Source organism: Molothrus aeneus, chromosome 1 (genome assembly GCF_037042795.1).
Source record: "Molothrus aeneus isolate 106 chromosome 1, BPBGC_Maene_1.0, whole genome shotgun sequence".
Classification (NCBI taxonomy): Eukaryota; Metazoa; Chordata; class Aves; order Passeriformes; family Icteridae; genus Molothrus; species Molothrus aeneus.
In genome coordinates, this window is record NC_089646.1 from 30,295,513 (window position 1) to 30,439,691 (window position 144,179).

The 144,179-nt window shown below is 37.5% G+C and overlaps 1 protein-coding gene across 2 annotated transcripts; it reads right to left on the reverse strand.

The window, feature by feature from the left end:
- Positions 1–51,098: 51,098 nt before the first annotated feature.
- SNX13 (sorting nexin 13) lies at positions 51,099–116,500 on the reverse strand. Of its 2 annotated transcripts, none has more exons than XM_066554127.1 (26): positions 116,375–116,500; positions 95,582–95,694; positions 90,929–91,031; positions 85,874–85,963; positions 85,341–85,462; positions 82,875–82,996; positions 82,628–82,729; positions 81,880–81,968; positions 81,344–81,427; positions 78,827–78,965; positions 78,291–78,379; positions 77,546–77,645; positions 75,843–76,036; positions 74,718–74,822; positions 73,171–73,303; positions 72,432–72,469; positions 68,109–68,178; positions 65,382–65,554; positions 62,846–62,953; positions 62,006–62,116; positions 60,541–60,702; positions 59,264–59,335; positions 58,244–58,389; positions 56,413–56,481; positions 55,151–55,263; positions 51,099–54,669 (listed from the first exon to the last, which is right to left on the reverse strand). In XM_066554127.1, exons 1-26 carry the CDS (start codon positions 116,384–116,386, stop codon positions 54,422–54,424), a joined length of 2,907 nt encoding a protein of 968 aa, XP_066410224.1. In that variant the 5' UTR covers positions 116,387–116,500; the 3' UTR covers positions 51,099–54,421. The 2 variants fall into 2 exon arrangements, with proteins under 2 accessions (XP_066410224.1, XP_066410215.1); XM_066554118.1 differs by having other exon boundaries at positions 65,382–65,521; positions 116,375–116,479.
- Positions 116,501–144,179: the final 27,679 nt, after the last annotated feature.

Consider the following 144,179-nt stretch of genomic DNA (forward strand, 5'->3'; position numbering starts at 1 on the left):
TCATAAGATTCACATACCTGGTTTTTGAGTGGCAGTGATTATTTTAATAGGTGGAATGTCCCTGCTTTCTTGATCTTTCACATAGTCAGTGCTAATGTTAACAAGAGTTATTTTGGTGCTAAGAATATTATATATTTTGGTGCTAAGTTATTTTGGTGCTAAGAATGTTAAGTGTTGTTTTATACTATCTTTGAATAGCAGCTGTCAGGTTTTTCAGTTTCAAAGGAAGAAGATTGTTTATTTGAAAAAAAAGGAAAAAAAAAAGACATCATAATACCTTCTGGGCGCCCATACCAAACCTCTTGCATGGAAAATATAGAACTATTTTCTTTATTAAAGGTTTAACTAAAAACAGACTTTGGCAACTAATCTTCTAAACATCTAAACTTCATCAATTACTTTCCTCTGCTGTTAGAGCAAAAATATGCCATTCTTTGGAGAGCAATATTCAGGATGTGAAATATGTATGCATACATTTTTGTATATATGCATGCTCTGGCAAAGATTTTAATAGAAAAATGTCACCACAGCTCAAGCTCAATAAAGAACTGAGCAGTCCAGTCTATAGGTTTTATGTTTTAGCCTTTAGGGGTGGGATTCTGACCCCTTTATTCAAGCTAATAATCAGAATTTTCAGTGAGGTTTATTCAGTAATGGTGAAAGCTGCAGCAGCCAACAGAGGCCTGTGAGGCAAAACAACATGGAAAATGGGCAGCTATCATGGTTTTTTACCGTTGTAACTTTTCTGTGTTATAACTGCAGGTAGAAAACACAGTCAACCTCATTTTACATTAATATTTAAGCATCATAAAAAGTGCTACACCTGAGGATTATTTCCAAACTCTTCTCCATTTCATAGCACAGGCAGGCGTTAGCTCATACACAGCTACATGCCTGTGTGCAAAGATTCACAGCACAGACTCAAAGGATCCTCCTGCAAATCTCCTTCTATCTGGAACACCTGTATTATTTCTTTTTCAGATTTCAGTTCAGTCAAATCAAAGAGAAATTACTTAAGGAGCAAAGAGCCTTACTGACACTTCTGGCAGATTAGAGAACAGCACCTTAACCTCAGATTTCACAAACAGCATAAAGATTCTTGATTCAGGCAGCTGCCTGTCTTGCTGAACTTCAGAGACTACATTCTCCTCTACCTATTCTCAAGCCCTTTAAAAATTAAATTCAGAAAGTGTGCCTGTCACAGTTTTGGCTCTGCACTGTAAGGCTGAGTGCTACCATCTTGTCTTGGTTGCTTCAAATCAAAAAATTCCCAGAATAAATCTCAAAACCTGACGGCAAGTACAATTTAAAAACAAAATATATAAAAGTAATGATATAAAGGGAAATGAAGTATGTTTTCCTGTGCTTTACGGTAACATTCCATCAGTAAATTTTTTAATGTTTTTCTATGCTTAAGGATGGCAGGAACTTCTGAAAAATATATTATTTGTAATCTTAATAATTCATAACTATAATAACAAAATATTACAAATGAAGATTAGAAATGACAATTTTATGTCAAATAAGAGAAGGATAATTCCTAGGATGTATATGCATTTGAGGACAACTGTAGTAACTGGCATGTCTGCATTAGCTCTAGAGATGCCCTACTTGCCACAGAAAACACACATTAAAGAATTGATGAAGAACCTGTTCAATATTACAATATTAAGATAAAGTAAACCAGTGACTCTGCATTGCTTCTGGACAGGCACTGTCTTTCCATAGCATAATTCTACAGAAAAACATTTTTGTCATCTGACAAACCACCTCAATGGGACATGGGAGAGCACAGCTACCGTGCTCTGACACACGCAAGATAAATTCCCTGGTTTGGGATCTGGCCAACAGCACCATAAACTCTTGTCCTGAGACTTTGGTAATTAGATTATCCAATGTGATTTTTATTGTATATTTAGTTGAAGCACAGACTATGAGTTATCTTGGGGAGATTTTTTGCTCTGGGAATGGCTGTGGGAAAAATCTTTTCTTTTCTAGTGCTTTTGGTTTCTTGCTGAATTTACTGGGAACAGCAGAGGTTTAGAAACAGTGAAAACAAGCCTCTGTTATTTATTCCACTTAAGGTGTTGCAACTCTGAATCTTGTTGTCAAAGCGCATTAATTCAAATTAACATAAAAAATTGTATGTTTTGTGGTTTGGCTCAAAAGAGCCTTAAAGCCTATTTTGCCTATGGATTTCTCAGATACTATTCCAGTTTGCTTTCTGCTAACTAGTCTATGAATAGAACAAGAATGAGGATTGTTTGACAATTAGCAGAAGAATATAATACAGAGCACTAAAAATGCTCACATCCTCTCTCACCTCCATTAAGGGTTTCTTCTTTGTTTTTTTCCTCACTCAAGAAAGAAATACTCTGGAGCCAGCACCCACAGCCTGCCCGTAAATGTAGTTGCTGCTTCTTTTAGGACAGAGAACACAAAGACTTTTACCCAGATATAAGCATAAATCTCAGTAGAACACATTTCTTCCAGCTCACTGTGCCACAAGGCTGGTTTTTGAATTTCATTTGTTTCTTTGAAATCATCTGAGCAGGGAATGGATTTGGGCATAGCTGTGCCCTCTGATGTATCCCATTTTTTTAGAGCTCTGAAGGTTTCCTCGCAGAGTGTGAGAACCAAGCACAGCCCTCTTCTGTTCATTTCAGATGATGCTATTTCTTTTAAAGATGCTACTAACATCTTGTCCATCTATTATTTTTCCTAAAGAAAAAGGTGCAAGGCATGAAATTATTTGAATTTTGATGCCCACACCTATTATACAGTGCTGCTGCCATCTCCAATGGAAGTGCAGGTGTTTTAACCACTCTGTTCTACAAAAGACAGGCAGCTCTGCTTTAATGTAAAGATACAGGAATTCAAAGGCATGGCTGTAATAAAGAAATAATGCCATACAGTCAAATCAAACCAATACAGTTAAACAATAGGTACCATGGAGCATTTTCATCTTCTGGAAATTCACTTGAAAGTTCCTCTGAAAACTAAAACATCTCATGATATGGGAACTAATGGAACAGAATAAATGAGACTTGGAGAGATGCACAGACCCTTGAACAAGCAGGGTAAAATCCATAATTAGGCACCCAGCAAGGCAGGTGATATGTCATAATGTCCTTCTTTAATAAACAGCAAAAGAAAAAGATGCAGCACATTACTAAGGACAGTCCTGCTGTGTTGCCTGTCTGGGGAAGTGGAGATGTACAGTGTTAAAAGATCCACTTAACTATTAACACAGCTTCTTAACACAAGATATTATCCTTACACAGTGATGTCCAAAAACAAAGATGAAGTAAACATTTGTTCAGACACTCAGATGATCTATATACTTGATAAGGAACACAGATCTTCTATCCTTCACATAAATAAATAAATAAATAAATTAATTAATTAATTAATTAATTAATTAATTAATAAGGATTACAGTACACCACATAAAATTCCGTCAAAATTTTAAATATTTTATCCAAAAATATTTCAAAACGGGTGGTGTCGCATCTAAAAATACAAAACACATGGGATTTTATTTCAATGAGACATAGAAACATTGTTAAAGGAATTAAAATTAAATGTAGAAAATAATTTTGGAATCTGGTTCAGTTAGAAAAACATCAAAGAGCTTATTACTGTATCTTGAGTTAAGTAAGCATGTTGTCACTCTAACAGACTGGTTTTAATTTGTTCAAACCACTCTGTTGGGATGATTTATATCCCAATATTTCTGGCAAACACATTTAGGAGAGTTAATTATCTTTTCTGAAAGGCACAAAAGGTTTTCGTTGACTCAACTGTGGTGCAGAATATCAACACATAAATTCAATAACTTTGAACAGGCTGTTAAAATTCAGTATTCTAATTAAGAAACTCCAATTCAAATAAAACCATACCACTTTCAGTTTAAAAAAGGCTTTCTAATTTTCTTTTTTTATGCTCTTCTTAGTTCTGGGGACAATTTGTTGGATGAAATTTATGGGGTGAAATGAGGGCTCCAGTGACCTCAAAGGAACTCGGCAGTAGTTCACTATCCCTTCAGCCACACCAGAACAGCACTTTACAGGAAGGGGGATTTTGATTTGGGTTTTTCTGGGGGTTGCTTGTTTTGTTTTGCTCATGTCAGTAACTCAGCTCACTGAGTAGCCCCATATTCTGCTATTCTTGTGCAATGGGGATGAGGTTTCTCAACAGCTTAAACCAACTTTGCCACCAACACCCCTGTCTTTCCCTTGCCATCTCCACCCCTCCGCTGCTGGCACTGGCAGTTCCCAGTGGCTCAGAGCTGGATCAAAGGACTTCACAGAGAGCTACCAGAAATTTCTGTAGGCTGGCACTCTGCTGCCAGGGGCAGTACAAGAGAGGAGGGGAGAGACACAGAGCAAAGTGTGAAGATGGGACCATGATTGTGCTGACTCAGCTTTGTTTAATTTGTCACAGAAATGTGACCTGAGGGTACGGTAAACACCAGGAAGGAGATAAAAAGCACCAGGGCAGAAGGAGTGACTGGAAACTTCTAAAACCAACCTTTCCAGCAATGCCAATGTCTTGAGTAATTTCAGCCAGAGGGCTGAGGTTGACATAGATGGATCCTGTGCTCACAGCATGTCCTGGCACAGCTGGCCCCACTTCAGTCCCTGTGCTGCTGACTACTGTAGGGGAGGGAGGGGTGGGGAGCAGAGAATCAGCAGATTTAATATAGCTAGGAGGCTGTTCCCTGAAGGAAATATGTACATGCCATATTCAGACAGTTTTTAAATTCTTACCCTCTTTCAAGTAAAATAGTTATTAAATACACTGCCTGTTGATGTTTGTCTTTTTGCTCTTCCAGTCTTTGCATCTTCGGTGTTATAAATGATCAAATTGTGAGCCAAACTTAGAAGAAAATTTAGCAAAGGTTGACTGATTTGTCTGCGAGACCGAAGTTCGGTTGTCGAAACCACCACAGCCAAAGAGTTCAGCATCGAGCCCGGGATCGGCGCTGGGTGAACACAGATCTGACCTCTGAATGTCAGACTCTCCCCCAGTTCACGCATGCTGCCTCACGCAGTGAGTTTTTATACAGTTTATTCTGCCCGAGGCAGAGACGACAGAATGTTCTTTGTGTCTCTTCACATGCATAACCGTGGCTTCACATGTGCAGAGGTGAACAAAGACTCAGTCCAGGTGTCCTGATGTTGTCAGTCGACTCCGGGAAAGTCAGCATTCACATGTATCAGGGTGGCCGCTGGTTATCTTGGTAGATGTAATCGTCAAGACAATAATCGCTGTTAGGTGGGTCTGACAACCTGGGGAAGCCAGCGATTATTGGCCTGGAAACTTCTATTCTTATGTTAAAACCACAATGTTTATCTCAACGAGCGTGCGGGAACTAGATGTGTATGAATAAGACACTGCTCTCGGCCAGGATGGTCAAAAAACATCGTTTGGATTTTCCAATATTTTATACATGAATAGCATGAATTATCTCTACCATACACTACATTCAGTATTAGCAAGCATGAAGAGCCAATAAGTTTTAACAAGTATTACAGCTAATTCTAATGTTTGGATTCTTTCTTTGGGTGATTTCTCACAGGGATCATTTTTGTGTTTTTTGTGAGCAGAACTGCAGATCAGAGTGAATACTTGTAACCCACATTTCCTAGTAAAGTGAATTCATGTTGAAGGAGAGAAAACACAATCAGGTCTGCAAGGATAATGTCATGTCTGGTCAGTGGAGGAAGCCCATGTACTCCCCTTAAGCTCATAGCCCCATTAGAAGAGATGCACAATGAGGTTTCTAAATTTTTGTTAAGCACAACATGTAAAAACAGAGATTGCCCCATACACTGAATTTATGCCTTAAAGGGACAGTCGATTTTATAAATTATCAAATCGTGAGCCAAAATTATCAAAAATTTAGCAAAGATTTATTAATTTGTCTGTGAGACCGAAGTTCCATCTCTGAAACCACCACAGCCAAAGATACAGTGTTGAGCCCAAGGTCGACAGCGGGTGAACCTGGATCTGACCTCCAGAGTGTCAGAGTCTCCCCCTCGGATCACCAATGCTGCCTCTTGCAGCGAGGTTTTATACAGTTTATTTTGTCTGAGGCAAAGATGACCAAATTTCCTTTGTATCTCTTCACATCCATCGCTGTTTCTTTCCGTGTGCAGATCTGGACAAAAGCTGGGTCCAGGTGTGTAGTCAGTGACAATCGGCTCCGGGAAGCCATGTATTTGGATGTATCAGGGTGGTGCCCACCCACAGACTATCTTGACAGATGCAATCAGCAAGGCAATAATCATTTTTGGGTGGCCCCAACAACTCTTGGGAAAACAATGATCATCGCCCATGATCATTCTATTCTTACGCTAAGGTGTCGATCGTTGTCTTAACTTGTGTCCCAGAACTAGTTGAATCTAAATAGACAGCTGCTCCCGGCCGGGGTGGTCAAAAGACATGTTTTGGACTTCACGATATTTTATACCATACATTAATAGCATGAATTATCCCTACCATATATTACAGTGGTTTGAGCTTTTTAGGATTGGAAGGGATTCTCAGAAATTTTCTAGCCATCTCATCAGGGAGAAAATCAGCAGCATCACTGAGAGGTTCAACTGTATTCCATATAAATTAAAAGCATAGGGAAGAGAAAGAAAAAAAATATGGCACTTATAAGTTGTTTGTTTTGGCAAGCACTGTTCTATGCAATTCCATAGAAACTGCCAGAGAGTTTATAGAAGGTTCAACATTTTTATTTCAATCTTTTTGGCCCGTTTCAGAGGACAGTGACCTGTGGGAAACATTATGCATGCTTACTCAGAAAAATATCTGAAATACCACTGTAGACTCCAGCTGTTCAAATGAGAAGGAAGAATGATTTAACTGCTGGCCATGACCAAACTTGGATGACAATAGTTAATGTGGGATTCCCATCTCAGTAGACATTTACTTCAGCATCTGCGACATTCAACAATAGAAGGAAACAGTGGGAACCAACAGCAGGATTTCCTTTGAAAATTCACTTTTATTCCTTCTTCCCTTAAATCCCTTTATTCTAGCCTAGTAAAAATTGTATACATAGTAGGAGCTGGAGGGAATGCAAGGTCAGGCCTGCAAACACTTCAATCCATCAGCGGAGAGGTGTGGCAGCTGGTCAGTCTGCTGCCTGGCAGGAAGGAAACTGCAGCCTTCACTTTGAGTCATGAGAAGCAGCCAAGGAGGGAAGCATCCATGCTCAAATCGTGGATGTGCCTGGGTCAGGGTCTGGAGGAAAGTTGTACACAGAAAACTGTCAAGCAAAGCTGCTCTGTCATCAGTTTACAGCAAATGGCAGTGTATATCTATGTTCACAACAAGAAACTGAGATCTGTCTGTGTCTGCCTTGGCAGGTGATGGATTGTAATAGGAGCAGACCATTAGAGAGACAAAGCTGTTCCTGAAGAGCCAGCTTCTTCACCTAGTAAAGAGAATTTTACAGCAGGTTATTTCCAGTCTGGCCAAATTGGCCAGAAGGGGTGTAGGCACAGCAGGAGCCAGCTGGATCTCTTCTCATTGAAAGCTCTCCAGTTTGGTAAACAGTGTAATGTTGTCTTGGAGTGGACACACTGCAGAATGTGGGCATAACAGGGGACTTGTTTCAGAAGCAGCCTTACAGCAGCTGGTTTTCCTCTGCTTCAATAGTGAATGAGTTGTGAGATCAACATCCTGATAGCAGAAAGGAGATGGACTGGAATTACCAGCAGTGATCCTTGGAAGGACAGGTCCTATCACTCCCCCTGCGGTCACATCAGAGGGATGACTTCTGATCAGGAGCTTGGAGATCACAGCAGATCCACTGCTGAGAATATTTAGGCAGCTATAGCATAACACAAGCTCTCCATTACAACAAAAACCACCTGTGTGAGAGGGTATATAGTTTAACCACATGATAAATCTCCCTTGAAAGTCTCTCCTATCCATCACCTTTACAAGCTTTTTGAAGTTTCTTAAGAACGAAAGCTAAAAAAATGTTAGCCACACAAGAATATCATGTTTAGAGCTGGTGAGCTCTCTTTCTGTTCCTTTTCTTTTTCAGATCTTTTCATGGCACTGTGTAGCAGCACAAGCACAATGAACAACTTTTGGTGGCACAAGGTAGTTGAGGGATACTGAATCGGCTGTTGGTTGGCTGCCTGGCTTCCTCTGGGTTAGCAGCAGGCTCCCTAGGAAATGCTTTGAGTAACTCAGAAAGACCACTCTGAAGAAAAGTATGGTGTGCAGTAGTGTCTTCTAACCCCTGTTACACAGTAATAAGCACAAACCTTTGGAAACGTATGTGATTTATCTTCAGAAGTTACAGGAGAAGCAGTGCTTTTTGGAAGAAACATGGACAAACATGGGCTCTCATATTGGGCCCGTTCTGCTGACACATGCCATATATGAAACAAAAAGGAAGAGAGGCTGATCTCATTACACTCTGAGTACTTGACTCGGAGTGAGTTTTGACTATTTTTATCTATATTGAGTTTTGACTATTTGTGTCTAATTTAACTCTTTGTATCAGAGTACACTCTGGGTATTTGTACATGCTGAACAAAACATAGTCAAAGACAGAACAGTTACAAAACCCAGTGGTAGTGTTCTTTCTTGTATACATACAGGCACTAGAAATCAAAAATTATGGCTGAAACTCCAGCATCAACTCATACTCAAAGACTTCTGTGAAAACAGGGATCTTTATATATTTAGGAATATGTGGACCCAGTTAATGATAAGAAATCCATCTAAACCTGCTTTTCCCTATTGACCAAACTCTTACAGTTGCATGTGTTTTTAATTTAATTTTTGAGTGATTTTTCTCAGATTATCACTGACTAACACTGGGGATTTGCAACTGTTATAAGTTCTTCAATGAATGCATGAAAATACAGATTTAATTCTTCATACATTACACACTGGGGGTAAAAAAATAGAGAAAGAAAAATCTGAGGATCAACTGAATTAATATGAATTTGTATGAAACCACATTGATTTTATCAGAGCTAAGATTATCCACTGGTCTAACAGCAGAGCAGGGAATGAGACCAGGTCTTTCTTTTAGTATTTTCTTTCTATCTTGTCATGCCAATATCTTGCTATTTGACTCTGTTGCTACTGTCTAATGTGGTTTAACTAACATGAGATTCATTATCATAAAATTAATAGTTTTAAGAGATTTAAAAATGTTTTTATTTATTATTACTCTAACTATTAATTTAACAAAATATCCATTTTGCATTGTCTATGAAATTGTATCATGGTTCCCTGGCCCTTGGCAAAACTTGAATGACCATTCTTAATTTTAAACAAGAAATCTTTCTCTGTAATGTCACAGCGCTTGCTTTTGATCATTTCTACAAATGACGACTTTTGAAAATTTTCAAAGTAGGATTTGAAAAACAAAAGGATTTTGAGAAACAAAAACCAGTGAACTTTTGGTTTCAATATCTACTAAAAGACATGTCCTAATGTCTTATCAACTTCAATCTTTAGAACAGAACATGATGTTCATGGGTTGAGAGGAAAAGCACAGGGAAACAGCACACAGGCTGAAACAGGGGCGTGAGCACTGAGCACACACTTCACTGCTAAGTCATCATCTGCATTCTAAATTTGAGTAAAGAAAACTATTTTCTTCTATCAATGATCAAAGCTTCCATTAAAACTGGGTGGCTTATGTAGGACTGGATGAAATCACAATTTGTAGCCTCAAAGGAAGCTTCCAAAGGCGTGCGTGTGTGCGCACATTCACACCTATCAGCACCTGCCAAAACACTTCCAGCTTGCTGATCCCAGAGTGTATCTGAGGCTATCTCAAATCTGATATGATTGTACTGAAATTGGACACTTCATAAAAGGGCTTAGAATGAGCAAATGGAAACATGTGGCCTTACTCTCCTCTCACACTCATATCAAGGCAAATTAAGGCTAACACTGGATTAGTTTTTTTGACAAGCTGCGGAAGCTGAATGAAAGCTTCTGGGAAACCCAAGGCTTTTGCAAATTTGTGTTTAGCCTGACCAAACATTTCTAATAGAAAAGGTTTTTTTTGGCATTTTGATGAGAAATTATTTTCATTTTGAAGATAATTTTTTTAACATAAAGTGTTAAATTAATCAAAAATAAACTTAAAATTTATGGATTATTTCTTTGTACTTTTTGCAAATAGGAAAATCTTACATGAAGTTGTCACTTCCCATTCCTGTGGTGAAAAGAAGGCAAACGGTTTCATATAGTGCACAAGTGAATTCAACATGTGACTGCAAAAAGTAATAAGGCATTCTCCTTCCATGGATCAATTTTGCTCAAACACTAAAATCAATTAAAATTTTCAGACTGCTTCATTACAGATGAATAATGGGATCTAGAAAAATTGATCAATTCCTTAAATACTCCTCTCATTTAAACAAAGGAAATTTCAAGGAACTTTACAGAAAATTTATACTCCTGAGTCTTGATTAAAGACAAGAGATCCCACTTCCAGTGAGTACTCTTTTCACTGCTTGGAAAAAAGTAGCAATGTAAGGTGTACTCAGTTCACTCCAATTTATCTTCACTTTAATTTTCCATGTCCCTCCTGAAAAGGTTCTAAAGAATCTTAAAATAAACTGTAAATCTAAATTATACTGACCTAAAACTTCTTTCAATATTGTGGTAATGATAGTTTTGTAGCAGATAGAGTTCAGAACACTCAGCCAGACTCTATTGACTCCAGCTTTGACACCACCTAGTGATTCACATCTGGCCAAAGGGGAGTTAAAATGGCAATCCTTGAGCTAACTCCTTGTGATTTGGAATGACAGTGCCTCTTCTCTACTCAAGAACAGAAGCAGATGTCTCTACTGAAAACTGTTGGCGATCAGGGCAGGTTTTGTGATGAGTTCCTCTCCTCAACTACCTTACTACTGCAAACTCAGGTTTTATTCAATGTTGACAGCTTCCAGAACTTTTCAGTCTAAGCCTAATTTGAATTGCTAACAAAATTAAACTGCTGGCTATTTAGTTTTTTCTAGCCAAGAATTTTAAAAACTTCACAAGACATGCATACATTTATGCCCTGTTTGCCCTGTGTGATCTTCAACACTATTATGAATATTTATCAGTATCACTTGACAGTCTAGACTGCATGATGTGGCCAGAGACCCGATCTAGTCTCCTCAACAGTCAAGAGAAATCTTCCCACTCTTTGAAGGTTTACTTCTTGATTTCTTTTTTTCTTGTAAAGTATTTGGAACTTTATTTTCTGTTCTTAGTCTTCATTGAAAGACAGAATTTTAAAGGTTAAATACCCCCTTGAACTATAACATGGACTGCTGTCTGGGATGTTTTGAAAACTGCTAAAATAACTCCTTCATTTTCTTAATTATATATCAATCTATATATCTAGGTGTTGCAGGGCAAGGGTTAAAAACAGAAGATTTGGGAAGAGAGTGATCTTCTTTCAAGATGACCTTGCAGCTGGGGGACACTAAGAATATCCAGTGTGGAAAATTTTGTGTATTGTGCTTGCTTTGGGTTGTTTTCTGTCTGTCTTGAGAGGTGGAGTTTTTGTAGAGGCTTACAGAAAGCTGTCAAAGACTTGGGGCACTCTTCATAGGCAGGCTTGGAATAGAGATGAGGAGCTGGGGGTTATGGAAAGCACACAGAGAGCACAGCACTGTGAAGTACTGCACGTGCCCCAGGCCCTTGGGAATGCTGAGGGTGGGAATGTTCTCCCAGCTTTTTGCCCCTGCTAACACAGACTGAGCATAGCAGTGCGTGTATTTCCTCTTGTTTTTGGAGCCCTCCAGCCAGCAGGGTGATGGAATAAATCTACTCTGCGTTTCAGCCATGGGTCGTGGTGGCCTTGGTTACTTGCATCCATCAAAGTGCAGACGAGGTTAGACTGATAAGTGATTATCCAGATTAGACAAGTACATGCCTAGGACAGAGGGAGGGAGAGGGTAAAATTACCAGTCTAGATGGATATAGTGTACTATATTTTTTGATAACTGTTTATTTGGGGCACAAAGAAACCACTTCAAAACCCTCTCTGTTTTTTATGGGAAAATTGAAGAATGCACACAGCTTCAAGATGCTACTTGACTCTTATGAGGCAAAACACCTTTTGAGTGTTGTTGTCACATAGATAAGGTGCTGGGGAAAAGCAGGAGTGAAGTCATGAGGATGAGTTATGGAGTGCCAACCCTCATAGGGAGAGAAAGGATATTGCCAGGCCACCACCATGAACAAGTTCTCAGACCTTTCCTGCATGCTGTGAAGGGCTAAGGCATTGTGTTGGGGCTGCAGTGCATTTCCTTCCCAAACCTGAGGCAGGAAATGGGAGTGCAAGGAAACAAAAGAAGAAAGAAAAGTCCAGAGACAGTTCCATTATAACCACATGTGACACTGCAAAATACTTCCTCTCTTCTATAAGGAAAAAAAAAAATTAAACTGATCTATGAACCTGGAAAAGAAATGGTCTTCAGTCCTCCTCTTACACTTCTTGTGTTCAAATTTTGTCACATGACTGGCATTACTTATTCTTTCCTTTCCTGCCCAGCAAAATGCTTAAAGTGCCTGACTTTTCAACCAGGAAAAAGACACAGAGAGACCCCTAAGTTACCAGAAAACCCTCCTGATTATCCCCCTCTCAGTTTAAAGGGGATTGAATTATATTTTTTTGCTTAAAAATATAATCCTTTTTTTTTTAATTGCTTTTCTTTTCTTCCTTTTCCCTGAGCAAAGTATTACTGTTCACTTTTTCCTGGAAAGATATCCACTCTAGTCTAGCAATTGAAAATTAATAGTCACTGTTATTGCTAAATCAAAAGCACTGGAGGAATGCTTGCTCTCCAAGCCTTCATTGACTCCAGGAGACTTTGTACTGAAACCTCTAGGGGAAACATAATATGAGACTAAACAGGTTTTCCAGTAATCGTATTTATTCATTCTTCCTAATGCAATAAAATACACCCAAAGTTACTCCATGTTAACCAAGAACATTTTTATACTTCCAAATATATTTTGCACTGTTAAATGCAAAGATAAATAGCTTGAGGATACAGTTTAATAGTTCCTCTCAGTATTAATCATCAAAACACACACACACAAAAAATATTATTCATACTTCCACTGAAATAGTTAAATGCTGAAATTTTAAAAAGATCTTTCTGTAACAGGATTGGGAATATTACCTCTGGGCTAATGTGCACAGTAAAGGAAATTAAAAGAGGCTGCAAAGCAAAAGTAAAAGTAGAGCTGGCCCTTACTGAAGTCAGTGACAAAATTCCTTTAAACTGCAGTAAGACAAGAACAAGCCCCAGCAGACTGGAGTGACTACAAAGCCAAGGAAGATTTTAAAACGTGAGTAATAATAAGAAGGAACAGTACAACAATTATTAATACTAAGAAATTAGGAATCATGCCTTTTAATATTTAAAACAGCTCTCCAAATACACATTTTAATTCATCTTTAGGATTAGTACAATGTTATCAATAAAAAAAAGAAAGGATCTATCGTCTTAGTCTAATTGGGTTGGTTTTCCCTTCACAGTATACATGCAGTGTAAATACATTGATATTTCTGTATATCTTTACCATGTGTGCCTGCAGAGAGTCAAGGACCATAGTTACATGGGCAGGAAACAGAAAATGTTCCATTTTCCAAGCTTATCCTTGCCTTCAAATCATTACAATGCCAGATTTTATCAGGAACGCTGCTTTAAAAAAATTAAAGAGAATTTCAGTTCCAGATGGAGACTAACAGTGATGTTACAAAGATAATATAAGAAACAGAAAGTGGAAACAGATGTGTCATTTTTAAGGAGATGGATTCCATTAGCGTAAAACTCTCCAAATGTTCTGTGAGTTGTGACATCTGCAGCAGTATTTTCAAACCTGGGTAATTCTCTCCCCTTCCCACTATGGGTTTCCTGGCTTGGATGGTCTTTTCTTTCTTTGTAGCTTCATAGATGGTAAGGGACCATCTAGCCTGACCCTCTCACAGGCAGCAGGACTTCCCACAATTAAGTCCTAAAAAAAAAAGTTGCCTTGAATAGCAGCAGTAGACAAACTATGACAATACTTGCTGGCTATACTAATGATTTTTTGTAGATGGAAAAGCAGAAACCAAATGTATCAGGAGAGCCATCCTCTAATACTGATCACAGGATTGTCACCTCTTGCCCTCAGTTATTATCTCCTCTGTTGCATTGCTACAATGTTTCATACTTTGATGAATAACATTCCCATACAAAAATAAATTATTCTCTTTCTTTCTGCATTGATACATCATAGGACAGGAACCACCTGCCCTCTGACAGTTGCTAGAAATGGTTAAAATGTGAGCTATCACAATGAGGTTTTAGTCTATGTTATATTACCAATTGCCCCTTTCATGTCTTAACCAGAATTCCAAATGAAAAACACTTCACTGCAACTGTCTTTAACAACCAAACATTTCAATTTATTCAAATTTGCTGCAAATTTGCTGCAAACCTCTGTCAATAGATGGTGACACTAGGACTTTCCTTTCATTTTTTGTGTAGAAGTTCTGCAGCAGCTTCCCACAAATCCTCCACCTACTGCAGTCACTGTCTTGTTCCTTTAAAACATTTTACAGTACAGTATTAATTTTCCCAGCTCTAGATTAGAATAAATGTTTACAGGGAGGCTTATCACACTAATTAAGTTTAAAAAAATCTTACTTGAATGGTATGTGTTTGATATCATTAAATATTGGATGACATGATTACTTGCAGAGCAGTTCTGCCTCACTGGGTTATTATAGACAATAATAGCATTTTCTTTTAGCAATGGAACAATATAATTGCAACTTTTCTTAACATATTTTAAAACTTCTCTCTTACACTCTACATGTTCTGTGTCTGTGGGGCTTTTTTTTACTTAACAACTGTTGAAAAATTCCCACCTTCTTTAAGGTCCCATTCCAGCCCAAACCATTCTATGATTCTGTAATTCTGACTTGTACCACTATCAAATTTGCCTTTCTTCCATTTTTGTATAAATTTTCATTCTTCCTGGGTTTATTATGTTTGTTTGTTTCATATCTGTTTCCACTTTCCCTTTGAGCCATGGTTTCGCTTTGTTTTGCTTTGTTTTGTTTTGTTTGGGTGGTATTATTTTTTTTAAACCAATATGGCCTTCTTCTCATTTGTGGTTTTTGAAGCGTTTGGTAAAATATTCCTAAGCAGCTCCCAATTATAATTCACATTTTTCTGTTTAAAAGCTTTTTCCCCAAAGATTTAGCTCCTAATTGTTTTCAGCTTTATGAAACTGCTCTTTCAAAGCAGTAAGAGAGGGGGAATGTGAAGTTGTTTTTGACATTTTTTGCTTGTTTGAACACTCTTTTGCTTTGATATGCCTAATATATTTTTGCTAAAGATGTATGGCTAAGCATTAACAATGGCATTAACACTGAGTTTGAAATTCCCTTTTACCTAACAAGGTAGGTTCAGTAGAGGGCTCAGCATTCCAGAAACATTTTCTGATCCAAGAAACAGGTAGAAAGAAATTCCTATAACTTTTTAAATGTTTATAATAGCTATTTAAAGAACCAATTGTCATGGTCTGTTCTGTTACTTCGTGCTGCAATATTCTTAGAAAAGCAAAGTTAAAAGCAGGGTTTGATTCATCATTTGGTACCAGGTAAATAGAAAATTATTCTTCCTGCAAGACTGGTCAGATCTCAAGAGACACACTCACTACTGCACTTCAGATTTTCACCATTCCTCTTAAATGTTCCTCAAGTGTCTTGACTTTTGCTATATGCTTGGTGAGGAGCGATACAGGCTTTCCAGTAGAAAAACCAATAGAGGACAGGGGAATGGGGTTTCAGAGAGAAACCATACATCAGTTTCTATATTAAAAAGCAATGAACTTTATATATTTGATAAAAAAATACAACTAAAGTTTGAGTTTTTGAATGCACTAAGAACTGGACTACATCTATGAGCAGGTGAATAATTGCACTGTCATCCCTTTAAGTTAGCAGATGCTTCATTTGCTCAGAAGAATTACAACTGGGTGACAGTTTTTTTAGAACCCATCCAATCCAAAATTTTTTAATTAATTCAGAAGTGACATGGACAAAAATGAGAAACAGTGACAGAGAATAACATCTTTCTTTATACTTGTATTCAAAGTTTAATATATTTAAAACTGATCTTCATTGCTGACCCACTGAAATAATCATCGAAGTTTTTCTGCAGTGTTACAAAATTCAGTTATTGTTTAATGATTCAGAGCAGAATTTAGATCATTTTTTCCCATGAGCTCCTTAACTAAATAATCACTATTCTCTTCTTAACAGGATTAAAAGATATGTAGTAACTCATATGAATTACAAGAGCATTAGTGGCAGTAGTCATTTGAAGAGATCCAGTGTGGAATAAGCAGAAGTAATTTGGATGCCAAGATCAATTTCCTTATTACTTTAAGAGAGCTTATGCTTCCAAAACTAATGAATTGAAAGTCAGTCAAGATCACACGGCAAAATCTTTTTAAAAATTTAGTTGGAAGGGATTAGGGGTGGTCAATTACAAGAGAAGCAAAGACAAGTAGTCTTCAGGTTTAGTGATACATCAAAACTGTTTCCAGAGAACTTTTAGGTATGTGGTTTGAATTGTCCCTTTGGCATGATCAGTTCCATCTGTCAGTGCTGACTTTTCTGGGTCTGGTCAGTAAGGAAGATCCAGAGGGTACCTGGGCAGTTGGGACAGGGAGGGTTTTATTTACAGTGTAAACATGGAGACATTTATTCTTGAGTGGCAATAGACATTGTCACATCAACCACAGTGCTGAATGTTCCCAGTTGAGAACTATTTCAAGAATAAGAGCAGACTTTGGTCAGCCAGCTCTATTTGTGTACCAGAAGAAAGGACCAGATTTTTTCAAAGCAGTCAGTCTTTGCTTCACTTACTATGTCCACAAAGTGAATTATTTAAGCAGGAAATCAGAGAAGTTTGATAACTGATTTGAATAAAATGGAACAGAATTATTAGAAATAAAAGTACTGTTTTGGCTTAAAGAAAAAAAACTTTTCAAAGAAGGTGTCATAGATTGACAGAAAATTTTGATTTGGAGAGTACACCCCCCAAAGTGTCTCTAATAAGAGTCTTTGAAACAAAACCTATATTTTAAAATGATTAAGACTTTCTCTGAATAGTCAAAAATAATATGAAAAAATGTTTAGAGCTGTAGGGACTTTAGTTCCATTTATTAAGGAGTTTTAAGTCAACATAATCTAGTTCCTGAACAGGTTATAGACTGGGTTTGAGGGTACCCTCAAACTCCTGTTGCTTTTCCTCACTTCATATTAAAACTCAGGACAATAATTGGAAATAATCACAGGTTTGAAATTTGCTTTCCAATGTCCCAAGGCAATAGATCAAATTTTGAGGCTAGAAAGTAATTTTTTCTGTGCTCCAAAAAATATTCTGGTAACTTGCATAAAGCAAAACCCCACTGATAAAATGGGTCTGACTTTGTCAAGATACTTAGACAAGATCACTAGAGCACTCTTTTACGTCTACAGTGCTGTTAAAAACTTTTTGAGTTGAAATCTAAATCTTCCACTTTCTGAAAAAGCACTCTGCCTATTATTCAAAAGACTGCTCAACACACACACAATGCGTTAAGATGAATCCTTTATGATCACTATGTATTAGGAGCCCCAGAAATCACACAACTAGAAACAAAACTTTCTGAGAACTAAGGCAAGAGGAAGTCTAATTTCTTGACCCCAAACCTCATTAAGCAGAAGGCAGGCTACTGACAGGCATTTACTCAAACCAGATGAGCTTCTGGTGCACACTCCAGTCACCAGCTGAAGAGACTGAGATTGTCTTTCTCCAGTCCTTTCGGGGAGCTGTTGCATCAGGTATGCTCTCGAGAGCTGCATCATATTTCTAGTTCTCCATCTTCTACATATGCACCAAAATTGCAGCTTTCCTTCTACTGCAAATCTCGCTCACCATGTACTTATTTACAGCTTTGGAATTATCAAAGCAAATCACCAATCTCTGCATGCACAGATGTGTTTAGAAAGGCCCAGTAAAACCATTCAATACCCTCCCAGGTTTCTGCTGGATTTCCATGCCCCAGGTGTCCACTGGAGTTCCACCTTATGCTGAGTCTCCCCACAACTGAGGACAAGTGCAATGTTTGGGGGTCTTCTCTGACACTCACATTATTCACACCAACTCAGCAACTCTTTTTTACACTGTCCATTTCCATTCCATAGGTATTACTGTCTGGTGAATTTCCTTCCTTCCTTAGCAGCTGCATGATAGATGGAGGTGTCTATATAGCTGAGTTCTATAAGGAACTCAGTTTTTCAAAACAGAGGAGTAAAGTTATGATCTTAAACATAGATTTGAGGTTCTAGTCACTTCCTCCATATAAAGAAGCAGAAGCATGGACAAGCTGAGAGGAGAGGGAAGGGGATGTAGACTTCCAATAATGGAGAGATACAAAGAGCTAGAGAAAAAAACATATACATACATATAGATATACATAAGCAAATAAAAATGGAAACCACTATGAAGACAAAAGAAACTGCAATAGAGGGAGGATTCTAAGAAATGTTGGTGGAAAAGAGAAAAAAAAAGCAACAAAGTAATAAAAAATCCCTTCAATCAACTATATTTTTATCAGCCAGGCTGAAATTAAATGTGAAAAAACCCAACATTTTCAATTAAAAATTATGTTTAGAAAATGCTTTTATTGGGAAAAAATCACATAATAAACCTTTATTTTTGTTGCTTTTAAAAAGAAATAAGTGTTTCTTTTCCTTCTACCTTTATCAATGGGTATTACAGTATATCTGTTGACACAGAAAAAAATTTCTTAGCTCCACTGAAGTGAACAGAAAAACCTGTATATGACAATTTAAGTACAGAAATTGGTATCCATGCTTTTACAAAAGATACAAGCAGAACATTTCCAACCTGATCAGGCCACTAAACTTGAGAAGTTATAACCAAAAGGGAAAAAATATGACTGATTGAAAGAGTTTAATTAGGATATCCTGCTGGATTGTGTCAGCTTTCCTTCTATTCAGAATTTAATCTGGTGTAAATCTGAAGCTGACATGGGTAGGGTAATAATGATTAGGGGGAAATATAAAGCAAAAGCCCTACTCACTTAATTCTACTTTATGCATTGTTATGTCATTCAGCTGGCTCTCAAGCTGGGGAGAGGGAGAGATTTAAGAGAAGTAGCAACTCATCTCAATGCCAGCAGTTTTCCAGAAGAAAGAGGAAAATGCATTTCTTTACAAAAAGACTCAGCTGCTTCAACGTGGCAGAATATGTCTGCAAGAAAAAAACATCTATGGTGATTATAGTTAGGAGACTGAAGTTTTGCAGTTGAAAAAGGCTCTCTTCTAAATGGATAAGACATATAGGAGATCTCTTTCCTCAGCTGGTAATGGGCACAGACAGCGGTGCAGCATCACAGCTGCCCCTCTCCCCATGCCAGTGACAGCACTGATGCTGCTGATGAAAATGAGATTTCCCTGGGTGCACACAGTGTCCGAAAACCAAATAGGAAGCGACAGTGTCAATGAGTTTTTTTATTAATCATAGGAATGCTGAGGAGATTGTCAGGGAAATGAGGGTTATGAGGAGACAGACTGCACTGAAAACTGAAGGTGATGTCTTGAAATTTTAGAGTGAAAGGCAAAACTTCTCCTGGCATCTACAGGGCCAGCAGCTCATCCTCTGCATGTAAAACAGTGAATGCAAAACTTACTAAAGGGAATAAATAATTTGCACCTCAAAAAGAATTCTGTTAGGGAATCACTCCCCCTGATAAACATCCCAGGGGGATGATTTAAAAGCAAATCTTTACATTGCCTACAAATGGTGTTGTAAATTAAGCTTAAAATGACCACGAGAAAAAAACTTCTAAAATTATTGTATGCTTGATATAGCAGCATGTTAAGTTGTGACAAGATTCACAATACTTCTTCCAAGGCTGAAAAACTTTGAATAAACTTCAGAGCACAGCAGAGGTATGTCAGTTCTGGTATGTCAAGGGAGTTACTGTGAAAACCTCTGTACAACCCAGGCACCAATATGGTCTTCCTAAGATCCAATACAATTGAATAATGTAATTGTAGCCAGCCTTGGTCATAATACATGTATTAATCAACTTATTTTACCTAGAAACAGGAGAAATATTACTAATGAAATGAAACATTAGAAACACCAATAACCCAGAAGAGAATTCGCCTGGATGAGAAGCTTACATCCTGCTTTCCAAAAGCTAAAATCTACCCCAGCTCCTATTCTCTCTGCTCATTTTCCTCTACTGAAAAGTGACAGTGATTGATATCTTCTCCCACCCTAAGTATGCTGTGGTTATTTCTCCTTATGGTTGGAATTAAGCTAACAGCCCAGCTCAAACACTCACCCATTTAGATGAAGTATTTATTAGCCACGAATCCTTCTGTTCTTACACCACCTCAAAGTTCTTGTGTACGTCACTGAGGAACACAAAGGGAAGGATTCTGGCATTCAGCACCAAACCCTCTAACAAGGCGAGCAGGCATGGAATGGCTCCCAAAGCCCAGATGTTTAAACCATATGAAGCTGCAGAAGAAAATAAAGAGCAGCTGAATTACAAAGGAGGGGAGGATACAATGTTTGTGTATGGTTAAACTACTGTAAACTTTGAAATCTGTATTATGGAATCCATTAGGAAACCCATAACTTTGATTTAGGAGTAATAGTCGTAAGATTCTTACTTTGCCATTATTTATGGTATAATGAGAAGATACGTTACTGGAATCCCACAAACTAAATAGATGGATTTCATTAAAACTGTCCTGATGAAGAGCAAAATCAGAGGAAAAAGGAAATAACAACTTTTATTTGATGCCAATTTATTTTCATAGGCTGCTTTGCACAGCAGAAACCTAGAAAGATAAAAAGACAGGGAAAACTTTTCCCTCTCTTCCATAACAGAGAGGAACTTTTTAATGGTATTTGAAGGGCGGAAATGACCTACTTCCAGTTGCTTCTATATTAAGAATCTGGCTACGTATCCAAGAGTTGCCTGAAGAATCAAAGCAGTGTACAAATTCAAATCAGGATTTATTTGTCAACACATTGGTTAAATAGAAAATTTGTTGCTAAAAATGTGCTGTAAAAATGAATGCTTGAAAGTCTGCCCCAGTGGGGTCCTTCAGGGACATAACTCCAATATTTGCCTTGCCTCATCCCCCACTTTCTCCTGCTCTCCCCTCCTCTCTCTACTCTGATGACTGTCCTGGGGAAGCAGAAATCACAGGAACATCATGAGCTTTATGCCCATCTTTCAGGTCAGCTTTTTACTCCAAAGGACCTACAAAATAAGTCTGCACAAAGTGCAACCAGGATTGTTGTGGTATCCATTGGGGGTTTTTGGCAGGGGTCCCTGTCCCACTCAGTGAAGCCCCAGGAGTTCACCAATCCCCCCTGCCTCAAAACTGTTAACTGTTCCTGCTACAGGGTTTTTTCACAAGACAGATCTCCTCCAGGAAAACTGCCAAGACCAGAACAAAATTGCTGTCCTGTCTCATGGATTCCATTTTGAATAAGCAACCCATGAAGGAGACTGGCAGAAGCCTGGAGGGCTCATATCTGTGCTTGTAAACCAGCACAGCACCAATATCTGTGCAGGGTGTGCATGGAAAGGCTGCTCTCCTCTTCTTCCTTCCCAAGAGCAATCCAGAAAGGTTTATGTTTGGGACAGTGTGAAACAGATGATAGGTCACAGAGCATCACATCTGGGGCTGCACCCACCCCTTGCCAGGAGGAAGAGGAATGAATGATCCAGCATTTGCATGTTATTATCTCATGAGGAAACAGGAAGGACACAGGCAACTCCAGAACTGTTACCTTTAGTCTTGAGTTATAATTATGGACATCATATAATCTATAGTTAATTTTACAGTAATCAAGGGGTGCTGTCCACAAAATCTATTTATTTGTCTACTTTACAGCTCGAATGGCCACTATCCTCCAACTAGTCTGTGCTGCCACTTTCCCACACCCTGGGTTGTGTTTCTGGAATGCTATATTTGGCCCCCCAGGCAAGCCAGCGCTCTTTGCATTTCAGCCCACACTCACCACCTCCCAAGGCCAAGGACTAGAGCTGGGTGCAGCATTCTAGGTGAGTGCTCAGCCAGCCTCAGGTCAGAGGTGCTAAAGCTCCTCCAGCTTCACTGGAAACTCTTCCCCTTGATTCTACACCTTGATTATAGATATATAGATTCCAGTGTGACTTGAGCCTTCTTCTCCTCTCTTCACTTGTGGCCTACAGACAAACTTTTGGTTTGTTCTTCCTAAGTCTGAGCCTTTGCATTCCATTTTAATATGTTTATCACCTTCAGATGGCTGGAGACCTCGTGCTCATTTACTCTTGTAGTGCTACCCTCCACTTCTTCTACCCACAACAGCATCCTTTTCAAATCTGTATGGGCCCCCAGTGTGTTGTGCTGACCCCCCAAGATCAGTGGAAGCTGAAACCAGCAGGCAAACCACATCTCACTGAATACCTGGAAAAATAGATATTTTTGTTTCCAGCTTTTCTTTATGAAGTTATACCCACTGGTGTGCACATGTGCTTCTCAGATGTACCCCTGTGCGCACACACATAATATGAACATTAAAAAAGCAGGCTTTAAAACTGCTCAGTCATTTTGGTAGTTTTGCACTCTCAGCTATTGAACTAATGGCCTGAGCAGCTGAATTTTGTTTGGGATGACATAAGAGACAGGTTGTAAATTCAAACTATGGAAACTTTGACACTCCCAATTCCTGTTCTTATTCTAATGTTCCAAACTATTCTTGTTGATTTATTAGGAGTTAAATAATAATCATTGCAAGAAAATTAGAGCCATTAAGTACTTCTCACTCATTTAATTTTAAATATACAGACTTTTGACAATCACTGCCTTACAGTGACACCTTCTGGAAAATCTAGGACGAGGGACGAGAGGGAAAGCTGCTCCATAAGGAGAGAGTGTGTAGGGGACAGATGAGAATCAATGCAGATCAGCTTTGGAGCACTTATTCCTGGCAGACTTTGGATGTTCAAATACACGTATACTGCTGTTAGAGAGACCCTACAGTTCAGCTCTCTCTAAGAAAACAAATCTATTGCTGTGTCATTAATCTGGTCATGTTTGTTTTCTTCCGTAAAATGGTGTTAAAGTGTAAGGTAGCCATAGTATCATTCTTCGTAGCATCTCACAGAGATGAAAAAAAATAAAAGTAGAAGTAGCTACTTTTTCTGGACTAAAATTTATTCGGTTTGAAATACTGTCTAATATTTCTATATGCTAAGAGAGACATTTGTGTTAATACCAAGTCTTTAAGGGACAACAATAGCTGCAGTATACAGGTTCAGCTGATTAGGCAACTTGCTTGATCAGGCAAGCAAAGCAGGGAAAAAACCCCTCAAAATTCATTAGAGAAGACTAGCAGAAGATGTGAAAACACAGTTTCCACTTCTAGAGAGCAATTCAGCAGCTTACAACTCCTGTCATGGCAGAGCTTCCAGTTTCTGGGAAGCTCCCTCACTGTTTAACACACAAAGGAGTTACACTGGCATCAGCAGTAGTTTCTGAGACCACTCTCAATACACTGTCAAAAGAGTGGCTCTGTTGTGTCTCACCAGACTTAGAGAAAAGGAAGGCTTTGATGCTGGCTGCCATTTAAGCAAATGAAAGTTTTACAAGGAAGATCTGGGATCTGGGGATGGCCACATTTACTTCATTAGCAGAATTACATTGATGAACAGCTTGTGCAAGAATGGTGTAGGAGTATAGACAGTTTATTATAAAAAGCTGAAATCTAACTGAAAACAGAGCTGTTAGGCCCCCACAAAAAGTATGGCTTGGTTATCTTCCAAATTTGCAACTACTGACATCACAAGGACCAACTCCAAAATGTCTCAACATCCTTACTCACGTTGTCACTGATGACCCTTGTGCCATGAGTCTCCATCCATTTGTATAACAGTGCTCACTGTAAATTTCCATCTCATTAGTTATATATGCAAGCATGAAATCAGCACAGCCATGATGATTTAAACCGGATGAGGGTTGACCTTTAGTTTGGACAGAGGACCATGTGGGAGAGGAAATTGTATTACATGGGAAAGAGTCATTACAATTACCAAAATAATTCAGGTGAGCTCAGCTGTCCTCACAGGAGACTGACCCTTGTGCTCAAAGCCACCAGGGCTGGCTGGCACTGGCTCAGCCCAGAGCAAAGCACACCTGGGTGCTGCAGTTGCCAAGCTCTCCTCCCCGAGGGATGGAGCAGGCTGATGGTGTGGTGGGACCTGCCACCCAGCAGACAGGCTGTACCTGAGGCACCTGACAGGGGGACATCCCACATTTCCCACCTCCAAAGCAGCTCAGCCTGCACAATTCATCTGTCTGATCCCAACCCAGCACATGGCCAAAACCTGCATTCAGTCTCAAGAAACTGAAAATTTTCCCATTGCTGCTAGCAAGAGAGGACTTCAGGAGTCGGAAGACTTTACAAGAGAGACTTTTCCAATGTAGATTAGCCCAATTTTTCATTTATTTCCAAAGATTTATGTTATCCTTTGTGTACTGGTAGTTTCTTTATTTGATTACATCAGAAAGGGCAGTTAATGATTCCATTCCCAAATAAAAATATTGTATTTAACATCACAAAAAGGGGACTTTGCTATGGAGACCCTGTTTCCAAAGGAGAAAAATCCACCGAGCAATAAAAAAAGTTGTCATATATTCAGGACTGATCAATCCAAACATATTTGGTTTAAAACCCATGAAGTTTACAAATTTGTGACTACCAAGCCCTAGAATTTATTTAGTTAAATCCTCCAGCTTTACCCAGGTGAGGTCTTTAGGTAGACAAACCTGCAGCAGCTGGGGTTTAGAAAATACCATGTATAGTAGGATTTTCAATAAAGCAAAGAATGAGTCAACCTCAGTTGTATTTCTGTGTAAATCTAATCTCTTTTTGTCTATCTTGTTATTCTGAAGGCTGTGCCCTTTTGTAGCAACCCACTACAAAGAAGGCCAGAAAGTGGTGCACAATAGGTGTAATATGGAGAGGTGGAAGGAAACAAAACCTGGAACTCATGAGAGCAGAAAGGGAAAGAAGGAGTAGCTGCAGGGATGATCTATGCCCGGTGAAGAGATTTCACCACAGTAGCATAATTTAAAGGGGCTTAGTGCTGGAATGCAAACTGGTGGCTCTTAACATTTGATTTCTTTTTTTAAAAAAGGGGAGTCAAATTTGTCACAATAAGCTCAGAACAGCTTACAATACCTGCCCCCAATGAGGCTCTAGAAACACCACTGCAATAGAAACATGAGAAGCTGGAAGAAGAAAAGGCTTTTGCAAGGAACAGCTTAAGACACTGTCAATGAGGTCTATTTCCTCAAGATATGCTGAATTATAAAGAAAAAATATTACAAGGCATACATGTATTTTTCATTGATAACTATGACAGTCACATAGCTATAACAAGAAGTTTATTTCAACATGGATGCAAACCACTGGTCTTGAAATTTCAATCATGAAATGAGGGAGAGAAAAAGAGAGGGAGACTGAGACACAGAAAGAGAGAGCCTGTGTTTTTACAAAAGGACACAATATGCTGCCAGGTAACAGGACAGGGAACCTTCTGTACTGTCAATGTAGCTACTATAAACTGCCCCTGAGAAAATATTTAAATGTAAGTTTCTTTTAAATTCAAGAAAAAGCCTCCAAAAAGAGCACTTTTACTTTAATAGTAATCCATGTTAATTTACTGCAACAATACCCAGAAGTCAGTTTGCCAGTTGACGTTTTGCTTTTACTATAAATCTTGAAATGGAAACTGTGGCCTTGATGAAAACTGTAAAATTCCAGTAAATGGGATTAGTCATCCTTTTGTGTGCCCCAGTTCCACATATCAAATAACAAGCAGTGACACCCTTAGCTAGCAAGTGGAAGTAAATATACTTCAAAAAGGGGAAAAAAAGCCGCAGAGAGGATGAGTAACAGTTGACATTTTCATGTACGGAATTTCTGTAGATGTCTCTCTCCCAGAGGAGAAATCTCTTCCAAAATATTTAGTTCATTGTGGTATTTCTCTTTGATAGAGTACTATGAAATCCAGAGCGTTGAAATCCTTAATGAAAACATTTTAATATTTAACTCTTTGCAACCTGGGATAATTTAAGGCTTTTCAAATCAAGATTAGTATAACAAGTGGCAAAGACGAATCGGTTTCAATCTTTGAGATTCCTGCAGATTGTGGAAAACTTCACTGCCTGATCTCTCTCCATCCAATGCTGTGAGCCTTTAATTCCACCTTCAAAAGAAGAATTCCATTGAAGAAATAACTACTCCATTGAGCAAGCAGATATTAGTGTATTAATATCTGTAAACAGATATTACTAATCACTTTGGTTTTGATGGACTATGGTTAATATTTCCCTCCCAGAGCTCGCTGTCCTCAGCAGAAACCTCATATATTCACTTTCTGCTGCTCTTGGTTACACAGTGTGTTTTGTCAAAGCATGATGCGTGCTGCTTCTTGCACAAGTAAGGAAACCTCATTGGAAAAGTTGCATTTATTAAGTTTCTGGGTTAATTAACTGTTGCTATTGAGTAAAGCACCTGATTGTTATAAGAATTTAACATACTGAATGGATCTTAAACAGATTCCCAGTCCAAACATGCTGTCAAGCACATAGTATAATAGGTATAATTCTTTTGATCCATGGTCAAATTACAGGACAATAAAAATCCATTAAAAAATTTAGTTACAAATTTCAGTAATTGACAAAAAATGAGAACAACCAAAGTAAACCCAAATTCTTGCACGTGCTTAATGCTTTTGTAATTCTAACTTACTGTCATGGATCAGAAATAAAAGTCCTTACATAATGCCTCACCAGCAGTGGCTAAAACCTCACAATTCCAGGAAGCTCTGCAGCATTGGAAACACCCTAAGTTATTTCTCTCCATCTTGCAAGAAAGCCATGTTCCACAGTAATCCCAGCCTTCAGCCTAATAAAGAAGGTCCTTTCTCCAGAAACTCAGCCCTGGATGTCTTCCCTTGTCAGCGTTAGTATGAAAGTCAGAGTGGCAGAGCTCCAACATCCAGGATATCCATGGCCCATTTCTAAATGGACAGGTGAAGGTCAGAGAGTGGAATCTCTTCCGCAATGGCACGATATCACAACAAAGGGCCACATCCCATCTTGCCACCCTTGCCAGCTGGCCTGTCAGTGGTGTACAGGTAAAGAAAGGACTGAAGTCATCAAAAAACCCACCTGCTTGACTTCTCTTGGACACCTGCAGGTTTACACCTCAAAATGCTTTGTTTTAAATAATAGTCCCCAAAAGGAAAGGATCTTTTGTTTATTGCTGTTATAAACGTTAGTTGTGCCACATTCCTATTAGAAAGAATAGAAATTTACCTTGCCTTTTGAGAAGGGGATAATCCATACTGCGCAACTGGGCAATTCTTTGCACATTGCATACAACATTTTGTGGAGTTCAGTTTGGGATCTATGGTATTTCAGTGATTAGTTTTCATAAGTTAATGTCTTACCTTTGATAGCAGCTTTTTACTAAAGTTGAATGAAGACAAATATAGCACCTTTCACTACATTCACTGGCAGGCCATGGCAAGCAATGCCTGTAGATAGATGAAAGGACAGCTGACACAGGCTGGCCAAGGTAGTTTATATAACAGTGGGAAAGGCTGTGCTCTCCAGGCTCACAGTAATTACAGCAGTTAGAGCACAGGGAGCACACATATGCTGCACAAAGCCCAGCAAACCCAAGTGGGGCTGCAGGCAGAGCTGGCCTTGATGCCAGCAGAAAATCACAAGCGCCATCAAAATTCTCCTTTTAAGCTACAGCTGGCTGCCAACTGTTTAGCAGCTGCAGAGGAAAGGAGGAGAAACAGAGAAATTTTACAATTTAACAGCATATAGCTTTGGTACAAATAGTTTCAATGAGAAATAGAAGAAAAAAGCAAACACATTCTCCCCCTTGCCCCCACCATTTTAAAAGAAAGTAAGAGAACTGCAGAGAAATGACAGGGAATTTACATGGCCATTTACAGACACCAAATTTCTGTACCAGCTGAAAGGCCAATGATAACAGAACAGAACAGATTATACCCTTAGCTAGATAGGAGAAAGGCTGGAGTTTAATTGCTCTACAAATATCTAAAGGAGACGCTTCTAAGTCTACAAAATACAGATTCACAAAATGCAGAAATTTTGACATTTAAAGAAAACTAAGGAAGATGAAGAGATGACTCAAGACACCTGAATCAGCGCATGATTACCATGGGAGACACAAGACACACCAGTGCACTGCTCTAGGCTCATAACATCTGCTGATGAGAAGATGCATCACCCACTAAGCTAAAAAAAGATGCACAAAGGAAGAGTGGGTCCTGGGAAAGAATTTCCAGTAAAGCCACCCCTGCATGAATAGCACAGACCACATAGTCAAACACAACAGACCCACCACAGAATAAAAATTAATGTCAGAGCTACATATTTCCCCAGGCTGCCTGTTAAAGAGGACCAGTAGGAGACCCCAGGGAGAAAATTCATAGAAAACCAATATAGGAGACCAAAAGGAGACTACAGAGGAGAAAACTTGGAGTAACGTGTTGCTGGTTTTCCAAACATATTGATATGGGAGATTTAAACTCATATGCTAATTATTTTCTCATTAGAAGAGTGCTGTTGCACTATTTGCAGACTAAGTTACTACTCAGCATGGCCATTTTGTCCCCAGTCTGTCCCTTAGTAGGGACATGTTGATACACACTCCCTCGTATGGAACATATTAGACATTAAATATAAAAGCTGTTTTTGTTTTTATATAACTTCACACACAGAGAAAATAATATCCCACAGACTATATATTAATCATGTTTACTGATCTCTGCAGAGTATTAGTACACTTTGAAGTCAGCCTGTTGTGCCAAACCTCTGTCAGCTGAAGCCATAAATTTTCTGCTTTACTCCTTGTGTAACTTTTCCTTTCTCTCCCCACCCCAGCCCTCAATGAGGCAAGGTTAGTTTTGAGCTAGATGCATTTCTATGTTAGGCTGCCAAATCATGTGAGGTGTGTGAATGGATGACTTCAATGGGAAGGTACGTGTTCAAGTACCCAAGTCATCTTTTCCACCCCGTAAACTTCTCAAACAGTCATGCTTTTTGAATTGTTCTGCAACAGAATGAAAGCTTTCCAAAAGCACAACTCTGCCCATCAGCACATTGTTAGTTAGCCATGTTTCAAGCCTAAGACTGCAAGTTACCTTTATTATAAATAAAGCATCTGAGATATGGTTTCCCCCATATTGTGAACCACAGCAGTAACACATCTTTAACTGAATAGGTATTTTGCATCAGAATACAAAAACATGTTCCAGTTTGGAAAAAAAAAACCAAACCAACAACAACAACAAAACCAGCTGCTAAAACAAAGTGAAAAGATGTGCTGATAAAACTAAGCATAAAGTTATGCAGAGTTTTCTGCCCTAAGACACAAGGCTAAGGGCAGGGGAAAAGGAGTTATCTTCCATCCACCAGCTAGTGCAGGCATGCACAGTCATGCATCCACAAGATAATGGTATCAGCCAGTGGCTGATGTTCCCAGCATCTCTCTGCAAATCCTGGTCCAGTAGGAATAGCTCTTGAGAGCCTCTCAGCAAGAGTCACTGAGAATTACTATGTAGTGCAAGTGTGTATATCAAGGCACTTACTGGATGCCAAAGCAGAAGCATTGCTTGATAAGAGCAGCTCAGGAAAATCAGTGTAATCTTTACATGCTTCCACCATTAGCACCAGCTTCAGCAAGGCAAACAAATGCAGTACTACAAAAATAATAATTCTGTTCCTTCGCTAAGAATAAAAACACAGAGTGCATATAAACAAGAAAGACATACAGAAGTCTTGGTTCTAGTTGGCATGCAAGTCAAAGTTAAGGAAGCAAGACTAATGTTCCCTGGAGTCCCATCAGCAGTGGTGACTGTTTGTGGCTATGCATAGTTAATATCTGTATCCATCTGCATTGCATTTGAAAGTCTAGGCTTCTGATTTTGACCCTCTGAGAGTCTGAAGCAAGCTGCCTACAGTAGCCTGAAACCAGTGGTGAATATACATAACCTTCAGTATATTTTTCATAGTAAAAATTATTTTAGTCCCTAGTTGCCATTTGACTACAGTTGTTAAGGACTAAAGAGAGCTATCTCAGCTGGCAAGGACAAAAATTAAATGGCCTTGAGATCTTATTGAGAGTCTCTTTCCTTTTCTTCCAAAAAGACAGCCCTTACACAGCTAACCAAACAGAAGTTGACAAAGTATACAGAAAGCTGAGGTGCCTCTGAAACTACTGCTAGCACCAAAAGTAGCAAAACTAGTAAAATACAGCAGAGCACCTCAAACATATTAATTTACTTCATTTAGTAATTGATTGATGTAGTCATTTTGGTGTGAAGTGGACTTATTTCAGGGCCAATTTTAAAAGCCAAGCTGGTGCTCTGGTGAGTGAACCTGTTCCTCCAGGATGGACGCAGAGCAGCAAGCAGGAAAAGAAAAAAGTGCCACCACTTTGGGTGGGGGAATCATGAAGGAACTTGTACTTGCTGAGTGAAATCTCTATGCAGCCATGATGAGAAGCTGCTCAAACACCACTTTTCTTGATGGTTGACAGGGTAGGAATGGGAGCATGCAAGAGGTGTTTAGGAACAGGGATATAACACAAGATTCTCTCCCCAGCACGGGGAAATCGTCATTAATTCAACAACACCTGGAAAACCATTGGTGTGACTCATCAATGGACAAGCAAATGTCCTTTTTCTGCCTTTGTAGCCAAACAAACACCGTCTCACTGAGAGTCTGAGCTGTGTGATCCCACACCAAGGCCTGTGCTGGCTCTCAGTAAGAACAGGCTTGGAAGGTGTCTATCTCCATCCCATTGGAGCTGCCCATTCCATGCTGTGTGTATAAACATTGAGTACCAGAACCTTTCCCAGCCTGAGATCGTCACCATTTTCTACTTTGCTTTTTTCAGGAATTGTCTAGGGACTAGAATCTCAGATTTCAGCAAAGCATTGCTAATATATTAAAGAAAAATATTACATTCATTTTGAAACTCTCAAAAAAAAAAACTTAAGAGCTTGAACCCACTGTCTTCCTATTACACCCTAAAAATACACAGGCTGAAGAAGAAAGATTACATGATGATCAGTATCACCAAATATATTAGTAGGTGAGGCTAGTCAGTGTTACATGATTATGCCATGAAATATTCTGATGTTAAAACAAATGCACATTATTCACAAGGGAGTTATTAAAGAAACAACAAGCCTCTAAATTCCCACTTTTTAGTTTTATATCTGAAATTTAACCTCATAGGAGTTTGATTCAGTGCATTAAATAGAATGGCTTCCTTGAAAGAAAAGTACCTGCCAGCACACTCAATGCATCCCTATTCATAGCGTGCCCAGAGTGCACACACTCTTTTCACCACAGTATGGATAAAGATAAAAGATCAGAGGTGCTTTTGAATGTTTTAGAATTTGTTTCTACTCTGAAAGAGTTAGTTACCAGGGCTGTGATACAATTCTGAGGCAGTTTTCTGACAAAGCTGAAATGGCCACTCTCCAGGGCTGGGAAAGGATGTTACTGCAAGGGTTCCATTAGTCACCAAAGCATTTTTCTCTTAAATGTGCCAGTTTTTGACCTTGGAGGTCAGCAAAAGACTGTGCATCTGTTGTTGGTTGGTTTTCCTGAAGACTCATATCTAAGAGCTCGGGCTGATGTTTCCCTAATTGCATTTCCTTTCTACAACAATTTGCCATGGCCCCATTCAAAAAGGGGTTCATCCACCTTGGAAGTGCATTTTGAGGCACCTGAGGACAGGGTCTCCTCCATCATTTCCAAGCAGAGCAATCACAAACCTTTACATCCTTGTAAAATAAACCAAAGCGTTCTATTCCGAGCAGGGGAGAGGGAAAAACCAAAAATAATATACAACTAAATCAGAGCTATCCCACAACAGTGAGATACAAGGAAGCCACAAGGGAGCTTTTATTTGCAATCAGCTACAGGCAGGGAGCTCCTAGTATATGGACAACAGTATGAGGGAAATGATAGCAAATGTTACTAAAATAAACAAAAAATGCAAGAATTAAATACAGACTTTTTTTTTCCCAAATAATTCAAACAAGTGGATGAAAACTACAAAAAAGAATTTCTTCTTTAAGAATCTCTCTTCTTGCAAAAGACAAATAGCTCAAAGTAGGAAGCAAACACTGTGACACATCAAGATTATTGATGGTAAATGTTCTTGTTTCCAGTAAGAATTTAGTGTGTTTCAGATGGCTTAAATGGAATTAAAAAATTACAGAAAATACTTCTGCCAAATACAAAGAGGCCATCTTTTTTCTTGCTTTTCTTTCCCTGTTACTTGAATTGCTTCCTTTTTTCTTTACATATTTTGAAGCAAACGCCTTTTAAAACTTGTTTGTATTCACCCAAGTAGTGATATACAAGAAAGGCAAAACACGAAGTATCCTAAGTATCCTTCCTATATGTCTTCTCTGTGTGGAAGACCAAATATTTACAGCACATATCTCAGTAAAAATTTCGACAAAGTAGAAAGCAATCACCATAGGATTGACAGGCATGAAAATATGGATTAATATTGCAAACCAAAATCTAACATCTGAGAGTTCCCCCTTCAAATAAAAATCCAAAGAAACAACCAAATCTGCAGCACAAAAAACAAATAAACAAGCAACCTAAAAACAAACCCTCCCGATTAATTAAAGAGAAAAATAGTTCATCTGCTCTTGATTTCCTGATGTCATATCCTTAAATTCCAGTGAAAATGTCACATAGGAACAATATTAAATGCTCAGGCTACGCCTGTGATCAGGATTGAGCATAAAACAAGTTTACACAGACACAGCATGGGAAAACTTTTAAGAGGCCACAAAAAAAAACAAAAAACCAAACCTTGCCCAGGCTTTCTGGGAAATCACATATCTGGGAAAAGTCCATTACATTATATGTATCACCCAGTGGCAACACTTTATCAAGTAGACAAGCCTTTTCACAAGGATAAATACAACGTGTATTTAATGTCCAAACATTTCAAACTTGAAATCCGATGAAAGTGTATTTACTCTCAAAGCTACTCTTTCAAGCTTCATGACGTATTTGTGAAAAATAAATTCATTTAGTAGAGGGTTGTATAAGGTGGCTAATTCTTCCCTATTCACTAGGTGGCACTATGAGTCCACCAGTGAATATAAAGCTCATCAGTATTTTCTACTACAGTTGTTGCAAATGTCTGTCTGAAAAAGCAATATTTTCCTTTTTAAGCCTTCTTTAAGAGTTCTTCTGGGGTTTAACTTGACATGCTTTGTCCTGTTAAGCAGGAAATAAATTTTTCCATAAGATATTAAGGCCAAAAAATGCACCATGTAAATCACTTTATATTTATATTGCTCTGAATGGTGCTCAAACTTCATAAACTGAAAGATCCAGCATGGGGGAAGGAAGAAATAAAAAATTTATGCCTTAAGCTTGACATTTCTAAATGTTTAGCTAGAGAATTTAAGCTGCAATAAATGTAATAATAGATGGTACTTATTTCGTTTGCATTTATTTGCTTACTGATTACTAAAACTTAAACTAATAATCCATGTAGTAGGTTTGCTGATTTTTATTGAGGAAAAAAAGGTGAAAATTATGGGAATTGAAGTTAGAGCCTGACTTTTCTTAACCTGAAGGGCTAATAACTTGGGACACAACATCCAGTGCTTTCCAGTGAAGGTGACACACTTTCAGGGAGGGTGGATGTGCCAGCCCAGGGGTTTGTCACAAAAGCCTTGGACTCAGGACTGATGGTACAGGAAAACACACTGAAACCTGCTCTGGTCTCCAACACTGGTTTGGCCAGCAGGCCAATGATTCACTAGGCTGGTTAACAAGGGAAAGGTGGAAAGAAAAGCCAATTTTGTTTCAACAGCAAAGGAAAGCAGCAGGCTCTGCTGTTTGCCTGTGCTGTTTCTCCAGCACTCTTGCTGGGTTACTTTTCCTGAATACCTCACCCAGCCTGTCTGTCCATGGGCTGTGGATGCAGTGAGTACAGCCAGGAGCTGGCATGGTCTGTATCCAGCACCAGGCCTTGGGGAGGAAAAGCAAAGTAAAGCCAAGATAAGGAGCAGCTGTGGCAGTGCTCTGTCAAAGTGAAGACCCAATGGTTGCCCATGGAAGGCCAGAGCCCACTCCCCTTGGGCTCTTCTCCCTGATGTAAAGGTCATGTCATCATCAACAACACTTTCAAGTGATCTGTGATCTAGCTACAGAACAGAGCTAATGGCAGAGGTGGATGTGAGACATGAAAAGGAGGGGCCAGGATGCCAGGGCAGGTCTGGCAGGTACCCAGGACACAGGGCAGAGGTGCACAGCCTCTTGCAAGGCCACAGTTCCTATCTCACTTGTGTGCCACAGAAAAGAAAGGCCCATTCACCTGTGTGTCCCAGCCTTCCCACAGGACAAATTCCAGCCTTGCTTAGAGGGTAAATCATACACTGGGTTTCCAAGTGACCAAGAGCCCTTTAGAACTGTGTTTTCAAATACACTTACCAGTTTGACTACTTCTGAAAATCTGGATCTCAGATGATGAAATAAGGGATGGGGCAAATCTGACTCTTAGAAGGTGTCAGAATCATAAATAGGAAAAAAGAAAATCCCTCCCTCCTAAATCAACCCTCCTGTACTGAACATATCTTCAATGTTTCCAAGCAGGATATTTTTTAAAAATCTCATATATTACCATTCACAGGAACGTGTCCTTATGAGTAATTCCTGGGGTCCTTTAAAAGTATTTATTTGAATGTTTTTCTTCTTCCAGTTTGCCACTTGCTCACATATCAAAAGTTCAGAAAAAGGCACAGAGCACCACTGTGCTCCCAAGCAGCTCCCTGAATAGTCCCTTGGCAGCTGTAACTCAGCAGGAAAGCTTAGGGGCTTGGATGTGTTAATTAGCTGGCAGCTCTCCTCAAATTTTCAGCAGCAATGCTTAGTGCTGTAGCTCTGTCTCCAGGCATACACTTTCATTTTGCTGTTTCACCAAGCAAACCCTGAAAAAGGAAGAACAAGTGCTGAATTTAACAGGAGTTAATGCATTACTTTGCAAGTGCTTCATGGCTGAGAGTCTAAAGTCTTCCTCCCAGCAGTGTGACTGAGACAGCTGCAAATCTCCAAGTAATGACCTCTGCTAAGTGAGCCAGTCAGTTCAGTCCAGCTCCCAGCAGATAAATGACACCATATATCTCCCTTCAGCTATTTACCCAGGCTTGGGAAGGAAGCAGGGCATGTGAGCCCTGTCCTGCTGTAGCTGCACACAACCAGCTGTGAGGTGAACCCTGCAACTGAGACCTTGCAGCCGCTCTGGGACTGGATGTTCCTGCCACACAAACCACCCAGGAGCATTAGCAGCCTCCAACACCCAGTTTAAACACATTTTAGAGTATTATGCTCAGTTCCTCAACACCAAGAGCTCTTTCAGATAGCACATTACCTGGCACCTCACACATTGCAGGAGGATATTTCAGCTTCCAGAAAAAAGGGCTGGACAAAACCAGATTCACCTCTGAGCACTGGAAGGGCCCAGTTTTCAAAAGCTAGGGAATTCTTTTCTTCTCTATTTCAGCAATAAGCAATAAAAAGTAATTAGCACCCTCAGTATTATTTCAACATCCATTTTCTGGACCCCATTTAACAAAAAGCACACTAAAAAAAGTTTTTCTCATGGATAAGTTTTCTTCTGCAGCTTTTACTTATGGCCAGGGAGCAATGTAAGATAATTTCAGTAGGCTGTAGGGAGTAGAGATGAGCTCAGTTAACCTGAAAAGAGGTATTGTAATCTACAGCCATATATCAAATTAAATACATGAGGTTAAAATAGAGCATAATATATCTAACACATTTAGAGGGTGGTTAAGGTAAATGGAGTTTACCTAGTTTTGTTTGGATGATAAAGCATTTAACCACTGCTCATACACTTGGGATAAGTGGATTTATCCTTAGTTTGGATGTATGTCTATACAACTTCCATACAGTCTTCCTTCACAGTTGAGAAAAGGTCAAGGAAATAACTTCAGCCTTCATAAATAATTTTAAATTATGGTGTTCTAGCAAATGTGCCATTTCAGATGCCATTTGTGTGGCAGAAAACAGCTGACAGTAAGTGTGGCCTGTTGAGAGGACAGGGCAAGACAAGTTATATTTTAATGAAAATGGTGCAAAGAACCAAGAGTGTTGCTTGTCTCTGTTATTATTGTCCAGAGGGAGACCTCAGTGACAGGGAGAACCAGTAGCCAAGAGCCAGCACACACAACACTGGGCAGCTGGGGAGAGGACTGGCCACTGCCATCCCTGCACAGGGTAAAGGCAAAGGCACCTCCAGGAGAAGAGACCCAAGCAGGGCTCTCCACCCACAGTGGTCCCAGCCAGAGAGTCCTGAAAAAACACTCCCTTTGAAATCCTTAGGGATAGAGTTTGTTTATAAAATATTGTGTCTTAAGGTCTATAGCTTCTGCTTCTTTAGACTGACTTATGCCAACAGTTAAATATATGTCTTTAAAAATAGTATGTGCAGCAGGAATGTAAATGTAAGATTGCTTGTTCCGCTAGAAAAATACCAGATCAGTGAAGTGATTCAGTTTTGATATTGCAGCTCCTACTTGTTGAGGAAGTCACTCTTGGTTTGGAGCTCAATAGGCCTGCAAATGTTTATCCATACCATTGTACATTCAATATGGAGATATTTAACAGTGATTAAAACGATATTTGTTAGACTCATTTCCAGACATCAAACTGGGGAATTAGTACAAAATTCTGAAAACAAAGTGCTACTTTGGTAAACATCTACATTGCCCATCACTGTTTTTTCCACAAGATAATTTAAAGAGGTCTAGTATTTAAATATTTGCCTTGTCTTGTCACCCCAGGAATGTCTCAGGCACTACAATTATTTTTTCCATTTTTAATGCAGAAAAGACAGCTCTAACTGGTTGGATTTCCCACAGCTATAATTACCTAATATCTCTAAACTTTTCATTATGTATGCCCCCCTGGATTCTGGGCCTTAAAAGGGGCCACAGCTGACTAAAGGCAATAAACATGACTGTGGTGGTTTCCCTGTGTGACACCCTCTCCCAGGGATCCTGACTCATCACAGTCCTTCACCAGGCATGCAGTTAGCTAGCCAGAAAAGCAGACATTAATATTGAAGCATAAAATCTGTTTAAATTTGTTGCAATCCATCCAGTTCAGCTCAGTTTCCAACCAGGAGGTGGCAATCTTGTTTCATACTTGTGATATTTTCAGCCAGACTCCAGCATCAGGACTTGGACCTGTGTGTGCCTGCAGAATAAATAATGAAAACCAACTCAGTTTAAATTGGCAACTACATCTTATTATAGGCACAACATCAAAAGAGAAAAGAAACTCCTCATCTCTAGAAATAAAGATATATTAAAGTTGAGCATTACAACTGGAAATAACAATTTTTAAAAGTGGTTTTTGGTGGGTAGAATCACTTTGCAACAGGTCTTATTTTTAATTTCATTTAGGGTGGAGAAACTGATCATGGGCTTATTTCAGAGGCAGAACTTTTAAAGTGGAAGTAAGTTCAATGGAAAGCTCTTTCTTTACAAGAGATGGGATTTGCCTTCCTCACAAAATGACAACAGAGGACCTTGGCATTGGAAGGATGCCACACACTTTGCTTCCTGGAAGAACCTGGAGTAAAAAAAAAAAATTAATAGGTGTCTGAACACATAAAACCAATATTTGAATAGATACTCAATTAAATACTCAAAAATTAGATACTAAAAAAAATTGGATGCTCAAAAAAAAAAAAAAAAAAAGGCAAACATACACTATAAAGTAATTCAGCCCTGGTCTGCAGAAAAGATTAAGACAATTTCTTATAAATAAAGATGAAGGAGCTACAGGGCCTGATCCCACCCACCAACACCTTGCCCAGTGAAGGACATGGAAGATTTACCACAACAAACTGTGAGGAGGAAACACAAGTCTGGGATGATTTTTCACTCCCCGAGCTCCAGTCTTCTGCCATAGCATTTCTGGTATTTTGGGAAAGTTTGGCCTTTCTGCCTTTTCAGGGTCCTGGGTGTAGACAGAGACACACCCAGAGACAGAGGTGAATCACAGAGGACAGTTTTACTGGGAACTTCCACAGGCATCACAGCTGGGCTTCTGCTCTCCAGAGGGATTACTCTAACACAGGCAACATGACATAACTTGATTTGTTCACCCCAGAAATGTTTCAAGAAGTTCTGTGTTTGGAGAAAAGAACTTCGTCTTGCACGCTGTGTCTTACACAGCCTCTACAGAAGTCTACCATTAGTAAAGAACCGTTTCATTTCAGATGTTGCAGATTCCAAACATCCAACACTAAGGGAAGAGCTTGTTCACAGAGAGCACCAGGAGCTGAGGCTTCTCAGTAGTGTCCCATGACATACTCAGCATCAGGATCCCCATCACTGCCACGTCAGGAGTTTGGTGCACCAATGCATGGCTGCACCTCCCAGACCAGCACCTGAAATGGGCTCCTTTCTCTGGGACTCAGCTGTGCCTTGCAGCAGATGCTTTTTCATCATCATGTACATTTTGTCAAATAACCATCCTGATAACTCTCAGCACTCCTATATTAAAGGAAATAAGAGCACACAAGAGTGGAATTAAAGAATTTCTGGTTCTGTGAAACACCATCCATTCAAGCCATGCTGTGGCTGCTGAGGCCCAGGGCTCCTCATCCCTGGCTCCCATAGTTCATGGATTTTTGGGTTTGTGCCTGTTACAGCATCAATCCCCTCTGTCCTCTGCAAGAGGCTGCTGTTCTGGGCACCAGCACAGCGCTGTAAAGGACAGAAAGCAAGAATTAGGTCAATAAATTATATGTTTCAAAGCACAACAATCATTATGTTCTGCACAGGCGTTTGCAGTTCATTTAATGAAATGAGAGTAAAGGCCCCAAGACCAGAGGGTGTGGAAACCTTCAATTCACAGATGTACACTAGCTGCATACCAATGCAACATCAGACCAAAATAAATCACTAAGATAAGAGAAGATTCCTCCTGGAGACTGAAAAATACTGGAACATCTGGAAAGAAAAAAAAATTAGTTGAATATGTGTTTTGGATGCTCTGTAGGAAAAATATCTGCAAGAGAGTGTCTTGTCTTTAAACAGTGAACACTGAGACCCAGGATGTTTCCTGGGGATTAATGACTACCTAAGAGAGTTAATGACCCAGAGAAAAGCTGAGGGTCATTAAACCCAGCCAGTCATCAGGTCATTGGGAAATTCTCTCTGCTCAGGTTTGTTATGGCTGCTGACAGCGCCCCTCCTTCTTGGTAAATATAAGAAAAGAAAAAAGCAGCCTCATACTTCTTTCTGCATTGCCAGAAAGCCCTGTAGCCATCCCTCTGTGAGGGGAAATGTTGGGAGGACACCACCACTGTGCTAAACCTTGCAAAAAACCCAATATAATTTCTCCCCTTGAATTTAGATAATATTGTTATATTTCAGTGTGCTTAGATTAGGCATAGTTGCACATGAAAAATCTAGGTCACCTTTTAATAAATGTTTGATATCCCTCAGTTTGAGTATTACTTAAGAATTCTTTTACATAAAATATTAACTTTTTAAACAAATGCAGTTACAGTTATTAATTGCACTTTTAGGTCAATAGATTTCTGTTTACAGGCACCCAAATATTACCAGTTATTAAACCCTGATTTGCCTGTGAATATTGGGAGAAACATACTGCTCTGAACATTTCATTTGTCTGAGAGCTTGTCAGTGGCAAGGGAAGTACAAGACAGGCAACAGCTATAGTCATAGATTTCCTGCCTTAGTTACACACCATGATGCTGGCACAGGAGTCAGCAGCCAAAAGCAAAGTCACAATCACCCTGGAAAAGATGTTCTTTCAGGGAAACCTGCATCTGTGTTCATGTCAGGCTGGTCAGCCATAACAACCAGAGACAGGAAAGTTTCCTTCAATGAGTAAATTTGGTAGTGAAGCATGTTTACAAAAATGCATGTTTACAAACCCAATCAGAAAGAGGCAGGGGGGTACAATTAACAAAGGTAGCTTGAACAAACAGCAGCTCTCAGTTATCAGATACTGCCATCAAAAGACCTTAAAAACCAATTTTAATTCTTAGCCATGCAAAAGGATCCAGGTGAACACAGATGGCTGAATCAGTGAAATTTTGCAGGGCTGGAGTCCTTCAGGCAGAGACCAATGAGGGAGTGCCCAAGCCATGTCCTTCCAGCAGCAGAGGTTTCAGACAGATTTAGCAGAGAATCATGGAATCATTCAGATAGAAAAAGATCTTTAACATCACAGAGTTCAACCATTAACCAAGTTCACCACTAAACCATGTCCCTAAGTGCCACATCTACACTTTCTTTAAATACCCACAGGAATAGCAGCTCCACCACGTCCCTGGGCAGCCTGTGTCAGTGCTTGACAACATGCTTGGATAATACATTTTTCCTAATATCCATCTGAACCTCCTCTAGTGCAACTTGAGGTAATTTCCTCTTGTCCTGTCACTTGAAACAAAAGACTGGCCCTCATCTCACTCAACCTCCTTTCAGGCATTTGTCAAGAGCCATAAGGTCTCTCTCCCCTGCGCCTCCTTTTCTCCAGGGTAAGCAATCCCAGCTCCCTCCTCATAAGACTTGTGCTGCAGACCCTTCCCCAGCTCTGTAGCTCTCATTCTCAAAAGAATGCCACACAGGAACAGGTTTACTGCCTTCATCCCCCACTAGGCTGGGCTGGGAGTGGAGTTCTATGTGAGCAATTTAAGAGACACAGGATGAGAGTTGTTCAGGTCTGACAGAAAAGTCATATAGACACTACAGTATCCATATAACAGGGACCTTCTAAAACAGGCAATTATTTTAAAAGTCTAATTTCATCAATTTGAGTTAATTATTCAGAGCTGATAAAATAATTCTCTCTATTTTCTTCTGTTGAGAGTCTTGCTGCACTTTCAACCAGGAAACCTTCTCTTGACTGAACATGTGGCTCCTCTCAAGAGAAGCCTCTTCCTCCTTGCAGGAAAAGGATGCACCTCTTCTTACAGATTTTGTTTGGATGTTGCTCCTCATCACTTTTCAAGATGTGCTGGGCCTGAAATACTCAGAATAGCAACTTTTACTGCAGGAAAAGTGGAATACTTGTTTTTAAGTGGTCCTACTTTAAAGCCAAGTGCCTTAGTCTTTGTTTTATTGTTAGGGAATTTCTCTGCACTTAGAAAAAATAAAAGTTTACCAGAACCCAGAAGGATATTAGGAAGCTCAATCCAGCCTGTTCCCACAAGGCATAATTAGGCAAATAAAATTTCCCAGTGTTTATTTCTCTTCCAAGCTTCACTTTTTCCCTATCTCAGTGTGACAGTTTCAGGCAGCGGTAATCCTTTCTTAGAGAGAATGGAAGAGAAATTCAGCAGCCTCTACAGATCAACCTGAAAATGCTCAAGTTTAACCTGACATTTCTGCCATCAGCAATAGGCACACAAGTAAAATTGGTTGCCATATCAGCCCTATGATACTTTCTTGAAAGGGCAGGGTTCAATGAAAGTGTTAAAATAAAGATGGAAAAATGAGGAAAGAAAGAGGGAAGACTGCCAGCAAGTCAGAAATCTCTTCCAACATTTTATAAAAACCTTCTATTTTCTGAATTTAGCTGGAAATCTGTGAAAATCAGGTATTGCCATGTGACATTTTGGACTCAAAGTAGTGGCAATCAGCACAAAATATAAGTAAATATAGGCAAAAAAAGGGAGAGCCTAATAATTTTATTATGGCAAACCTGCAGACTGGGAGAGATGAAAAATAAATATGGAAATTCAAAACAGAGAAACTTCCAATTTCTGTGGCAAGATTTTTGCTGAATATCAGGCACAACAAGGAGAGTAAACATCAGAAAAATCAAGAAAAATTAATCTCTATCACTCAGTGGATGTGTCTATCTCATGCATTGCACCAGGGTGATTGGGAAGGTGACCCAGGTCTCCTACCAGTTGCCGAAGCAGCCACACTGGACTTGGGCACCAGACTCTTCACATATGCTCAAAGTAATTTGCTGTACACAGGAAGCAGGTCTATGAGAACTATCGAGTAGTACAGCTGGGACAGTTTCTTGGGAGAAAAAAAAAGGACTATTGCAAATCAAAATGAGCATGTAGAGGTTTTTAAAAATATCATTTGCCAAAAACTGCCAATGTGTACTATTCTGACTTGGTTATGGGATCTCTCTGCAGCTTAATTTTTCCTGTTGCTGCTCCTACACGTTCTGGGGGACTAAAAGATCATGTACTCTGAAAACAGCTACAGCAGGAAAAGCAGAAAATTATAATAGCTCCTGTTAAAAATACAGTCTTTGTGGCAGTCCTCTGGAGAGGTAAGATTGCCCTTGTCAAGGCTGGGGGACAAAGCAAGCTGCAATAACCTATATGATGATAGCCTCAACATATGTTAAGTTTCAAACTTCAAGCAGTCACCAGCTGTGACAAGAGTGACTTTTCCAAAAATTCCTCTTTAGTCATCATGTGCAAGCAGCGACTTACTAAAAATCAAAACCTGTAGACTGAAAGATTGTTTCTTCTCAAATATCCATCCCATGTCCATGAAATACATGCAGAATGGGGGTATCATTTCAATAGATGTCAGGTCCTTTGCCCACCAGGAGCTTTTACACAAAGCCAAGAAAATGATAGAGAAGGGCAAGAGAGAATGACCTGCTGAAATGAAATTCAATATTGGGTCATCCTTAATACAAACATTGCAATTATTTGGGGTTAGGGAAAATTAAAAAGACTTTCTAGAACCTCATTAAACAGCCTCTGTGAGCTGGAAGGGCTGACAGCCACTCCCACTGAGGTCTTTGCCCTTTCCACCTCTAAGACCATGTGTCTGATGCCTGCCCTGCCAATACCACCTGTAACCACAGCCTGTGCTGACCAAAACTGCATCTAAATAAAAGGTTTTCCAAATTTTTTTTCCATCCAAATCCACCAACCCCCCCCAAAAAAAGATCAACAACAGACAAACTAAACAAACAAACAAAAACTGTCAACAAAAAACCCTTCATACAGCTCTTCTGTTTAGAACCCATTTTCAGAAATAAATTTTCAATCTGACTACTTATTCAAAGACAACTGCTAACATATTCACTCTGGACCAACTTATGCAGAGGAAAAGAAGCAGTATCATTTAATATAAGGACCATACAACTTTACAGGACTTTCCCAAATTAAAATGGGAGAAATTGCTAACAGTAGTCAGAGAAATTGTGATAATGATTTTTGCAAAAAAAATTAGCTTATCAGGATGGAAGTATCCTTAGCTAGCAGATTTCAGTGGTAGTCAGAGCTAGTACCATCTGTACAACAAATTAACAGCCTATTTAATAACATGCACTACAACATACACAAAAATTTTTAGAAATTCAGAGAGTTGACAGAAGATAAGAAACATTTGCACAGGGAAAACAGGGCTGGGCAATTTCCTTCTCTCTTGACCTGGAATGCCAAGATCTACACAAAGAGAAGCTCTGGAGATAACTCTGGCTTCTGTATCTTACAAATTCATCATCTCTCTGTCTGTCTGTTAATTTTTCCAGACAGTCATACATCTTATTTTTGAAGATAGCTGTTCTGGAGAGGAAGGATTAAGCTATCATAGCCTGAGGTCCAAGAAATTAAATTTGCTACTTCTCTGAATGTCACTCTGGGACTGCCTTAAACTTTTCTGGGGCTTGGGGGTGGGATGTTGGATTTCTCCAGCCCTGCTGTTTTTCATGTTCTTTCACACGGGAGAGAAGGAGAATGCAGCCCTTACACGTGACACACTCAGAGTACAACTGCCAGGCAGCCTACCCTTCTGCAAATGCCATTAGGAACCTTCCTCTTCAAAAAAACAAACTTAAATCAACATTAGCACCATAATTATTGCAAAGCTGATGAATGGGCCACTCTGTTACCTAAAGTCCATTTTAATCCCAAAACAACATAGTTAGGATGGGAAAGACTTTTTAAAGGTATTTGAAATATGCATATTCCATTTCAGGTCCAGGGAATCAGGTTTCCAGCCTGTAAGTGAGATAAGGCAGCAAGAGAGCACCCAGGTCTGCGGGACTTGGGTGATTTGCTCAGCTCAGTCCTCAGGCTAAGCAAAGCCCCCGATAACACCAGCTGGAACGTGTGCCCTGCAGCCCTGGACAGCTGGAAGGAGAAAAGGCTAGTCACAAATTAAATTAAGAGGTGTAATATGGTGTGAGAAGAAAAACAAATTGAGATTGTGAAAACAGGTGCCAACTGACATTTACTCAATACTCAGTCACACTTTCCTTTCTCTCTCTGTGATTAGCAGCTAAGCTGAATTAGGATACATTTCATGCTTCTGTGACCTTCTAGAACCCCCTTACAGAAAAAGAAAAACACCTGTAGCAAGAAAGTTTTTTTTATCTAGAGGGTAAAAGTGCCAACTACTGTGAAGCTGGGTGTATAGTGGTGTAACCAGTTAAATTCTATTTTTTAATAAAAGAGCTATAAAAACAGGGCTTTAAAAGTAGTGATGCCTTTAGTTTTAGCTTTCATATTTTCCAGATTCTGTACTGCATTAGTACATAACTCTGAACTTCATATAAAGTGTTAGCAAGTTGTCCTCACAGTTTAGTTAGACAAATCCTTTTCCAGCCTGAGAACCAAGGACACTGTTGCAGCTTTGGGCCCAAAAAGTGTGAACAACAGTGAATTGAGGAGAGCAATCTGGGAGGATGGGACTTCACAACCTGAAGCTGTAATTGGACAATCAACCCCAGTATGTAAATGGACCAAAACTTATAAAAATAGGAAAAATCATAACCTTGCACTGCCCAAGGTGTATCCTTTGAAGGCCTTTTTAATAAGTAACTACTTTATTTCTTTAACACTGTCTAGACTCTGTTCTAGGAATGATGGCTCTCAAGGCATCAGAAGCACCAGGCTGGAAAAGTCATGGATTTATTTTTCTGCATCATTCAAGGCTATTCTACTAGTTATCATTCAGAGAATAAGCTGAAATTCATGAGCACCACCCTGAAGCTCCTGGGAAGGACTAAAATGAAAAGCAATGGACCCAGTTGTTCCCTGAAGAGCCCCACGTTCTTTCTGTGCCCCATAATTTTGTATAGGCTCAATCTGGGGCTCCATGAAAGAAAGGCTTTACCTGTGAGGGTGCAGGATATCACCCCAATGCCACTATACCTGAATGACATTCCTCTGGTCACACCACATTTTGGGGTGCAAAACTCTTCTTCCACTGCCCGGGTAGTCTCTCCTTTTCAGACATGGAGGACATTTTCCCATGGGCTCAGTGCTGACCCTGGCCCACTCTCAGCTGGGGGACTCTCCAGATGTTCCTCAAGGCTTCTGCTCAGCGCAGGCTCCGCACAACATCTTCCTCAACTCAAAGCTTCTTTCCTAGGAAGGAAACTAGGGCAGATTTTCATCTAATCGACCTGCAAACACATCTCTTGATGACTCAGATGCTAAGGAGATCCCTTATTTTGGCTGGGTAAGGTTAAACAGAAGATATGCTATATCCAACTGCTAAATCCAGGACAACCTCCTTGTACACCCACAGCCCATATAATTTCAGAAAAGCCTCTTCTGACACAAAAGGATTGGCAGGACTGTGGGAACAGAGAACTTCAGAAGTGCAGATTTCAAAGCAGACCTTTCCCTCTTCCCAAAAGCACCAGAATTATCCGAACAAAAGCCTTCAGTGGAGCTTACCTCTGTCTGTGTGAGGCTGTGCCCCTCTTGCATCACACCTGGCTGCAGCAAATATTCAGCCCTATCCTGTGGGGCTCAGAAACACAAACTCCTGTGCTCCTCAAACCAAAGTTCAAAGCATGATTGCACTCACAAACAATCCTAAATGTGCTACAATGCATAAAGACCAAGTGCTTTGGAAGAAAATACTTCAAATGACACCTTCCACTAATTTTTAAGATTACAGACTTTTGTGCAATAACATGAAGTTTTGGGACTCTATCAAGGAGAGCAGCATTGAATTAACATTCTTTTCTAAAACCCTCCACAGCTGAACAGATGATGGCAAGCGTGTACCATAAGAACACTTTATGAAAATGTCAGGGGTCTTGGAAATAGTTGACATTCTCTGGCCTTCAGTTTCATGATCTTTATCATAGTAAAATGTTTTTGCTTACTCCTTGCACACCTGCTGTGTGTCAGTTTTCCCCCAGTGGAGCTCCCTTACTGCATGCACTGATCATACTGACATACATAACCATTTTCTTTATACCAAGAAGATCTCAGGCACTATTGGACCATCACACACTGATAAAAACAGAAATAAAACTCTTTGTGAAGAAAGAGGAATGTAGACCAGGAACATGGCTCATGGTTAGAATAAATGAGAACAGAGGCCTGGAACTAGCTGCCGTGAAGTTTGGATGAAAATTCATAAATATTTCTGAAGTATTTATTTTCATCTCATACAACCAATTATTCTCATGAAATGTCAGCAGCAAATCAGGCCAGGAGACAAGCTTCTTGAATTTTAAAGCCATAAAGCATAACCAAAACACTGCAGGGAGTGGGAAGGGTGGACAAGAGGAAGGGGTATAGAGCCAAGAACTTCAGTGCCTGACCTCTTTTTAACCTCTACAGTTCAAGAGAGTTTCAGCTCCTCTACTCCACTTCTTCTTAACTGAGCTCAGTAACTTTGCTGCCTGCCCACAAGTACCTTGTCACATGCATCATTCAACTCTGCATATGCACTATGTAATCTCCTTCAAAATACATCTGCTTTTAGAAACATACTATCCTGTGCTTGTACTTTACAACAAAACAGCTTGAGGAACAGCAACAACAACAAAAATGGTGATTTTTGACTACAGAGTTGAAAAAGAGCAAATTTTAAAAAGTGTTCTAGCAGGTTTAATTGTATTTGGAAATATTTTACAATTTTTGTGAGTTTACATTTGTTTAACATAAACCAGTCTTTCAAACTTATTCTACACTGAGTAAACATTTGTTGATGTTAAACCTATTGAGCACAAACAATACTAGAATTGTCTGGTTTACTTCAAACATAATTAAATTAAAAAATCAAGAGTAGAATATTTTTAACTTGATGTGTTAGGGTAACACACTCTGGAAGTATGGAAAATCTCAGGTAATTATCCTTGCACAATTATTTATTAGGACTTGTAAATTGAAATTACCTAAAAGATGCAGCAGGCTGTTAAGAATGGAATTTAGCTTACATGTGGAATTGTTAACAGGAGAGAGAAGATTCATTTAAATGAAATTATTCCAGGCCCATAAAAAATAGGCACAGAAACAGAAGTCCTAACTGTGCTTTCTCTTATTTAATGTAGAGGAATGGCCACCATGTAGAAGGCAAAACCATTGGTCAAAACATTGCTCATACAGCAATTAATGAATCATACAAAAAAAAAGGCATGAAGATTGGCATATTTTATATTTGAATTTAAAAAAACATCATTTTTCATTTCCTCATATTTGATTTTAAAACCGCACAGTTCCCCCAAAATGGTCAGGAGGGTGGTCCTTAGTCCTACACTTTGCAACACAAAATATACAATTATGTATATATATATAACCTAATGTTAGACTATATAACCTATATATAACCTACATGTTAGACTTCCTAGATTTAGGTTTCCTTGTAAGAAAGAACATAGGATTCGTTGATTGATAAAAAATATTCAGAAGTAACAAACATTATCTCTGGCAATTCCTAGTGGTGACACTTAGTCTTTTTTGTCTTTTAACAAAAGAGAATTTTCTAGCTGAGAAAATTTAACTAATTTTGATGTGATCTACCAAAGCAGTTTGCAAAGACCAGGCAGTTTATTTGGAGAGTGTTTCCCTTCATCTGTGATAAAACCTACAAGCAGCTAATGGGAAAGAAAACAAGTATTGCATGCGTACTAGCATTTTTCTGATGTGAAATGCTCAATACAAAATGTGTAAGTCTCAGAAGCACAAATGCACACAATATTAGAGATGCATAAAAAACCAATTATGCTGTAAACTTCAATCAATTTCTGTCTAATTTGTATTAACAGTGTAAAAGCTTAAAGTATTGGAATGAGATGTCAATAGAGGTTTTATTTAAGTTTTCAAAATAAATCTGAAGTTGAGAGATATTTCTGATCTACCAATCTTTCTTCTGCAGTGGTTTCTTTTCAGATTATCCAATTCTCTCTCAGGTTAATTAACTGAGAATATTGTACTGTTGCTAAATGAGTACAAAATATTGCTGTTGCTAAATGAGTACAAAATTTTACTGTTTGTTTTCTAGGAAATGGATTAGTAGACACACTATGAGAGCCACATCTCTCTCAGTTAGGTAAGTGATCACTTGACGTGGCATTGAATAAATAATCAGTAAAAAAGTTTCCAGTTAAAATAATTTTAAGTTATTATTCTTAATTAATTGCAATTTTTAATTAATTGCAATTATCATTTTAAATTTATTTAATTCTTATTACTGCTTCTTATGGATTCTTTTCAGCTGTAGTCCACAATACTAGGAGAAAAGTATTATGACTGTCAAGCCAAGAGTCCACCTACACAAAGTGTCCTCTATCCAGTATTAGTACACTCCTTAGGCTCAGGATGACACACCCTCTAGAGACCACAATATTCTTGGCAACAGCAATACCACTGACAGAAAGTAAAAAAGGATGGATTTTATAGCAAGTAGAACAGCACAAATGTTTCTGTGTGGAATCACTCAGTATCACTCAGGTGCTTCAGTGAGTTCTTTCAGTGCTGATAGCCCCATGTGCTGGTTCTACAGAACTCCAGTCAGTTCTACAGATTTCTACAGGCTGCACTTCCCTCATGAGCAGAACAGTGAGGCTTCAACCCATTCAGAGGCACTTACCTCACCACTAGCCTCAGCAACACTTAGAACCCACATGCAACAAGAAGAAAACCAAAATACTTTTCCTTGACATCCACAGGAGCACCATGAGTCCATGTTTTCTTTACATGGCACAGTACAAAGTCAGCAAAACTGGTGAATTTCCAAATGCATGACATCCCAGTTTCATTTTGCACTGATACAAGACAGAAGAACATTTCATGGAGGTCCTATCCCTTTCCCCCCCCCCCCAGATACCTGTGTTTTTACATTAGACATAAGCAGGTCTTGTTTGTTTGCAGAAATGATGTTTGGGATTAATGGGAAGCCAGTGTTTTAAATCAACATAGATAACATAAAACTGAGTAAGATGTGAAGCCAATTTTTTAAACAGACTATAAGGGAATGCTTTGTATGAAGTTCTTGACAACAAAAACCATCGCCTTTGATAATCAAATTCCAACTTCACTGTCACACTGAAAAGATAACAAACCTGTAGGGGAGATGACATCTGCAAAGTTTTGTATTTACCCTAATACAGGCTGGATATTTTAAGAAAAAGAACAGAAAAAGTGAAAGTTCTGGCTATTCTGTGCAGGGCATTACCAGGTAGCTTGCCGAACCATAGTCCACATGCTCCAAATGAAGAAGAATGTTCCCAATTCAAATAATTTTTACAATCTTTTACCTAAAACTCCCAAAAGTTGGTAACAGAAAAATTTCATCATTATCTCTCAATTTAATTCAGAAATAACATGTTTTCAGAGCTCAAGCTGAGAAAATTTCAGCACAAAAACCTCTAAAGAATACTTTGGACTTGTGTTTAAAAGTGTTATGGTTAGAAACAAAAATACAGTTTTTGAAATCTACATTCTTTGTTTCCATTTAAGATGTCTTGATTGCCAAAAAATTCAACATAATCTTGTTCTTTAATTAAACCCAACCTCAGAATTAATTTGCAGACTAGTCCAATTCTAACGTGCCAAATGAGAATTCCAGTTAGCCCTTGCTGAACCAGGTATCAAATTCTTTAACTGACCCATGCAGATTATCCCAAGCCCAACATGCTGTACTAATTCAGAGACATGGCAAATATCTCAAATAACTGGGAAACAGTTATTTGAGACATCTGAATACAAAAGTAGTCAAACATATTTTGGGGAGGGACACACATATAGTGGTGTACATGTTCCAAGTGTTTACTAAAGCTTAGTTTCTTTTGAAATACATAACAAAAGTGGACTAATTGTTTTCATGACATAATTTCCCTTCTTCCAAGGAAGAATTCCAAATTATGGAATTTGTAGTCATGTTAAGGAAAATTGATGTCGACTACTGAACCCCAAAAAAACTTTAGCAATCACACTGCATCAGACATTAAAACCAAAAATTAAATAATCTGATAGACTGAAGATTTAAATAAACCACAGATACATATAAGCCTCAGTTAGCAAAGGGCAAATAATTTTAAGATGTTTTTTAAAAATAAGCTTATTATGGAGTGTATTTTTGCCATGAAATTACCCTAGGATAACAGGTTCAACAAATAAGAACTTTCAATCAGCTAGTAAGATTCCTGATATGTGCCTATATCCTGCAGCAAAAGTGGTAAACACTTCACTCAAGGGTCAATGAACTAACATCTCTCTAGCTCAGGACATCTTTTTGATGAATGTGAAGCAGCTGGAATAAACAGATCAAGGGTAACAATTGTGATCCCATGGTAGGTCCAGCTGCTGCAAAAACAAACCCAGGGGGAAAGAGCCTAAGATTTAAAAAACCTGCAATATAAGCCCCTCTTACATCATACAATGCCATTGTTGTTGCTTCTTTTTAGAACACAGGACTCTCTGCAAACACTGGTCAAAAATGAATGTAGAGATTATTTTGTTAGAAGCAAACCCAGTTTATAAAACATTTTAAAAAATTCAAAGAATGGTTGTTTTATTTAAACAGTAATAGTTTTATCTTTAGTGACCTTTCGTACCTGCTATGAGAAAGTTATTTGAAAAATAAATGGAGACTCATACTAATCCTGTTAATACTTTATTAGTGTAATTTTTTAGCTTTCTATTGGACAGAACATAAATGCAAACTCCAAAAAAAATTCAGAGTCCTCTGCCATTCAGTAGAAGTGACCATGGCAGTCCATTTCATGTTCATTCTTTGTTACAGAAACAAGAGGAGGGGGAGGGGAGGGGAAAAGCATCAATAGAACAATTAGGCACACAGCTGACACTTACTGTACAATGATATGCACAAGTAATTTATAACAGCTCTATGAGTTCATGAGATGTGTTCTTCAGATTCTTCCCTTGTAATACATGAGCTTTGCTCAGGAGAGCAAGGATCATTGAGAACAAAGGAATTAACAAAGGAGTAACAAGTAAGACTTTTAAAACAAGTCCTTAAATAAACTAAAGTAACAACAGAATGCAGAATTGTTCACCTGAGAAGACATTTTTAACCTAGACTTCAGAACATTAAAAATTCATTTATTTTACAGCTATTCAAATACACATGCATTAAATGAAAATATTGCACAAAATTAAAATTTAGATTGTGGAATTTATATAGTTTCATTTTGGTACACATTCTGGTAGCACTTAAAATTAACTGTTTAGTTCTAGCAAACACCAGCAGCACAAGCTTGAGGATGAACCAAATGAAAAATTCAATTGCTTATTTTCTCTTAAAAATAATTAAGGCTAAAACAAGTGCATTTGTTGATAGTGGCACTATTTTCAGCGGCCAGTCACAGCACCTAAAGGCCAGAAGATACACCCAGACACTTAAGTGCTGTATATTAACATTCAGTTTTGGAGACTTCCTAGGATAATAGGCTGCATGGGTTCACAGCGTGGGTACTTCAAATTGTCGACAGGAAAACCTTTTAAAGAAAGATACATACAAACTTGCTTTAATAAAAAGTGCTCATTTCTGATGGTTCTTGCCAGCCAACAGGCACCACTGAATTAGGAAGCCACATTCTGTAATTAAATACAGAAGACAAAACTTCAATACATATATACGTATGCACACATGCCTATACAAATGTGTGTATAGGTATATGTAATAAATTCATTAAGTAAAACGACTAATAAGTATGGTGTATTATGTTTAGTTCACATTCCTAGAGATATTATTTTATTTTTGTACAGAGATGTACCAGAGAACTAAATAATAAAAAAAAACTGCCAAATTTGTATATTATCACTATCCTGATGAAATTTTTCATGGTACCTACAGATAGATAAAAGGTTCCACAGATTTGACAAAACAGTATTTGAACTTCCCACTTTCATACTGCTTAACAAATTCAGTGACTTAAAAGACAGAAATTGGATTTGGTAGGATTAATGAGATATTCACTGTATCACCAAGAACAACTGCTGAATGATCTTTCATCAGTCAGATATCAGTTATGCATGAGCACCCTGACAGAGGAAGATACAGGCATGTAAACAATAGGAGCTGGCTATGTTGATTACTTCACACAGAACTCAAGAATTTTGTTAAATTTAAAAGCATTTAACCATCACACTTCCACAGAACCTGCAGAGAGGAAGGGAGAGGGGTTCTTCTATATTTACCAAGTTGTCTTCCTAGGGATTACAAAAGAAAGGGATTTAATTTACAGCATTTAGTTCTGCAATAAAGAAAAAAACAAGTGCACTTGAGCCCATGCATACTGTATGAGAATGTTAACAGTACAATATGATCATCATTAAGTAGTATGATAAAAGGCTACATATCATTAATAGAGTCCATGAGAAAAATTATCTATATAGAAGTGTCAGTCAATTTAACGAGGTCCTTTGAGAGCCTTCTATCTTGTCTCAGAATGCTTTCATCAAAGGTCTATGTTTCTCTCTTGCATAAAAGGACCATTTGCTCCCATTAAGACACAAATTACAGCAAGGATCCTTGGGATCCTTGATCCATAACTGTATTTTACCCTGTGTTTAGTGTTCAGAAAAAAAAGGGACTCTAAAAGATTACCTTCTATTCACTCAAGATAGTGCTCAAACAGTCAGGGACTATGAAAAAGAAAACACAAACTGAGATATGCTGTGGCCAAACAGGATTATTCAAATGTTACTGTATTTTTAATCGGACAGAACTTCTTCCATGAAACTAAACAGATGGATGTGGGGCCTTGATGTCAAATTTTTATTAAAATTTTACATTATGCAAAAAATAAAAAAATTATTTAAAAAAATATTGTAGTTTTATTTCCTTTTTATTTTCATATATACACTGAGATGCATTCAGAGATTTCCAAGTGTTTGCATATGACTAATGAAATCTTTTACCTGTGAGGAACCAAGTAATTCTAACATTTTTCCATATGAGGCTTACACACTAAAAGGTAAGGAATCTTTCAATTAAGTAGGACATAGTTCTTTCACATCCCAAAAATACTCCAGATTTTAGTGGGGAGTTTTGTGTAAACTGTGTCTTAGTGCAACTTCCTCATCTTCTAACACAGTATCTATCCTCTTCGAAACATGTACTCCTTTCCTTCTACAACTACCAACTTGACTTATGTTCCAATAGACCAATTGAACATAAATATGATGCTCCTTCTCCACTGAAGTTACATGCAAAATGTATGCCAGGTGCTGTAAGAGCAGCATATGGCCTTTAAACGCTACAGAATAATGAGAATAAAGGGTTTGTTTCTACTGCACCTCTGCTTTTACTAAAACTCCCATTAGATATAAGGTTAGTTTAATTTTCAAAATATGAAAGGTGATGCAAATGTGGCATAAAAGCCACCTTACCTCCATTTTTATCCAATAAATGTACTTTTATGATGGGGCTATAGCTATTCTCCCTGCTCCTACCAACCTGTTATTCCACAGACTGCTTTCCTGGTTAATTCAGCCTTTACAGGAATGTTAAGATAGCCCTAGAGAGCCTCAACACTTGTAACGCCGAACAATTCCACCTGACTCTCACACATTGCACTATCTCCCAGTGCCAAAACACCCTTTTCTTCAGTTGTATCACCATAGTTGTGCTTTACTTGAACAGTCTGGCACTTTGCATTGCTGGCAAAACATTGACTCAGGAACGGAAGGGATCAGCATTCTGATATACTGGGCCAGTTTTCTTCCCAATGTTGCATGAAGACGCACCAAATCATTTAAGACACACAAACCATTCTGGTTGTGGTTGAACTACAAGTGAAGATGAGAAGATCCACAGGTCTTACAGATGCATTAATAATCTAATATGTGACACTAGAAGACTGGTGCAGAAATGACGGCATGTGAGTTTGAAGCCCCAGAGAATCTGCCCAAGTACTTAATCCTGGACAAACAAACACCAGCTTAATGGATTTGAAGTGTCACCTTTTCTGTAAGGAAGGCGCTTGAGTAGAGTGTAGTCTCTGCTTATATCTCTGCATTTGCTTTGACCTTGAATGCAGTTTGTGGAACAGCTCAGGGAACTTATTTTGTGGAAATAAGGTTTCTAGGAATCTCTCCAGAAACACATACACCATTCTCTTATTCAGCTGACTATGCTGGAACATTTCGAAGACCCGAAGAATGCCCTTCCGTGTAGTCTCAGCACCTATGATGTGCTTCAGTTCATCTACAAAAACAGAAGCCACACAAAAGTTTAAGCTAAATTTTGCTTCCATGTTAACAACAAACTTAATCTGAATATTAAGTCTTTCAAACTATGCAGCCTGAAATTTGAGGTAGCAGTGTCTCTACACAACATGACTAAATGAAAAGTTCTCTTACAGAAGAGAGCATTTCTGAAAATGACTTGACTCTTACCCTATACATGTGGAACCATGTTTACAAGAAATCCTACTGGTTTGGAATATACCCATTTCAGGCAAAACTTAATCCTCTAGAAACTTAATACTGGGATGGCTCTAAGAGAATTACTGACAGTACACATGAAAATGTCCAATGCTTTAATAATTAGAAATTTTTTTATTTAAATTCAGTTCATATATCAAGGTTTCTTTATAGTACTTAACACAATCAACAAGAATACCAACATTAATTTCAGTTACAATATATCGTATGGATTATTAGGCTTTAATCCCAGACTCACTTACCTGGCATTACCTCCAGCAATTTGGTTTTCCCTGCCACTCTTGTTCTCATTCTAATAGCTTTGTCCCTTCGTGGAACACTTTCTGCTAAAATACCATTGGGCCAAAAAGCGTCTCTGCAATAAAAGCAAATCTGTCAAAATACATTAACATTTTATCAAGTGAAAAGCTCTTTTAAATCTCTCAAGGCTATCTCATAAAATAAATATAAGAAAGTAATGTGCATAACCTAACACACACTTCAAATATCAGAAGAGAAAAAGAAAATGAAGAATGATGAAGACGATCAAGAAATCAAAAGCAAGTAGTACAATATACTCAACCTATCAGGAGCTACCATATACTTTTTTAGTTTAGGGATAAGAAGAAATGACATTTTAATAAAACAATGCAAATCAAAGCCATTCAAAAACCACAGAGTTCTTACATAAAATAGACCTAAGCCTTGCTTTTACCAGGCTTTATTGCTACTGAGACTCCAGGTCTATTAATTGCTTCATCAAAATTTTGACACCAGCAGTTAGCTTTTCAACAAGCTAAAGCTGAGAAGAAATAGTTTCAGTGTAGTAAAAAGTCCAATGCAAAAGACATGCCTCTGATAAGTTATTCTGCCTCAGTGAAAGACATTTTCTTTTCTGAATAAAAAGTATGCATTACAGTTTAATCAAAGAATAACAGTACACTTGTAAAGTATGACCCTTTGGAGAATACGTTACCCAACTTTCACTTTCATCCCAACACAAAAAAAACCCCAAACTAAATGGAAAGAAAAAAAGTGTGTAACACTTCCTCAACACCAATTTAGAAGCCATTAAAACTTTTAGGAAATTGATAGTTTCAAATTCAGACTTCAGTTCCATTGTATCTATCCAAAGTGAAACATTATCTCGGAGCCAAGACTCTTAGCAATAATTGTTTGCCTTTAAAAGCAAGGCATGAACATGCCTTCATCAAGGCAAACAAGACATTACATCACTAGAGTGATAAATTATGACATTTCTAAGTATACTTGTACCCTAGCTCCTCTAGACTGGTTGACAAATAAGTTTTTAAGGTAAATGAGAAAACTTAAAAATAGTTTTAAGAAATGTCTTTTCCATGTGACAACTGCTTTCTCTCACTTAACATGTGTAAAAAGCAGTGTATGATCCAACTGCATTCTGGAGAATAATAATTTCCTCATGTAAGAGGAGAAGGAAGACATATAGATATTAGACATCAATTGGTGAGTGCTTTGTATTTAACATCTGTGATAAAAGACATACCTGAAGCGTTTCACTGCATCTGCTACTTGCTCGGGAGATGTCATCCAATCAACGTGATCAACTATTTTTCTAAAACCAAAGCAACAAGTCTCTTGTTTAATTTTTAAAGCAGACAACATATAAGTGAAGCATTTTAATGAGCATTCTAGGGAAAACAAAGTATAACTTTAACCTTCTCCAACTCTGTAAGTAGGTTCTATAATACTGCACAATAGGAAGGCAAACACTGATTCTCAAGATAGAAATCTAAGCTCACTGATCACTCCTTAGAGCTAAAACTTTTTTCTTTTTGGGTAAATGTACAATAATGAAGTTGGCTGCAACGCTTCTGTTGCATCTCCCATCAGCATTAGATAACTGATTTGCTTGTAGAGCACTCCACGTTCTTCATGGGGTACTCTCAGGTTCTGCTTCTGTAAGCAAAGGACCTACTCAGAATCTCAAAATACTTGCTGCGATGTGTACAGTTACTTCACAAGCCTTAACAGGAAATACAGACTGATAATTCATCAGGCCTTCATTCACCAACCCATACACACAGCTCTATATCCAAATCTAGGATGCTTACAGAAATGATACATGCATCTGTGTATCACCACAATCCCATGACTGTCTCCCTAACCACAACTTGAATTTAGTTTTCTAAGAAACAGAAAAAGATTTTTCTGCAGAATGCTATTAAATCCCAAGAACTTGCCAGGACAAGGTATGACTGCTGACCAAAGGAAGCCATGAGTATCTGAAATGGCTCTAAATGCAGAAGCAAACTAGTACTACACTACAGCCATCTCTGCAATAAGGAAGCAGCAGCCTGTGCAGAAACTGTTGCTTATACTACAATCTGGAAACAGCAAAAAGCATTCAGAGTTATTCAACAGGGCAGCATGTTCTTGGAAGTACAGTTCTCAAGACAGTTTTCAACTGGCCATAAGGAATTACTTGAGAAAAACCCTGTGCTATTTTACCACATAGTTACCTCATTACTGCTACACAAGTCTGTATGTTTAACAGTGATGATGAAAACATCACAAATATAATTGTAAAGGGTAAAAAGAAATGACACAGTGAGGAATGTCCTGAAAAAAAGGAATAGGAAGCTATTTCTCACCATCTAGAAATTTTTGATTCACGGTACTAAATCGAAAGTAACAATGCAGTTCTACACCTGTATCTAGAATTTGTTGCTGTTTATATTTGCTCACATTTCAGAAACAAATTATTAGAAGGCAAGCCTGGAAACTGTATATTTCTCAGCTGAGGGCAAGAAATATTACTTGATTAGCACCATTAACTGTCTTTGCATTTGCATGAATAAGTGTACACGTGAAGTAAAAAGAACATGGAGTGGCCAAAACAGACCCCATAGGAGTCCTTTTTCTTTCCCACTTCCATCTTTTAAGTGTGAGAGCAAAAACTTTACACAGCAACTCAGTATAGTTCACATAATTTGAAAACGCCACTGCATCATTTGTGGCATGAAAGAGATGTAAGCAGAAATAATGCAGAAAGTAATAAATAATATTAATTTAAAAAGGTTTAGTGGTAGAACAGGACAAAAAGCAAAAGTTACATTCACAAAAACATGAACTCTTACATGTGAAATCTCTTTTTTAAGTTCTCTGGCCTGTAAGAGTTACTGGAATTTTTCTTTCAATAATGTTTTATGTTTATCTCCATTTTATACCATGTTTGCTCTCAGTTTATTGATTTTTTTCCAAGGAGGAATGCATGCAGATTTAAAGCACAATAATTTAGTATTACCAAGAAGGATGTATAGACAGATACTACACAGTCTCACACATATGATTGATCTATATAAGAAAAGCAGTACCTATTAATTGTGTCACCATATGTTGCTCTAATAAGTTGCTGAAGCAGATTTTTTATATTTCTTCTTAACCACTGATTTCTCTCTTTTAAATCAAAGACTTCATCCATAAGCAGGAGCATTACTCTCAGCGGAATATTGTCATCCACCTGATCACCAAGTAAAAGAATAAACAGTAAACTTTTATTTCAGGTCAAGAAAGCTACAGTTTTAGAAGCTACTTTAGCTGTCAAACACTTCAGTATAAGCACAACAATGACAAACACTTTACTTTGTATTTTACTGTAATATGAAATCTTCCCTACATCTCCTATAACATCATTAGTTGCAAAGGACTGAAAATTGCATAAAAACCAGATACACTGAATTTTTAAAATATGACAAGAAGCAGCTTTTTCAAAAGTCAACAGTTATTAGAGAAATTGAATAAAATTAATACATGTATGTCCTAAAGAGAGACCTCATCCCTGATCTCTTCCTGGTTGCTGTGCTTCTAGCTACCTAACACAAAAAGGCAGAAAATCTCAGGAAGGAGATTTTCTTGGGCACCATTCTCTTATGGATGCTAAAAACAGTGACATTTCACTGCAATGAACTGCTTTTTATTTAGACTTCATTGTAACCTGCATGACTATCCTGTGCTTTTATGCTTGAAGATGAAGAAAAGGATCATAATTTTACTTTTTTATTATATTATGTTACACAGATTGGCCTACAAAAACATGTTGGAGGGAGAAGAGAAAAACATCAGAAAAAATGAAACCCCCCAGTCATAAAACAGAGAAACAGTAGCACATGCATTCTTCACAGTTATTCCAATGTTGTGTAAACCATTACAGTGCTAGCAAAAATGTTAATTTTAAAAGGAAGCATGCAAATATCTTTTTTAAAAAAGCTTAGAACTATTTTGAAGTGCCTGGTATAGTGTCAGAAAAGAACAGAAGTGTAACTCAATGCAGAATAAGTAATTAATTTGTTTGGTTTTAGAGGTGTCAACTTTGAAAGGACAAACATCAGACTCACGTTGTCATCAATTGGTGCTGCAACACGGCAATGGTCAGGATCTGAATAGGTTTTCTGCATCAGAGGTGGCACCTACAATAAAAAAGGCTATGTTAATGATAGAAAAAATACTTTTGAGTATGAACAAATCAGAAAAAAATTCATAAGTAGTCTGGTTATGAAAATATAAAACAACAAGATTTGGTCAAAGTAACTGCAAACTAATATATACACAGCTGTGGATAAATACACAGCAGCTCTTTCACCTTCCAAAACCAAAAATCAGGTTTGTATACTTTTCCATATAGCTACCAAATTATCAATATCTTTAAGACATTCACATCTAATTTGTCAAGTGCCTAGTGCTTCAAGTGAAAAATACTTGAAAACTCTTATAAGAGACTGATATTTCTTTTGATATTTCTCCCTGATCTTAACTCCTGCCTAGTCACAGGCTTCCCAGGGAGTACAGCTGCAGCTCTATTGCTAGTCACACACCAGGGAAGTTACTAGCAATGATCAAGTCCAGAGACAGTCATTTTGCCCTGCAAGTAATTAAGAAACCTCACATATCTCCCCAGGCCCCAATTTATTATTCCCTTTCATGATTTAAGGATTAATTCACCCATCCCAGTTGCTGTTCTACATCTGCCATATATAGCACAAAATGGAACAACCCCTGACCACAGACCTTATAGCTACACACAGAAAGGGGAAGCCCAGAGAAACAAAGGGAAGATGAACATGTTCTGAATGTTAACTATTTTTATAGGACTTCCAAATTGCATATCATGCTACCATTCCTTACCTCTAAAGTATTATATTTTATGAATGTAAGAGATGAGGGAAGATGGCAGTAAAGACAGAAAAAAAATTAATTTAAACCAGAATTCAGCAAGGAATAAGCAGAAAAGAGGTTATCTCTTTATTCTAAGTTTCAAAATATATGAGTTTTTTCCCCTAACAAAAACAACAGATGCAGGAAATTAGCAGATTGAGAACAGTTAGTTAAAAAATAAGCCATGAATCTCATGTTCTTCTCAAGTTACTTCACTGAACTAAGTGGAGAACTGTAACAGTCTGTAGATGCCATCTTAAAACATGTTACTTAATTGCAAAGACCTCCATTTTTGCAGTAAAATCACTGCTGAACCTTATTAAAAAGTGCAGATACAAAACAGATGATCTTCTGTTTAATGACTTGACTATATGGCTTCTATATAACATTCGTTTCAGCAAGCCAATAGTTGCTCTTCTGTTCATTTACTAGCATGTATTAACCACCAGTATTTTCTTACCTTGAAAAATGATTGCTTTATGTCTTGTCCCAGTCTCTCTGACATTTTACCCATGTTGTCTGACATTTTAGTCATTCCCTCTGCCAGGCTGTCAGGGATAGACTTGACTGCATTTGATACGTTTCTCATAGAGTTACGCAGTGGATTTACAAACGTGTCCATCTGAAGGGGAAGATGTTTAACCAGAATTGTATAATCTATGAGGACACCAGCATATTAATAAACTATGAGAAACATGGCACAGAGAGCAATAACATAATAGTTGTTCTTACAACTCAAATTACTTAACTTCACTTATTCAGAATGCAGAATACAGCTCTAATTTTACTTCCATTTATATTTCTCATTTGTTAGAGCCCTACTGCAGCTATTTACATCTTTCAACAGATGTTTTCCTGAGCCATTTTCATTTCCCATCCCTTGGCTTTTCTTAGCTTAAATTTAGTTTCTTTTTTTTCTCCATTCAATACCATTTCTCCCTTCCAACCATTCTACTTCCAGATGTTTCAATTCTGCTTTCAACTCTTCATCTTTGCAACATACCTCTTCTAAACAGCACTGCAGTAGTATGTATCATGGCAAGTATAAGTAAAAACATAAAGTAGATTCACAGAAACTGTTACAATTTTTCTTTTGGTATAGACTCTGAATTCAGTCCAAACAGAAGCACAAATACCAGAGTGATGCCCTTTAAAAAGTTATGCATATAAAGAATCTTGTAAGCTGGAAAACAGATCGTAGTCATTATAGAAACCTTGATAAATATTTAACTATTTCACTGTTAATTATTTAAGCAATATAGGCTGGACAGTAACTTGAGGTGACAATAGGGTTGCAGATGCTTTTTATATCTAAATTGCTAAAACTTTAGAAATGGCTACATTTGCAAAGCAGATGCTCACACAAACTGATCAACTGAACAAAGAACCACTTGTCTGAAGAAAGTTCTGGTGGCTTAACAAAAAGGATGTAGAGCCCAGAGCTCTGAATTTGACCAATGACTCTGGATGGTTACACCTAAATACATAACAGGTGCTCTTGAAGGGAAATGCAGATTGTGTTTTGGGCTGAAGAGTGGAAAGCATGGTTATAGCAGCAAATACAGAGTAAAGAACTGAAAAAAGAAATCAGAAGGAATAAGACCTTAAAAAAAAATCACAGATGTTTGACAGAAAGCAACTTGCAACAAACACACTTTTAGACTAGTAGAGAAGTCTCAGTGCAATTTACTGTGTCCAGCTTCAAAAGTTAATTTTCTTGTCATACAAACAGATTTACCTATTAAAAAATGGTAATTTTTTGGTTCTGTATGTCCTCAGATACTTTGCCGCTGAAAGTTTTAAAGCAAGAATCATTTGCAAGATTTTCAAAGTGCTGTATAGCTCTTTCATATCAGTTCTGTTTAATGCAATCATTGCATGAATGAATGCTCTAAAGTTCCCTTGACCGTACAAAACATTCTTACCTTCCGTGCAAAATCTCCCTTCCCTTTGCTGTAGGCTTTATTCTCTAGGAAGTCATACACATAATGGGCTAAAGCTGGAGAAGCTTTCATCATTTCAGGATTTAACAAGAGCTGAGTAAAATAATTTTTAAAAATTATTTTAATACATAATTAACAAAACACAATCAAAGACATCACATGTAGCAATGTATTTTTTCATTCCTAAATTTTATTCCAACATTACACTAGTCTCAAGATAGAAACAATGGGCTTCTTAGTAATTATCATAATTTTAACCACTATGGTAATTATAGCATCTCACTGAAAAATATACACCTTTATCATCAAACAGTGATTTCACAGTGTTTTGTTCATCTTCATGATTTACTGTTAACATGTTCATTGACTTGGTACATAAATTTTAGGGCTAAATGACCATAAAGTCCCTATGAAGGAAGACAACTGAATTCTTTTGTTTGGGCTGATACAGGCCTTATCTGAACAGAGGAAGTGTGTGATTTGCTACACTGCTGGAGTGGGTGCCATAGAAATCCTTACACAGCAGCACAAGAGAAAGTCACCACAAACATGTCAGCAGGAGAAGGTCAATGGCATAAAACTCAAAACCAACATACCTAGAACCTCATCAGCTCAGAAAAGCTGTGACAGAACTGGCTGAGAATATACCAAAACATCAAAGAAAATGCAAACTTATGAGACAGTATCAAGTTCTTACGGTATATTATTTAGTTTTGCATACCAACTACAACACAATTTTTTTTTACAAAAGAAAAAACCACAAGCCACCTCTGAAAAATAATTCCAAGCACAGAGCTAAAAAAAACCTGAATAACAGCTTACCTGCAAATAAGCATTTAAATCTTTTTTCCTCTTTTCCAAAAACTCTCTGTCCATATTGTTAAATGTTTTTTTGCCAGGAAGTTTTAGTATATTTGCAAGGTTTTCAAACTAGAAAAAAAGAGAAGAGGTTTTTTTCTGTTTTTAAGAGTTTCAAGTCTTCATAAGGACATTCTATTCACCTATTCTTATATATTATCTAACACCTGACAAAAAAATTCTGCATCATGCCTGGAACTGAGAATTGTTGGAGAAGCCAAAGAGAGAGGTATGCTGTCAATAAAAAATGCATGAAAATTCCCAGGAGACTATCAAGAGTAAAATTTAATTTCTTGTGAAACTCTCTTTTGAAGTACACTTTTGAAATACAAACCAATAGAGCGTGCAAAAGTCTTAGGCTCAAAATTTATCATTATTATTATTTGGAATCAAGTTGCTACAATTATAAGACTACATAATGAGTAAAGATTTTCAAGAAAACTTGTAAATCTTTCTAAAATCTCTTTCCTTTCCTATCCTGATCAAGCCTAGCAAAGAAATAATTAAGCTTTTCTCCCTGGAGACATGGCAGCACCCAGTTTACACACAGGTTATCACAACCTGCTCTATATGTCATGATCTGTGCCTTTTCTCCAGGTAATGACAGTGATTGGCACTGTACATGGTTGACATGCATCCTGATCTAGTTTTGCAGGAAGAATGGCAGTTCGAGGGAAGGAGAAGGGAAAGAAGAGGCCCTAACAGTTAATAAGGCTGAATATATTTGGTAAAATGCACAAAAAATTAAAAAATGATAACAATAAAGTTTGAAGAATCAGGACTATCCCCATACAGAATAAAGACTTCCTGTAAATAATATCCATAAGGTGGTAAAGAGAGAAACATACAGTATTCTAGGCTTTAAGAAACAATCTGGAAACAGGTTGCATCCTTTTCCTCTTTAGAAAACACCACAACATTACAGATACAAGATATGGATTCCATTCAGTCCTTGCAAGATCTCTTCTTGCATCATTAAACTTTGGACGGCCACAAAGCTCATATAAAATTTATAGTCTGCAGGAAGCACCAAAGAATAGCACTTTACAACTTTAGAAATCCCATTCCTTTGCAAGTAGGTCATATGGGAAAATAACTGAACAGAAGATGGTCTAGTTTTCATTTCATTTAGATCTAACCAGAAGCAATATAAGCAACTAACAGCCTCTATTTTAAACATAGGTATCAACTTCAAATGGCATTTATTATATGACTCACTAAAGGAACTGGTGTGAATCTATTGAGTGCTCTAAGGAAAAGCCCTTAGATACTTTGAACTGCTAACTTCAATTCCATTATAGATCAACTATCTATTTTTTTCTGAAAAACAGTCCCTGACCTTCTTAGTAATTTTAAAACAATGATTCTAACTTTTACCCTTAACATGTCAATAAAAATATCTTAGACAAGCACGCAAGACAGTAAGAATGGCTATTTTCTTGTCAAGACTAAGCAAAACTGTTGGGAACATCTGAGATGCCACAGTGAATCACAGAAATCTGTTTACTTTTTGCAATCTTAGTGCTCTTGGTTAACATTTCTAGTAAATTCAATCAGACTTAGCAACCAGAAATATTGAGCTTTAATATTTTGAACATCTTTGCTTCTGCTATTTATTTCTACTCATTTAAAATTATGTTAGTTTTAAATGATTGTCCCATACCAGCAGAATGTTAATTCACTCTAAGATCCAGGATTCTTCAAAACACTGAATTAATTTAAGAAAATAAATTTGAAGGAGTACAAAAATCATGATTTCAAACTTATTGACAGCACATTAAGACTATCAGAAATTCAAAGGAAAGTCAGACTTCATTTATAATTAATCCAAGTATTCAACATGTTTGTTTTTTTAGTAAAGCCTTTTCAATTTTTATTACTGCTGTAACTTTAAAATGCTAACTTACCTGCACAAAATTTGGTCTCTATGACTCTCAATTAATAACAGAGTAAAGGGATATAAACTGACACTTCTGACTAGTTCAAAGGTTATGCAGTCAAATCTGACTTCTTCAAAGGCTTGGTTTTAAAAGCACTTCAGCCTCCTTTTAAAAGCACCGTGTTTTCATCCTTTTTTCATGTCAGTAGGTTCTACTTTGTACCAGCTGGTGAATTACAACTCTCTATTTCTTCCTTCTTTCATTTTAGGAGGGTTAAGAGTCTGAGAATACAAGTACAGCAGTAAAAGGCAGATGGCTAGTAGTATAGTGAAGTGCTACCAGCTCTCCCTTTTGTGACCCCACCAATTCTTAACATTCACCTAAAACCTAAATATCTATTTCCCAACCTCAGCTTTTATTTCTTAATGTCTGACAAATACAACTAACTCTCTTGGAGACCAACAGCACTTCCGTACAAAGATTTAAAGTAAAACTAATCTCTATGAGAAGAGCGGGGAGACTTTCTAAGTTCCATTTAGTTTTCAAAGAGAAATCATATAGTCATCAATTACTAAACTACAGAGAAGTGCACCTGTAAAGGTTTTCATGAGATGGGTTACCTGCTCAGTGATCCTCATGTGGAAGTCATGGAAGTCGCTGTAGCGCCGGTATGTCTTCCACATCTCCTCACTGTTTGCATTTCGCCGGTGGACGGTGATGGCGTACAGGGCGTACGTCTTGCCGTGGTCATTACACACTCCTGCCACAGCATATGGGTCAGAGTCAGCATAGACTAGCAGTTTTAAAAACAAAAATAAAAAGGGAACAAACAGAAAGAAGGAAGACGAAAGGACACAAATGTGAAGTGAAAAAATGTCTGGAATGACAGACTTAAAAGACAAAAATGGACATGCAAGCAGAAGACTAAACTATCCCTTTAACTTAAACATTCTACAGTACCCTCCAAAACTTACTATGTAAACTTAAATAGAGATTAAGCAGCTTTAAAACTAGACAGGTTTCAATGACATGCAAAACATAAAAAGAAAAATTTTCAACTTTCAAATAGTTAATAGAACTTTAAAAAAAGATATTTTAACCCAAAGAACTCAAGATGAGAGTGAAAGACAAGTGTGAAACCAGAAGAAATTCCAGTCTGCAAAGTAGTCTAATCAGATTGCAAGAGTCTGCCCACCAGAAAAGCTTATAAATACAAGACAGTGATTGCAAGCTGCAAGCATTCAGTTTTGTTATTGGCACAAGTAGTTTGTTATTAACTCTAGGATAAAAAAACACTCCCCATGCTATTTTAGTCAACTATATATACAGATGTGTGTATGTATATATGTAATGCATTCTCTGTGTGCACACACACATTCTATGGAAAAGTCAATTCATAAATAAAAAGAACACATATAGCTATCTGAAATAGAAGCAAACATCTTTTTGATCTCTGTTAAATATTTAAGTCTTCCAGGACATTCCTCCCTCACAGAATTTTTCCCAGTACAATTTGTTTCAAAACCTTCCATTTTATTTAGAGAATAACCTAGAACTACTATTATTTACACTGCATACCATTTAAATTGGCAACATGTAGTATTTCCATTTATTGAGCCAATATCCAGTATGTACAGTTTTCCAGTGACTAGATGAAAATATTTTTAATCAAGGTCTCTGAATTTTTCTATGCACCCACACTGCATAAAATACAATCCTCCCGAGAAACCATCAATTCCATCCTCTACAGGTACTTCCAGTCTTGACTTCTCTGAAGTATAATGCTTTTGTCTAAACACTCAGGGAGCACCTGTAGGACAGTGGAAGCTGCTGCCAATGCAAGAATTACACACTAGAAAGGTGAAGAGTGGGCACAGAGCATCTTGTCTTCGCCATCCAATCTCTAAAAGAAGAATTTTGAGTGCTGAATCCCTAGGGGAATGAGCAGCAGTCAGGATGGTGCCAAAAGACTGCCCAGAGAGCAGAGCCAGGAACCCCCAGCACCACAGGATGCTGCCCAAGCCCTGTCCTCTACATGCACATTGACCACTTGGCCCTGCAGCCACCAGACCACATCCCAGGGGCACTGCCAAGTGGCATCTTCAGAACCACTTCAGGCAGAAAAATAAAGAAGTTGTCCTACTTCCCTTTATGTCATAGCCACTTAATTAGTATTTATTTTGCAACCCAAGACAGTGTGAATCTTGGAACACACAGAGATAATCCTGTCTACATATTACCCTCACACACAGGCAAAGACAGTAACTGGGTGAGGAAAAGGACCTGCTCACAGATTCAGGCAGTTTAATACCATCTTGCAATACAAACCTGTACAGATCTCCTGCTACAGCTGGAGCATTACATATTCAAAGTCAAACATATTCAGACTGGTAGTTATCAATACATGCTGTCCTCAAGATTATAAATGTTACAATTTATGTGGTTCTAAGTTTACCTTTTTTCCTTAGGTTAGAATGATGAAACTTCTAAATTTAATTCAGAAAAAAGTACCACATGCCATTTTAATTAAAAAGCAGAATTTGGTTCTTAACTTTCAACTCATTTTCCCCTTTCCCTGAGGACTGACTACCATGACACTTGGATTGCACACTGCCCTCACACCGAGTTGGAATAGGTTTAATTAAAAAGTAAAGGAGCTGAATGCTTGCTGACAGCATGTGTCCACTACATAAATGCATAGATTTAAGAGCATATTGTACAGTAAAATCTACCCAAAAAGTATCTGAAGATCACTTCACAATTTAATTGCCCAATGTAATCTCATTTAATTAGAGTACATGCAAATAATAGATGAGATTTTTTTATTTACTCTCATGTAATAAAGAAAAATAATTTCTTTCTAGGCAAAGTTTTTTAAAAGATAACCAAAAATGCCGCCACGATAACAACAGAAGTTGCTTCTTTAAACTAAGCTAAGTCAGTAAGGAAGCACAAAGAATAAGGGAAAAATATTATACTAAGAGAATGAAACAGTCAAGAATTATGATTCTGTGACTAGAAAGAGAGATGTCTTTCAGAATTTATTTAAATAATTGCTAAATAAATCCTACTCAATAGTAAGTTTAATGAATGATTCTCCAGAGATAAAAGTAGTAATACAATATAAAAATTAAATCACTTTTTAAGTACAGATATATAGTCTGTGACCTACAGAACAAATACTGGAAAGATTTCCAAAAAAGACTTAATGGAAAATATGAATTCAAATGTTTTATGAGGCCAAAAAAAAAAAGACATAATCAGGATTTCAAGGGCCTGTAATATTACAAAACTCAAAATAAATGGTGGCAAAAAAAGTTAGCACACATCCTTACAGATTCACTTACCAGTATCTGAGATGTATGCATGGAGCTGAACGGTCTCATCAGTGGGGACATTTGAAAGGTCATCTAAGGACTGCAGGGTGGGGAGATAATGTAGGAGGAAAAAATATGAAAAAAAGAATAAGATCAGAAATACATCGTGTTTAATTCTCAAACTTTCAGTTCACTATACTAAAAGCTTAGTGCACTGTAACAACGCAGGTGTTTGTACTACTTGGTTACCAAAGCCATTCTTTTGCACAGTACAGAGCATTTCCCCCTCATTTTCACACAGTTTTGTGACCATTCATATTTGATCAACCATATTTGCCACTTTTGTTTGATATCTCAGTCCTAATGGAAGTACAACTAAAAATGGTCTTTTACTGAGCATTGGGAAGAAAACCAAAACAAAACCATAAAATCTCCCAAACAACTGGGGAGATACACATGTTGTGTAACAGCTCTTCTGGCTTTTACCTTCATAACATTCTGCTTTCTTTCAATATCTTTATGCCCTACACAAATGTTACACAGCAGTAGAAACTGAAAGTTTTTCTGCTTTATGTGAAAAAAACCCCAAAACAGCCAACATTCCTCTCAGGAATATTTTCTGTTGTAAAAAATGACCAGGTACATCCTCAGCTGGTTAATGCTCTGTCTCCATATTTAATAATTACTGGGATCAAAAGAAGCCTAATGGTTTTTTTAGAGAAGCTTTGTTTTTAGTTACAATTAATACATCTGATTACTAAGATTTAACATAATAAAGTTCTTCAAAACTATTGAAAGAATTGCTTATGCAACTGACAGAAATCGAGGATGGGCCACTATGCATCCTAATCTTAAATTACCAGATTAAAAAAAAAAAGAGTTGGAGCTACCTAAGTAGAATTCACAGACACTTGGATCCCAGTTACCTTATGTCTTTTACCTCTTAATTTTAAAATTCTCCAAAGAAACATATTCAGAATGAATATAGCTATTTGCTATCTTTTATAATTTAACCAAGCCAGTTTAATAGTGACTTACTATGAAAAGTTACCTACAATAGGACATACTGGTTAGCAGTGCCATACCCATATCAAACTAAAACCTCTACCTACATCAATTCAGTTTCTAAATCTCTGTTTCCTTAAACATAAAACAATATACAAGATTACAACCAAAAGACAGGCTGGACTTATACATCAATTATTTAAAGACTCTGCTCTTGCCCCTTCTTCATCTGAACCTTTATCAACTCCACAACATTCCAACATAATACTCCACTCTTTCATCCTCTAGTTCTCTTCAAGGAATGGCTCTTGTCTGCCTCAATCACCTCAATCAGTCTCTGCCTGAATATCTGCTACTGAAGGTAACATTTCTGTTATAAAATCCAGATTCCGAATAAAAGGCAGCTTAAAAGGGCTGAATAACATGTGTTGCAGAAGAGAGTCTCCGGAACAATATGCTTGTAGACTTGTAGTACCAAGGTCCCAGACTGAGAAAAGGTAGAAGAAAGAAAACCCTTCTGGGGAAATCTGTTTTGCCACAACATGCTATAGTGCTAGAAGTTTATGTCTGTTGAACGGTAGAACAGATGAATTTATGCAAAAATATTTTGACAGCAGACATCAACTTTACCTCAAGAATCTATAAGTTACTGGATGCTGGAGAGTTATTCTGGTTAAGTATCACCATAAGTGGGCTGTTCCTTTAATCTTTATGCTTGCTTTCAGTCATTGTTGGACACAACAATGTGACTTATTCCATTCTTGAGCAAGTCCCTTGGACAGCCATGACCCTGTCAGGTGTGCTGCTCTATACTGCAGTGTTCAATTTAGGAGCAGAGTATCCCCTGAGACTGGCTAACAGAAGACATTTGTGAAAGGTTGGATAAAGTGCTTGATATTCTGAAAGCTCTAGGATTTGATTATCAATAAGATGGAAGTGATGTGATGTTATAAGAGGAGACAAATAACTATCAGCTGCTTGAATATTTTGTTTGGTACAAAATACTGGCATTAAGGTACTGTTATATTTTTAAAGGCATAATTATTTCTTGTTTTCCCTGCTTCCCTTCACTGTCACTCAAGTTCAGATTTCTTTGTGATTACTGAGTGGGGTTCAAGCTGACATATGCTAATGACTGCCAAAAGTTCAACCTAGCCAGTTCTGCTGCCCTTCAAGGTCTTGGAACACCTGTGTAAATCCTTCTATTTACTCAATACAAAACTCCCATTAGGGATCCTTCAGAGGAAATCTGCAAGAGTCTATAAATATTTACAATAATTTTATACTCCCAAAATGTGACCCACTGATTTAATATAGTAGATTAATGTATCAAATCAAAAGGCAGCAATTAAGATATTTTTGTAAAACAACTTTTCTTCAAAACAGTTTTGAGCCTCTCTTCCAAATTCTTCCAGTGAAAGTTTGAATTGCAGACAATTTATTTTATAACAGAAACTTTAGGAAACACTCAACTACTGTGGCAAGGCACTGTACAGCAACTATTAATACAAGTAAATTAAAAGGTTGAAACCTGAACAGATAACACAACAGACAGACATTTAATATGAGCTAATATCTCTACTATTAGATATATCCACAGGAACACAAGTTAATTAAAAACCTAAAAATATCACAATCAAATCTTATTTAATACATTGTCATTAGCTGCAAGTACAGAAATTCCCTGACCTTAGAAGTAACCTTTCCAAGGTCTATTTTTCTTATGTAACAGACTAACACAAGGGAGCTAAACTATGTGTACAGAAATTTACTCTTGACATGGAATTCAGCCAGCAAAAACTAATCTACCAGTATTCAAACACCTGTAAAAGCACTGAACACCCTGAAAAATATGGATTACAGAAAAGCAAAAGTAGTTCTGCATAAAGAGAAATTTACTTACGTATTTATCCTAGAATGTTCCTAACTCTTTATAATAAATGTAGTATTCTATAAATACTCTTGTCACAACAAAAACAAAAATCAAGTCTTTGAAGAGTCCCATGCAAATACCGATTTGCACTGCAATAGTGCTTGGTAAAGACTTTAGGACTTTCTAACTTAGCTTAGAAAGTCACTTGAAATGAAGCAGCAGATAACCAATAGCCAGATAAGCCACCACAATGACAAATCCTCATCCATAAAACATAACTCTGGTAAGTCACAACATTATTAGAAAGAGTACTTAAAAGACATTTGAAACATCTTTTAAAGAAATCAGTCAGTTAAAAGGCTCTTGTGAAAAAATATGACTAAATTAAGTTTTTCTTCTGCATCTACCAGGAGTTTGCATAAATTGTATCAGCTAAACACCTCCCCTTTCCTTTACATTTCAAAATGCCAAAACCAGGAAAATAACAGGAAAGAAAATCCCAATTTAAATTAAAGAAAACATCCAAAACCTACAAAAACCCAAACCCCACAAACAACAAATCCCCACACTGAAACACATTGACCTTAATGGTACAGGTATTCCTTTAGAAAACACTCATTCCTTTTTATGCAAGCATGACCTTAGCAATGCAATGGAGCTGCTAAGGAGCTGCAGCACCTTCCAAGAACAAACTAGAAGGGCTCAGGCATCACATAATCCAGGAAACTGCATGCAGACTGTAAATCTCTACGTAAACTTTCATGAAACTAAAAGGTTTGGAAAAATACTCTCACGTGCCCAACTGAATCTTGTGTACCTTGTGGATCAGCTGCACACAGTCTGCAGAAACATACCAAACTTCTTATGATTTCTCCTTTTTAAATAAACGTATTTGCATTTTTGGTTTAGGTACGCCCATTTAACAAAGAAAAGGTTTTGACAAACTGACACAGGTCAAGAATTACTTAAAAAAATAAAATTGAACTTGAAATTGGACAGATAAAAAAAACAAAGACTCATGGTTGAAATAAATTCCAGATACTTTAATGTTTCCAAATCAAGTCCTAATGAAAAAAATAATCAACCAACAAAAATATAATTAAATGCCTCATTTTACAGTCTATTTGAATTTAATCCTTTGAGATTTCTGTTTCAAAGGATTTGTTTTCACCTATTATTACGTAACTCCAAGTTTATACCTATTTAAGAACAGCAAATAGGGGTAAGAAATTATGCTTTGCATAAATTTACTGTTCTGTGAGAAACAATGCAAAATATCATTAAACATGGGAAAATACAAAAAGGAGAAATTTTATCTTACAGAGTAATTAATAACTTGCGTGTTTCAATTTGATTCAAAAACTTTTTTAGAAATTCAACTGCAGTGAAGTGAAACCTGTAATGTACATTGTTAAACTATTTTATCACACTTTCTCTACTATTGAGGACAAAAAAAAAAAAATACAAGCACTTACCAGATTTATGCTGCTAGTAGGAGACCCATTAAAAGATTCTGGGAGCAATGAGGAAAATGAAAGGAAAAACCAGGTTAGAAGATTTTCCCCCATTGTAGGGCCACACATAAATAAAAATGCGCCCACAAAACATTATGGAAAATGAAAGAGAACTGTGGCACTGGGCAAAATGCTGCATGCAACATGCAAGCGTTTCAAATTTCCAGCAAGGACACTTAAAGAAACATAAGGTTATAAAGATTCTACATAAATACTTCAACATTTTTTAAAATTTATATCCCCACATATCTCCTTTGTTAAGGAGCTAGTTAAACAGTGAAAACAATTTCCACTGGATTTGTACTTCAGTTAACAAGAACAATGATTTTATTTGCTTTAAAAAGCCACATTTCCTACGTACTTTCAATTTCTGTTTCCAGAGAGAAGTATAGTTATGTATTAAAAGAACCCAATACATTGAAGAATTTTAAATATTTTCATGAAAAAAGTAGAATGGAAGAACTGCATATTTTTTAAGTGACAAACTAGTTACCAAGACCTGACAAGTATTTATGTAAGATTAATAAACTTACTGCAGTGAAATCCCTATGTGACTTTACACACAAAATCACAAGGAGGAAATGAGACACCACAGAAGTATTTAATTTCCTAAAAACAGTGTGGATAATTGTTTTATTTTCATTTTAAAACAGAGAAAAGAATGGTCCCAGGAAATACCCCTTAGAGATACAGAGCTCACCTCCTTCACCATCATCTGATCCTCTGAAACTGGGATCCTTCAGCATGTCCAGCTCAGCTAACATACGCACATACAACACGTTCTGCTTGAACGAAGGGTAGAACCTCTCATCTCGCAGCATCAACTCATACACCTTATTGAAACAAAAAATGTAAACTTCAGAAATACTTACCGCATTTTGTAATTAATCAGACTAGTTTTCATAAATTCTACTTGAACAAGAAATACCTGTGCATACGTGTCTCTGACTTACTCTTAATGGAAAGATTATCAGAAAATAACTAACTAATCAGACATGTACATCTAGGAAGGGAAGTGGCACAATAGCTGTAAATGCTTCTGTCCTCTGCTCTGAACCCTTCCAATTGCAGTATAAACCTATTTGGTCTTTATCCATTTTATAAAAGGTTATCTCAGTCCCTCCTGGTGGATAAACTATAAATGTAGACCTGCAAACACTTAGGGCAAGAGGTGAGAAGAGGGACAGAAGGGGAGGGAAGACACCATATGTGTCTATTCTGAAAATTTCTAGTTTAGCCAATACAATATAGCCATACCTCAAAAAGATTTAACCACACCACCTTAAACAATTTACCTTCACAGCATATACACAAGTACCTATACAGAGCAGGAATTAATTCATAATGTTTGGCTACTCATATGAACTCTAGAATATTTTCATTTTTTTTTCCATGGACCACTGTTCAAATACTATCATCTAGTAAGAATAGAAAAAAACCCAATCCATCCAGGTTTTAGGAAGTTCAATTCTTTTGTAACAGATGGGAAATTTATGCTCTTCAAGAGAATTCACCAGCAAGGCTCAGATTTCACAAGGTGCTTTGATTAGTCTTAAATGGGAGTCCCACATACAATAGCATGATTCTAAATTCAACAGCTCATATCACTAATTTATAGCATGAATGACAACATTGAAGTAAGGATCTAAAATAAAAACATTTCAGACTGGGTATATAAGTTAATGCCAGAATATTAATCATTCACTTTTCCTTTTTTAACACATATATTAGACTTGAATGATAAAGCCTACATATGTAGGTAGTAAATACACTGGGGTTTTTTTTCAGTACTTGCTACTTCTGAGTGCTTCACTGGGCAAGTTCGCAGAAACAGATGAGTCGAACTAATTTCTGGGAACAGCTATAGGATTCAAGATGGGACCATTACATTCATCTTTAAAAAAGTAAAACTGAACAAAAAATGTATGTCTTAGTCTAGTCATGACATTTTTCTTAAATTGGTGCATTAACACAAATAAAATTGTGAAAATTCTAAACTGTGTTTGATACTCAGATTCACACAGGAAGGACACCTACTCCTTCTGTCTACTGCTTTGGAAACCATGGGCTGACGAATAGAAAAGTAAAAGTTGATAATTTTTAAAGAGTGTGATTTTCATAGAACAGAAAAATGGTTACACAGCTTTTAGAGTTTAGATATTTGATTTCTTTTCAAGCATCTATAGTTATGTTTTATACTCTATAGCATTAAGAGTTCTTATGAAATAAAGGACGAATAGAGTATACCTTTCTCTGAATGTCATCAAAGATTTCGGGTGTTGGATCCTCATGGTTCAGTGTTTCTGCAAGTTTTGCTACTAAGTTGTCATCAATATTAACTCTTGGAGATGCCTGTCATAGAGATCTAAATCAACTTTTGCAGCATAAAAATAAGAAAGTTCTACTTTATCAAATAAAATCCAATACAATGCTGCAACTCTCTAAGTAAACTAAATTTCTTTTTCACAAGTATCTCTGTAACTGTCTAGAACATATGACAGGAGTCAGATCCCATCCACCCCCAAAATTAAGTTCTGAGTTTGTATTAAAACCTGGAAGTTTCACTATTAAACACTAGGAATTGCCTCCAAAACAATTTATACATACATTTTGAAGCAGTACCTAATCAGATTTACTCAGAGTTTTATTCATGAAAAAGATTAAGATTCACAAATCAAGAACAAGCCAATAAAAAAGTAATAGGATGAAGTTCTGAAACATCTGAGGAAAGGCTAACAGTTCGTCAACTGCCCATTTCTGAGTGAGAGGTGATTTTTATGCACACACAAATTCAGAACAAAGGAGCTTTGCCAATACAAGCTGATGAGCAGTTTCTTCCACAGAGGAATCCTTACTGCCTATTGAAATATACCCAATGGTGATATTTGAGCAATTTACACAGACAATTGTAGAGAGGCAAAGGAAGCTATTTCATTTGATAACCCAATTTAATCCAAGTTTGGACAAATACACAGTTCCATTTTTTAAATAACACTTCTTAAGGGGGCAGGCAAGGGTGGAGCGCAGAATAAAAGGAAGGAAAAGGACAGCATATGCAGAGAGACTTTTTTTATTCTGTCTTTACATTGTCTCCAGTTTGTGTACGCTAGAAAGCCAACTTCTGAAGAGCACAGTGCATCTGACAAGGGAGTCATTGGCAATATGAGCCTTTATAAATGAAGAGGAACACAAAAGAGGAAGACTTCCTTACTGCTTGACATGAGAGAGAGAAAATACACACACAATAGCCTAAATGTCAATATGTAAGCAACTTGTACTACATAACAACCGTTTTATATTAACTTAGCCATAACTATATCAAAAAGTATCAGGACAAAGAATAAACAAACTGCAGAATGAAGTTATTCCTACCTTTTCTGATAAATATTGCTCATAAACTCCAAATGCAGCTGCTCTTAATAGACCCTTGGTCTGATTAGTCTGATGTTTTCCATCTTTCTGCCGACTTTGAAGTACCTCCAGTTGTTGCTGTGCTGTAACCCTGTATCCTTCCACTGTCATCCAGAAAAACAGATGTGCTTGGCCACCAGTTTGCTGCATGTAATCTACAGAAAACAGACACCACATGACCTTAGTTACTGTTGTGCATCTTAGAATAGGAATTGTCTATGATGTTGACTCCATATGGAATACCAGGATCTAGTTACATATCTGGAATACTTGCCATATAGAGTCAATTAAAAAATAGATATGTATATTGGTGAAAAGTATGTCTATATATGTATACATATTTACATATTGGTGACAATCAGTAAAGAAAAACCTGAGAGCAACGTCTAGGAACTAAGCACTGAATCCTCAAATGCGCATGTAAAAAGTGAATCCGCTTTTAACCATGTGAATATAAGGTTTGTACAGCATGATACAAGTGGAGACAAAGTTCAAACTGAATTTCTAAAAAACAGGTTCATAGAATCAGGGGATCATTTATATTGGAAAAGATGTTCAAGAGTGCCAATCTAATACTTTCAAGTCCATCACTAAACCACATTCCTAAGCCCCACATCTACATGTCTTTGAAACACCTCCAGGGATGGTGACTCAGCCACTTTCCTGGGCAGTCTGTCAAGCCAATGCTTCATCCTTTTGGTGAAGAACTATTTCCTAACAGCCAATCTAAACCTCACGTGGCACATCTTGAGGCAATTTCCTCTCACCCTGCTGCTAGCTGCCTAGGAGAAGAGAGCAGCCCTCTCCTCACTACAGCCTCCTTTCAGGCAGTTGTAGGGAGTGATAAGGTCCTCCCTGAGTGTCCTTTTCTCTAACCTAAGAAATCCCAGTTTCCTGGGACACCCCACACAAGCCTTATGCTCCCAACCCTTCCCTAGCTTCATTGCCCTTCTCTGGACATGCTCCAGCACCTTAATGTCTTTCTTGTAGTGAAGGTCAGGATCTGAGGTGTGACCTCACCAGTGCTGAGTACAGGGGAGCAATCACCACCCTAATCCTGCTGGCCACACCATTGCTGATCCAAACAAGGATACCATTGGCCTTCTTGGTCACCTGGACTCACTCCTGGTTCATGTTCAGCTGCTGTCAACCAGCACCCCCAGGTGCTTTTCTGCCAGGCAGTTTTCCAGCCACTCTGCTCCCAGCCTGCAGCACTGCCTGGGGTTGACACAAGTGCAGGACTTGGCATTTGGCTTTATTCAATCTCATACAAATGATCTCGGACCATAAATTCAGCCTTCTTCCCACTAGAGAGCCTTCCTGCCCTCCAGCAGATGAACACTCCTGCCCAACTTAAGTGTCATCTGCAAACTGACTGAGGGTGCTCATTTTATGCCCAAGATTATCACATCCCCCTGTCTGCAAACAACAGGTTCAGACAGGTACCTTTGCAGATTGGCTGCCTCACCAACTCTGTCAGGAAGTACCTTCCATGCACTCCAGGAACTTCCGGAACTGTTTCCATCTACTGCATTAAAAGGATTATAACCACCAACAAAACTGATGGATATTCTTAGCACTGACATTTAGCAATTCCAAGTAGACAGTCCTGTGAGCTAGCATATTCTTTATAAATAAAACACATCAGATAAATTAACACTTACCCATAAAAAACTGTAGTGCAACATTGTCTACCAGAATATGGTCCAGAGGGACTGTGCAAAGTTTTCCAAAGTTTGCTGCCAGTTTCACAGTATCTATTTCCTGTAAGACACAGTTCAGTGTGTTCATAGGCTTTTTTTTAACTAACTTTTAAAACTTCTACTTACTACAAAGCATATATGTTAAAAAAATTATATGCAATAAAGTAGCAGCTCAATGATTTGCTATTTTCATGACCACTAGTAAATGAAGGTCTAGATTAGAAGGTCATGTTTTCTTAATTATTTGCTTTCAAAATAGCTGCAGCTGTTCTGCTACATGGTAAGCTGGATTTTAATACTGCTGTTCATGTAATACTCTACAGGTCAAATTAACCCCAAATACCTCATCAGCAGTGACAGTAGCAGAAAATTAATTAACAAGAATTAATGTCAGCATTTGATGGGCTGCAGGTCACCACAACTTAAATTCATCTCTGTCACATTTTCTTCTACTTATATGACACTTCTTGCTATTACAGCAATACTTTCAGGTCCAGCTATAGAATGCTTAATTATTTTAATTGTCAATACATGCAGAATATAACATTATCTTGGAACCACATCCAAATTAAGAGAGTCAAGAAACTAAGTAAAGTCAAACATACCACTCCTATCAACCCTTAATTATAAAACAAGCAAAACTACCAACTCGTCAGTCATTTGCAACCTCGCTCTTTTGAAACTAAAAAAAATTTAAAACACTTACTTTTCCTGACTGCAACCTCTGAATTCTTGAATCACATACTTTAATAACATATAATAAACTGTTTATCTGATTTTTTATGGTGTTGATATCTGCAAGCAAAAACAAAGACAATTAAGCAATGCAGATGACTAAATAAAGTCTAGGGTTTTTTTTTCAGTTTAAATACCTTGCTAATGAAAATTAACAAGAAGAAATATCTTTCTTTTCCCTTTTTCAGATTAATGGTTAACTGACTATCATTAATACCTTAAATATTACTGAAATCCAGAACCACCAGTCAGGCAGTTTTGATTTAACAGAAATACACTTAGCTAATCAAATTCTCTGTACTTACAAAAAGGAATCAAACACACACCAACCAACAAAACAATTATGAAAATGAAAACACAAGTTTTATCACTTTTTATGCAATTTTTTAAAAATAAAATACTTTGTACTATGTTGCATCAGAGCTTTTATTTTTAATTGTTGCAATATTCTACAGAGATGATGCTTCTAAGTGTCCTTCATATTTTGCAAAACAATGCAGCACTAACCATCTCCTGCTGTATCTAGAGATCGGAGATATTGCAATTCTTCACTTGCTTTATCTTTCACAGCTTCCAACTCGCCTATATTATCACTTAATTTAATAATATTCATAAAGGCCTCATAGTTACAGTTGGAATCACGAATCTGAAACACAAAGTTTTACAGTGTAAGTAATGCAAAACAGCTATAAGTACCAGACATGAATCTTCTTTAAGTGAATTAGTTTGATACAGCACTGCCAAGTGGCATTTTGATAGTTCTTTGACACATCTAAATTTTCCTTTTGGTACTGAAATTTTACATGGACTAGAACAGAAAAAGCATGCATAGTCAAAAATTATTTCACACCATCACTTTCTGTTTTCAAGAAGTACAACGCAGACACATGGAAAGTCCATCAACCTCCTTAATGAAGATCTCCAAAATCCAATCCACCATGTTTTGCTATTATCTCCTTAGGTAAATAGGCAGAAAATGGTGAGACCACTGAAAGGGTTCATCTTTACCAAGATCCCTGGCAAGTACACATGCCCCCAGAGTAATGGCTTCTTAAGATACAGAACTACAAAAATAATTAAAACATTCTACCATGTAACCATAACCTACTGAGGGAAAAACAAATCTACATGACTCCTCTCTGGAACCCTAATTCAGATACCCTGGCAAATACTGTTAAGCTATTTAAATACATACAATTTTACCATTAGCATAGAATGAACCTGTATTGGCATAGAATGAACCTGCTCTAGGGACTCAAAGGAATTTGTGCAAGTGAAAGAAGCCTGCTGTGGTGCCAAGATCACTGGAAACTGTGCTGTGAATGCAGCATGAAGATCAGGGAAAGGTTGGCTGCTTTACAACACGTGCACACAGGTGCTGAGGGAAAAGACAGCGTTAGAACTCAATCATCTGAAGCTAAAAAAGTCACTTCACCCACATCTCTTATAAATGCTCACTTTGATATGGAAATGTAATACTTGGTCTGTACTGAAGAAGTGCATTGACATGAGCTGCACGAAGCAGAAAGAATGAAGACTGGATACCATTGATCAAAGTTAATGGGAAAATCTCCCTAAAAATCTGCTTTTAAAAGTAATAGTACAAGCAGTGCTTGAACTTAAAACATTTTGTAAATTTGTGAATTTCACAGTGAAGAGAGAAGTTTGAATTAACTTCTGATTTTGTATTGAATCTTTGTATTTTATTGCAACAGAATTAGTATTGGACTGTAGTACGCCTGGAATTAAACTTCTCTTTTCCAGAAACTGATCTTTGCATTCAAGTGTGACTTTATGTCAAAGGTTCCAAAAGGAGCCAGGATTTATTTCAGTCATCTCTACTTCTGACCTTAATTTCTGCAACAATCTCCATTTCATATGACTTGTATAAAACTTTTTCCTTATCTTTTGCCCAGCACATTTGCTTCTTCATCTCAGAAAGCAATTTTGAAAATTAGTTATTTGGGATATCGCTATCATAACAGCAAGCTTTATAAAAAGCTCAGAATCCTATCTCTGGACGCAGCCGGGGGCAGTGTTCAGTAAATAAAGAATGAGGCCAAGTTACAAATAAAGAACACACGTAGGAGGAAAGGGGAATAGAAAATTGAAAATTCTGGTCCAGATGAGCACTATTTTTTCTTACTAAAGCTAGGTTCCTGTAGAATGTGTGCAAATTTTTACATGAAATGAAGGAGGCTGGAGTGAAGGAAACACTGTACATATACCCTTGAAGCCATTCCATAATTCCATACATAAGAAGAACTTTGAAATGCAAGGGTGTTTTCACAGAATTTGAATGTACACTATAAGACTAAAATATATGAATAAAAAGAGAGAACTTGGAGGAAAAAAATTAAACTTGATTCATGAACTATACAGGATAATAATGTATAAGAGTAAGTTTTAACTTGATTTGCAAAGAATCAAGATTGTTAATTAAAGCACAAATATTCTATTTATGTTAGCTTTACTATATAATACTACTTTAAAAGGTTTGGGGGCTTTTCTTGCAGGTACATTAGAGAATTATCAAAGTTTAGAAATTGTTTCTGCCCATTCCATTGAATTATTTAGGGTTAACACAAACAGTCCTAGAATAACTGCCCTGAAATTCCTTAGCAGAAAATAAATGTTTCTTAGTTTTCATTCTTGAGGCCTCTTAAGCTTGAAAGGCCAAACTGCAAACACAGTCAGGGGAAAACACCTCCACAGGTACTGCCATGCTTCCCAAACAGCCAAGCAGAACAGTCAGAGGATTGAACTTTACATTTTGTGATACATTAGTCCTCAGTCAGGGAACTTCTGCTGAACAATCAAAATGAAGAGTGCAGATATATAGACTCCATGTGTATGTATGTATAAAATTAAATATAGCAGCCCTAAGTTCATTATCTCAGCCAATATATCAATTGGTAACGTTTATACCAGACACCTATCCATCGTGATTATAGGGAATACAAGTAAAGCTTTATATGAAAGTGTTCTGGAAATACAAATTATTTAAAACATTTCATATCTTACCATCCATATGACATACTGATTAATATAATCAGGATCACTGAGCTGGTTTATTAACGGAAGAAGAATTCCTCGGGAGAGGATTTCCTAAAAAACAAAGGATTTTTATATCATCATTTTATATATTTATTCATAAAGCTAGTATAACTGCAACAATTTAAACATCACTGTGTAGAGCTTAAAACACAAAAGTGTAATTACAGAAAACATTTAAGAGGCACTACCATATTTTCCTCCAATTAACACTACAAATATAATTTGCAACTGCAAGAAATTACAAGAAAAGCCTCCTCAAGAAAAAACAACCTCAAAATAAACAACATCCACTTTCTCATACTTTTGTAATGATGGAGCTAATATAACCTTCAAAAACATCTCAGACAAACTGTTCTCTGCTATTAAATACTTATCAAGACTCTACTGCTTTTAAATACCCTCATATTAAATTAGTTCAATTTTAGAAAATAAGACCAGCAGTTGAAAAAATTTTTATGACATTAAACCAAAGAATTGGAATCGCTTTTAGAGTCTGTACTTACCCTGACAAAGTATCGCATGATCTTGTTCTGGAAGTCTCCAGGAGGTAGCAATATATACAGTAAAACCTCACACAGATCCCTTAGGAATCCTAGAGAACAAAAACAAAAACCCCTCAGCACAATTTTACATTATGGTACTTCACATCTTACCTGATATCACCAAATGCCATAGATAAATCCTTAATTCTGAGTTCAAACATACAATCATGTATCTCTTACATTCCAAGTATTACAGTAACACCTTTGAGATGGAATATAAGCATCACTAATGAAAAAGACCTACCTCAAACCCAAGACAACAAAAGCCACATTGCAAGATTAAAAAGAACCCCAACAACCTAACTCAAATGAATTTTCCTTACTTAACATATTCCATTTTTTTCCTCTCCAACACTTTCCCTAAAAATATAGCGCTTTTTGCAGGAAGACTACAAAATAGTGATAAGGAAGGCACATCTACGAAAAAGCAGTAAGAATCTGCAAAACCATCCCCTCCCTCCCAGGAAAAAATATTTTTATCTTAAAATTTTTCCAATGAAAGGAGGAAGACTTACATAGGTACATGCTTCATTTTAGTTATCACATTAATATGTACAAATCAGAGGAAATATACATGTATGGTAGATTGCCACACTTTGAAAGTCATATGCTAAGATTTTAATGCATTTCATATTGTGAACACAAATGTTAGTATTTTAATTTAGTTTCCCATACTAAAAGATTTACTCAGAAGATAATATTGAGAGACCTTCTTCATCTTTGGGAGAAGTGCAGACTAGATCACGACAGACTTCTTTTTCCATTTCAACTTCAACCTCAAAGAATGTATCTACAAGTTCCTCAGCTTGATCTATGCAAAAGAAAATTTAAAAAGCATGTTTTTGTCAAGACTAGAAACTTGAGAGAGAACTTGAATTATAAAATAAGCAAACGATATTTCACACACATAAGATACCAGCCTACTTAGACTCAAATAAAAAAATACTTCAGATTACCTTTCATCTGACTGCCTTTCTCGGCTATCCTTTGCTGAGCTTTTCTGAAAACTCGAAGATGAGTGCCAAAGTCATCAACAAGTCGTGTAGTGAAATAAGGCTGCCAGTCTGTTTCCTTTGACCTATTAGTAAAGGACATCCATGGAAAGTAATTATTTTATTGTGAACACAAAGAACAATAATAAATTCTTACCTCTCATTCCTTCCTGCCAAGAACCACACTGATAGTAAACATGGAAAAGCAAAGAAATAAATCAGTCTCCTAATTGCCTATCCACTGAAAACCTAAATATTGTAAAATACCACTCCTGAATCACATTAATATTTATGTTTGATTTAGTTGAAAGTCAACATTTGCATCTAGAATGGTGTTCTGATTTGTGACACTGTCAAAGTATCTGTGAGAAGTCCTGATATAAACAGTTCAAAACATAAAACTAAAATACTCTCCAGGCCTTTTTCAGCCATACTTTTTATCATTTTGGAAGGCATCTAATCAAAATAATTTTCTTCTGAACTTGAAGAATATGTACCAGTGAGAAAACACACACTTGAAACTAAACACAATCTAATCTTATCAATAATTAATTCCACAGCTTATATGATGTTCTTAGCATACTCTTCTGACAACACAAATAGGTTTAGATCAGAAAATAGTCACTGTAAGATTTACATAAAACTACTTCCTTAGTGGTGTGAAAAGGATAGAGGCATTTTTATGATATCTGTGCCTTACTAGGCAACCTAACAATCTGATTGTGCATTATAGGTTTAACGAACTTTGATGCCAGTAATAGCTTTTACACCATACTAAATATTTTATTGCCTGAACTCTCAAGATGTTATAACAGGAATCCTTCTACAACACTTCTTTTTTTGTCTTTATTCCCTTACCTACTCTTTCTTTTCTTAAGGAGAAAGAGATAAGGAACTCTGGAAGCGAGGGAAGACTACTGCAAAATCTAGACATGTAAATAAGAAGCAGAGCTGTCCCAAAGGGCCATTGATCAAACAATCCAGATCCCCCATCTGCACAAGACAGAACCACACAAAACCTCTGGATGGCAGCCTTACCACAGGCTCCCAAAGCTGCAGCTGTCAGGGAATACTCAATTCCCACTGTATTCATTCTCCCCAGCAGCTGACAGGCTGTATGGAACTACAGGTGATGGTACTAACCCAAACCGTTTCAGCTATGTCCAACTACAGGCATTATAAATACACTACATTATTTTTTCTGCAGAAGAACTGCTGCAGGCCTGTGAAATTGATTTGCTTTCTACAGCAGAACACAACTGCACAGGAAATGTGCCTATTTCTGAAGAGCTATAGTACTGTAGGAAAGAAAAATAAACTTGCAAGAATTTGACCTACTTTGACACAAACTCAGTGCTCAACACTGTCCAATGAAATGCACAGTGCCAAACAGACAAAAACACTGAAGCTGGGGAGTCAGGTCCATTTCATGCATAAGTTTGGGTGCTGTAACAGTTTATTTAGCATCATTTTCACCATTTCAATACTGTTTTCTAGGATTTTTATTATTTTACTATATCATATATTATTATATTTATAATTATATTTATATTATAATTATTTTTCCGAGTATTAAACCCAGCTCTCCATCTTTGACCCTCACCGTCAGAAAACCACACTAACCTACATTGTCAAGTCAACAGAGGGAGGTTATAACACCTTAAAATTGCTAAGAGGCTACTTATATTTAGGTGAACCACAAACTCTTTTGCAGAGAAAGCACAGTGGGATAAACACCAGACATAAAAACTGAATAAACAAATATATGGATATAAAGGCATGTGGCATCTGGACTAAGAAATCAGCCATACTCAAGAAGTGAATTTCCAAGACAAGTTGCTAATCAAGTAGCAGGAAAGCAGGGAACAGCAGCAGAAATAAGGGGAATTAACAAACTATCCATTTGTCTTCAATCAATCCTGTTTTAAAAAAAAAGTTTGCATATGTGACATTCTATTTCACTTCCCAGACTACTATTCTTTCTAAAATACCCATTGTTCTTACATATGGAAGAGTCATACTGCTTCTAAAAATTATCTGAGGTGATACATATATTGAATTCAGACTTTTGGACTGAATTCAGACTTACCTTGGGAGTGGCCCTACTCCTTACATGAAGAATACAAAGAAGTAATGATTCACAAACTTAATACTTAAGTTGTAAAAAAGAAAAAAATAAAAGCAGTTCAGTGATTTTAGACAATCTACATTTTGAAATGGCCATTTTGCAAAAGATTATGACTTCAAACGCTGCCATGTCCATTATTTCCCTAGGGGACCTACAAAAGATCGTATTTCTTATATTAAAATCTTAAATTTTTATATGTTCTTTCTGTAAAATGCAGTGAACTATTCTAGGAGGTAAACCTAACCACTTACCTACTACCATACAACCCACAGTATATTGATGTAAGTAAAAACAAATCTTACCTGGCAGAAAACTGAACAAGTGCATACTGAAGAGCCTGCCTAATTTCCAGAAGAAAGGATTCATCATCACTTAGTGTGTAATACCAATACTGCACATAGTCTCTCAGGGAAAACTGGATTACCTGAAAATTATAAAAAAAAGAGCTAATGAAAAAGGACAAAAGAAATATACAACAGTTTTTTGTGCCAGATAATACAGTAGTAGTTTTTCTAAAGGGTTACCAGAGTGAACAATACTCCTTTTCCATTATGAAACTGGGAGTGAAACCGTAAAATTCACACACTGAAACTTGTTTTCAGACTGGTTTGCACACATTGTTTTTATCACCACTACACTGTGAAAATGAAATATACTGAAAACATACTCAAATATTGCCCAATATCCTGGCCCATCTCCCATGGGTTTTTCATTTATCACTCTCATATATGGTAAAATTTTGAAATTCTATTTGTCACTCAACTACTTCTGCATTACATAGTCAATACTTGCAAAGTAATAAAGTAAAAAATAAATAGTCCTGGTTAGAACTTACCTGTTGTAAAGGCTCATCAATTATATTTGCACCTGTCAGTCTTCTGTCAATCTTAATAGGTCTGGCTTCACGTTTCATTTCTTCTATGCACTTGAAAAAGATTGGGAAATGTAACTTTGTAGGGTTGAGCTCTAATTAAAAAACAGCTCTACTGCTTATGATACATATGTATACACCCAGTAGTGACTTTATATATTTTCTATAGTATTATAATTTATAGAGAAGATATAATCATAGAATCAAACAATTATTTGGGTTGGAAGGTCTAGTTCAAGCCCCCTGCAATGATCAGGGACATCTTGAGCTACATCAGGTTGCTCAGAGCCCTGTTCAACCTGACCTGAAATGTTTCCAGGGACAGGGCCACCACCTCTCTTGGCAGCAATATTTTCTGTATTTTTCTCTATATAGTACATAATGACAACAAACTCCTGAAAACCTACTTCTTGCTAAATATAAAGGAGCAAGCGTTTGCTAAATTACTAAATCAGAAGGAAATAAAACTCAAATAGTTAGGAAAGGAGGGAAGGGGGAGACACAACAACAGCACAAGGTAGTTTTTGTGCAAGGCTCCAGTTCCCCTCCTGCTAGAACTTGACTGTACAATCTCAGGCAGATAATTTTCAGTTGGGTTTTTGGTTTCTTTATCCACCTCAGTTTATTCTATATGCCAGAAGAGAAATTACTTTTTTTGTACCATTGCTACTCAACAGATGAGCCTTTGGAAAGTAATTGATGAGGAGGGAAAGAAATTACTTTATAGAAGGATTTGCATCTCAAAGCAGTTAAGTCCAAGAATGACCTCATCAGAGCTGACTTTTGGAAAGTGACATACTGAAGAAGAACTCCCTTTATCAATGCTTCTCTCAAGTGGACTAATGTAGCGTCTTTCTACAAAATTTCAATGCAATCAGTAATAAACTCCTCTATTTTCACAGAAATAACAACCCAACAACTTACACAATAGTTCAAATAAACCAGAAATTTCTTTGATCTAGAGAGAAAGTTATGACTATATTGGAAAAAAAAAGAAGAACTGCCAAAACCATAAATGAAGGAATTATAAACCATATATCCAAGGTTTTTATTCTATGTGAATAAAACTCACCCTAAGTATCTCTCATTCAAATCAGTTAATGGTGAATGGCAGTGAAATACCTGAGGCCAGAAAAAAAATCATCCTACTATTTAAGCAACCCTGTATCACAACACAGAAATACTTTGTTGCAAATTTCTGTATATTTTTTAACTTTCAAGCCAAGCGGACCTTCAATGCTACTTTAATACAAATTTGAATGGGTCACATTCAAACAATTAGCATATTCCACCAATGAATTTGCACTAATCCACTAATGAATTTGCCAAGTATTTTTGTGTTGATTGTGTCAAAACCACCAAAATTATACAGAGCCAAATAATTAAACATTTTTACTAAGCACAGCATAGTACAAATTACCAGACAAAACTGTCAAAATAATCTTGAAGGACTGCATGCATAAAACCACATTTGGAAAACAGAGAGGAAAATAGAGCAGTAAAAACAGCAGCAGGCACAAGAAAAAGAGGGACACAGAGAATATTCAAGATTACATGATAAAAAAATTTCAATGTTCATATGCTCACAGGATCCAGGTTTTGACCTAGATTTCAGAAATTCATCTTGTCCAACCTTCTGTTCAAAGCAGAGCCAACTACAAGGTTAGACCATTTTTCATATCCTTTATATCCAGTGAAATCTTTATGTGCCTGCAGTATAATTTAATTTGCTTTTGATATGTCTAAATTTTAGAGTATGTGCTTTTATTCCATTATAGGTACAACAGCTGACTCTAGTCTCACTTGGAAAGCACTTTTGGTTTTACTTCTGCCTTCCAGATGCTGACACAGAAGACAGACTTAAAGGAAGGACCCAACTCACATGACAACTGTCCCATTTGACTGTCACTTCACTCACAATTAGTCTGATGCACTCTACCAGTATTAAATCATTGGCTAGGAAAAATGGGTATCACTTATTATTACATTTGACACCTCTCCTTGCTTCATTTTAAGCAGGGAGGAATCACCTGGGAAGAACACAAGACACAGACTCCACAAAATGAGATGCAGCACAAACAAATCCAGGCTCCACAGGCATCTAACTGCACTGACTGAGTTATTTCAGACTTTTGTTTCACTGCACTAATGCGTATTTTTGAAGCCCTCTTTGACGCTGTTAGCTAACAGTCAAATATGAAATATGCCTCATTTAGACTGCCCTAATATTTCCTCAATTGCAGGGTTTCATGAGCGGAGAAGACACATTGTATTTACACATCTGCCTCAAATCTGTGACATAGGATACGACCCACTGACTCAAAGAGACTCCAAGACTATTTAGGGATCCAACATACAACTACTGCTTGTAAGCTGTTATCACTGTTTTCTTACTGTACTTTGGCAACATTGTACCAAGCCTACTCTTGGTCTTTTGGGTAAAGCTTAGAGACATCAACTAGCATAACCAAACATTTCATACTTCTGTTGAAGTTGGGGTGAAATTCTAATTTCAAGTGAAAGTAGCATTCAAGTTAACAGTTCAGAAGGCTATAAATTTACCTTTCACTCAACATTGTTTTAATACAAGCCTACAGACAACTGTATATCATGCAGAGCCAGTTCATTATTGCATCATCCTGTAGGCTGATGACAGAGAAGTTATATGTGACTTGCAAAATGAAAAGCAAGTCTAAACCTAATTTTTAAGCCTCCCTGTTTGTATATAAACAAACAAACAAATCGTAGAAAGGTATACAATGTTCCATCAAATGTACCTCAAGTATTCTCATTAATGTGAGGTATTCACTATATATTTGCTAGTAAGTATAATCTGCAGCAATCAAGGAAACCTATCAGCACCAGATCTGGTGTTGTAATGTATGGTACATTCTACACATTACATCCAGCCTCAGCTTTGATGCTCTGTATTATTACTAATTTCTGTAAAATCAAGCATTTGAACATTTATCCTAGCCTAAAGAAAATATCTAAGTACCAAAAATGCTCCAAAACTATCAACAAAACTCTGATGAAAAGAGCATCTTATAAAGAACCAATATCACCAGATTACTCCTCAGACTACCATAAAACAATTTCATGTTCAGGTGAATTCAGCTTGTACTTGGTTCATGGAAGAAGTATATTCTATACACACCAGCCACTAGAAAGAATATTCATTCTTCAAGACCACTTAGGTCCAAAATGACTTTAAACATGAAAAAAATTCAAGTTAAAAATATTATTTTCCATACAAGTCAGTAGCAATTTAATACAGAAATAGCAAATAGGAATCACAAAACAACATGTTTGGTTTTGGCTGGGACTCATCTCTACTAGCACTGCTACTGCAAAGCTTACCTACCCTTGTTAATGCTACTTTAGTGCAGTGGCAAAAGAGAAAACACTATTGTAGAAGACAAACAGATTTTATTTGGTGAACAAATTCAAATAGCATTTCATAAGTCAGCTAAAAACAAATACCTTTTTATTACAAAACTTAAATCCAGAGATTAGTTGAGACAGGTCAGTTGAGGAAAGTGCTGTGTCAATAGTCCATACTCAAATCAGATGTCAAACTACTGAATTTGCAAAGAGCACACAAAAAACTCCACAAGATTTTATTCTTTGATAAAGCAACCAGTACATACATACTGAACCCAAAATACAACATTAACATAAAAAAAAGTTTCAGCATGTAGAGGAAATTTAAAAAACAGAAAAACTTCTCTAAATCTGCTCCCAAAATACAGGACATTAAGTAACAACCTATATAACAGAAGCACTAAAGTCTATATAGCACCAAGAATCTTAGCCATCCAAAATGAGGTTTCATTAACAGAACAGAAACATTAACTGACTGCTGACTTTTCTTTTTTCAGCCTTAACCTTTGTACTTTTCATCTGGAGCAGTGACCTTACTTTAAAGTTTAGGGTATACTTTCAGATTTATTTTAAAATATTAAAAGACTTAAGCGAAAAGGCCACTCACCAAACGAGCAATGAACCAGTCACAGAAAAAGTTCTGTGACTAGAAACCATACTGCTGAATCACAAGGTAAATTTCTATGTGCTACTGATAATGCTGAACATTCACCCCCTTTGACAGACATGAAGTGTAGTGAACTGACAGCTAAGAAATAACAGCATGCTTCAGTCAGAATAGCTGTGAGATTAAATTTACTATAATTAGCAATCTTTGGGTTAAAGTGTTTATTCTGACAAGTGCAAATGGATTAGACCAAGATATATCTAAACTTCTGACCTAAGAGGATGGCATTGGTTCATAAACCAGGAATTCCTAGAAATTCTACTTCCTGGCTTTTAACAACTCCTTCTGTACTAAACAGATACAGATTTATTCAGTTAGGAACCCTGAACTTGGGTCCATCAACCAAAACTATGTGTCTGTTAGGTATTCAGACAAGAACAGAGCTGAAAAGTGGATTTCACTGCTGCTCTGTATTCATCTATGCCTTTTCAGAATTTTTGCTTGGTCTTGAAGAGAGACAAAGATGACCTCTACATCCTTGAAGCACTGCAAATCCAGACTTTGTAACAGTTTGACTTAGTTAGGGAGGCAAATTTTTGATCACAATCAAAAGTGGAGAGACTACAGGTCCAGTAATGGAAGACACCTCAATAGTGACAGTAGGTCATGACAATCTTGCACAAAAAAGCAAGGAAGAGATACTATCCCCCAAAACATATCAAGACACACAAATAGTCTTGAAAGGAATGGTTTCGTAATTTCCTCACAGATATTAGCCACTCATATCATACTCACTTCTCACAATGAAGAAACAATACTTAAATCAAACTTTCCATAACTTACTAAAAACTTGTATTTCATAAAGGAAAAATATGTCATTTCATTTACACATTGCAGCTCAAAAGATAAAAGATAAAAGCAGTCTCTTTTACCTTGAGAAATGGGCACAATTCTTAAATTAAAACTGATTATTTCTAACCAAGTTATAAAATCTGATCTCTAAGTTAATACCAGAAAACCTTCCTTACCTTAGGGATCCCAACCGATGTACAAGGGAGAAATGAATGTTCACACTGCTCAAGGTATTTTTCTGAATTGCTTTTTCCAAATAAAAGAGTAACCACAAAACCCCTAAAATGGAAAAAGAAAGACCAGGTACAACAGCAGCCACATTTTCTCACCTCTAGAAAATATTTAACAGAAAGTTATAAAATGACAAAACATGATAATCCTCACTGTTTACTCTCATGCTTTTTCACACTGTAACATGCTGCTCAAAATAACTGACACAACCCTAAGTATGAAGCTTCCCAGTCTTGTACTGTCTGTCTTGATATATTCTTACCACACAGAAGATCTAAGTAGCATTGTCTATGCTACAGTGTGCCTGCTGTGATGGCACACTGCCTGTGCTCACAAATATCAGCACTTGGGAAAAGGGGTAAATACAGAAGGTGCTTTGGTTGCTTTTATATGAAGAGTCTCCAACACTATGGAGAAATAAACCCTGTAGGTTGCTCCACTGTAGCGTAAGCCACAAAATCACATTGCAGAAATAAACTGATGCAGCAAGCATAACTAACCACTGCACATGTTTAGACATTGTGCTTACCCTTCTAGAACAGCAAGAATTTATTTACAGCTCATGACACTAGGGCACAAGAACACATGAACTTCAAGCTGGCTTTACTAAGAAATAGACAAAAGCATAGTGTCTGTCCCAATTCTAGCATAAGCAGAGGATGTAGCCTTTGAAATAGCAAGCAAAGAAAAAAAGGAAATAGATTAATCTTGGGATGGCTAAACACACACAGTTTTTTACACAAATTTCAAAGCATTCCATTTAAAGGCCAGCTGACCAGCATTTGTGACCACAGGAACTTACAAAGCTATTCCAGGCCAGAAATGTGCTGAAGTAATATGTTCTTTTAATATAGATTGCTGTTGATATATGATACTCTCACTTAGAAGACTACAGAAAAAATCCTATCCAAGCTAAAATATGCCATTTAAAGGTTTTAATTCCCAAAATTAAAAAAATTCTTTTTAAGCCCCCCAGAGGCCCAGTAATTCAGAAGCTGTGTTGTTAATTCCATGAAAGAGGGAAAAGAAAAAAAAGCTACTCAAATTATTATCAGTAACTTGACAAGGTATAAGAGGAGTTCACTGGAAACTCTAACTCCATTACAGCCATCCATACCTGCCATATGACAGTAAGAAATAAAAGCAGGTTGAATTGCCCCCCTGCTGCCTGCAACTTTAAATTCATAACACCTATCAGAGTTCACAGACAAGAACTTGCTTAGAAAAATGACAGTATTAGTTTCTCTAATGTTTTGGTTTGTTTTTAATTATTTAAGTTTGGATTTTCTTTTTATTATCTGTGACTGCTATTAGAAACTTCAGTTGTCTTTTAAAGAAAACCGTATACTCAAGTTTGGCCTAAAATCAACTTTAACTTCAAACATCTATCAGCCACTTGCTTCTCTTCTTTTATTCAAAAAGAATGATGCCTTGGAAATAACTACCTATAGATTATATCTCTGTTTTCTCTCAAATATTTTGATACTTTTAAAGTTAATGACTCATTCAAAAATACTAATACCACCAATATGGTTTAAAAAAGGCTAATCTTCTTAGATGCCTTGAAGTATTATCAGTTTTATGCTTGAAATGCTAGGAGCTGCTTCTTCTCTGGCAGAAACTAACACACTTTATTCTCTAATGTAAAATCTTGTGAGCATTAGAGAAGGATACATAGCCTGAACATTCAGGACATCTGTTAGCTAACCTGAATCTTCTAGTGTAAATGCTTATTTAATTCATCAAGAGGATTTTCAATACATGAATGAGAAATCTTCCGTAGTCTTCTGTAAATGAATAGACCAGAACAAGGAAAAGATTGAATTTTGCTTCATTTAATTTTTTTTTTCCAAAGATTACTGGATGGCCAGCTTTTTCAAGGGTAGATTAACAACAGAAAAAAGGAAAAATATTTAAAAAATGAAGACCACATATTTATAACTTTCCCCTCAAGTCTGAAAAGTAACAGTCTCAGCTGAATGCTTTGTGAAAGTCAAAAAGCAGCTACAGAACCATTCCTGATTTGGTCAGCAGTTACAATCATTAATGGAGCCAGACAGTCACATATACATGGATGTAACTGAGTATCGATAATGATGGGATTTGATGACAGAGCAAATATTTTTAAATGGCAAAGCAATTGATTTCAAGAAATGTCAATTGAAATTTCCAAGAAATTTCAATTTTTATATTTGGCAAAACCACAATTCACATCATTTTTATTTCACCTCCTTAGGGCTGAAAGAGGGAAAGAAAAAGATATTAAACACTCCTAGTGGGAAAGGCAGATGGTAACAGACAGGCTCAGCATTCAGTTAAAGGGGTCTACACCAGTACTTGAATGAGAAGAAAAAAGAATACCACCCTGTAATACTCTACACTGGTTAAATAAAGAGTATCTATCTTTAGATATCTATCCTGCTTTTGAGCTCAGTTCCCTAAGTGAATGGAAAAATACTAACATTTTCTAAATCAGTCTTGAAACAAAACAAAATGAAATACAGAGAAATTGTGATTTTGAACTTTTATTCATATATACAAATGGTTTCAGTATTCTTCCATCTACACCAAAACCAATAGTACATTTACTACAAGTCATCTGTGCAATCACAGAGTTGAATGTATATCAAAAAGAATAATCAGCACATTATAGGAGTTAAATGGTATAAAGAGATTGATCACATTGACACAGATACAGCATCACCATTGTCTTCCTGCACAGCTCACTGATATATTATTTAAGTGCTTAGGTCAATACTAAGACTGCGACCAGCTGTGAATCAGCATTTTCTTCTGTTAAAACTGCAAAATGGGACAGAAGCTGGACTTCTGGCTACTGGGAGTCAGAAAGCTTTGACAGAGGCCACTTCTTTTTTGAACAAAATATAAAGACCTAGAAGACTGTGTGAAATTGCATAAGAACTCCAAGTTTCAACAAAAAATTCAATCACAAAAAATCCATGTCCAAAATAGCTATTTTACTTCAGAGAAGTGTACAGTAAATATTATGGAAACCATTATAATCATGAACCAAAACTGAAGTTTTGCTTTCTAAATTTATATATATGATGTTATGACATATAATTGCTAATTATAAGTGCAAAAATTATGAAGTAACAATTTCTGTTTGTTTCTAACAGAAGAATGACCAAGCATTTTGTGAAACTTCAGGAGAATTAATTAAAAAAAAAAAAAGAAGCAGGCAAGAATAATTTAGATATAAACCCATTTGGCCTAGTTAGCACTCACAGTTCTGTGTGCTGAATGTTAAAGTGTGTCACTCTGAAAAAGATTAACAGTGTAAAAAAGGGCCAGATCACAGCCACAGACAAGACGTATATGAAATAATGAAGTGATGACATTCTACTGCAAGGGCTTAGACTTCACATCTATACATGTAAGTAAACACTCTGCTCCAACAGATGCACTACCACTAGATGAATTTATCCTTAACAAGATCAGTGTTTACTGACTAGCTACAAAAATGAATCAAAGCAGCCCAATAACCACAGCAAAGAGATATGAGAGCTGACTTGAGAATGAATGAGCTCAGGCACCACATGCAGTTTAATGGTGCCAAACTGTGGCTGACTTCAGACATGCTCTGAGACCCTGCTTTGACTGTTAGCTGTGAAAAACCAAACAACTGAAACTGTGCAAGAATGAAGGATAGTGTCTTAAGAAATTATTATATTCCATGTCATTTTCCATACTGCAAGTACTAAGGAAGTGGTAAGACAAAACAGCAAGCAGATGCAGTCTTGCCCTTTGGATAAACTCTGACTTTCGCCCTGGACAAACAGATAACAAAATATGCAAACCATACCTGTATCAAGACTTAACAAGATAAAAGTATTTACTTCAAGTTAGTTTTACCTTAACTAAATCCTTTTTGTAACAGACTGACTATTCTGATTTCTCAGAGATGAAATACCAAGCCTAATACAGTTGAAACCCAAGTGTAGCAGTTCTAATTCTAGCTACTACACTCTATTACATTTTTATGAGATATACAGGAATATACATAATTCTGTATGGTATCAAATAAGAAGGTAAAAAGAATATCCCACTAAGCCATTCTAACTTGCCATTAAAAATGTTTTAATGGTTACAAGGCAAACATCATAATATACAATGTAATAATGGTGCTACTTCACATTTGCTCCCTTCCTGCCTATATAGATAACATATGAAAAGTCTACAGCTGATGAACTGATCTACTTGTTCAAAGTGTAGCATTATTTCCACACACACAGGACAACATCCACTCCCATTAATCAAGTGCCTTAGATAGGAAAATGAGATTGTGATAGAAAAGGAAACGTAAGTACTTAGAAGTACCTGGGAAAAGAACTGACACTAATAAAAAGTAGGAACTGAATTTACCACTGTTTTTATGTGAGCATTTGTCCTCTAACATCCACTAAAAATAGCTAAATTGGGATTTCAATTACAAAAATTTTGCTCATAAAGAGGTGCTCAAATGGTGAAACAATAATTACATAAAGCCACTTCAGATGTACAGAGCAAGCTCTTTCTAACACACCCATTAAAATTTTACTTTCACAGCAAATTAAACAAAACACTAATATACTTACCCACCCACAAAGCAGAGGATATAAAATGCAAAGTAAAATATAGCGAAGGGTCCAAAAGTTACTAGAAAAAGCACAAGGCCAAGACTTCCCCATCCCCATATGGAAAGACTGGTCTGTAAACAAGAACATACAGAAAAGGAATAGTTAATATTATATTCATACAACTTTAAGTCTCCAGAGCAATACTTGTACTTTCTATAATGTTGGATACATTTTAACCAGATACAAGCTCTGCTTGATGAAATAAAAAATTACCCTTGTTTTTAAGAGTATATTGCTATCAAATATGTCCCCCATTATATTGTGGGCCACTAAATCAGTTTAGCCAACATTAGAGCATTTTTCTTTCAAATAATGTTCCTTATCTCTTATTTCAGATAAAACTATCATCCTTTAAGGTGCCACCTTTTTCTTTTCTATTCTCCTTTAGTGCATTTTTTTTTCTTGAGATCCCTTCCTCCTCACTTCTTCCCCTATCCCCACCGTGAGAAAAGTTCTCCACCATCTCCTAGGAAAAAGCAGACTTTGTGATAGAACAGGAAGAGACAATACAGCCTTGTTTTATACATCTAAACATGTTATTTTCTACAACCAAGCAATACTGTTTCCTCCCTAGATCAAACAAGGTGCAAGACTAAAAAGGCATCTCTTTCTCCAGTCAAGCCACAGGCGGGTCAATGAGTGCACCGAATAACTGGCACAAGTATACTTCTCCACATAAATAAAAGGGAGGGAAACTTCAGCAACTGATATCTGGGCAGTGGAAGGGAGGCAAGGGTTGTTTGAAAAGCCCATGAAGAAGTTAAAGTCAGAGCACATGTGGGACTGGTGGGATTTTGGGGGTTGATGTCTGGCATAAATGCAGCAGGAAAAGCTCCACCTGCACTGGCAGCCACCAGGAGTACAAAAAAGCAGCAAGATTCCAGTTACAGGTTATAGTGTGAGTGCATTTACATATACTCATGTATACACATACATACTTGATCTATCTATCTATCTATATAGACACATGTGTGACTGTACATACCTGTACATACATGCATGGTAATCTAAAAAATCAAGGCAGTGAAAACCTGACTGATCTGAGCAACAACAGTTTTTAGACCATCACAATGCTGCAATGCAGTCAACAAAGCTTATATAAATTTAATTCAATCTAGTCTCTAGTTCAATATGGAAGGCATGCTTCAGCCAAGACCCAAGAGTGTGAAACACAACGATGACAAGTATTTATAGGCCACCCAAACTGTTCCAGCTCTTAGATTCTCAATATTTTTTTCTTGGTTGCTGCTGTTGTCTAATTTACACCTTTCCTAACAGTGATCAAATGATACCCTGATGGGAACTCAGAAAACTGTGTCAACAAGTAACACCAAGAAAGTATTTAAATAAACTCGTCTTGCAGTTTGACATTTAGAAAACAAACAGAGTTTGAACACCAGATTTGCAGAGAGCCCTTTTTTAGCTTTTAATATGAAGGAGCTACAACTCATTTCTCTCAAGGAACTATTTAGATTTCATCTTTTAACTTTAGGCATAGGATTAAAAAAAAACTTTTTCAAAAAAAAGTTTTTAAAATCCTATAGAGAATGAAAAAGAATACAAATTAAGGCTCCTATATAAAGCAGCTTTGATTATTTTTTGAGAGCAAGATAAAAAAGCAAAATCACAGCTCTGAGGAGACTTTCACAGATCTAAACTGTAATAATCAGAATTATTTAATTCTTCCTAGTTGAAAGTTTAATGGAACCTTGAGATGAAATTCTATTTTCTTCCTAGTTGATCTTTCTTAGGAGGAGATACGACTTGTACTGGCTTTGTTCTAAGTGTTTGAGGCTGGGAAAAATTAAACATACAAAAATGTAGATGAGTGTAATTAAAGTGCAGCAATTAAAAAAAATGCATTGCAAGTTATTAAATTCTCTTTAAGCTGAGGAATTGCTTCAAGAGATAATATAAACCACAAAATCCACACTACTAAAATCACAACCAAGTAGAAGACTTTGTTGTTTTGTTGATTCATATTAAGTAAATGCAGTAGATAATTGTGGCCTTCCAGTACATGAAGAGAGCCCATAAGAAAGAGAGAAACCATTCACAAGGGCATGTAGTGACAGAACAAGGGGGAATGGCTTCAAACAGAGACTAAGTTTAGATTAGATATAAGGTGATGGTGAGCACTGCTGAGTGCACTCTGGGCTGAGGCTGCCCAGAGAAGCTGTGGATGCCCCAGCCCTGAATGTGTTCAAGGCCAGGCTGGTTGGGGCTTTGAGCAGCCTGGTCTAGCAGAAAGTATTCCTGCTACATGGCAGGTAGTTGGAACTACATGATCTTTAAGGTTCCTTCCAACCCAAACCATTCTAGGACACACTATTTTTCTAGTTGAAAAAAAGAAACAAAAAACATGGCAAATGCAAGAATTAACTAAAACATGAGATCCCATTGCACATCTACGTTCAATACAAAAAGAAGATTCAGCATATTCATACCCTTAGAAATACATTTTAAAACTTCTGCAGAGCATTACAAGCATGATAAAGAAGATATGCACACAGACGATAGCATTTAATGATGGTCTTTTTATGTCAAAAACCATTATGCTTAATCACATCATTCAAAAAAGTTTAAGTTCTAAATATGGGATAAGCACTCTAAATGACTTAACTAGATGGATGTATAGTCAGGGTTGGATGAATGCATAATTAACAAAGAAAGCTCCATAACTCTAATAAATAAAACAGTGACCTTTTGTCCTACGCTCTAGTTTTGCAATTTAGCATATGGGTACAGAGATTCAAATCTCATTTGGTATTTTAATAGGATTTCTTAAAAATCGTACAACTTGGTACACTGCAGGAAGCACAACAGATATTGGCCCAATTCTTGTATATTCTAAGAAGTGCTTTATAGTCTTAAGGATTTTGAGACATTCAAAAGGATTAAATCATCAGGATGGTACCCTTTCTGCTGACTGTAAACAAAACTTTCCCTGACTCCACACATCTTGAAGGGACTTCAGCAGTAAGACTCCTAGGGAAAAAAAATGAAAACTTAAAAGTTCTTTATACATAACACCCAACTGTTTTTGAATAAAATGTTGCACAAATATGACTATACAGCTGGTCAGTATGAAAATAGTTCAGGTATTCAAATTCAAACCTCAGAGCTTATTTCCAAATCCTATTTATAATGTTAATTTTTAGAAGAGTTACAGATTTAGTAAAGCTCTGTTAGTCATACTAAAGTTAGTTGCAGGGTGAATGCTTATCACCCTTGACACAAAGAACAAACCAGTCTTCTGAAGAAACGGTGTGATTGCTGGTGCTTAAGTCACAGCTATCCAGACCCTTTAAAAGAAGCCGATCTGCCCTATATTGGCAGGGCAAACTTCCAAGCTGACCCAGCATAGTGCTGTTCACTGACTTTCAAGGGATTAGGGACAGTTACCTAAAGCCTGAAGAGATACACAGGCCTTAGTGCTGTGGTAGGCATGGTTGGGTATATACTGTGTGCATACACATGGGTAAAGGATGTTTATTCCATGTCAGCAGCTGCTCCACTTCAGCAGTTTTAGCCACTTTTGCTTACCACCACTAGAGATACTCTATGTTTGTCTCACCATCATCACTTCCTAGCTTTCAAGTTTAAGAATTTGCAAAGACTTCTGCAGAATATTACCAAGGCTATATATATATCTATATATATATATATATATATATATATATATATGTAATGGGTTAATGCAGCATTGTGGTCACAGACAGTAATTTTCTTTCCACAGTTGGAGTTGCTTCAGCAAAATAAACTGCAGTTGAAGTACAGGGGTGTCTGTAAGCTCCAACAGTACACTGCAGAGGCTCATCAGGTGTCAGAAAACATAAAAAGGTGAAAATTCATATGTGCTTGATTCAGCTTTTACAGCTAAAAAACCAGCCACCTCAATGACATCTGCTTGTCAGTTTTTTTTTTTAACTAGGTTTTGTTCATTTTCCACACTGAATGGTTTTTCCACAGTATACAGCCAAGTATTAAAAGTAGTACATAAAGAATTTGCTTTCTTATGCATATTTTCTTTTTCTTTCTTTAGTTTCTGCTTCCTAATCAAGGCAATATTTTGATGGTTAAAGCTGCATGCCATTATGGCTAGTAGTGCTGAGCTAAGACTGATTACATCACTTAACATGACTATTCAAACAGAAGTTTCTAGAAATTATTTATTCCAGAAACAAACAAAACTATGTCTTACTAAAAAGTACCTTCAACAGGTTTCTTATTTGCTTAATCCATCTGACAATCTTTCAGACCTTTGCCTCACACCCATTTTTAAGCAAGATCTTGGGTCTTGACATATCTTTCTCTAGAAATGATTCACCAAGGTAATATAAATTTGTTGTTTAGATTTGAGCTAGTGCTGTCAACTTTAGCTTGCAAGTGGCAGTGCTACCTTAGGTTTAGGGCAAAACAAGTGTTACTCCACCAGTTCAGATGACAGGTTCTTCCTAGCCCCCTCTGCCACTGAACAGAGGACAAGCATTTCCACTCATGCAGCTCTGGGTGCCACCACCCTCCTACTCCAGTGAGAAGCTCCTGTTCCAGGCATTTGTCTCTCTTCACAATTCCCACACACATTGGGTGGGAATTGTGGCTTCAAGTTTGGAGACACAGTTCGAATGCCATACAGGAAAGCAGGGCTCTGGAATCATCTGCTTGCCAATCTTATTAAAGGTGAGGCAGAAGACAATTTAAATCTTACATTAGCATCCAAAAGACTGATTCCACCTTGGAAGATTATAATTTGTGATTGTTTTCACATTTAATGGTCACAACAGAATAATCTGAGCTTTGAAAGAACAGCAACATTTAAAAACAAAAACATGTTTCTTGGCTCACAATTCTTTCACTCCTTTGGATCAAATTACATTTTTCCATTAATATTTTAAAAGTTACAGTAACTGACCTGTTTCTAACAGACACTGATAAACTATCTTTTGCCGTTTGGGTAGTTTAAATTATTAGGGGTTTTGGTTTTGTTTTTTTTTAATGCCTCTTCTGGGCTCACATTAAAAAACTTGTCAGGGATTGCATTTACAGTAGATGTCAAGTTTAATTTTGTTAATTCCACACATCTGCCTTTTAATTTGACTTCCATTTTGAGTGCAAATGGAACATGTTCACATATAAACCTTTCTATAATTAAGGTGAGTGTCACTTTTGTCAAGTGATTAAAAAGATTATTTTAGGTTTCAAATTACTGTCTCTTTCACTAGCATGACAAGTAAAATTGGAAAGCTGTACCAACCAGAGTGCTAATTTCAGTGCAATGAAATTGTTACACTACACCACTCAGAGAAATATTTAACAATTTTGAAATAAACCATTAACAACTTTGTAGTTACATTCTCCTATCTGCCAAAGTTAAAGCAATCACCTAAATTATATGTCAACATGGTTTTGACTTCTGCATATAATGATTTCCTAACAGCACTAAAGGTCTTTTTTAACCTTTTTCTTCTTATCCTTTTGCCCTTTTCCTTCCTTAGCCCAAAAAGGCAAAGAAAAAAAACACCCTAAACTCCACTCCTACTGCATACTATGGAAAAATAATTGTGGTGAATCTACACAATAACTTACTGCAGTACTCCTAAAGAAACTCTTGGGAATTAAAAAAAAATTTTAAAGGATTTTACATAGTCTATTTTGCTTTTATTGTTCTAAGTTTAGACTGTTTTGGGTTTTTTCCCAAAGAAAGCTTAAAATATACTTTAAAAATAAAGCATATAAATATACACTAAAATCTTTTAAATAAATAAAGAAGGAAATGTTAACTAATGTTAAGAGTTAAGAAGTTTGGCCAATGCAGTTTTTTCTAGATAAGTGTAGGATTCCCGCTGGTCCTTCATGGTTACAGAGGCTGGAATCTCTGCTGCAAGCAAGAGTCCATCTGTCCCCTCTCTACCTCACCTCCCCTTCTTCCCCTAACACACACTTTGGATGTCAAATGGCTTAATTACTTAACAGTTGCATTAATTCAAACACAATCATGTCTAACTGTTCTGAGTTTGGGTCTTCCTGCTGTTCCTCACACTGTGTGAAATAGCAAAGCTTTTGGGATCATTTTGCCCTACTCTCCCCTAGGCTATATTTAAGGCAGCCAACAGATTAGGCTCTAATGGATAGGTGACAATTTTTCATCTGTATTCACTATTACTGCAATTTTGCAGTTTTATTGCTGAAGCTCATTTTCAGAAGTGCAAACATTTAAATGAAAATACATGCTAACACTTTTGTTAAATATGCAACATTACACTGTGTAACTAGAAAGATTAAAAGTTATTGTGCACATTACTTAAATTTTACTATTTATCCAGAGAACAACAAATTCCCTTACTAAAACTTTACTGTTTGCAATAATCAGAATATTATTATACAACTTGTAATATAATTAAAAATAAAAACATTATGTTCCATATTTTGATACAACCGGGTTTTTTGCAAGAAAAAGACCAATTTTCTGTTTAACACTTACAGTTCTATAAGAAATGGTAAATATTTTCAGTGTCATATTTTCTTCTCAAGTGAACAGTCAAGAGTCAAGATTATTTTTTCTTCCTCTCTTACACCTGGTTTTGCCACCATTGCTCATCATTACATGAAATTCAGAAGCAAAATGTTTAATTTTGAACTGACCTTCATTTTACTACCCTTTATTTCCAGTGCTAACAGCTACTTTATTAAATAGCAGAAGTATCAGCAAGGGACAGAAAGTTTTGCTCATGTAACCTTTTCTTGAGTGGCCCAAGTACTTAACTTGCTCTGAAAAATAAAGAGGCTACCTTCACAGATACACACTCTTTCTGATAACATGCTTGCATCAAAACCCAGTCTGAATCATGTTCTAGTTAAAGGATATGGAATTTTGGTCAAATTTAAAAGAAGCACTTGAGCATCTTGGATAGCAATGGGAAATAAGAGATGCAAGCCCCAATTTCTGCTACTCTCTTGAATATAAAAGTGACATACTCAAACTCATCTTTAATACAAATTCCAAGAAAGTGATCTTTTTCCTTTGTAACAATCCATATTGACTTGTATCCAAGCTGATTTATTTATTTGGACAGAAAGCAAGGCAAAAAGATAAAAGCATTTTGGCTTCCCTTAGGTGATTGAAACAGGGCCAGGCTTGACAGGATTGCCTAAGGTGATCTAAAGTGAGAGAATAAAGTAATCCCTCTAACTCTATCTTGAATGCAAGCCAATGAGATAATCTAGACTGTTCTACATCCAGCCTCTGGATAAACAGATTATATCTACTTCAAGTTTTTCTGGTGCAAAATAGTGGCAAAGGGGAGAGAGGGGGAAGTCTCCAAAATCTTTAGCAGGTGAATAAAAGAAAGGTCTGTTCTCCTATATGGCTCAAAATAATGAGGTCACATGTGCTAAATCAAGAAACTGTTATTGAGTGTTTCATTTGTGACTACTGCTCAAGGAGCATCTTAAGCTTTTTACTTTCCTGCAGCAAGGAGTTATCTAAAAGTTCTTTTCACCTTTTTTTTTCCACTGCTAAAGAAACCTGATTCCACTGAAAGAACTTTAAGAATCATGAGCTTTGCTTTGAGAACAATTTCTACCACTCCAGCTTCTAATATTTATCTGTATGCAAATGTATCTGTATGCATTAAATGAGTTTCTCTCCACTAGAATCAGATCTAGTGGTTATCTCTTTATGATTCTAATAAACACATGCAGGCAGACCTCACAGATACTACAGAAACAATTGTATGGGACACATTTTTAAAAAGGTTTCTTCATACCTTAAGATCTAAGCTTTTGGAAGGTAGAGAAGAAATATCTTTAGTTCTAAGCTGTTCTTCCATAGTAGTGGTAATTTCAACTCAGCATCCCTTCTACCAAGCAATAAGCATCTGCCTACTCCTGGAACTTAAATCTCTGTTACACTTGCCCAATTTATACCATTACTAAAAAAATCATATAAAGATTATTTATATAAACACTATTTTGCACAGAGACTTCTTTTCAAAGGCTATGCATTATTGTCTATGATCTTTACAGGGAGAACAGAGTGGAAAAGGTGGGCTACAAGAGGTGTGATGAACAATGATTACTTCTCCTAAAATAAATTCATTCTTTTTTTTCTATAGAGATACCACACAATTTCATAGCAGTAGCTGTGTATAAAACAATTTGTGCAGTCTTAAATTGATAGAATCAACTCAAAAAAGAATAAATACAAAAAAGATGCACAATGATCCAGTTTCTGCTTTGGAAAATCTTGCTACCTTTAAACAACAATCCCACTATAACAGAAATGAAGTAAAAGCACACTGCTTTTGCAAATACAGAAGTGTCAAGGACATAAAGGTACAAAATAAGACAAATTATATAAAATTTGGAACATTTTAGAACTGCACATTGCAGCAGCAGTCATTGAACTTTATTGCTTTTCTTTTTCCTAAACAACTCATCACATGCAAACAGCAGACAACACCTTCACATTTTATACTGACAAAAATACTAAGATTTTTGTTTCTATCATTTGATGAATTGCTTGAAAGCAGCAATAAGCAAATAATTATTTTCAAGTAAATTCCTTAAAATCAGTAGTTTCTTCTAAACAGACTGATAAACCATACATTTCAATACATATCTGCAGGATGTGTGATTTCTTTTTTACTGAGAGTTAAACATTTTATATGTGTTTATACATATTTCACATATACACAAATATTATATATACACACACAAAATCCAGTACTGTGGTAAGTTTACTGCAGAAAGATTTAGTAATTAATTTCTGATCAACCTTTTAGTACTCTGGCTTCATCAGGCTCTAAAATTAGTCATCAAAGAGTTTTGTTAAGTTCTTTAACCCATTTGGTAATATTATGTTGCTATCTGCAGCAAAATTTTCAGCATTATTCCACTAAAGTTAACATGCAACTGCTTTGGTCGCAGTATTCTTTGACACTACATACAATTTAATACATCCCAAATACACAACATTCCTCATCTAGATGAAAAAGTTACTTTAAAAATACTAAGCTAAAAACATAACTTTAGAATATTTTTATTAAGGACTGTACTAAATATAAAGATTGACTCTACTTGCCTTATTAGGTCAGGTTATAAATCTGAAAGAAAGAAGAAGCCAATTCACATTATCTATCTTAATTGCTAGGAATCCTCCAATAACAAACATACTCAACAAGACTAAAAATTTATTTCCACATTGTCTCTAGACATAAAGGCTGTTGTCTCTAAATACAGTCATACCATCTATCCTTGCAGAATTATTTTGGCAAATGAAATATTGTGGTTAAAACATTTCTATTCTTTTTACTACCCCTAAAAAAAGTTTGTTGGGTTTTTTTTTGTTTGTTTTTTTTATTTACTAAAAAGGAGGAAAAAAGCTGTAAGCAATAATGCAGTGTTCATAAAGGAAAACCATGTTGAATTTCTCACCTGTAATGCAAAATGTCACATTTACTGAAGACAGTACTATAATTGCTATCATGGAATTAAAAAAAAACAAAACTTAACAGAAAGCCACCGTAAATGATTTCTCAAAGTGTATTGGCAGCCAAAGACCATCAGCAGGAAAGAAGGTCCAGGCCAAGAAAAAAGGAAAAATATGTGCCAGTCAGCATCACCTCAGTCCCTAAGAAGGTCATGAACAACCAAAAGATTTACCAAGTCCAAATCATGCCTGACCAACCCAAGTGGTTTCTATGATGAAACAAGTGATGCTGAGGACAAGGGTGGGGCCTTAGATGATGTGTACTTTGCCTTTAGGACAATATCCCACAGCTCCTAAATTAGCTATCACTAAATTGCTGAGGTACAGGCCAGATAAGCATATTAAAAGGTGAGTGAAAAATGCCAGATGCAAACACATGATCAGCAGTACAGAGTTCAGTGTGCAGCCAGTGACTAGGTGGGAACCTTCACGGATCAACAGAGGACTGATGACGCCTGAGCAATGTGCGTGATGTGACACAGTGAACTCTCAGTAAAAGGGTTCACAGCATCCTTTAGTGGGCGAGCACTCATTACACTGGAGGGTTCTGAGGTGTGTCAACAGGCTGGAGAAAGGGTCTGACAGGAACCTCATCAAGTTTAACAAGAATGAGCACAGGTTGGCATCCGGGGTGTACTAACCCTGGGCCACAATACAGCCTGAGGCCCACTCTCTGCGAAGCAGCTCTGCACAAAGACACCCCAGGTGGGCTGTAAGGTGAACACGAGCCAGCAGCATGCCATTGTAGCAAAGGTGGCCAACAGCATTCTACCCTCTGTCAGCAGAAGTGTCACCAGCAGAGACAGCAAAGTGAACCTTCCTCTCCATTTGGAACCATTCCTCTCCATCCCTGGAGTCCTGGGTCCAGTTTTGGTCTTCCTGTTACAATACAAATCCATCTGGAAACCAACGTACAAAATCCAATTCCACCATAAAGGATTTTGTGCTAAAATAAAATAAATATCTATATTATGAAGCCACATACTGGCTACACCTGCCACCAAGAGAAGGGTAGATTTAGAAAGCTTGTTAGTGCTTCCAATTAACATTCTGACCCCCTTTTATGTGACTGAGAAGTAACACCATTTTAAAGTATTACCTCCTCCCTCCTATCCCTGATGCTCACCTTTGTCTTTAAACATAAACAAGTAGTCTCTAGACTCTTACCACCAAAATAATAAAGGGCATCTACTGCCTAAACACTGGATTCTGAAGAAATAGCTACCAACAACTGTATTCACAGATTTTACTATTTTGGCAGATTTGTTTTGTTCTTTTAATTCCAAGACCTCAGTCAGTGCCAATATGGTGAACTAATTTTAGTTTGGAAATGATCACCCCTTCACTGTAACTGATTTCTTGTAAAAAATGTACTGATAGTTTCACAACAGTTCTTAAAACTATATAGTGCTTTTTAATCAGCATCATAATCTACAAGCTGGAAAATGAAACGGATACTAAAAATAGAACTCCAAAGATCAGAGTACGCACCACAAAGAATTTGTTGTCAGTACACAAATAACAAGTAGGATCCCAAAGTGTAAATATAGTCCATTTTTAAGAAACTTAAAAACACTGACAGAATACTAGCACCTTCCTTTGAAGATCGTGATGTTACTCCACTGTTTTCTTCAAAAGTTTAAATTTTATGCAGTTCTCTGAGTGCCACAGGTTTTCTCCAGTTATATAAATAAAATACAGAAAGTCTGATACAACCACTATTCACTACAAATTCCCAGTGGTCTCTCTAAGAGTACATCTGAACTCCTACAGGGCCAAATTTTGTATGAAGCATGCTTACTGGATGAAGACAAAATAACCATGGAAACAGCTGTTATACAAAGTGACGCAAACCTTTACAAAACTAGAGTAAGCCTAAAAACTTACTGTTCCTCTCAACTGTTTTTCTGGAGAGAATATCACACAGTTAGACAAAGTAAAGCAAGAGAAAGAGATCAGTTTGGTGTCAGCAAGTTTTCCAATAGTTCACAGTATACAAAAAATCTGCAACCTCTTTAATAAGCAGCTGATGCCTAACTCTTCACAGAATTGACAGTGCCAACACAGAAAATCAGCACTCCGATTTTGCTTTGAATCAGAGAAGGAGAAATTGTTTAAATATTACCGTCTTTTTCCAATGGGACAAATATAATGGGAATGCAATAGAAACAAATATAATCTCTCCCCTTCATGTATTTAATGTCCTCCTTTTCCAATACCTCCTCCAGTCTTTATTGTTTGCTTTACATGCTTGGTTTCCAAAGATGTTTGGCTCCCCATCCCTTTCAGGAAGGCTTGCTCACTCCATCAATCTCCTTCACAGTCCTCTCTGCACTTTTGCCTTTCCCTTAACACCGTTACTGAGAAAACTGCTGTTTGTTGCCTGCACAACCCTGAGAAACTCCACAGGTTTTATTCAGTGGTTTGCTACAGAACGCTGCTGGCAGCACTGCAGGTAAGTGTAAGTAGAGTGAAGCCTCCTACGACTTCTTCCAAGACGCCTCCATGACCTCTGTCCATCTGGCCTCTCTGTGGAAGCAAAGAGCCTGTTGAGTATCCTAGATGAATCTTCTAGCCTCAAGTAGTCATCATCTTCTTTGTACAAAATCCGGGCCCAGAATCAGCATGTCAACTATTTCCTGGATATCTCCCAGGTTCACATACTACCTCTCCCACGAAGACACAGAAGAGGGAAAGGAAGTGTGAATACCTACAAATAACATTTATATAAAGGGACAGTTTTTTGAACTTGCTGGAATACTTCATTCTCATACATAAGGGCATGGAATATTTCCAACAAATTTCAATGAATTCAGAGAGGAAGGAAACCACAGAAATGGCACATCAACTCTTGCCACTTCAAGATTATAGACTGAAACTAATTATAGACCAAACTAATTGAGTCATTTGAATATCCAGCTCCCAGGGCAAGTTTAGAGAAGATATCTAAAAACTTCAATCATTGTCACATGGCCAAGAACAAAAAAAGAAACCTAGCTGGAACTACCAAACCCTATTTGTAATTTTTTCTGGAGGCAGAAACACGTTAAGAAGTCACAGAAGGGACAGTGTTTTCAAAAGAACAGGAATTATTTTGGGTATTCACTCATTTTAGATCTGCACAGAAGGAAATGCAGACTGATACTATGCACTTCCTGAGCACCAAACTATGCAGCTGTTGATTTGGCAACTTATTCTGTGTTCCCACCCTCATATCCCTCCACAAGACTGGTTCACCAAGGCAAAAGAATTCTTCATGCAGTTGCTACTTAGCTGCTAGACCTGAAACAAGAAGCTGTCAGACCAGCTTGTGTCTGGTGGAGGGGAGAAAACCACTTAGGAGCAGCCAAACTAGATCCAGTGAAGTCAAACATGAAATGGCACTCCTAGCATCTTAAATACCTTTATGCATGGATGATATCTAAAGAAAAAATATATGGCCATCCCAGTGACAGCAGCAGGAAAACAAAAATATATAAAGAAAATAATAAAGAAGAGGGAAATACATGAGTAAAACAAAAGAACAAACAAAAGAAGAATGACACGGACAGCAAGGTGAAAGCATTCATAGACCAACCCAGGGACACAACTCTACACAGAAACAATGCAGCTACTTTTATCACTGGAAAACAAAGAAAAAACATTTGGTATAATGCATCAAAAAAACAGAAAATAAGGGAAATTAGAGTTTTGGGCAATTCTCTAGAAATCTAGAGAGAAAAATAAGAAGACTGCAAGCATCATGTTATATTTAGATTGTTAAGAGAGAAAAAATATTTCAAACAAAAAAGGTGCCAGTAAAATAAAGCACAATTAAAAGAAACAGTGATTGGCAACAGTAAACCATCATTAATTGGAGAATTAAATAAAGGAAAATATCCAATAAAGTAATTTAAGAGCTTAGAAACATTCATAGGCACATTGTTTGCTGTTGGTGTCACTATTGCTAATTCATAATCTTAAGAATTTTTAAGAAGCTGCAGTAGAGCAACTGCCAACTGAAAAACAGACCAGTACCATTTGAAGTCCAGACCTTAAAAACAAGTTAAAGAAATAAACATTTTTTTTTCAAAGTTTTAAGCACACATGCAAGTCAAGCATGAAGCACTAAAGAAGAAATTAAGTACATAGTTGTAAGACCATAAAGCAAGGTACCAGTATTAAGTGCTTGTATACACAAAGTAAGGACAAATTATTTTAAGCACACCTACTGCACTCTATTAAATTCAGAAAAAATACTGACTGTGAAGAGAAAAGCTTTGGTAAATGTGAAAATTTTAAATAAAACCTTATTCTCCTAGCCTAATGTTATAAGTAAGTAACTTCTTATCAAAACAATAAAAATTATATTCACAGAAACCAATTTGTTCTCCACAAGATTTTTTAAATTTTATAGAAGAAATAAACAAGCATAAAAAGTAATTACCATTTCATTATATGTACCATCAAATTAGATTTGTAATTCAGGCATTAAATTACAAGATTTAAACTTCCACAGTATATGATTTTGCTTTACAAAGTTAATGAAATTTCCATTTGTTAGCATTATGATCAAAAATACTCATTTGAGTATATAAACTGTTAAAAAAAGTATTTTTAAGTATTTTTCTTCCAAGTATGTTAAAAGAGGTTGGATACCTCAATCCCCAATAGATTTCATTAAAAATTAAGGTATCTATCAGTAACAAATATACCAAGATATACTGGGGGACGGGGGAACAGAACTACAACCACTTGCATAGATTTTTAGAAAAAAAATAAAAATATAAATACAGATGTGATTTGAAGGACAAAGACGTCCTACAGTGAATAAGGAATATATATAATTTTTACTGATCCCATTATTTTCAAGGTATCACAAAAAATCATTACAAGGCTTCAGAAAAGTAAGCTGATGGAACAGTATGAAACACCACAGCCTTTGGGGAAACTCAACCTAAACAAAGTTTTGATTTATTGTAATAGACATGGAATGTAAAGGTTTAAGCGGGCCTCACAAAGGAGAAAAGACTCCAGACTCAGAGATATCTCAGCCTGCATCAGCCATTGTTGGAACAGCAGCAGGGCAACAAGCAAGGCTCCCTCATCTCTCCAAGTCAGGCAGTTCCAAGACCATTGTGACAATCAGCAAGACTTCAAAGCAATCACTCTTCCTACAGTAACACAGGTTGCACGCTTGTTTCCCAAGGCACGTACATCACCAGATTTTCAACTCATCCATGCAGTCTGGAATGCCAAATTCTGAATAAGGGGTGACTGGGAAAACCATACACATTTGTTCCCCATTGCTTTCAGTATCACTTAAGAGGTATGTGAGAAATCATTCCAAGTCTGAGGCACTGTTTCATAATCAGCTGGACAGCTGCTGGAAGAATTTTGCTATTCTAGATTATTTTCTACTTGGCCTTGTATAAAAGCGCTGACTGGAAGAGTGGAAATGCGGGGTGCCCTACAGGATATGTAGCAATTCAAACTTCCTGCTCAAGTTCATTCCCTCATATCACAAGAGATAGCCTAACCTGCACTGCCTTAGAGGCACCAGCAGAAGTGCTGAGTAGTCATTCCCTAGAATTGCAAAAATATACTGATGAACAAGAATCTTACAATAATGACAGCTCTGAAATCAAAACATTCCAACACAAACAGATGTGATTAAAATAGAACCAGGATCACCCCCTTCCTCTAAAAAGCATGAGATTAAGGGAAGAACTGCAAAGGAATAGACATAAAAGATTAAAAAATAACATTCTAACAAAAGCAAACTGCATTTAAGCAGTTAATACTCTTCAAAGCTTGTTCCCAAACTTACGAACGCTCTTGGAAAGAAAATGCTCATAGCTCATCCTCCTACTCAGAACTCCAACCACAATGGGATACTGAATTAAGCATTTCAGACATCAATGGTACTTGTGAACTTTTAATTAGGCCATATGAGCCCTCACATGAACAAACACAGTGCTATTTCTACCTGTGAAATAAAGAAAAAGTTCTTGAAATTTATTATTTCTAATTATCAAAAAATCCTTCCAAGTGAAGTTGAAGAAAGGACGTCATACAAGCCATCTGATGCATGAAGGGATTTAATGGGATTCAAGCCAGCAGAGATGATTTTATTTTCATCTCCTGCTGGCAACTAGTGGACTGACAAACTGGTGAGGTTCAAATCAAATTAGTCTTGTGCTCACTGTCTGAGAAAATAGGCAAAACAGCAGGACTGAAAAGATTTCAGTGTCACTGGTAAAAAAGCTTCAAAATAAACTACTGTACTAACCAACGTGGTCAAATTCCATATTCCATGCTAGGAAATCACAAATTTTTCATAACATCCCACTTGAAAAAAACTAGTTAAAAAATTGGTGGGACTTTTTAAATATTTGTAAAATGTCAATGTTAGAATATAGCAATAAATTTGGCTCACACTATTTTAACTGCAACACTGAGATCCCATCTCATTCAACACAGAACACAAAGTCAATTAACATTAGAACTTCTTCAGAAATCCATCTCTACTCTCTCAGAATTTTACAGCCATTCCTGTTTTAGAGCAATAATATTCTTTAACAGATCCTCTACACCTGTGACAGAGTAGGAATTGACTTCTTGTCCAAAACAAATGGTAGTTATAAAAGGAGTTCCCCTGGCTGAACATATCAATTATCTGTGCTTACTCACAGTACAAACACACATTTCACCTCAAACTTGTAAATCACCATCATGCCATCATCATTTTGAGGTGTGATCCCATAGAAATTATGTAAACAAGGCTAGAGTGCTCTTATTCAAACTAGTCAATATGTTTACATCATGAAATAATGCCTTATTTTATTAATTCAGTAATCAGAGGATCGGGCCTAAGCTTACAATGCCTTGTACTTCTTGAAGCTTCTCTCTCACACAACTGCAAGTGCCAACTGCAACTGATTTTGCTATCATTCCAGCCTTGGTATTCTCAACCAAGCAGTGGGGAAACTTGCTAGTGAGACTGCTAAATATTAATCCTTCCACCATTGCAAATAACTTAGATACAGTATCAATGACTTCTCTTTTCTAATAATAGCAATTCTCCCAATGCTAGCTCAAAGAAAACATGCTTTGTCATCTTTGTAAGGGTGGGGAGAAGACGACAAACATATTTAAGAGAGATAATTCCCTAGAGTGAAACCAGACAGAGGAAATCAACACTTAGAGCTCCTTCAGCTACCTAACCCAACAAGCTATTACTATTTTTGTTGAAGTAAGGAACTTCATGCTTTTCTTCTTCCATGCTCTTTTGGGGAATGGTCCAGACTGACATTTTAGAGTTGTTGCAGAACTCTGCATTCAGTCTCAGCAGTTTAGGCCCAAGTGTACACTAAGAATAGTCCTGAGTGTTTAGACACTGTTTTACTAGTAGCCAGCAAAATATTTAAAAGCAAGTACTTAGGAATATATGATAACTGTTCTTTGCAAAAGGTTAGTTTTCTTAATTTTATCATTTCTCAGATACTTTCAACTGACACTTCATAAATTATAGTTATTAAAAGAGGTCTAATAGGAACAATTAGGGACAAAACACAGACCAGCTGTAGGGGAAACCTCATTGACAGAAAATACTGAAGGAGAAAGAGGTATTTTACCTCCCAAGGGCTTGCAGCTAATGCTCCGACTAGATCTCATCTAGCAAAACACTGGCACTAAAGAAAGCCCCAGCACACATGTTCTACAAAAGGACAGAAAATTTATTTATTTCAGCATCCTGGTAAATGTCTACACATCCTACTACCAGGGGAACATAGCTCAGACACATAAAGCACCAGAGCAATCTGCCACTGACATGTAACAAGGAACAGAAAAAGTTAAGGCTACAGTACATCAAGCAGTTAACTGTGTTCTGCCTCTTTCAGATCTGTACTAATATACTTTACAATGTGCTACTGTTGCAGAAGGGCTAATTCACTATTATTCTAGAGCAAGTTAAGCTGCTGAGTCAACCTCTATTCTTAAAAATCAGGCTAATTGCTTGGTTTTGCCCAGAAACAGTTCTCAATGGCTAGTAGTTAACAAAATTTAACCAAAAAAAGAAAAGGTTGTTAAACGTCTCTTATAAACAAAATGTAGATCGTTTAATGGAAAGGAAATACTACATGTAGTTAGTGAATTATCTTAATCAGTTGCAATAACAAGAAATACCAACATGTCAGAGCTCATTTAGTATGGCATATTCTTAGTTGTGGATAAGAAAAAAAGTCAAATTTCAAAAACCTTCTCAACTGTCACTAGTACTGCAACAAGTTACTCTTGCTAAGCTGAGAATTAAGTTGTCAAAAATTTAGCTGCTGATAAATTCTGAAGTCCTCCCTAAGCATCTCAAAGTAGTTTAATGAGGAGGAAAAAAAAGGAACCTACTTCTCGGCTGAGATAAAGTGCCCTCTTCAGAGACAACACAGCCTGCAAATGCAGACAGCACAGACCATCAATTTGAAAGGCATCTAAAACTTCTTGTAAATTAAGTCAAAATCCTACTGAATGTTTGGTCCATCAGAATTTAAGACACTACTGACCACCAAGAGCCAGAGCTGTAAAACACCAACTGCTTCCCAAAGCTTCTTGTCCAAAAAGACAAGAGAAAGACCATTGCAACTTGTGTCTGTCATGGCCCCTCCAGATGAGAAAGTGCTGAGGCAGTAAGTCACATGGGAACAGGCCACAGGGGCCTGGAAAGCAGAGGAGGCATCTGATGAACAAGAAAAAGGGAACAAGTGAAAAGGCACGGAATGGCCAACACAACAGACTAGGGAAATGATCATCACAGCAGGACTCTAAACACATGCCGACAGAATGCATTCAACATTACTGCAGAAATAAGTTTTATGGTGAAAAATTTGGAAATGCCATTTGCCAGTTAGGTAAAAAAATATGTGTGCTTGGCATCCAACAGCATGGGTTTTGAATGCAACTAAAATAAGATGGGCAGAAAGGGCCAAATAAAAAACATGCAGAGTATTTTTTTTCCTGACAGGAAGTGTGATCTTCCCCTGAAATTACTGATTACAAAGTCCTAATCCTAACTGCATTCACACAAAACTGAAATGAATCTGCTGGGGTCTGCATATACCAATACAGTCAAAGGATGTAGGAAACTGACCTTGAAAAACTCAACATTATGTTACTGCATGATAACAATACATGCAAAAACCAATCTGCCCTTCCTTCATTCTTAAACATATTTAAGAAAAAATATTTTCTTTATTGGTAAGTTATAGAACTAGCAGTTATAGTAGGGGAAGTGGATCTAAATTTTGATGACTAAAAACAAAATTACAGTGATTCTGGCCACTCTAGACAGTAACAAAATTGAAAAGGCCATAAATATCCAGCACAAAAACTAGCGCAGTTTTTGTTTCTAATGTCAGTTCACCCTACAGTCAATCCCAGTTCTCATACAGAAAGAAACCATAAAGCAGTAGACTTGAAACAATATGCATATTCCTCCAAAGTGTGGTACGGGTTCATGGGTGCAACTGTGCACAGCTTCCCCAGGCTGTTGTAGCTACCAAGTCATCATTGGAACACCCAGAAAAGCTCACAGGGAAAAGACTCCTCCAGTCCACCTTAGGTGGGCATTTCTGACAGCCTAAAGAACTCCCCACAACTGCTTTTCAGGCAGGCAAGGCCTGAACTTTTGCTAGACTCCCTTAATATTTAAATTCATCTCAAGACTGGAACACTTCACCTTGAAGCATCTACAAGCAACATATGTACAGGAACTAGAAGAAGGGAACATCAGAACCCGCTCCTCCTTGACACCAAGGATAAGTGTCGTAACTGGTCATCACACATGAAATCACTAAGCTTTATCTCAAAAAGCCAATGGATTGTCATCCACACCGCTATTCACAGAATTTCAACACTGTTAAAAAAAAAGAAAATTCAGTTCCAAGATAACATGTCTTGGACGGCACACACAGCCAAAAGGAACAAACAGTCCAGTAGGAGGCACCGACCCAGAACGTTCTATGCTGCCCTTAAAATAATCTAAATTACTATGGCTAAGAGTCATAGACATCACACTCACCAACTCTCTTTAATGCAGCTTATTAATCCTGACCACCTACCAAATACCCTCAATTCAAAAATAGGTCATATATTTTTACAGGTTTAACTCATTCTGCAAATTTTACCCTCCTGGGGATATCTGGCTCTACAGAACTGCTTTCAGAGCACCCTAAAACTTTGAACTGATGCAAATTAAAACATGGAACACACTGCTTAATATCATTCAGGAAAGTAAAGCTGAAAGGTTCAGGTGTTGGAAAGCAAGCCTTTACCCTGCAAGACTTAAGACAACTCACTTTTGGATGAATAACCTCCAATGTAGAATAACATGACAAACATAAAACATGGGTATCAGAGTCATTGTATTGCAGAAGTATCTGCACTCAGGACACCTTGCTGACATTAAAAATAGAAAATCAATTGCTCTTTGTAGACAAAACAGAATACGGGTAAAGTCTAATTTCCAGTAACTGGAAAGCACTGCCAGATTCCACCTTTTAGAATGCCTTTGGACACAGCAGACATTTATAGCCCACGCTGATCCTCAAATACCTGCCTGCCTCACAGCCCAGCTGCTTCGGGACAGAAACCCTCCACCAGGCAGAGGTGAACCGGGGCACGCAACTTCTAAGGATTACCTACTGACACAAACTCCTGCAAGCACAGCCGAACCGCTCCGCTTAAGCCCTCCAAGAAAACAAACACGGAGCCTTTACGAAGCCACCGCGGAGAAGGAGGCCAGAGGGGCTGAAGCCGGAGCGGGGCCCAGGCGGGGACACCTCCCCGGCGCGGCCCAGGGCCGAGGCGGGCTCCCCCTCACCAGGTGCGCTGCGCTCCGCTCCTTCAGACACGGGCCCGCCGCGGGGGCGCGGCCCCGCGGGCCCTCTCCGGACAGCGCAGCCCGGCCGTCTGCGGACCGCGTCGGAACACGGACCGGGCCCAGCCGCCGCACGGAGCGGGCACGGCGGACCGGGCTCTGCCGGGGAGCCAGAGCGCCCCGCTCCCGTGCCGCCCTGCCGGGACAAGACGGAGGCTGATAAGAGGGGCCCGGCACTGCCCTGGGCGAGCCGGCCAGCGGCTCTGCCCTCCGCGGCCAAGGGGAAAACTGCCAGCCGCCGAGACAACTCGGAGGCCCCGGCGGAGGGCTGAGCCACGGCGCTGAGCGCCCGGGCGGACAGCGAGCCACTCCCCGCGCTCCCGCACCTCCTCGGCAGCGCTCTTACCTCTGTTAACATTATTACCCCGCTGCGCTGCGGCGGCGCCTCGGCGGCTCTAGCCCCGCAGCATGGTGAAGCCTGGCGGCCGCGCGGAAAGCTACCCCGCACCCCGCGGGGAGGGGAGGCGAGGCGAGCGCCGCCAGCCCCCGCCGCCGCCCCGCTCAGCGCCGGCCCGCCGGCCCCGGCCCCGCTGCCGCCCTCGCAGCCCGGTCCGGAGCGGCCGCCATCTTGGGACGGCTACGTGCCCCGCCGCCCCGCCCCGCCCGCCCAGCGGGGCCGCGGGACCGCCCCTGCCGGGGCCGGCGCTCCGCTCCGCTCTGCTCCGCGCCTGGCCTGGCCCGCGCTGCGCCTGCCCGGCGCCAGCGGCACCGCCACCACCGGCCCTTGGCGGGGTCCGGCCGCAAGGCACGGAGCTCGAAACTGCGGGTCGGGTTTTTTTCCCTCTCTCCCTTGGTGTGACCTGTCTTAGAGCTCTTCGGTGTCAGGCAACTGTGCTGCGGACGCTAATCGAAATATTTTGTTAAATTTCTGACCAAGCAGCGCATCTCTCATCCCCCAGTGACGTGTGCGGCGCTGCGCGTCTTTCCCTGTTCTAGATGCTAAGGAAGAGCGCATGTCTTATCTAGAGCACAAGTCCTTTGGGAAGCGGCTGAGGGAGCTGGGGTTGTTTAGCCTGGAGAAAAGGAGAGTCAGGGGTGACCTTATTGCTCTCTACAAGTGCCTGAAAGGAGGCTGTAACCCGGCCGGGGTCTCTTCTCCCAGGCAACCAGCGACAGGGCGGGAGGACACAGTCTTGAGCTGCACCAGGGGAGGTTTAGGTTGGATATTCGGAAGAATTTCTTCTCGAACATGTGCTTAGGTGTTGGAGTGGGCCGCCCAGGGAGGTGGTGGAGTCACTGTTCCTGGAGGTATTTAAGGAAAGGCTGGATGTGGCACTCAGTGTCATGGTCTACTGGATCGATCGTTTGGACTCGACGATCTCAGGTCTTTTCCAAGCTCAATGATTTTGTGAAAGAAATTTATATAGCCTGTTACCTACTCTATTGTTAAGTAATGGCACAAATTATGGAACAGAAACACATCTCCTCAGAAACAGAGCCATGTCTGCCCCAACTCAGAGAACACTGGGGTGATGTGTCCCCACAGCTTAGTATTTGAATACACAGAAATATTCCTGTCTGAAACTTGCTCTTCCTTTAAGCACAGTCCTGTGGGCTTTTCTTTGTGTGCTTGCTTTTTCACTAGACTTTGGGTTACACAGTTAACCTTGGGTGCATTAGGAGAGTAGGAGCAAGATGGGATTTTTTTCCTGCATTGCCAGTAACAACATGCACACCAAAGAAATAGTAATGGTTTGCAGGAAAGATGGAGGAAAAACAACACTACTATTTTAATGTGAAGAAAACCAACCTTCTTCAATTACAGTGTTTTTTCTCCCACAATAAAAGCAGAATGTGTTTTCTTGTAGAAAATGTGAAGGGCATTAAGCAGTTCTTAAGGCTGATGGGTTTTGCAGAAGTTCTGTAATTTTCCCAGGTATTGTTAAATACTTAACATTTCAAGGTTGACCACTTCTTAGTTTTATTTGTGAGTATTACGGAGTTTCATTTTTACTCATACAGCTGTTTTTCCCCTGTTAGAGACCCATTTGTTAGTCATGTGAAGCAAAAAGAGAAAACTCTTGATACTAATAATTGTTTATTTGCCTTTTATAGATAATAAAAATAATAAGTTTTCTAAGTGTCTAATAAGCTTTTTACTTCAGAGTCTGTAATTTTGAATGTTACATGTTAGCAGTACTCTTTCCCCCAAGCTGATCCCTCGGGGAAAATCCAAGTCTTACAGCACACACAACTCTACTTTAAACCATAGGCTTGGCAATAACAGCGCCATGCCGAGATCTTGCACTTGGTATTTCACCACCTTGATAAATTAAAAATTGTTCAAAACCATTGAGAAATGGGAGTTGTGAAATACAAATTCCAGTGTATTTCTTTGGTCCCCTAAAATTGTGTAGGTGCTTATTTGGCTGATGTATATGTACACAACTAGGATCCATATTTGTGGCTTTTACTGTGCTTCAAGTCAAGCAAATAATGCCCTGTGCTCACATCTGTGCTACTGGAGATCCTGAAGGTACCCATGAAATAGCAGAGTGATCAGTAAATGATCAGTAGTGTGTAATTATGAAAAAACTTCAGTGCATACTTAGGTAGCAGGAAATAGAATGAAAATTCTTAAAGCACCTACTGCTTGACATGTCATTGAGTCAATAAATATGTCCTTTGGGCAAGGCACAGTATCATAAACTGATAAGATAAATTACCTATTTCATAAAATGTAAGGGTTAAGCAGGATGTAAAAAATCTCATAATATTGATGAATATATATAAATAATAGTGATTGAACCAAGGTAATAGCCTAGAAAAACAAACTTTCTAGGCACTGTATCTCTTTACCTTGTGCATTTAGGTATAGCAGTTCAGGTTATCAAAATAAATAATCCCTTTTGAAAACTTACTGCAAGGATGTATATATCCTGAGTGCGCTGATGGAAAAGAAGAGCAAATCTTACACAAATCTCCCAGCAAAATGAAGTCCTAATTAATACTTTGTACTTGATTTTGCCCCTACTTCTGCTTGGAATTTGGCAGCCCAACAGCATAATAGTCTGGGAAGCACCTTCTGTTCTTGCACTGCTGGAATAAACCTTCCAGTACTTCTGCTGAAAACTGTTATCTGATTTAACAGCAATCAGCACAACCTTAATACTGTTCCAAATTGTTACTAATGCTAGAATCCATTGTTCTAATTTTTGGTCAATACATCTCAACTTCAAAAGGGAAAGGCAGTGTGTAATTGCAACAGCAAGGAGTGAGGCTGTGAGGAAGGACTGAACCACATAGACTCAAGGCAGATGAAGAAGCAGCCTTATAAAGGAGAGGTGAGAAGGAGCAGCAGCTTAGAACAGGATGATATCAGGGAATTCTTGAAAAACTGCTGGGATGAAGAGAAAACAAACGAGCAGTTATGTTGCCAGTTCCCATTCTTATAATAAACTGAAAAAATGTACTTTTTTTTTTTTCCTTAGGAAGGAGGGTGTTTCTAAATTAGTGTGAGCAGGTCTAGAAATGAAGCTTCAACAGAGACAGAAAGAATTATCAGTGGTAGGCCAGAAGCACTAGAACACTTGTTTCCCTGAGCCCATCTTCCAGTGACAATAATTCCAACAGACTTGATGAGTCATCCGTAAGAGAGTTTTATCCATGTCATCCTTTTGTGTTTATTACACACAGCTCAGGACAGGCACTGCAACAAGCCAACATTTTACCAGCAGCAGGGTAACCACATTAGCACCAGACTCATCCAGGCAGAGCAGCACACACCTTATTTTTCATGTCACTTCCACAAGCCCACAAGCACGCTGTGAAGTACTGTGTTAGGGCAAGTATTTATATCTGCAGTCAAAGGCAAACTTGGCAGAAAGTGTTTGCACTCAGTCCTTAAAATACAGAGTTTTTTTCTCATAGACCTAGACAAATGCTTAGCTCATCTGGAAGGAGTACCTGAAAGCTGATGGCTGTGAATACCTTCATAGTTATAAAACAACTCTGACCTGTTGCCAAACATCTCAGTGTTCTTTGCAGTCATTACAGTTTTCACTACAAGCTAAAGGAGTGGTCTGATGCTCTAGATCCACATTTTGAAATCCCATGGAGGACGTTGGGAGCCATGGGGCTGCCTACTGAAATGATGATGAATGCAGCATTAAAATCTGAAATACAGAGATAGCACCTTCAGGCTCTACATCCAGAAGTTTATGAAGATTTTGAAAAGTAAAGCATAGAAAGTGCACTAAGTAAAGAGACAAAAATATAGTCATGAGGGGGAGAACACGACACGCACAGAAGCAGAGGCATAAGCAGGATTTAGCAATAAAAGAGCAACTGTGCCAACTTGCAGCAAAGCACAAAGGAGTGCAAATTATTTTCCAGCCCTGAAAGGAGGGCAGTTCCACAACCTAAATAACTGTTAGCTCACCAGCTTATGAAAAATGAAATTGGTGACCTAATTGCCATCATGATAACCTCTGAAAGAGCAGTAGCCTGCATTTGGAGAGTAAAAGGATGTGTTGTCATGACCTGTACAAGAAAACAAGTGAAGACAGGGAAAGGGGAAACTACAGGCAGGGTTGTGGGAGGGACAGACTGAAAGAACAACAGACTGATTTTGCTTTGCAAAGCAGTTTTATGGAAGTGGCTATAAGACTGTTTCTAACATCAGTAAGCCTGAACTTCTGTACCTTTCTTTAAAATCTAGAAAAATCTTTTACAGAATTATTTCTGAATGCTGTAATTAATTCTGATTGTCCATAACAACTGATGCAAACCAAAGTTTGGCTTCTGTTCTCTTGTTCTGCTTGTACCTCAGGCTGGCAGTATGGTTAGAGTTTGCATCGGGTTGTTCAGTTTGGGATTCACTCTTTTTGTTGGAGGAGAAGGTGAGCTGGAGGAGATCTGAAGAATTTGTAGTCATTAAATATTTCAAGTGTTAACTCTTAACTGTTTAAGTGCATTTCTCTGTGATTGCATTCCATTCCATTTCAAATAAGGTCACATGACCCTGAAAGTCTACATAGCAACATGATTGAAAGGGGAACTCAAAGTATCTTTTAAGTGCAAAATTTGAATATTCTGTTATTTCAGCATGTTGCCAATTCTAAGCTCTTTGGTCTGAGTGGCCTGATCAGAAGTTTTGTTTCTGGTCAGGATTAGAGCTGCATAATTTCCAATTAAATATCTCCTTCACTTTAAGCTTTTTCATCATTCACCTGAGATGCAGCACAGACAGAAGATGCAAGGGTGTATGTGAAAGGGCCACTTGAAGCAATACGATGTTGAGCATTAGATAAATAATTACTGAAGAAGCATCAGCTTTAATTGCTGCTTCATCCTTTGCAATAAGGATACAATATCTCCCCAATGTTCATCTTCTCAGAATTGTTTACAGGAGGCTGAAATTTCTTTTCAAGCTTTTGCCAGCTTACGTCTTTGCTATAGTGAACATTTTGTATTCAAGCAGCTTTCTGCAGCTAGACAGACTAGACAGACATTGTTTGCCTTAGCATCTTAATCCTAGTTGTCTAAGTAAGTATTAGAATAAAGATAAGCTATATTTTTAATACAAAGAGAACTTTCAAAATTATGGTGTCTCTTTCAGAAGTCTATCAGAAGTCTATCACAACTAGAATCACATCAGAATTATGACATAGATGTTAGTCATCAGCTGCATAGCTTCTGGCTGGCGATTTTTTTTGCACACAAACAGAAGGCTTCCTATGCTATTTGTACACTGCTGATACAAAGGCAAGCAAGGTAGAATGCAACAAAGTCTTTAGAAATGTCACCTTAATTCTTAGAATTCCTTTGGAAACAACCAGTGCAATTCTTTATCTGACTAACATGATATTTTGTAGATTAAACTGTTACATGGAGTTTTTATTCTATGTTATGGTAAACGATCCCACTCCTTTCAAGTGGGTCAAGAGCCATGAAAGCATATTTGTGATTTAAAGATATTTCTATTGCTCTTCAGACTATTTTCCATTACCCAAGCTAGACCTGGTATCAACAACTACCCATTGCGAAAGGGTTTGGATGGTTTCTCTTCAGAGATCTGAACCCATGAGAGTATCTGGCAGGTACATCAGTCTATGTGACTGTCTAAAAGGTATCAAAAGGATCCTTCAAAAGGATACTTTTGGTATTCTCTCAAGCATACATATGCACAATTTTAGAATGTACTGGAAACAATTTTTGTACATAGATTTTAGTTTTGTTCGGTGATGGTGTCACAGTGGACTCAGTTTACTTTTCTGGTAAGAAGAATTTGTTTGTATTATTATATAATAATTATCCTTCTAGACCTTAGGTGTAGGTCCCAAGCAGGAGTTTGGGTCTGAATTTTCAGGTTACAAATTGCTACAGTAATGATTACAGTGATACTGGTGCTGTAATTGTTACAACAATGCAGAATTTTGCCAGTCTTAAGAACAAAATTAGGATGTCCAACAGCACAAGAATACAAAATAAGTTATATTTAAAACATTTTGGGAGGAAATATCCACTTAATAAGATTAACAGCTATTAAAAAAAAAGACAAATAGGAAGCAAAGTTATTCATTAGCATTAAAAAATTAGCGTCATTTACCATATTTGTATTCTACAAAAGTGGTGTCTATTGTGTCCTTTTTACATAAATCCAGATGAAGATATCACCCAGGGAAATCTAAGAAGCCCTGACTTACTGTACTGCAGTTTTTAACACATGGTACAAAATGTTCTTGGTAAGGAAATGTACTTAAAAAAAATATCTGAGCAGAGGGGTATTAGAAATCATTCTAAAACTTCTTTTTTTCTTTTTTTTAAGCAGTGTTTTCCACTGAGTTGTAAAAGTCTAATCCATAATCAATAAAATTTCTAGGACAGTTAATCTGCTTATAGGAGAGGGATGTGGGGGAGAAAAAGAGAAGAATCTGATAGCTATGAGTAAAATAAATATTCTGTCTGCAGTATCAGCAAGCTCAGGTGTTCAAAGCTGTTAGCCAGGCCCTAAGAATCATGACATTGGAACTGAAAGTTGTTTACATTTTCTTTGTCTCCTGAACCTGTAAGAAATTTTCAAGTCATATTTTCATTAGGCCTTGCTTTGCAATCATGAACACTGCAAAATCTTTTAAAAGTGTATTTCCTCTGGCAATAAATTACTTGGCTCCAAAAACTGTAAGAAAGAAGCTAAATATTTTAAGTTATAGTAAACTTTTAGGATTTGGCAAAAACTGTGAGAATACTGGAGAGCTTATTATACTTTCTTCCCACTGTGCATCACTGATGTTTGCATCTTGTCTAAGTGTGAAGGACTTTATTAGTGCTGTATGTGCTCTCTGAGCTCAAGCTTTAGACCTTTGAAGCCACTTTGGGGATTGGCTGCATTCTTCTGCTCATTTGTTTTGCTACCCACTTACAGCTGTTTGTTCTTAGCCGACACTGATGCAACTACAAAATGTAGAGATTTAATTTAACCACTGGAAAGAGCTACAGTATGTTCAAACACCTGAAACAAATATGCTGCTTGTAATGCATTAGGAAGAGGCAGCTCAGAGGAGTGCAACAGTCTTTGCTTATTTGAGTAACAACATTTCCTCTGGTTATCTGGGATGCTCACAGTACTCTCCCCTGTGGACTTTACAACAGAAATCTGTGTCTGCTCCCCTGAAGGAGCATTAAAAACTGGTCCTATGTCAATGCCAAATTGGTTTTCATGTATTAGAAGGACTACCAAGCTCTTCCTTCACCAGAAAAACCTGTTCCTCAGGCACTCCTCTTCCTCATTTTTGGACGCATAGTCAGAGGCCATTACAAAGAATTTCATTTGGGTGGATTTTATATGCAAGATATGTCCCTGAATTAAGATTTGATCCTCTAACTATTTCCATGGTTTTTTTACAAGTTTGGTTTTCTGGTTTTGGGGTTTTTTCCCTAATGTTACTGTTTGAAAAAAAAACAAAAAATCTCTGATCGTGTATATTCTTCCTTCAGTTTGGTGGGGGGACTAAATGCCACTAGTCTTTTCTCATAATTAACATCCAGTTCCCAGAAAGACAGACCCTTTCTCCACAGTTTATTGTGAAAGAATTGGAACCATGTGTGCCACTACTGCTGACATGAGGACATCAGCAATACATCTAAGGTCACAAAGGATCAGCAAGGGCGTCATCTTAGATAGGATTTTGCAGAGCGACTCACACATCTGAGTATTAATCCTTGCTGCAAAGGCATTTCCTAAAGTAGGACGGTGAAATTTTCCATGATAAATCCCATAATTTCCTGATAATTCCTACTCTTTCTTAAAATAGTTCCTCTGGAAATGCCAACTTGAAAAGGATTTATAAGCTTAAAATGCATGTTTAGTCTTCCCTTTTCTCCTTGATGTCAGTGGGTTTAACAAAGGATATCACTTTTTCTTCAGGCTGAGAATACAGTACTTCAGGCTTACTTATGTCCCATATTACAAGCAGTACAGATGCTGCAGTCAAAACATAGTCTCAAAGCAAATGTACAATCACAGGGATTTTATTTGCAAACACTGAATATAAACATCAATTGACCCGGACTACTCTGGAGTGAAAGTTGAGATTGCAAAGTAAAAAAGCTAAAATCTCTGTAACAACTATGCACAGGAGTCTGCTATGTAGTTTTGAGTTGAAATTTAGATCTGCTTAGTCATCATAGTGATGAAGATTTTAGATTTACACAGATAACTGCCAGAAAAAGCCTGATTTACTCCAAACTCACCAGTGCTTTGGAGGTGAGAAAAGAGAAAAGATGTGTTCTGTCCAAGCCTAATACATGACTGATCTGAACACTGTTATTTTGAATTTTTATCCACCTATTAAAAACTTTGAAACAATTAGGTGCATCAAGTTCTTCCTCAATACTTTAGGCAATTAAAAACTTATGTAATGCCTTCAGGTGTTGCCAGAGTTAAAAACCAAACAGCACCTCTAATTTAGGTTGCAAATTATCTGACAGAAGTGACAAAAAATAGGGCTGGAACAAATATTTTCCAGTTACAAAACAGAAATCAGCTGCACTAGATCTTTTCTTGCTTCTTTCTGGAGCAGTGCAATGAGCACACAGTTAGAAAGTATATCAGGAGAAAGAAACAAAACTAAGTTAGAATAAAATACTTGTTAAAAAAAAATTAAGATTTAAAAAAATAAAAATAGAATTACCATCCCATTTACATCCAGCCGTGGAAAATAAACATCTTCCTTGCAAAGTCTATCCATCTGTAACATCTCTGCTCACTCAGTGCCATTTTTATTTTTTCTTTTGTTCTTCACCCTGCAATATCTGGTTGTAATACTTTCTTAATTCTATTCCTCCATTTTCACAGGGGAAATATGCTTCCTTTCAGTTCCTAGGCCCCTGGTGTGGCAACAACTCCCTATTCCTTTCAGAAATGCCCCTCTTTCTCACAGCTCAGCATGAATATGTCTTTTGCTTGCCACCTAGGGAAAGTACCGTCCCAGAGGAATGAGCAAGCTGCCAGGATCCATCTGTCTTCTGCCCCTCCCTCAAACCAAAGAGCTTCTATCTCTGAGAAGAAATGTGCTCTGGGATAAGGCTGATGGTAGCTACCAAAAGCATTTCTGGATAGAATGGTCTCACTAATGGGGAAAGGATATGTTTGCTCTGTAACTTTAAACTGTATAGCTTTTCGGTAAATGTGAAACAGTGTTAAATGGAAAAATCAAATAGAGTTCATCACTATAGCAGGTTATGGGGTTGGTTTTGTTGCTTGACCTAAAGCTGCCATCTGTGAAGACATGTGCTTTAACCATGTGATGATGAAAGATTCTGCTGTAGGCAAGCAAGTTTTTGTCCTTCCTCTTGGAACAGAAATGCTTACGGGAATCCTAAAGTCTTAGAAAACTGGGTAAGTAGAAAAAAAATGCATTTCTAGTTTCTGATAGGGGTACCACTGAATTCAAAACCCTCCATTTTGGTTGCTCATAATGCTTTAAATCCTCAAAAACTTTTGCAGGTGTTAACATGACTACTGGAATAACTTTTATAATCACTCAATGCACAGAAGTTATATTTATACTTTAACACAAATATGTTAAAGTGTCTATAGGACTGTAACCAAAGAACATTTAGGCATCTTCTGCCACCTGCTACTGACAAGGTAGCTCTATTCCAAACAGTGTTCCACATGCAGATTAATATTTAAAAATATGTGATCAGTCTTCTTCTCCAAAATTTGGAGATTTCCAGGACACAGAAGACCTCTTTAGCAGTCTTTATCCAAAAATAACTATAAAGAGACAGAGCTCTGTTCCACAAGGACATTTACTTCTGTGAGGATAAGGAAAAATACTTTCCTTACCTTAGGTGAGAGATGTGAATAGAATTCCATGTATTCATCCAGGTCCACATAGCTGGGCCTAGGCTGGTTGCACAGTACTTTGCAAAGCCTTTGTAAACAGTTTCTTAAACTTTTATGTTATATCAAGAGAAAGTTCAATTGTGGAATGAATTACAATGAATTGGAATGAATCTAGAGTGAATTGGAGTCCTGCATTCAAGCTAGAGAAAGCAAAACTACATTTATTTCTATGGAACATTTTCCTTTTTTTTCTTTGACGTTAACACACTCATCATGTATGTAAAGTACACAGCTGCTGATTAAAAGATTGCAAGAGGGATGCAAAAAAAAAAATCTTTTTAAACATACAGAATGAAATAGTTTGAGTGGCATTTTGTGATTTGTTTTCCAATTAGGAATGACATTTAATTTTAAGAGTTGAGCTGTTTTTAAGATAACATTTTATTGGCTCGGGTGCATATGCCTAGTAGTGTGATTACTGATTGGCACTCCCAGGGTTTTAGGCATAGATACATGGTCCCTTACACCTTTTTCCACTAGTCTCAGTTTTAATGTGTAGGCTATACTTACTGTTGTGAATGACACAACCCCAAATTTATTTTTGCTTCCAGTTTTTATGTACTATGCATGTTTCTAGATTATTAAGGAAGCAGTAGATTTAAGATCTTTACTGACTTCACCAATATTGGTGGTAGACCCTTCTCTTCAATAGCAAGGTAAAATAAAGCTTGTTATGCAGACCACAAACTGTCATAAGGTCAGTTTTGAGGTGTGTAGGCATTGAAAACTGATTTGACAGTTTTCACATTAAAATCCTACGGTTGAACTAATAAATAACTAATAATGTCCTTTCTTAATAATAGATATTTTAAAGTTGTTTATCTAAAAATGGCAACATTTACAAGGAAAATTCACTTTTTTGAAGTACCCCAACTATATGAGATGCTTTGTAGAAATAAGCAAAAGTACATCTATGCTGATAGCTTACAAATAGGAAGCTGCAGTGATGGCTCACACTCACATTAACCTGACATAAATTGACTCTCTCCTCACATGCCCAGCTGCTCACTCCCAGCATCTTCCTTAGTGCTGCCACAAGCAGGGAGGCTCTTGAGCAGGCACAGTCAGGCAAGTTAAAGAGCACATGCACCCATTTTTGCATGTAATCAGCAGGATTTAATCACATTAAACAGACTGTATAATCATGACCTAATTCTGCAAAACTGTGAGTTTGAGTTTTGCATCTTAAATAACTGCACATCTTAATCATGTTATAGCTTGTATGATGCTAAGCACAAAGCAGGAGACCTGTGCTAAGGAAATCTGTTTCCACTTCAATTGGGTGCAGGTGACAACACTACTGAAGGAAAACTGTGATGAGGGAATTAGTAGGTTGATATGGGCTTTTTATATAATATCAAAAATAAGTGTACCACAAAATAAAATGAGGAAGGACAGAGAACCAGATTATTTCCTGTTTTGCCTTTAGAAACCTGTTTTCTTTGAAATGCTTGCATGTCTTTAAAAATGCTTTAAGCAAACTGCCTGGATTAAATCGAAACAGTAATTATGATTTCATGAGTTATTCTGTATCTTTTAGGACTGAGGCTTTGATCTCTGACATGCTACATTATATTAATATTTATTACAGACCACCATGCTGTTACTTGACAAATAGGAAATCTTTCATTATGCTGGAACTTACATATAGTTAAAGTATCTTGCTGGGACTATAAAAATAACCTTTTTTCCTACATAAGCTTAATTCAATAGTTCAGTTTTGGTTTTTATGAGCAATAGGGAAATTTTCCTAACCAAATAAAATGTCAGCTGTTCTTAATGTATTTGTTGTTGTACAACATGTAGATTACTGCTGAAGGGTGTGTTTTAAATTGTATTTTCAAATTGTTTTTTTATAAGATAACAAAAATGCCTGTGTGGGCTCAAATGTATGTGTGTGTGTGTTGAATGTATGCACACATGCATCTTTATCTCTCTGTTTTCCATTAATGCCTTTGATTTATTCCAACCAAATTAACTTAAAACCACAGTTCTAAAAATAAATATGTTCCTACAAGGCTTGGAAAATGGCCAAGAGAAATAAGAAAATCTTATCAGTGTTCTTCTTAAAGGAAAACTTGTTGTGCAAGTGCACACATGATTAGACACTAGAGAAGCTACCTTGAGGACACCCTGTATAATTATCTCAGATGAGGGACTTCTTGGCTGATACCTAAACTGGGTGATGCATCTTAAGATGTATTCAAGATGCGTAGCTGTCTGATTTTATGTCTTCTTTCTTTACCAGCTTTGGGAATGTTTCCAAGTCCTTCATTCATGTGCAGCCTTTGATGTTACAGCTGTTAAGTCCCTGGAATTCCCAGCTCCATGAAATTACTTGAAGAGTTTTAAAGGGTACCTGTTGCCTGTGTAGGTGTTTGTTGCCTGCTGGTAGCAGCACCTGTGTCCTTCAGGAGCACACATCCAGCCCTGCTACCCTGTTCTCAGCCCTCTGGGATGCTCTGTAGTGCATGGCAGCCAGATAATTAACTGAAATATCTAAAGATAGATTTGAAGAAGCTTCTCAGCTCCTTTTCACCTCTGAAGTCATAGGCCAATCTCCATGGACTAGCAGAGACTCAGTGCTGCCAGCCACCTGCCAAGGTCTCCAGAGCACCAGATTTAATTGTTTAAGGAATTTAAAGTGCAAGAAACTCTGCCCCCTTTGATACTTTACAACTTTTTGTTGTTGGGTTTTTTCACAATTTTTGTGATGCTTCCAATTCAAATTCTGTATGGCAGAATAAAAGCTTCTCATTAGTATCACATCTGGCTATGGTACTTTTGTCAGACTTCTGGGACTTATATTATCTTGATTTTCTTAAAACCCCCACACTCGCATAAAGTTTCTTTGTTAGTGGTCAAAGAGAAAGCTTTAAGAAATTATGTAATAGCATAAAAGCAGATCAAAAAAGAAAAAAGCCCACAACTTCACATTTATAAAAATAATTTAAGATTTTTAAAATTTTGATTAAGGAATTTGTATGTCCTTATATTGTCCTTGTATATTAGTAATGTATCTTAACTAGATAAAGATGTTAAGGAGGACATTCAGAACATCCATAGCAACAGCAGTACTACAGTCACATACTACTTTTAGACTTTTTTTTTTGTTTGCATAGAAAAGATGCTCTCCATTTGGCATAGGCTATAACTACTATAAAAATGTGTTCTAAGTTGTAATTTGGTCTTTTCTGGTTATTCTGTATGCAAATATATTCAAAATGCTTGATGAAGTACTAAAGATTTCTTCTATGTGCAACTGCATTTAATATAGAAATTAGGAGAAAAAGAGATTGATTTATTGTTATACTTATTTAAATTGATGGAAATTTCATTTTGCAATAGATTTTCAAAGTTCTAAAAATACTAAGAAATATAATGACAACTATTTACCTCTTTTGAAGTAATTATGGAGGACATTTGGGAAAGTAATCATCATCTATGCATGAAACTATTGCTTTAAAGGTGAACATCAGTAGCTTTTTCATGTAATGGTACATATCTGTAGTAAGAATTTGGAAGATTTTCTGGAGTTTGTGATCTTTTATTGTAACTTTTGGGGAATGTTGGTATTTCTAAAATATTTTGATATAGAAATTAGCATGGAAGACCACTGATAGAAAAACCAGGGTCTAATTAAAAAACTTTAAATATCTGTGGATGCATTCCATAGTTCAATCATAAAAATTTATTTATAGCCAAACTGTTTTATAACTCAATATGTATTTACTTATATACTACGATCAAAACACACAATGGAGAAAAGTTATCTTATTAAAGATACAGTTTCTTACTACTTCAGTTAAGGTATGAGATTTCAAAATAAAATGGTGGAAGCTCCTGTAATCTCTTCGTAAAAGACCCAGAATTACAAAACTTAACATTCATGGTAATTTTACTTTTAAAGGCTAGTTATAAATCTTAAGGAGCAGAATAAGTTGTCTTAAAAACTGAAAATTAATATTAAAGTTTGGTTTTCTGTGATTTATGATGTAGCCATGAACACTTGCAATAATCCCGTGTTGTCACAGGTCCATATAACACACCCATTGCAGAACACGGATCTTCTCCAAGACCTTTATTGGCCTCATCCCTAACAGTGTCTCCAATGTCCACCACAATTTGCAAAAAAGAACCCAAATAGCCCAGCACTCAGCATATCCTAAATCTACTTTAATTCTACCTGCTGCCTTTATGGTAACCAGCCAGCTCAGTTACATCTGTGCTGGCTGGCTGGCCAGTGTAAGTAACCCAGCCAAACAATTCTCTTAAATAGGATAGAAATGTTTCCATTTTATTCATTCTGTATTTCCTCTAATGAAGATTAGTAGCAGCTCTTTTCTCTCTATGGGTGTAATTTTCTTTTTCACTGAGTATGAGGATATATATCAGCTGTGAAACCCTAGTGCTTTTTGTGGTCATTGGTGCTACCAGCTTCCAAGTTACCCAGAGGGGAGCTTGCACAAGGAGAACCATTTCTTAACTTCTTAGGGAAGTGCAGAAAAAAAAGCCAAATTCAAGTTTAAAAAAGTTGCATTATCTTTTGACTCTCTTTTGCATTTTTTTTATAGTGGCTTTAAGGTAAACCTATTAACAATTATATAGAAGTAATCCTGATCATGATCTTTTTTGAAACCCATGCAGTCAGTTTAATGCACAGGGTCCTAAAGTGATATTGGGTTAAGTGATTTTGAGTTGCAAAACAAGTGAGAAACTCAAAGCTCAGAAAGTGAGACAAAGTGAGAAACTTAAAGCTCAAGAAAAATGAGACTCTAAATCAATATATCTCATGTGGAGTCACATCATATTCCCTGGATATGTATTCAGGGATGACCCTTTACTCTGTGGCTCAAGTGTGTAATCAACTCAGCCTGTCACTTCCACGCTACTTTTGCTATCCCTGGATTGAGAGTACAGGATGTCACTGATGAGCATTTCACTTGTGAAGCTCGTTCTACATTGTCTGTCAATCCAATTAGAATTATGTTTATTCATGAAAATCTGTAGTAGTTTCTGATGTTCTCCCAAGCTTCTAACATTAGTTCAGGAATACCGTAAGATTCTTTATTTTGCCAGCTTCATAACAATCTGTCTGAATTTCCTTTTAATCGCATTCCTTTCTTTCTTTCTTCCCATATAGGCCCCAGGAGACCTATTTTAGTGCATTACATCTTCCACAATGATGGCTCTACTTTTATGCTTAGCTGAAGAATTGAGCCAAAATTAAAAATAAAAACCTCTCCAATCAAAGGACAAAGCTACTGATAGGTATATGAATTCACAGAATTTTTTAGAAGTCAGAGCATATCTCTAATGCAGTTCCTATCTGTCAGACAGACAGCCATGTCAAAAAACACATTTCTTATAAATTTGGGACAAACTGTTTTCAAGAATTATTGTATCTTATTCTTCACAAGAATTGCTTAGTACAGAGTCTCTTGAAGATTAAAAATTGCATTCTCTGATGCAAAGCAGATCGTTACTAATGGGTATTTTCCCAAGTCTTCATCCCATCTGGTGTTATTAATATTTCTAAAGGTATACCTATGTATAATGGCCTTTTTAGGACAATTGTCTTTCTGAGAGGATTTCAGACATGATCTGATTGTTTAATGTTAACAGTTGAGCCACTCAAAGCAAAAGTTTGGAGTTTCTTTTTTTCATCATGATGATTGTAATTCCAGAGGAATTCTCATGGTGAATGAAGACATATGGTTCATGTCAGGGCTCTAAGTGCACAGAGAGGGTGCAATTGCTGTGAGAATCCTTACCTGAGACCTGGACCCACACAGCTTCTGCCCCTGCCCAAGACTTCCATTTAAGTTCTGTCTTGTCCTTCGTTTGAAAATTAAGTCCCTTACTGTAGTATATGGTAGAGATAATTCATGCTATTCATGTATAAAATATTGTAAAATCCAAACTATGTCTTTTGACCATCTTGGCTGGGAGCAGTGTCTTATTCATATACATCTAGTTCCCAGACTTCGTTGAGATAAACATCGGGGTTTTTACCGTAAGAACAGAAGTTTCCAGGCCGATAATCGCTGGCTTCCCCGGGTTGCTGGGTCCACCCAGGAGTGATTATCGCCTCGACGATTACATCTACCAAGATAACGGAGCGCCACCCTGATACATGTGAATATTGACTTGTCACTGACAACATCGAGACACCCGGACTGAGTCTTTGTTCACCTCTGCACATGTAAAGCCATGGTTCTGCATGTGAAGAGACACAAAGAACATTCCATCGTCTCTGCCTCGGGCAGAATAAACTGTATAAAAACTCACTGCACGAGGCAGCACTGGGGGAGAGTCTGACATTCGGGAGGTCAGATCCAGGTTCACCCAGCGCCGATCCTGGGCTCGATGCTGACTTGTTGGCTGTGGTGGTTTCGATGACCGAACTTCGGTCTCGCAGACAAGTTAATAAATCTTTGCTAAATTTTCTTATAAGTTTGGCTCTCGATCATTTATAACACTTACCACTGATTGTTATTGGGTGCAGAAATAAGCCAAAACTCTCATTTTTCCATGTGTACTACAAACCTATTCCTTCTCAAAGCCCCTTGCTCAACATCTTGGAGTGGAGTTAATAAAACAAGTTCCCTGTCTAAAAGTCTGCAACTAATTTATTACTTGATCTAAGTTTCCACACTACCATCTCAGAAAACAGAGGAAGGAGTGGTGGAGAAAGCAGTAGGAGTGAAATAAGCAAGAATATGCTTTCCTAGGAGAATCAAAGGTGCTGGATGCTTCCTTATGTTTCAAAAGGGCTCGTGTGCTGTTTCTCAACATGTGCCGGGTGACGTTGGTTTTGTACTGAGTTATGACTTTTATACTGGGTGGGGCTATGAATTATGCTGATCTGTTTGCCATGTGAAATTCTGCAATAAATGTTGGAGAACTGTAGAATGGTCGGGGTTGAAAGGCCCTTAGGGACGCCCTCCTGCAGCTCCTGGCAGTGGCGCGGTCCCTGCCAACGCCCCGTGGTGGCCCTCGGCAGGGCCAGCAGCGCCGGAGTGTGGCTGCAGGGTGGGAACTGGGCTGTGACTCAGCCTGCTCCCTCCAGTCCTCCCACCCCAATTCACTGCCTTTGTCGAGACTAGTCATTAGTTTTACTTTCTTTTTGTCAGAAGATAATGATTCTTACTGAAAAACCCACCAGCCATTAATGGGTATTTCTTTACTGATGGGTGCATGAAGAAACAGGACTTAGCTTGAGAAATTTAGATGAAAGAACTTCTTTCCTCGAGAAAGGACTTTTTCCAGACTAATCCTGCCTCTCTATCAGTACTTGGTGTATTCATTAATAGTGCTAGAATTTCTGAAGAAGGTCTGTAAGGAAAATTTGATATGTGTTTTGTTTCTGTGTTTCTTCATTGTGAACTTTATCTCTTAGCCTGTTCAGTCACAACAGATGTCAGAGCAGGTTATTAACTGCTGCTTTTAGCTAAGCTCTGCAATTTGACTTCCAAATTGCAAAACAGAGGGTTCTGCAGCCAGAGGCATACTTAGAGTGTAGCTGCAGGTCTCTTCAGTGCAGCACTATCTCCAGTGTTACTCACATGATTTCAGTGGTCCTAGATGAAGTTGGCAAAGCACGTGACTAATGAATCAGCTCAACTGCAGCAAAGCAAATGTGTTAGGCAGGTAGAGACAGGGATATTTTACCCCTTCTCTTGTCTTCCAGATGGGACTGAGATTCAAAATTCCAGACTGTGGAGGTCATAGGTTGTGTTTGTTCACATTAGAATTGGGTCACTGCAGTTTATTTTCACACCACCTTTTTTTTTATCTTGCCTGTACTTAGGCTGCTTGTTGAACAAAGGCTGCCTGAGCTACTAGAAGAGTTAGAACCCAGTCTTTTTATAGATCTAATAATAATAATAAAAAAATGATCAGCTAGAAACCTATATTTTAAAGGAGTTAAGTTGTCTGCATGAAAAAAATATATGCTTTTTCAAATGCTTTTCATTGCTTTGATAGTTGTCTACCATTGTATTATGTACAGAGATGCACAAGTCCTTGAAGAAACCTGTATGTAACTACTGCAAATGAAAGCAGATCTACATTAAAAAAAACTGTCCTGCTTCTAGAGAATAGTTATACATTTATGGATAGTCCAGGTATTCACACTGCTTGTCCTAGGTATGTGTGGCCTTCAAGACTGACAATCTACAAAGATAAATGTACTTTTAAAACAAAATATATATTTCCAATTTTTTGAAAATATCATGTCATGTCTCTTTCAAACAATACTAAATGAGGCTTTGATTCTTAACATCTCAGGTATGCTCAAAACAAAGAACAGGATCTTTAGCTACTGCAGACAAGCTATACTCCTTATAATATTCCCTCTTTTTTTTTTTTTTCTTTTTAGAGGATTTTAATGATAATGAAACTAAACAAACAATTCCAAATGCATGAAATTGATTATCTGCCATTACTACATGTCAAAACCTTCATTTCAAGGTCACCCGGCTTAAACAAAGTTAGGTGGATGAAAAAAAAGGAATTGCTGTGCATGAAGCAAAAAAACTTAAAAGCAGAGCAGATTTACAATGTAGGGAAACAGTAATTTATTACATTAGAACTATAGATTGATAAACAATTACTTGACATGGACTGAACTACACAGTTTCCCTGTATTTTAAGGACTAAGTACTTCAATTGCAAGAATAGAAACAATTTTAAAACATTTAATGGCTTTGTGTAAACTTTTTCACTATTTCTGTGTCTGATGTGAGGAGTCTTCACAAACCATAATGATACAGTATGGCTTTTACAAATGCTTCTAAAGTGTTAGTGACAGACTTAATGCTGCATGACAGCTCTGTAACAGGGAGTAACATGGTTATATCATATCAGCTGAGATAGATCTGCTGAGATAGAATTTACTGGTGGATTTGAGGCTTGTTGTAAGTTATTATAGAGGAGCAAGGCATTATGCTTCTAGTATATAGTGACAATACAGTGAATATGCATAAACCACCTACTTTTTTGGTTTTGTTTTTATTACTTGTTTTACATTTGAATTTTTTCAGGAGCTCACTATTCATCCATGCAGGCCTTTGCTTGACCTCCTGCCTATCAGCTGGAAAGATCCTTGAAAAGCAGCTAGGTATTTTAGACCCCTCATTCCTCTGGGACTATCTGTGGGATTCTTCCAAGTAACGCCCTGAAGAGGCCTGAAAGTCAGGGCTGTGATTCTGTTTATTGGATTGGTTTCCTTTTCTCAGGATCCTGAACTACACAATGTCATGTGGAGTCACTGCAGCCAAAGCTACCCTCTGTCTGTTCCTTATTTGCCCATTTTAGGGAGTGGCCACCAATGCTCTCCAGAAACGTCCTGGATTGTTTGTGCTCTGCTCTGTTGTCTGTTTATCAGGTAACTGGTGCTTCAAGTAATTCCTGATGAGTAATTACAAATGTGAAGGTGCTTCAGTTGTCTGAAGAGACCTCCTTGATCAGACAGCCTGTAGGAGACACCCAAGAAACATTGTCCATCCTGATCTCTCCTCTCATCCCAGTCCATACATAAGCTTTCAACTGCATCATTGTCTGTCCCTGGGCAGAGTTCTGGGCATCCCTTCTGCTCTTGCACATGAAGGGCTGTTCCCCCTCCTTGCTGTCCTGGGTCTGTCCATCTTAAAAGGTCCACATCCACCCAAGACAGCTCTCCAGTCATCAGCTATCCTACCATTCTCCTTCCCCCAGTCCATTCCCTGTGCTGTGGATGTTAGTGCCTGAAGAGGTACTCAGCTCTGTTGATTTAAAAGAAAAGGTATCAAATATTCCCAGTAATATTTTCCCTCTCATCAGTTCCTTCTTTCCCCTTTCTGCCTTGTGTTGGAGGTCTGCCTTATCCCTCTCTTCAAGCAAGTTTTGCTTACCAAACCTGATCTACCACTTCTACACTCCCAAGCTGATCAGTTGGCTGCAAAAGGAGAGGGGAGGGGGAGGTAAAATGGCTTAATCTTGTTGGTCTTTCCTTTATAGATGTTCACTAATTTAGGTTTATTCTCTCTACTCAATCATAGATTTCTTTTCAGCTTGTAGGATTTGAAATCTGATTTCCAGTTTGATTTGTAGGGAACAATGCATTAAAATCTTACTGGGAAGAGGCTTCCATACATGTGAACATATGGTATGATTTGGTCAACCACATTATATCAGAATACTAGCACAAAAAGAGTATGCAATAAGTTGTTCTGCTTTAAAGGACTGAGAGGTGTTAGTGTAAAGGAAGGTATTAAAGGGGTCTAACTTCCATCCCCCTTTCTGCTATAGACTGCATCTTTTATGTACTTCTTGTATCTCTAATAAGGAGATTTTTTTAAATACCTGTGTAAACTGCTCTGGGAAATCAGATTACACAAACCATCAGTGTCTGGAGAAGATAACTACTCAAAGGACTGGTCAATGCCCACCTGCAGTATTCACTGCTGTTCTCAGCAGTCACAGCTGCCTTAATGCAGAGATTACTTTTCTACAGGGCAGCAGAGGACTTGTCAGCACTTTCAAGTTACTTGTCGTGATGGAATGAACTTTCCCCATAGCAGCACAGTGGTGCTGGGGCTTGTCTGTGTAGCCCAAGCAGTGTAGATAACACAGCAGTGTTTTGGTTATTGCAGAGTGATGCTTGCACAGCATCAAGGCTGTCTCTTCATCCCCCCACTGCCAAAGGCCAGCAGGCTGGGGGTGGGCAGGGGGCTGGGAGGCTGGGAGAGCAGTCCCATCCTCACCACAGGGACTTGCCATGCTATGTGATATCCTGTCCAGCAATAAAAGGTAAGGAGTGTGGGGAAGGTGGAAATGGGCAACTTGTTTTTAAGGTATTTGTGTTCTGAAGGGGCTGCTATAAGTACTGAGGCTCTGCTTCCCAGAAAATGGCTGGACAATGCCTGCCGATAAGAAGTAGAGAATAAATCTTCCTTTTTCTTTTGGTATTTGTTTTGCTTCGATGTACAGTCTTGGTTTCTTTAATAAAAGTGCCTTTATCTTGACCCATGAGCTTTTAATCTTCTTTTCTCCCTGCCTTGATGAGGAGGGGAGCTTAGAGAGCAGCTTGGTGGGCATCTGGCAGTCAGAAAAGGTCAATTCACCACATTTACTTAACATAGTTAATAATAGTTTAAATACATATAAAAAAAATAAAATTCAGAATTCTTGCAGTAGGTATAGGGGGCAGTAGATATTTATTTGCTTTAAAATACATATAGGATGAAATCAATCAATTTGTTGAGGCTTGCTAATACACAGGCAGTCCCAATGGACTGAAAGTGACTGCTAGATGAAAAACTGGCACCCTGGTTTCAATATAATACTTGCTCAGATTATTGATCACCATTAACAGGGTGTGAATAACATATGCCAGTAATGATCTCTAGCTCCTTACTGATTTTTAAATTGATTTATATCAGTCAAGAAATTAGGTACATCATCAGATTCCATTTGTAATCTATATCTAATGTGTACTTCCTTTCCCAGTGTTCAAAGACCATGCTGACACGTGGGACCTGGGTCCTGAATATTGTAATAGTAAAGCTGTCTATCTTGAATATAAATGTAACCAATATTAACATCAAGGATTTAACTCTAGGTGGCAGCTTATTCCATATTTTTTTACATGCAGTCTTAGCAGAAGCATAGTGATCAGCGTAGTGATTTGTAAATGCAACATTATAAATACTGAAAGAGAAAGCAAATGAAGCTGTGGTGACAATTATTCTGAGTTTTAAAATATATTTCTTCCTATAACCATGTCACTGACCAAAGGGATTTTAGAGGCTATGAATTTAACTTTCCTGGATTATTAGTTTTTCCTATAATTCTGAAATAGCCAGGAAGAGCCTGATACTGGCTTTAAAACACCTCTGCAATTCTTTTACAATATTTTTGGCCAAACCAGTCAGTAACTACAAAATAAATAGTCTCTAGTAGTCTTGCTACTGCTGCTTCAGGTATTTGATGTTAGCTGCTGCTCCTGAGCAGTCTGCACCCTTTTTTCAGCCCCTGGCTGCATTAATAACTGTTCAAGGTTCTGATGTTCAGGATATGAAGGACCATAAAATAATTAAGGCTGGAAAGGAAGAGCCCTGGAGGGTTGTAGTCCCACCTTCTGCTCAAGGCATGGTCAGCTGGCAGTCAGGCCAGGTTACTCTGCTCTCTGCCGAGAAGTTAATTTTGCACACTGATGACTTCAGTGTTCAGTTACACATGCAAAGAAAGCCAAGGGAAAGGAATGTCCATCCTTCATTTTAATAGGAAGTAATTACTGGGACTGACAGTGTAACTCATAACTGAGAGACTCAGTGGATACTATTGAGTGCTACATGTTAGGAAAACTGAACAGATTTCCTTTTCATCCTACATAGACCTGAGCTAGATGAAGAATTTTAATAGTGGTCTCAAATGACATACCATGACATTTCAGGCATATATTTGAAATGCAACAATGATCAAGAGCTGTGATTTTCAGTTGGAAAATCTAAGATTTAAAACTCCGGTAGTTATTGCTGATGGACTAAACTCTGGTTTAGTAATAGGAAGGCAAGAAGTACAATTAAAAGAAAATGTTCAAAGTTAGGTAGAAGAGTATTAATTTGGTATATTTTGAAAGTAGAAGCCAGAGAAGAAAGTAGAAGAAAGTAGAATTATCAAGAAAGAAACTGATGTATAAGCTTTTTTTTTTCTTTTTTTTTGCCTTTTTTTTGCCTTTTTTTTTTTTTTTGCTTTGAATTGATTCAATAGCAAATAATCCCATCCTGCTGTAACCGATGCCAGTGACAAAATATTCTCTGACTTCAGCTGTGGCCACATCAGACTCACTAACTTCAGCATCGTTTACTGAGGTGGGAACAGTATACTCAACTCAGCCCACATGCAGGGTTTACCATAGGTCAGCTGCTTGGTTTTAACTGGGAAAAGTCCCTGGCTTAGCCTGTAATGATATATTTCTTTTTGTCTTAAAATCCCTGTGGGAAAGTAATTCAGACTTAATATACTTTGGGTGATGTTCAGGATTTCTAAAATTAGCTACGTATTCCAAAGCTAAATATTGCTTTCAAAAGTGACTAAATATTTTGGAGTTAGGGAAGAGTCTAAGGAACTATGTCACTGCATTGCAGCTGATCCAAGCCTGTTATATAACATGGGTCTTGCTGATAAGACTAAGAGTTTTCTAAGCTTTAATTTCAATAGATTTATAATGATAATTCGAGTTTTTGAGTAGCTGTACCCATTTCAAAATGCAGTGTTGCATATTCATACATATCCAATCCCAAGATGATCTCTAATGGAGAAGAGTGTGATTACTAATGAATATAATAGATTGCTGCAAGTGATTATGGGAAGCAGTCCCAACAATTTACTTCATTTTAAGAGTCAGAAACTCTCTGTGGATGACCACTGCAATCCTTGCAGACAGTCTAAGTTCTTTAAATGAAGTAAGGGAATTTTAACTTTTCACAGTAATAAAAGTTTTCATTTTAAGTATTACTCTATTTGAAGGCATGTTAGACTGTATGCAATATATCTGGGGGCATCAAACTGGCATGTGGGGAGCCTAAAATCGAATCTAATTTCCAGCATTTATATAACTCTTGGTAAGATAAGTAAAACAAGTTCTAACAAGCCTAAAACAAGCTTTCACAGATTTTTTTTTTCACTAATGCCAATTTAAGTCAAGGCAAGTCCCTAATCTACTTCAATCATTTCTCTTCAGAATCCCCATCCTTTTTCTGCTCTCTTGCCTACTGGACCCTGACAGCACCACTGGTTCTTGAAGTGCTGCCATTCAAAAAGGTTGGCAGTTTTGTTTTAATTCTTTTAAACTTTTCCATACGGTATAGGGAGGTTCCTTTTTGGTTGCTTGAGGTTCAGCTTTTTGGTTTTATTTTAATTGTGAAAATATAAAAATCCCGATCTCTCAGGCTTTTGGCTGGAAAGGACTTCATTACCAGGATTTCTCCCATCTCTGTTTCCAGATTCAGAAATTAGGTCCATTCAATAAATATCTCCTTGCATGGGTAGACATACTGTCACTTAGCTTTGGAAGTTTTGTGTCTTCTCCTTGCATGGGTAGACATACTGTCACTTAGTTTTGGAAGTTTTGTGTCTGCACAAAACTGTCTTTCTGTTTTGTGTCTATGGGAATGTGCTAGAAATGTCACCACCCCCACAGCAGAAAGAATGATGGTAAAACATGATTTACCATGGATTGGATTTTCCTGAAATTATATTTATGGAGAAGTTAAGGCATCTAGAGCTGGTTTTGCTTAAGGCACTCTCATTTTAAGGCATTCAGTTGTAGGTCAAAACTACATTACTCTAAGCATTAATATTAATTAAAATTATCTTGATTTATCATTTCTATGACTCATTAAAACAGTGTCAAATTCTCTTTATTTAACTGCTGAAATTGCAATATTTTTATTACTATATGAAAAACAGAGTGAAATTATCTTTTAAAAGAAGCCAGCTAGGAAAGGTACAAATTTACATGGAAAAACAAATTGCTTTAAAGTAATTCAGTAGTTAATTTTATGCTCTTCTGCAGTTTAAACTTTCATGCTTATTCCCTACCTCTTATATTCTGTTAACTCCCTGAATTCATACTACTACAGAAGCATGTTAGAAATTTGCCACTGACAACCAGAAATAAACAGTCAGAAAGGTAAACTAAGCTCAAGTCAATAGAACAAGTATCCATCTTTCTCTCATTCTCCCCTTGCTAAACACATTTGTTAAAATTTTATATACGCTGTACCTTTTCCAATGCTGCAGAATTCCTCCAGAGGGGCACATCTTCAGGTAGATTTCCAAATGTGCTAATAGAAAGCCTCATTCTTTGAGAAGACTCATTTTCCATGTCTCTGAATGAAAATTAGGAAAAAAATGCCTGTCTTCTGAAAGAACAAATGAGTTTTATAACCTGAAATAGCTTTCTCTGCTCTCCTTTAAATGACAGTATAGAAACCCTATGCTGTGTTATCTTCTGTACAGATCGCTGCTCTTAGCATTAGGCTATCCATTGCATGTAATCCTGTGTTCTCTGTCATGAAAATAAGAAATTGAGACCTTACCTGCCCATTAGCTGAAATTATGACAAGTTTTATTTAGACAGAATAGTTTTGTAGATTGATTCTCCATTTTTTTTGTTTCTATGATTGATTGATGATTTGTATTTATAATTGCTATGAAACGTGACTATTTTTCCTTAAAAATTTAGGCTCATAACATGTCTAAGGGCTATTTTAAAGATATGAAAGTTTCTTATACATGAAAATTCAAAGATTGTTTGAAAAACAGATTTGATTCCATGATATTCCTTTCGAACAGTAAAAAATATTTGAAACATGAGAGAATTCAGCTGTTTCAATAAAGATGGCCTTAAGTATTCCTTGTTTTAGATACAGAATATAATGAGAGGTGGAAATGTCTCTCTGAAGCAGTGGGAGTTATCAGGGAAACATAGGCCTGAAAATGAGAAAAATTCCCATCAAAATGCAGTTGTTATTACCTTTACAGAAAAGCAAATGTGGATTCCCAAAAGAGAAGAATCTGTGTTGTAAACTGGACAGCAGCAATCTATCACAAATAGAGGTAATTAACAAAAAAATAATCTCTGAGCTAATTCAAGTATTAGTTATGAGAACATTTTGACTCACATTATAGAGTCTGCTCAAGTACCATCAGGATCCAAACCTTTCTGAATTCTGTAGCAGTTGGGTACTTAGGTCTTCTGAAAATTTCAACCTTAAATCAACATCTCAATGGTTTAAAGGAAAGTGATTTTTCTGAAATAAAGCAAGTATTGTAACAGTGCTTCTGGCAGCATTATAAAGAGGAATGGATGCAACCTTGGGAGGTGATCTAATCAATCCATCTGAACAGAACAGGAATATTGTGCCAGGTCTCCTGCAGTCTCTATTGCTGTTAATTGATTCTAGTGTGATGTTTGGCTTTTTCATAGCAGCATGAAACTGCTAACTCATGTTCACTTTCTAATAGGATATAACTCTTAGCTCTTGTTTCAAATTACCTTAAGTGAAATACTGTATTTTTGTACTCTTCTTGCCCAAACATAGTACTTTTACTTTTGTAATTGTATTTTATCTTTTTTTTTTTTTTCTTTTCATGTTTCTCTGCTAATCTCTCAATAGGAATTTGAGTTTTGATCTTCTGCTTCAGCATACCTATGGCTCCTTTTAGGTCTGTTTTTTCCTCAGATATAATAACTCCATTCCCTCAGGTCCTTTCACTGCTCCCCACAGAGAAGAAAGCTGTGCCTGCCATTCCTCAGCGAAAGCAGTTGTAACTGCAATGAAGTCTCTCATGCTTCTTTACTCCAGGCTGAACTGACCAAGTGCTCTCAGTTGCTCCTTCTATGGCTTCCCCTCAAGGCCCTTCACCTTCTTTGGATACTTTCTAACAGTTCAATGTCTTTTTTATGTTGTGGTACCCAAAACTACCCCCAGAACTTGAGGTGAGGCCACCCCAGCTCAGAGCAGAGGGGACAATCCCCTCCCTTGCCTGGCTGTGATGCTGTGCCTGATGCCCTCAGGACAGGGTTGGCTCTCCTGGCTGCCAGGGCACTGCTGGCTCAACCTGACATCAACCAGGACCCCCAGGTCTCTTTCTGAGGAGCTGCTCTCCAGCTTCTCATTCCCCAGTCTGTCTGTACATCCCGTGTTGCCCTGTCCCAGCTGCAGAATCTGGAGCTTGCCCCAGTTTAACCTCATTCGATCGGTGTGAAGCATTCCCCACCCAATTCAATTTACTTATTTGAAAAGCCTTAGCCACAAGAACTGAACTGCTTGCTTATTTCCTCACTGCATCACGTATTCATGTGTGTGAAACACAATCTTTAGACAGATCTAATGTCTTGTGGAAAATGCACATTGGATTACTGCAGTGTTGCTACATTCCTGTAGTGTGCATTTCAGAATGTGTTTTACTTTAGGTAAACTTGCTTATGCTAAGTTATTTTGTTCATGGAGCTGAACATTACAGCCGAAGCCTTCTGAGAAAACAACAATGAATGGTACCATTTAGGCAAATGGTTAATTTTATCTTTGTTTTGCCAAGTCACAATTCATTGTCCTTCTTGATGGTGCAAAACTAATTGGCTTTTATCACAGTTACATTACCTCCAAAGGCACATAAAATTAATGCAAAATAAACATCACCATGATCAAAGACGGACTGATTAAAAAGGAAATAGATTCACATTAAGCTGATGTTGAAACCTACAACAGGCTGTCTCAGAATTATAAATCAAAAAGTTTTTCAGGTTATAAGCTATGGCTCCAATTTATAATTTTGCATTTGCTTTAACCTTGGAACACCCTTAATGTATCTACTCTGCAGTGATTGATATGACTGATGAAAATAAACTATGGAAGAGCAATGTTATATTGCATGACTAATTACTGTATCAGGTTACTTGTTTACAGATTTTAAAATGTTTTTGTTCATATAAATAAATCAAAGCCTGTTGAGCTCTGTGTTGTATGTGAAACACGACCATGTATGACTATGATACTTCCAAGGGGAGTCTGTCACTTCCAAGAAATTATACTTTGAACTGCAAAATCTGCAGCCTTTTATTTTCCTCCATTCAGCCCCTCTTATATTTGCTGTGTTTGCAGGAAGATCCTGTTTGAATATGTGAGTAATGTAATTTCTCTCCTCAGAGTTCACATTGGAACAAATTTGTATATTAAATTCCTTTGAAAAAAATCTCAAATAACTTTGGCAGTTGCTATTGACTCTTAATGAAAGAAGGCTT

Bases quoted from the DNA above. Each gene is read 5' to 3' on its own strand.
- SNX13 (XM_066554127.1), bottom strand. The intron at 56,482-58,243 runs GTACTGCTTTTC...CTTTGGTTTTAG, and splicing joins TATGGTGACACAATTAATAG to AAAAATAGTTGATCACGTTG. The intron at 54,670-55,150 runs GTAAGTGAGTCT...CTGTTTTTGTAG, and splicing joins ATTGCTGGAGGTAATGCCAG to ATGAACTGAAGCACATCATA.